General features: G+C 41.2%; 4 protein-coding genes and 1 long non-coding RNA gene across 5 annotated transcripts; 3 read left to right on the top strand and 2 right to left on the bottom strand.

Moving 5' to 3' along the window:
* Positions 1 to 15812: 15812 nt before the first annotated feature.
* Positions 15813 to 22339, bottom strand: LOC124273804 (probable serine/threonine-protein kinase fhkB). The gene is made up of 6 exons (XM_046709116.1): positions 22291 to 22339; positions 20499 to 20630; positions 19881 to 20035; positions 18793 to 19427; positions 17252 to 17266; positions 15813 to 16006 (listed from the first exon to the last, which is right to left on the bottom strand). Exons 1-6 carry the CDS (start codon positions 22337 to 22339, stop codon positions 15907 to 15909), a joined length of 1086 nt encoding a protein of 361 aa, XP_046565072.1. The 3' UTR covers positions 15813 to 15906.
* A 2386-nt stretch (positions 22340 to 24725) lies between these two features.
* On the bottom strand, positions 24726 to 80878 carry LOC124273777 (metalloprotease mig-17-like). Its single transcript, XM_046709090.1, has 12 exons — positions 80793 to 80878; positions 79784 to 79940; positions 78270 to 78393; positions 77378 to 77471; positions 75451 to 75516; positions 73999 to 74156; positions 61065 to 61110; positions 59982 to 60097; positions 59135 to 59302; positions 58408 to 58549; positions 57690 to 57803; positions 24726 to 24960 (listed from the first exon to the last, which is right to left on the bottom strand). Exons 1-12 carry the CDS (start codon positions 80850 to 80852, stop codon positions 24919 to 24921), a joined length of 1287 nt encoding a protein of 428 aa, XP_046565046.1. The 5' UTR covers positions 80853 to 80878; the 3' UTR covers positions 24726 to 24918.
* Positions 80879 to 113600: 32722 nt separating this feature from the next.
* Positions 113601 to 116156, top strand: LOC124273767 (multiple epidermal growth factor-like domains protein 10). The gene is made up of 3 exons (XM_046709079.1): positions 113601 to 113755; positions 114108 to 115295; positions 115492 to 116156. The coding sequence occupies exons 1-3, from the start codon at positions 113704 to 113706 to the stop codon at positions 115566 to 115568; spliced, it is 1317 nt and encodes a 438-aa protein (XP_046565035.1). The 5' UTR covers positions 113601 to 113703; the 3' UTR covers positions 115569 to 116156.
* Positions 116157 to 119162: 3006 nt separating this feature from the next.
* On the top strand, positions 119163 to 122055 carry LOC124273761 (multiple epidermal growth factor-like domains protein 10). Its single transcript, XM_046709067.1, has 3 exons — positions 119163 to 119387; positions 119964 to 121355; positions 121579 to 122055. Exons 1-3 carry the CDS (start codon positions 119330 to 119332, stop codon positions 121650 to 121652), a joined length of 1524 nt encoding a protein of 507 aa, XP_046565023.1. The 5' UTR covers positions 119163 to 119329; the 3' UTR covers positions 121653 to 122055.
* A 2805-nt stretch (positions 122056 to 124860) lies between these two features.
* On the top strand, positions 124861 to 129022 carry LOC124273789. The gene is made up of 3 exons (XR_006897740.1): positions 124861 to 124870; positions 125683 to 125685; positions 128928 to 129022. It is a non-coding gene; the product is annotated as an uncharacterized LOC124273789 (long non-coding RNA).
* Positions 129023 to 136328: the final 7306 nt, after the last annotated feature.

Genomic DNA, 136328 nt, shown 5'->3' with positions numbered 1-136328 from the left:
TTTTAAATGTAACCCACCGACCCAAAGCACCACCGTGGCCCATCTAACCACCTTATCGTGCCACCTGGACGAGACCCTCGGCCCTTCAAGCCAAGTGATGGCCCGACCCCATGCTACAAACGACATTCCGCCCAGAAACATCATTTACGTTTCAAAAATGCCATGAAAGGCATAAATATATTTTCTTGACCCATTTAGCGCAACTTTAGTGCAAAAAGCCCAGACAAGATTATCCTTTTAATTGATTGTGTAAACAGCCTTACCAGCTAACGGGCACAGATGACACCTGCAAACAGTGTTGGACAATAGATGACACCTGCAAACAGTGTTGGACAATAGATGACACCTGCAAACAGTGTTGGACAATAGATGATACCTGCAAACAGTGTTGGACAATAGATGACACCCGCAAACAGTGTTGACAATAGATGACACCTGCAAACAGTGTTGGGACAAATAGATGACACCACCTGCAAACAGTGTTGGACAACAGATGACACCTGCAAAACAGTGTTGGACAATAGATGACACCTGCAAACAGTGTTGGACAATAGACATCAATCCGCAAACAGCAAGTTGGACAATAGATGACACCTGCCAAACAGTGTTGAAGGCAATAGATGACACCTGCAAACAGTGTTGGAGCAATAGATGACACCTGCAAACAGTGTTGGACAATAAGATGACACCTGCAAACAGTGTTGGACAATAGATGACACCTGCAAACAGTCTTAGACAATAGATGACACCCTGCAAGCAGTGTTACACAGATGACACCCGCAAACAGTGTTGAACAATAGATGACACCTGCAAACAGTGTTGGACAATAGATGACACCTGCAAACAGTGTTGACAATAGATGACACCTGCCAAACAGTGTTGACAATAGATGACACCTGCAAACAGTGTTGACAATGGACAATAGATGACACCCGCAAACAGTGTTGACAATATATAACACTCCGCAAACAGTGTTGACAATAGAATGACACCTGCAAACAGTGTTGGATAATAGATGACACCTGCAAACAGTGTTGGACAATAGATGACACCTACAAGTGATGTTGGACAATGAATGACAGCTGCAAACAGTGTTGGACAATAGATGACACCTGCAAACAGTGTTGGACAATAGATGACACCCAAGTAAAACAGTGTTGGACAATGGCAGCTGCAAACGGTGTTGGACAATAGATGACACCTGCAAACAGTGTTGGACAATAGATGACACACCTGAAACGGTAGTTGGACAATAGATGACACCTGCAAACAGTGTTGGACAATAGATGATGTAACAACAGTGTTGACTGCAAACAGTGTTGGGACAATAGATGACACCTGCGAACGAACAGTGTTGCTGGATTAATATATACCACCTGGTGTTGACAATAGCACCTGCAAACAGTGTTGACAATAGATGACAGCTGCAAACAGTGTTGGACAATAGATGACACCCTGCAAACAGTGTTGGACAATAGATGACACCTGCAAACAGTGTTGACAATAATAGATGATGACACCTGCAAAACAGTGTTGAGCAATAGATGACACCTGCAAACATTGTTGGACAATAGATGATACCATGCAAACAGTGTTGGATTAAACAGATGACACCTGCAAACAGTGTTGAGCAATAGATGACACCTGCAAAACAGTGTTGGACAATAGATGACACCTGCAAACAGTGTTGGACAATAGATGACACCCGTTAACAGTGTTGGACAATAGATGACACCTGCAAACAGTGTTGAGTCATAACCAGATGACACCACACAAACAGTGCAAACAGCAAACAGTGTTGGACAATAGATGACACCTGCAAACAGTGTTGGACATGAGATGACACCTGCAAACAGTGTTGGACAATAGATGACACCTGCAAACACCTACGCTCGTTTTTCACTTGTTGGTCCTCTTTTTGGGCCCTCAGATATTCGTTGAAACAAAAGTAGTTACCTTAGTTTAGCAAGGGATATGGCAATGATGAATTTCGAAAAATGACATCGATAAAGATGTTTTCACGAAATGGTAAGCGTATCCTGCTCCATCGGTGGCATCCGATACATGCAAAGCCAAGGCAATATCTCGTTTGACACGCCTACCGAGAGAACATTTGGTACAAGTCCAAGATGTTGAACTGCATTCGATATTATATTGCATAGTTTTAATGTAAATGAAACCCAAAACTTGTTAAATATTTGATATTGGCCTTCCAGGGATTAGCCGCGAAGGGTTGCAGTGTATGAGAAAGGATTTGTCTACCATCCCGGAGGAACTTTGCCACCGGAACAGAACGACCACCCGACAATACGCACATGGCGGCAGTAGGTGTGCAAGCAGATGGAGGGGCCCTGATGATGAAGGTAGACACGGAAAAAACACAAGTTCATGGTCACCTACGGAGAATCTACCCGGTACGTTAACGTTATCTCCTCATGGCCAGGGCCCCGGTCCACAAAGCGATCTTAGCTCCAAGGCGATGGTAACTACCATGCATTTAACGATAGTCTGGACGATCGTATAAGTTAACTAAGATCGCTTTGAGGAACGGGCCCACCTGGTTGTGTCAGGAGCCAAACGGGGCGGTGGGGTAGGTTAATGGTTAAAGCGTACAATGTGTGAAGTCAATTTCGATGTCCCCGCCGTGACACTCAATGAAATATTGCTAAAAGCGGTGTGAACTAAACTCACTCACTCAGGCTCGCTTCTTCGCGCATGCACGTTTCGTCATATACGTGTTGATGAAGGGTGGAGTGAAGTCAGCTAACACATTGTTCCCGTGTGGGATCTAAACCCGGGTCTTCAGCGTGAGGAGCGGTCGCTTTACCCATTACCCTACTCCTCCGCCCCTGTCACCACTTAGTAATATTCCAGTTATATGACGGCGGGGACACCAGAAATGGGCTTAACGCATTGTACCCGTGTGGGGACTCGAACCCGGATCTTCAACGTGATGGGCAAACGCTTTAAACACCAGAGATGCCTCAGCAACATTTTATAGCAACAATGGAGAAGTGTCCAAAATCCTATATTTTACGCCGCATCAAGCAGTATTTCTGGAATATCACGTTGTGAGTGGGAGAGTTTAGTTTACACCCGCAGTCAGCAATATTCCTGCTATATGGCGACATAATCGAGCCTGGACCAGACAATCCAGAAAGTGACCAACAGCACGAGCATCGATCTACGCAATTGGGACATATGTTCATAAATGTCATTTGGAACCATACACTTTTAACAATACTATCATAAATAGCCAGTAAAATGTTCAGAATGTCGCATGCACGCACGCACGCGGTTACTTCCCGAAACATTGTAGCGAATTTATAAACTTTGTTGCAGCCTGTACACTTTCAGCTAACGAGTCTGCCCTTTCATTATTGTGGTGAAATTTTGTTAACACATTTAATGAATTGATGGGTTTCGATATAAATATATATGAACAACTATCAATAATGTAGAAAATGTGTGGTGAAAGCGCAAACCCGAACAGAATTGTCACAAAATGGTAAGAACAATTACAGGTTTGGGGAATTGTTTATAATTACTCATCAAGCCCTCTGTTCCGTTTCAAAACTTGTCCACCCAAAGTAGCGTCGTTTATACAGAGGAACATGCGCAATAACGCTCATGTTATCCTTGGTCTCCAAGCTTTTCGATATCAGCACATTGCTTCCTTTCACTTTAAACCCGTGAAGATCCAGGTTAGAATTAATCTTCCACAACCCATGCTTGTCGCAAAAAGGTGACTAACGGATCAGGTGGTCAGACTCTTTGATTTGGTTGACACATGTCATCGGAGCCCAATTGTGCAGATCGATACAGTTGATCCCTGGATTGCATGTTCCAGATTCGATTAGTTACAGACCGCCGCCATATAGTTGGAATATTGGTGAGTGCGGCGTTAAAATACCAACTAACCACGCCTTTTTTTCCAGAGCTTTCACTGTGGATCGGGGGCAAGGGGAAGGTCAACTGGATCTGGTTTGACGGAACACCCATTGTCAAGTTCTACTGCAGAAGAAGCGGGAAGGATGGATGGCCTGCCAACTGTTGTTTGTCCTACCGCTGGAGTGACGGACAGTACAGATGGGGATGACACCAACTGCAATATTCCACGAGGGTTCTTTGTGAAGTTCCTGTTAAACGCTAGAACTGAATACGACCCATCGAATTTTTCACTGGACTGCCCTTAACATTTGGTTTCTAAAATTAATTTCGTGTGGAGTAAATTACAAAGTTATTAAGGACTCAAAGGGATATAGAGAATCTCCTCAGAGTCTCTTTGATATCAAATATATCACTACGAGTTGATAAAGTTACAACATCCGAGGCTATTTTTACTTTTGTCAACGAAGTGTTCATGCATATTGATATCAGAGCCACTACGAGGGTGGGATTCTATTTATCAAAACAATCACTTGTGGAACACAGTTTTGGATGGTAACGCTGAATTACAGTTCGTTGTACTCGCAGTTCGTGACAGGCATTGCAACTAAAATAGCCAAAAGATATTTTAAATATAAAATTAACATGCAAAAAATAGCCCAAATGCAACACAAAGTTCGTTTTTACGTCAGTTTGTTATACATGTTTACCGGAGGCCGTTTTGCCTTATTTTGAAAGAAGGCTGGTGGGTAGTCTAGTGAAGTTAAAGCGTTCGCCCTCACGCCCCCACGACCTCGATTCCCCACATACATGGGTACTATGTGTGAAGCCCAGCAACTGAAGGTAGATCACCAGCAACTGAAGGTAGATCACCAGCAACTGAAGGTAGATCACCAGCAACTGAAGGTAGATCACCGGCAACTGAAGGTAGATCCTCAGCAACTGAAGGTAGATCCCCAGCAACTGAAGGTAGATCCTTAGCAACTGAAGGTAGATCCCCAGCAACTGAAGGTAGATCATCAGCAACTGAAGGTAGATCACCATACCAGCGACCATGGTTATTTACAATACTTTAGCTACCTGCATGGGCCCTAGCTGTATCAATCCTCATGGTAAAGGTTCGTTGATAGAAATCGATGTTTCTGAACAGGTGTCAGTTTGTATGTGTAGCGTTGACACACCACGGCTCTTCCTTTGTGTATTGGGGTAACGATATGCTTATCCAGAAGTTAATGATGAACACAAAACGTTCATATAATCAGAGATTTTATTGTTGGTCGCCTTTTACGTAACATGGGACACTTTAACTTCAACTATAAAGGGTAATTGAAAGAAACTTGTCAAATAAAACAGCCTGTTTTCTCAGAAGCTGCATCTGAACTATAGTTTGGAGCAGATAGAAAGAGCACAAGATGCACACTTCATATCTAGACCTGGGTGGTATTGTACAAAACAACCACAGCGCTAAGACTGCATTAAGTCTATGTTAAGGTATGGGAGTTACGGTAACTAGGCGCTATGATTGCTTTGCACCCTGTACATGGATTCTTTTTGATGCGGAACACGAAGCTGAAACTTCAAGAATCAGATTTTCCAAACTACACTGTCCTAATTGTCTACCATGTATAGTTTTTACAGTGGGACGCGAGCTTTGGGGGCGTGGTGGGCGAGCTGTCCGTGGCGCCAGGCGAGTGATCCAGCGAGGTTGAGGTGTAGGGATCGAGTCCACCTGTGACCGGGTGTAAAAACCTTTGAGTCAACTTTGTATGCATATTCTTTCAGTGTTGTCACAACCCCTAGTGTACAATAAACAACCCTATGCACTTAAAAGAACCCACAAATCCGTTGGTATATGACCAGATGGTGGCCAAATGAATATGTGCAAACACCTGGTTACGGGTACAGCAACGTGTAGTAAACTTGGACAAGGTACTGTGACTATGTGTCCAAGTCCACCCAGCTGTGAATGGGCACCTCGTAAGCACGGGAAAGCCTAGTGGCTGCAAGAGTTGTATGATCCCCGAGGCTAGATTGATAATACGATGTGCAGTTGAGATTGAAATCCAATGATCGAGGATATCAAAGCCCTTTGAGCAACTGATATTGGTGCTATATAAAATGTTAGAATAGAATTAGGAGATAAACATACTGTGTTTGGAAGTTAGATGAATGTTAGACCGAATTGATAGTCTCTAATTAATCATTTGAAACCCTCACCCTACGCGTTTGGCTTCAAATGAAATTTAGGACTATCAATTCCATAACCGATTTAATATTGAACTTCCTCGTCCTGCGGAAGACACTGCTAATCCGGCATGGGACGAGAGACGAATTGAACTCGTCTGTGAAGGGAGTGGTAGGTGCCGTTCGTATTTTTTAACATCGCAACATAAACAATATTCGGTTCAAAGAAACAAACTACTGTTTATTCTATGCAATAATGTAACACCTAAGAGCTTGTTTTTTATGATCATAACTCCACACGGCCGAAATCAGCCTATTGTTTTATGTGCCGTGTTACTGTACCCCCCTGGCTACACTATAATGGGATCGTCTGACCTACTTATTGTTTTTGGGAAGTAGACAGCTACGCAACAGTTTGAAATGGCGGACGAGCCATTGTTTACATTTTGCGAAAGGTTGCGATTCGAAGTGACAGTGGCAAATACTTGACTGACTGTCGAACCTGAAGCCTGCAGAATCGAAGAAATCATCCTTTTCTGATCGACCTATGACCTGTAACTCATCGAAGACTTTTCATTTTATGACCGGCGAGTGTCGATCATGATTTCACGTACATGCCTCCATCCCGACATGCGACGAAAGAGTGACAGTGCTGCTTTGTGTACATGCGACTTACTTGGGATTCCTTGGAACATTGTTCTCATAATTGGGGACTGGATTGTAGCCAAGCTTTTCAAAATGTACGAACGTAGCAGTACGTGACAGCCTTGCGGGGAAGGTGGCAGAGGGCGGAATTCTCGTGGTTCAATTTTTGAACGATGCAACGGGACATGATCGAGTATGAGTGGCATAAATTTTGTGTTTCGCCTGACCGTTATGTTGCGAATTTCCCATTCTAAACGGAAACAAATATACCATTTACCAGGTAGGTAAATGTTGACGAACGTTTTGCCGCACAAATAGGGATGTATAGATAGGGATGTATTTTTACAAGATTTTCTGATTTATATGTTAGATATTGTTTGTTTATGTTTGGGGCTGTGTATTGTTATTGAGTTTGAATATTTGTATAATAGAAGGTAATAATTATGATAGTGAGGTTCCCTAATAATTGTAGAGAAAGAAATCGTATAATTGTTTTTTTTTCGAGTTTTAATACATGTTTCATCAGCATTTCCATCACGTCTGTTGTGTTGATATTAGTCATGTTGGTGGCCAAGCTGAAGTAGTGCGGACGTGTTGTATACGTGCGCAGTGAAGTGCCGTGAAATCAGACGCATTTTCAATCCAAATTGATACCGTCTGATTTTATTGATTAACCAATCAAATTCAAGCATTTCAAGTAGCCATGGTAGAATAATAATTTCATTATCGTTGATGTTGTTGTTTCTTTTTTGAATGATGTTGTAATTGTATTTTATTTTACCTGTCAACGATAATTTGTTGTTTTAATGTATTACTTGTAAAATGTAAAATTTGTGTCAAGTAATACATATATATCATCAGGCCCGTTTTGAAAACACCTGCTGTAGTTGATGAATATTATAATTATCATCATTGATTTAACAGCCATTCCAACTGTTTATCTTGAATTCCAAGTGCAATTGTACTTTTTACTGAATAGTAATCTATAATTAATGCCACGCTTCTACTGTCATTGTAATTGTTTTGCCGTGAATTGTATTGATTTTTAAAGTTAATTAATTGTGTAATAAAATTGTTAATTGTGTTAAATCTTTTTGTTGTTTGTTGATGTCAACCTACATTCTTTGCGTCCAGATTTCTCTGTTAACAGTGTTTCCGTTTCAGAATGATTTCACATGAAAATGATGTGAAGTTCTACTGGATATCTCAACTGCAAACAATATAAAACTACAACAATTGTATCAATGACATCAGGGAAATACTGTTTAAACTTCGTCAGAACATTTGTTGCTGAATAAAGTACAAAAAAGGCACGTACAGTAAGTACTAATGAACATTATAATTATGTACTGTATAACATAGTAATCACATGTGTCAGTGTCAAATTCCATTACCTCATGCTTCAACCACGATAATAAATTACAGAAAATCTATTTCAACAATCAAGATCCCAGTAATGCCGGGGTACCATCTGTTGTATCCTGACCTGAATATTGCCTTCAGTCTTGTCTGGCGTTGATTTTAATAACATTACTATGTATCAGGCATTGTTATATCTACACACAGGACAACGTATGTTTATTGATAAACATTTAAAAGGGAACAGAGTATATGACAAGTTTCCAAATACACTTTCCGCAATTGATATTTAGCTCAATTGATTTCTTAAACTAGTGTTGTCCTATATGAAAGATACAGCTTTATGGATGACAACTTGTTTATTGCGTTAAGCGACGTTTCGGTGTAGATTCTTACATCACTGTGCGACAACACTGTAGCTTGATAGCGATGTAAGCATCTGCATCAAAACGTCGCTTAACGCAATAAATAAGAAGTTGTCATCCATAAAGTATGTATATTTCATTTTGAGTCACCAACTTCTAGAATACTGATCAAACAACTATATGGAATGTAAACAATTAATCCGTACATTGAAAACTGTCGCACGCGGTGTTTGCCGGACTGGTTTCAATCAAAGGTTGTGCGTAGGATGAGATAAAGAGCTGTCCAAGGGACATAACTCTATGGGGTTCGCTTGGAACAATATTTGACCGGTAGAGGGCGCGAGAGTCGATTTAATGCACAGTTGCATTAATTCATTCAAACTTTTTAATTCAATATTGTAATCTAAATGCGTATTTTTGTGTGGAATAAATTATAGAGTAGCTTCCGTGAGGGCTAATAGTGAGTGTTAGTATTATTGAGATGAACGCATTATTAATGTTTAGAGAAGTGTTGTGGGACAGTGTGCGCTTTATTACAAGCTTTATTTGAAATTATCCAACTTGTTCTTGCGGTGCTTCTTAGGAAGATATACATGCTAGCATTTATATGTATGGAGCACAATCACCGCGTACCCATTTTCTGCTGGGTTAACAGATGCAATTATGAACAAACTCGCTTGCCTAAGTCGGGACCACATGTATAACATGTGCTTCGTTGTGGGGCAGGACTGAAGTCCAGAAACTCTCAGGAGTCAAGCTGCCAAACACGGTCACCCATCCAAGAACTCTCCGCGCTCAACGTTGCTTAAACTTCAAGTGAACTCTCTCCGCTGGATCACACGCATCACAACATTACATGTTACAATGACATTTCGTTTTTTTGTTCAGTGATATATCTTAGATATATAAGATTCCATTGCTGTCACTTGATTTAATACCATAAACTACCTTTACGATGACTTATAACCAACTTGTTCCCAGACTAACACTCTACTGAGATACCATATATGGCATACCCTTCTTGTCATCAAATGGATCACAATAACAGGGTCTTATTTAAAGCAGAGCCCATATCTAAAGCAGATAATATTGCTGACGGCAGCGTTAAACAACAAACCAAGCAACCAATCAGAATGGGAGTGAACAATGCATTGTTTCAATTGTTTTCATCTCAGTAACAAAACTTTAGAAAGTTAATACTGAATACGGTTCCCTTACAAAAGCAGGATTAACGCCGGTATTTGTCTTAACTTGGTTGATTTGGACTCGTTTTCTTCATTGTTTGTCTGAGGATTGTATCCAGGTTGTTCGCTATTTAATAGATAAAAAGAACAATTTCAGATGCTGGAACAGACAATCTACAAGTACACTTTTGAATTAGATGCTTGATGGGCATATTGAAGTTGGAAGGTAACATAACAACGTATGGTATGGATTTACAACTTCTTGAATATTTACAACACGACGTTTCTGGGCTACTTCTTGCCCCTTCATCATTCACCTGATGAAGGGACAAAAAGTAGCCCAGAAACGTCATGTTGTAAATATTCAAGAAGTAGTAAATATTCAAGAAGTAGTAAATATTCAAGAAGTAGTAAATATTCAAGAAGTAGTAAATCCATACCATACGTTGTTCTGTCACTTTGGAATCATTTAGCACTGTACAGTGTTGTTTTTACTTTGAACAAAGTGAATCCACTCGTAGATCTGGAAACGCCTTGTGTAAATGTATAAGGAGCGTAGAAAGTAGGGAATATATTGTCAAGTGACAGGGGTATTCCACTGAGCAGTCGACCTGGGAACCGAATCAGCACGTTCCAGCCTTATAACCAGTATATAAAGGTGTCACACATTGTTGGTACAATCAAATTCAATAAAAGTACATAATGTTTTTAACGATGTCCGGTCATATGGCCTATGACACGCCAACGATACTTAAGGATACATAATTGTGAAATATTTGCCATTAAAAACGTATACATATATCACAGGTCAATTTATACTCCTCACAAAACGTTAAGCAACACAAATTTTTAGTCTGATTACATTTTCATTTATTGACATTGCAAAGCATGGAATGATGCAATAGAAAGGTGAAACATATGTATACACGATTAACAAAATGAAATAAAATGGTAGTGAGCAATAATAGACTTACAAATCACCAAAAGCATGTACCCGTGAAACAGTTGTGCAAAATGTGCTGCATTGATGTTAACATTAAAGTTCAAGTCAGTTTTGGACAGAGAAGCAGTGCTCAGTAACGCGTATGACCACCATGAGCACAAATGCAAGCTTCTACACGTCTTTGCATTGACCAAATGAGCCTTTAAAGCTGCTATTGTGGAATGTTCTGCCATTCTCTCTGTAACGCTTGCTAAAGGTCATCCAGAATCTGGGGGTGAACATGGAGTCCGTAAACACGACTTCCAACAACGTTCCAAGCATGTTCAATGGGAATAAGATCAAGTGACCTTGCAGGCTAGTCGATATGTGTGATGTTGTTGATCTAAACAACATAGTTAACAACTCTTTCTCGGGCATTATCATCCATAAAAATGAAGTTAGAACCCGCTTGTTGTTCCAGAGGAATGATGACAGGTGGTTTACACCGATCAGGGTGCATGTGTGAAGAGTGGAACACATTCATGCCACACATTGTGCATGTTGTTTCTGAGTGTGGTTGTGTTCGGGTGATGCTGTCAATGTTATCAGAAACATCAATTTGACAGTCACTAAAGGTCATGTAGTCTTTGAATGTTTACCTTTCAGTAGCATGACGAGATTGATAAAGATGTTACACTGAAAATACTTGTTGCTTAATTTCTTGTGAAGAGTATATCAGCCTGTCGTGGGTATCGACCGTCGCACTGTGAGATCCTGAGCATGTCCTTGTAACTAACTAGAGGGTTTAAGTCATGCAACATTCATGGTGCTGAGAAACGGTGAGCGTTGCTCATCCCAGGACTCCTATGCTGACGTCATCCCCCAGGGACATCAGCATCCACGACAGGCCGACAACAAAGCACGTATACACATTTAAAAGGTTGAAGACATATATCTCAAACATGAGCGGGATGTGGTAGATACTGCTTATTGTCGGCGAGCAAATTACCGGCGCTTGTACATTGTAATAATGCAGCAAGATATTTACTAACAAATAAGTCTGCACGAGGAACGCAGTTTGCTCAAGTGGTGCAAAGTGTGAAAAACCTGGATGAACTGTTTCTATTTCTTGTACATATATTATCTCAAATCCGAATACAAACTGCAATGAATGAGAAAGTGTACTTCATCTTTAACCACATTTTCACTGCAGCATTTGCAAATACGGGCAGACAAAGGAGTTTTCGGACGAGCATCTCCGAAGAGACAGTAGTCTTTCAGACTCGCACAAGAGCTTGTACCTTGGCCCTGATCCATCGTTAAGCAATAGCCATTCCGATATATGTACGATGTTTTGAACATTCACTTGTTGAGTTGTGTGATTCTTTGTCAGTTTCATAATATTTTAAGTTCTTGAAATATATGTCAGACAACCTGAGGACCTTACGACTGAGTAAGGACACTGTTTTAAGGTGAACCAAGTCCAAGCATCAACTGGAAAAAAAACATTTGCAGCGTATTTGCAAATGACAAATCCCGTCCTTAAACATCTGAACCAAGGAAAGAAGAGTATGGCAAATAAACAATGGTTGACATCCGGGAACTCTTAGCTTGCTTATATTATTATTCACCAGAATGATAGAGAAGAAACCAGGCTAGTTACCCAATCTTGAATTGTATGTCGCAAATTGAAGAAAATGAAAGGAGGGAAACAGAAAATCAAATGTGAGAAAAGCATATACACCATGGCCGTATTGGCCAGGGAGTTGGCGAAGTCCTCAGAAATGTATAATGATGAACGTCACACATTTGACTCGAAGAGAGTTGCAGTGGGAGCTCTGTGTGGGGAAACATGGTGCTCTTCAACTGAAGACGCCGTAAACACCCCAGTGGATGGTGATAGTCTCTCCCAGCGACAGTCGGGACGATGACTCACACCTTCAAGAGAAGTCTGAGAAAACACTGACGTTTTTGAAAGAATATGGGTTAACCCCCAAACGGCTAACATTAGCAAGTAATGCTGCAGATATTAACATTTCCTATGGCAAAGGTAGCTACTCCATGCTACCAGAAGCTGAGAAGGAGACCCCCCCGCTCCTAAATTGTTGTGCTGGACAGGCTTGGAGTGAGTTCTTCACCGCATCACGAAATTGCCCAGCTGTTCCCAACACTTCCACGATCGCATTCTGTTATCAGCATGAAGAATGACATGACACCTACGACAGAAGTGGAGCGAGTTCCAGGGAATTTGCCAGGGACCATGCTTAGCTTCAAACATGAACTACAGGAGAAGGTAGCACAGAAGCTAACGTGTCACGGTCCAGCTGACAGTCGATTGCTCCCAAGTCAGCAGGGTTACTTTGCTGTTGCATCGCTTCAGCTGGTGGGCATGAAGAGACATTAGCCTCGTTAACTCTGAGCACATTAGCGATCGTGAACTGTAAAGAAGATTACGGTACTATGAAAGCAAGTCTTCATCCACTGCTGGAAGAGGTAAACGATGTCAATCACGCTGGATTTATTTCTGTTGGTGAGCATACTATTGCAACAGATGTTGGTTTTTTTGTTCTCACATGAAAATGATATTGACCATATATTGATATTTCCTCGGCTTAGGAAGCACAACCGGACATTATGCATGCATTTTATGTCTCGTGCACAAGGATGACACAAGGATGGCAGGCACGACAAATCTTTGCCGATGAAATGTTATTCTCAGGGAGAAATGAAAAGACTCTTTAAACTATCCAGGAATATGCGGACAAAACGATGTATGGCGTCCACCATTGCCCACTGCTTGACATTCCAGGGGATAATAATGTCACTGATGCGGTCCATCTTCTTCTCAGAGAGACTGTCCTGGAGAAAAACATCATCAACGAGGTTATCAGACTGGACGAGTCTCTGTCCTTTCAAAAGGAACCCAATAGACACCTAGACACCTGTATCTGTAGCTGTGGGAGGACACAGACTCCAAGATGCTCAAATGGACAATCCTGTGAGGTTGTAACAAGATAACATTTCTCACTAAATTACCAGGACGACTTGGTGGGATTCTTTGTTCCGAGCCTGACTCTACAGTATGTACACTGTGGACAGTGTTTGGCGAATACATCGATCTCCTCGCTTCTGACGATACATGCACATCTGGTCATGTAGTGTTCGAAACTGAAAGTCCTGGCTCGAGACATTTCTCTCCTTGGCTCGTGAAACTGACGGCTATCAGACTAGGAATGTTATTCCATACATACAATGCATGGTCTACCACGTTCCTTACATGACTGACAGGTTTGGATCACTAAGGTCAGCTGTCAAGTTGTGGGGAACACAAAAGATGAAAAAAAAATGATTCATCAAAGAACATCACAGAAATGTGAACTCACAGTTGACGCCCTGACCATTCGGAAGAGAATGAAAGGAAGTGGTCATCTAGCTTGAGATAAGTGGCCTTACTTCAAAAGTCGCCTTGAGTACTGGACGGAGGAACTTGCAGAGGCAAGATGGGCCAAAAGGGTTAAGATCTTGATAGAGATCCACCGTCAGCACTAGGGCTGCTCAATATAACCGGTTTTCCGGTATTTACCGGTTCACTCATGAAAAAAATACGTATTGCGATACGCTGATCGAAAACCGGTATTTTGACATGCATTCGGAAAACCTTCGTAACACTCGAATCTTGATGATTGTGGAATTTGTGGTAAAAGTGGTGGGAATGATCGTGTTGAAAATTCCATTTAACTGGATTGTTAAGTTCTTTTCCTTGTTTCATATGTGCCAAATATTATTATGTTCTTATTAAGGTGAATCAAGCATAGTGATTGTGTTGTTTAGTTGCTTTATAAATCAAACATTAACTCGATTATAAGTATTTTTTTGTTAATAAAAACATCTTGCAATATATTGCAATACACATCGCAATACATGCTTTTGCATCGCAATATATCGCAATATTAATACTTCTCTGCAATACCCTAGTCAGCACTGGTTGATCCCTAGCTAATGTCTCTGTCAGAGTTGCAGAGTTTAAAGTTCATATGGCATTCATTCAACATCGAAGAATAAAAAGGTTTTATTAGAAAAAAGGTTTTTCAGATAAGCTAAATGTGATGTTTGCATATACACGTTTTTCTATACATTGTATTTTCATGATTCAGAACGGGCATTGAAAGTTTATGTGCATGTACGTGTTGCACGAAATTTAGTACGTCTCTTTGTTACATATACATGTTACAGTAATATTAAAACGAAGTGCCCGTTTTGCTCTTTATTATCTGTTTATCACACACACACACAAATAAAAAATAAAAATAAAACAAAAAATAAATTATTCAATAGTTCATATGGATTTACCTAACTTGAAATGGTTTTAATTATTTTATCAATGCTTCATTAACTGCCATAAATTGGTCACGATTTTTGCGTATGCGTCGTAACACCATATACAATCACTTTGGTCGGTACCAACAAGTTTCAGGTCCAGGACCGACCACGTTCGCGACATCTGTAACGTAACGTCGGCAACACCACAACAACTGTGAATTTGTTTTCAAACAGCATTTATGATAGTCCGCTTGATAAATGTCTTGCACATATGTCCGATCAGTGCAAGGATTTGAGAAATCTATTACGACAACATCCGGCTGTATGTCCAACTTTGCTGCAGGAACTTCACGAGTTGCAAACCGTCCTCTTCATACGTGAATCAAGGTTTCATCTTGACAGCAGTGATGGCCGCCAACGCGTAAATCGACTTCGGATTGGACGTTGCACTGTTTCCAGCGTCCGATTGGACGTTGCACTGTTTTCCAGCGTCCAATTGGACGTTACACTCATTATCAACGTCCGATTGGACGTTACACTGATTATCAACGTCCGATTGGACGTTACACTGATTATCAACGTCCGATTGGACCTAACACTGGCGCGGTATTCAACGTTGTGCTTACGGATGTGGGTAGAGAAATTATCACGTTGTTTCATTGCTTCAGACTAACGGACGTCACGTCATTTTTCAGCGGGATATATATATGTGTGCACCGATGTCTCAAAACAAGATTCATTCATCAGTAACTATTGTTTGAACACCATCCATTTCTACAAATATAATATGTAACAAGGCGGTAAATTATTATGCATTTACATTTCGAGTACGAACACACACATACACACACACGCGGACACACACAAACACACATGCAGAAAGGCAAACACTCACAGTATATGTGTTTGACGGTTATAGTTAAAAGCTAGGCATGTCAGTCTCTCTGTACGAACATCGGGCTTCGTGTGTAGAGTTGCGTCCTTTAGACCTTGCAGGATCCGATGATCACTTTTCCCGAAGCCATATATTGATCCAAATCTAAACTGTTTTCCATGAACCCAAAGGTGGTAGGGTGTAGTCGGGGTTACGAGACAGTGGGGTTTGTTTGAGTTCATTCCCTTTCCCTTTGCAGATGCACCTGCGTGACATTGAAAATAACAATTATATTCACAGTCTTTCGAAATATTTGTTAGTAACATCGGCACCATAATTCGCGATCCTTTCGCATGATGTTTACTGCGTTCCAATTTAAAACAATTATAACTGGGCTTCACAGACTTGGAACTAGTGCCATGTGAAAAACACGTCAACGCCTGAAAATAATCAGTCTCGATTATGTGCCAAGAACAGACCCAGTTTGGCGAAAGGCAAAGTAGTAAAACACTAAAACCAACGATGGCCCCAGGTGTTAAGCTGGGAAAGCCTGTACCGCTGTTCCGGTGGCACCTGCAAGTCGCACGGATTCCAGTGAAGACATTACGTTAAAAGATACGGAATTAAGCTATTGTCTGTGTGCCAATTAGTACAGAAATATCAGATGTTTCGGGTGATAATATATATAATACTTGTGGAAGATTCATACAAATCAAACCCATCAATCATGGACCAAAACTCCCCAACGTACAAATGAGGCGGTCTAATGAATGACCTTATGTTGTATGATGAATTATGAGGATATGGATCTTATAGTGTATTTTGAGGAAGTTAGTGCAAGTGAAAGTGCGTGCGTGTGTCCTTGTTTGCGTGTTTTGGGGGCTAAAACTATCTCAACTTGCAAAAAACTCTTAATGTACACTAGGTGTTCGTCAAATTGCTAAAAAACAAGACGGCACTGACTTACATGAATTATGCAAGTTCCGATTCAAAACGTTTTCCGAAAACATTTCCCTCAACCATCCTCAACCAAGCTTGTGACAAGAGCTGCTTTTCTTCATGTTTTGATAATGACAGAAAACCGTGGTCAAACATAATCACTGGTCATAAAATATTATTTGAATTGTCCTCCGAATTGTGAAGCATTCAATGTATCAGATTCAGAATATTGTTTTACAAATATTAAAGTTAAATATTCGATAAAATATAAGTAAATAGTTCAATGGGTTATTAGGCGTGGCCCAGTGATTAAAGCCATCGCTGGTCACGCCGAAGACCCAGGTTCGATTGCCTACATGGGTACAATATGTAAAGCCTACTTCTGGTGTTACCAGCCGTGATACTTCTGGAATATTGCTAAAAGCGGCGTAAAACCACACTCATTTACTAAAAGGCCCGTATCCTGTGAAACCATTCTCGTACACGCTATTGTTTTACACATACCAGAGGTTGATGGCTAGGAGGGAAAGGAGAAAAGCCAATCCACTAACTGCTGCAGTAACAATCATACCCTGAGTTGCCAGTCCTAGAACAGACATAGATCAACAAGCTTACAAGGGAGAGTTGTAATACAATCGCGGCATGTCACATTGTCGTAAAATGTCGCAGTAGAATTTGTAGAAAGCTCGATCCGGCGCATTGCTGAACTAGATGTAATAATCATATTCCAGACAATCTTTGTAACCAATAGACTCGTCTTCAAAGTCGCTTTCATGTCATTATCGTTTATCGTTCCTGAAACCAAAAGATGGGCTCGCTTAGCAAATTGGCTAAGGCGCCACGCGAGTGATCAAGCGAGCTTGAGGTGTAGGGATCGAGCCCACCTGTGTCCGGGTGTAAACAGCTTGGAGTCAACTTTGTGTGTAGACTCTTTCAGTGTTGTCACAACCCCTAGTGTACAGTACACAACCCTGTGCACTTAAAAGAACCCACGAATCCGTTGGTATATGACCAGATGGTGGCCACATGAATACGTGCAAACACCTAGTTGCTGGTACAGTAACGTGCAGTAATCTTGGACAAAGTACTTTGACTATGGGTCCTAGTCCACCCAGCTGTGAATGGGTACCTCGTAAGGATTGGAAAACCACACTAACTTGGTGCGCATAGTGACTGCAAGAGTTGTATGTGCCCCAGGGAGTTGAGATTGACAATACGATGTGCCGTTTGAGATTGACATCCAGTGATCGAGGGGGAAAAACAAAGAGCCGTTGAGTAGCTGAGCTGGATATCGGCGCTATACAAATATTAGCAAATACTAGCATGTACAAGCTATTATCTTCATTAAGATGTATTTCTTTTGTCAACGTGGACCTGGTTACTTATCGTCACTGGCGTTGTTTACCTATGATAAATGTACTATGAATTTGCGATTTCACATGATAAGAGTTATGCAAAACGTTAAAAAACTTAAACGTTTCAAACATCATTTCACACCATGGGAGTGAGAGAAGTGATTGTCCGTCAGGTGAAATCGTACTTCGAGTCTACTCTTCCATGTACTGACGCCTCTGCGTACTTATTACTGCAAGCACCACTGGTTACTGATACTACAGGACTTCACTGCCACTAGAAAACTGACAAATCCTTCCACATAAAGTACTTAACAAGCCTCCCCATACGGAGACCACACTGACACCTGTGTCATAAATATTCCACCCCAGAGGAAGAACTTATGCTACAACGAGAAATAACTACAACCTATGTTGTGAGACATGCACGTCATACAATGAGATATAGGTACGCCATGCATGAAGCTATGCATGTCAAGGAACAGAAGGCAGAACACGTAAATAACGATAACAAAGAAATAAACGATGACAACGTGTCTATTGGTGTTACTGTCAGAAATAATCACAAAGACTAATTTTAGTTCTGGATACTGAGACAACCTTTGAGGTGAAATCGGACAGTTCTTGTTTCTTGTTATTCACACTTCTTAGTCTTACTCTTACTCAGACCTTATGTTGCATATAGTCGGATAAAAAATTTGGTTATCAACCTATAATGTGTTTCATGATATTGTCAATTGCTGGAAAAGACTATACATACCACTGCTGGAGGTCTGTGTCGCTGTAACGGGAGTAGTTGTTGAAGGCGATGTTGTGTATGCAGTTGATGTTGGTACTGAGGATGATGTTGTTGACGTGGTTGTAGACGCTGAGGTTGTGGATGTTGATGTTGACGTGAATGTAGGTGTTGGGGTTGTGGTCGCGGATGTTGAGGTTGTTGATGTTGACGTGGATGTAAGTGTTGAGGTTGTGGTTGTTGATGTGGGCGTAGGCGTTGAGGTTGTGGATGTGGACGGGGACGTGAGCGTTGGTGTTGAGGTTGTGGATGTGGACGTAGGTGTTGAGGTTGGTGTTGTAGTTGTGGTTGTGAACGTGGACGTAGGTGTTGAGGTTGTGGATGTGGAAGTGGGTGTAGACGTGTGTGTAGATGTTGAGGTTGTGGGTGTAGATGTGGACGTTGATGTAGGTGTTGAGGTTGTGGTTGTGGATATATGTGTAAGTGTTGAGGTTGTGGATGTGGATGTTGACGTTGGTGGAAGTGTTGAGGTTGTTGATGTGGTTGTAGGCGTGGGTGTGAGTGTAGACGTTGTGGTTGTGAATGGTGACGTTTGTGCAGGTGTTGATGTTATGGATATGGGCGTGGATGCAAGTGTAAAGGTTGTGGTTGTTGATATGCTACAGGTAGCACAGCAAGTGTTGATGTAGGTGATATCAGACGGGTCACATCTTTCCAGGGAACACAGCCTATTCCGTTCGTCATCTCCATACTCACAGCCTAGAAAATAGGTCAAGTACATACATTGTTAATAACAAACTAATAACATAATATAGAACGTCGGAAAACAGAAGAATAACCAGTGTTAACTGTCCTCGGACACGAATTCCCATTGTTGTGGAGGAAAAATACCAGTTACAATTATATGAATGGATGATTGAAAATCAGTGATACCACCAGGTGTGGTAATTATAGTTGACATTCCCGCTTTGTGAAAGTTCGACTCAATTTCACACCTATATAATCAATAAAGACCAGACAAACCAGTGATCGATATTAAGAACATCACCCAAGGTCACCTTGGCACAACCAACCTCTATATATGAATATTGCCTAAATGTTTCAGACCCCACATTCCAAGAAGTATCTGAAGTACCTTCGTCGCCCTTGTAGGAGGCGCATGTCTTACAACAGCGGTTGAAATTGGTCTCGTTGTAGCATAAGTACTTCTCCTCTGGTGGAATATCCGTGGCACAGGTGTCAATGCGATCTCCGTATGTACAGTTCTCTGAAGTAAGCGAATCAGTGAATCAGTTGTTTTGTTCCCACCCCCTCGTCAATTGGGGCACACTTAAAATCCGGAAAAGCAGAAAACAACATACGGCATTAAAACCATTTCCCTTACGACAATAATATTCATTAACTTTATAATGAATCCAAATTCCCATGTGTTCAAATATTAAAATATTCGTATAACTTTATCATGCATCTTTTGGCATTTAATCCTTTTCTTATAACACGCTAGGTAACACACGTTTCACAGAGAGAACACTGAAGAGTAACCACAGCTTGCAGCTACCAACGAATAATACCATCTTTATTAATGACACCCTATAAGATGCCCCATTAGGTGGAGGCTTCAGAAAAGTGACACACACAAATGTCATCCTTATTTCTTTGTTATAGTTATTTACATGTTGTTCTGCCTTCTCGTCAGTTCCTTGACGTACAAAGCATCATGTATGACGTACCTACGTCTTCCTTGTGTGGCGGGCATGTCTTACAACAGAGGTTGAAATTGTACTCGTTGTAGCATAAGTACTTCTCCTCTGGTGGAATATCCGTGGCACAGGTGTCAATGCGATCTCCGTATGTACAGTTCTCTGAAGTAAGCGAATCAGTGAATCAGTTGTTTTGTTCCCACCCCCTCGTCAATTGGGGCACACTTAAAATCCGGAAAAGCAGAAAACATGATTCCAAATTCCCATGTGTTCAAATATTAAAATATACGTATAATTTATCATGCATTTTTGTAATGAATCCAAATTCTTATGTGCGCAAATATTAAAATATTCGTTATAACTTTATCATGCACGAATAATTAATCTTTATTAATGACACCCTATAAGATGCCCCCATTAGGTGGAGGCATCAGAAAAGTGACACACACAATTGTCATCCTTATTTCTTTGTTTTATGAAGCCCATTTCTGGTGTCCCCCGCCGTGATGTTGCTGGAATATTGCTCAAAGCGGCGTAAAACTAAACTCAGACAGTCAGTATTTCTTTGTTATAGTTATTTGCATGTTGTTCTGCCTTCTCGTCAGTTCCTTGACGTACAAAGCATCATGTATGACGTACCTACGTCTTCCTTGTATGGCGGGCATGTCTCACATCAGAGGTTGAAATTGTGCTCGTCGTAGCAAAAGTTCTTTCTCTGGGGTGGAATCTCCGTGGCACAGGTTGCAATGCGATCTCCGTATGGACAGTTCTCTGTTGTCAACGAAATCAGTGAATCAATTGGTTAATACAAACACCGAGGTGCCACTGTACAAAACAACCTTAGCGCTGTGTATGTCGTTGGCTTATGTTACGGTATGAGAGTTACGGTCACCTTAGCGCTAACACAGCTTTGTACGACGGTACCCTGGTCTTTCGGAGCACTACATGAATTTTGTTATGCTAAGCAGGTACACCATTAAATCCCCTTTTCCCTGACTTACATCCAGAACAACGTAGCATACATTCTTCTCCTCCGGTTGAATATTAGCTTCCTCGAATCTCTAGGGTATACGTTCCGATAAATCTCCCAAAACGAAATATCAGTCTCATTAACCTATTCAGACAATGACCTACTTTTCAGGCGATCGGAATTTTCTCGTGTAAAAGTGAAAAGAGACACCACAAACAACTATTGTTACACTGAATTCCAATTCCTTGCTTCATAAGAAAATGGTATTTACAAGTTAATTTTAATGTGAAACTTTAATAACTTCGTATTTCTATATTTTATGGCGAGGTTGAGGCAGCATGACCTTAACTAATACGTCACAGACTGCCCCTGTTTGATGAGTTCGTAAAATAATTCACATTTCATCTGTCTCACTGGTTACACCGGTTATGTATTCTTTGCGCTTAATCAGTGTAGTTTTATAACGCACAATGTGATTGATATAATACCAAGTCCGTACCAGACCGCCAAACTTTTCTACCCGCAGAGCCTCGTTTTGAGATTTCTCCGATTTCCAGATTTCCGTTTGTCAGAGCCCGCTGTACGACAGAGCACTCTGCACGACTTATTTGCAAGGATTAGACGGAGCATAGTGTTGCAATATACAAATGCTTAGATGTATCAAAAATAATACTGATAAATATTATGTATCCAGCTGAATGAATTGGTCTCAAAATTCAGGACTGGTTATTGTACTAAGGGGCGTAACACGACGGAACCCAGTCAGCAGGAAACGAGACTCTTGTGTAATCAATGTTCTGACTTGACTTGTACCGCGGATGCATCTACGACTCGGCCCGATAATTGTATTACCTCCCATTGCTGGCTCAGCCTTCTCACAGCAGCCAATCAGAAAAGCCATTAAACCGATCTTGCCAGTGTCAACAAAGATGGCGGCACTAGCTGCGAACGTTTGCTCGCTGGGCGACTCAGATTAGGGGAACAAAACATAGAGACAAACTGACAGGTATGAAACCTTAAAAAATATATGACAGAACTCCTTCTACCTTTTTCAGTGTACTTCTGCAACAATTGTGTTGCCAAGTTTAATCGGTTAGATAAGAGAAGCGGGAGTGAGTGATGTAGAAGCCTTGTTATTGGTACGCTCAATTGATTGAATAAATAGCCAGCAAAGGAAAGTAATACAATTATCGAACCGAAGATGCATCCAGGGTACCAGTGGAGATTTATAGAAACGTATACCCTGGAGATTATCGAGGATGAATATTATAGTACAAGCGTCAAGCGTCTCCGTATGAACTGTTCTCTGCAGAGTATGGGTAAAACTGTTACCTCGCACCAAACCGTGGTGCTTTTGATGAAGTTCAGAATTCATAACGCAATATAAACAACTAAAGAAGGTAAGCTCAGATATGAAAGTGAGTGAGGGAGTTGGGTTTCATGCCGCTTTGATGTATTGCAGATAATATTAGATCGCTAACAAACCCGGAAACATATTCTCAGCGAACCCGATCACAGGTTTTCAGAGTGTCGAATTGAGTGTAAAAGTCAGCGGGTACTCGACAATGGAGCGTATCCTGCCCCACCGGTGACGCCGTCATAAACAAATGGAAAGGCTAGTCAGTTGTCCACCTAAATAAATAACATAGAGTACAAGTGAAAAGAGGCACTTGAATCAAGCATCATTTAAGTCACCGATGGCCACTTTGAGAACAGTTTTCCACATATCTACCTTGAAAATTTGAAAGCTTTTGCAGAGTTGTTAGTGGGAGTATAAACATCAATTTACTGAAAAACAATAACACACAATAATTTTGCATTTTGCCTACATTATTTTCAGGTTGTGTTACATACAATGAGCAGTTTGTCAATGAAATTATATATTTTATTAGAGAGACGTACAGCATGAAAAAGTATACTTAGTCAAAACACCAAAGGCCAGATAAAACGTCATTACCCAACGGATGTCTCGTTCAAATAATAACATTTAAAGAGCAATGAACTCAGAAGAACATGTGCACATTAAACTAGATACTTTGATCAAAACAAGTAAAATGTGCAACAAAATGCTGAAGCAGGAACTGACAATTTGTTATTCAGGATAATGCTTCTTTGTACCACGCTAGTAGATCATGACTTTTAGGCATGGCAATTTTAACGAGCTATCTGTTAAGGGGGGCGCCCAGTGGTTGACGTATTCACTCGTCACGTCGGGTTCGATTCCCCGTATGGGTGCCCGGTGTGAAGCCCATTTCCGGTGTCCCTCGTCGCGACAGTATGAGTTTAGCAATATTCCAGAAATCGTCTTCACACACTGAACCCATGTGGGACATCGGACCCGAGACGTCAGTGACGAGCGGACGCCGTACCACTAGGCCACCGCATCGCCCTATGAAAATAATCAAAATACCATTTTTTTGCGAAGGGTGAACATATCCTGCCCCCACTTGTCAAAAACATATGACAAGGCAAGTTAAATGTTTACAGCAAACAAAATCGTGAATGCATGTCAGAAGTCCAAGTGGGAGTTTCCATCGACTACCATTTTTGTCAATGTTTATGAATATCCAAATGCCAGATTGTGAAATGTCCTTCTATGTGTATGTAAAACGTTTCGAAATCTTCACTGAGGTCTTGAATGTTGTAGCCTTGATCGAACAACGTCTGTGTCGTATGACGTTCTTTGAAATTTGGGAGAAAAAATGTACCTCAAAAGCTGACAACTGTAAACACACAAGATGGCAAGTTCTTGTTAAAGCACGTGATTGTTCGATGAAGCATAAACGCCTTTAAAGTACAAGATGGCCGTGGAAAGTCGCTTCAAACAGGATACACCAAACGCCAAAAGAAACGTTACCCTCCTAACGATGGCGGTACCTATCTTCAGCTGGCGTTCTGATGCGTGGACGTCCACTTATTGGACACTATACGGTGACCCCAGTCTTTCTGAAGCCCTGAATAAATCTTGTAACCGTGAAACTGTGGCATCCAAAGGCGTTGGCAACATCATTGTATGTCGACCCCATCTGCACCATCCCAACGGCTCTTTCTCTCTCTTCAGCTGTTAATCGTGGCATATTTCTCGTACTTGTGTATCATATCATGCATTCTATGCTTTCTTCATACCCTATACAAACATTCTACATGTGAAATTGATGCAAATACTGCTTGAATATTGCTGCGTTTTGGCGATAGACATAGCTATGTGTAAAAAGAAAATCGAAAAATGTTACTTTGCAAGCCAAACAATTAACAAAGATAATTTAAGATGTTCCTAAACATTAATAATTTTGTCTTCGTGACAGTTTACATTGACTACAAAGGTTGTACTGAAATGAATGTGGGTCTTTCTTTGCATCTGTTTATCTCTACCTGAATCATTTCCTTTATGACGCCGACACGTGTCACAGCAGATTAACACAGAGTAAGACTCTCTATAGCAGAAATGCTTAGTAGTAGGACTGACAAGCTCAGGACAGCTCATGTTTCGATATGAGAGTTGATCCCCAAATGGGCAGGCCACTGAAAATGTAAAATGTTTCAGATTATTTGAAGTTTTGTAGCATACCATGTTTGCAGTTTGACTTCATTTGGGGTGCTTCTGTAACTCCTGAGGTAAACACATGCTTCTGCGTATTTCGTACCAATAATAGATTTGAAGGGATATATTTTACAGACATTTAGGAACTTAGTTTTCTTCGTAACATTATTTTTCTAGAATGGTATTGGGATTTCAAGCTTCACAGTTCTAAACTAACGGTCAAAAGAAACGATTTGATTTTTGATAATTGGGACTCTAACTCAAATTTTGTAGGAAGCTTAAAACTATCGCCTCAGCGCTTACCTAACATTTGTCATGAACATGTTGTGTTTGAGCGAACAGTATCACTGCAACACGTCGTGAAGCACGAAAAACTCGTGAACGGATTGCATGAAGCACGTGCATCGTTGGGGTATAAGAGCGCACACAAACCTTCCACGACATCAGACCTTCAAGTCAACTTCAGCGACCATGCCCCGATTTTCGCTGGAATCCAGAGAGAGCCTTTGGAAAGGTACAGATGGGCGCCTCTCATGCACATGATGCAGCGACCTTGGGCTGTACCGTCTAACCATCACGAGGCTGATGACCCGCTACAGGCAAACAGGGCGGATAGTAGACAGGCCCAGAAGTAGAGGACCTCGCGTCACCACCCCCAACGTATCCCGCACCTGAGAAACCGTTTCCTATCTATGACGTCATCAGCTGCGACTGAGCTTGAACATCCTATAAGTCGACGAACAGCAGCACGACGACTCAGACAATACGGTATCTGTGCCTAAAGAAACACTGCCATGAAGTGGTGTTCCCTTATTTGTTTCCCTCAGTATATACTCTAAAAATCATCTATGTTTCAATTTACAAAATGCTAAGAAAATCGTCAATTGTTATATATATATATCGCATAAGTATCATACATTGGCGGCCTACCTTCGGACGGTGTTACCATTGGAAGCACAAGATACACCAATAAAAACCTGAACCTATCCATGTTGACCACGTCTGTTGTAAAGTCAGATCAAGATCTCCCTGGCGTTTTGTGGTCTGCTTCACGTACAACTGAGGTTAACCCCAAATCCACTATGCGCATCAAGGGGAGCGTATCCGGGTTGAGGAGCAATTCAAAGTTAAAATATTGCAAATCTATTTACACGTATTTATCTATGGTATTAATAGTTTTGACTACATGACGAAAATTACGTAGCGGGAGAACCGGTTCGCGAAAAGCCTACAGCAATATATCGTATTGTGATATATATCTTGGTACTCCCAAAAAACGCAAAATCTGCAAATAAGCATCACAAATTTCAGGAGACAAAATGTGTAACTGAGTGAGTGAGTCATATCGGCAATATTTCATCCATATCTTAGGCATGTATTAAGAATAAATATTTAGACTATTGTATACTTTTTAATAGCCTGTCAGCGAAGGACAGTATAACGAATAGATTATCACACATGAATAAATACTAGTTTGACTTCAGTGTAAAATTTCAAAGCAACACAATATAAAATCGGGCTGTAGAAGGCAACTAAAGATAGATCACCATGCTAGGCACCATGGGGACTTACGTTACGGTTGCTACCTGCATGATCCCGAGCTGAATTTATATCATCCCCTCAGCTGTTGGCGATATTTTAGCAATTTATCCATAAATTAAAACTATAAACATTCTTCCATTAAAATTCTGGCAATGATCAACAAACACTGAAGGATGTTGTCTTAAGTACCCTCTTCGTAGGGCAGTATTTTTCGCTACTTCAACCCCCTCCGAGAGTCGGCCACTAATAATCATAGTCATGTATTCATTCGACCAATTTTAAAAAGAGCGTATTAATTACGGTAAATGATCGATCGAGTTGAGAGAATGGTTGTTACATGAAGTCACTAGCCATTGTCGCTCTTTGCCGTTTCCTCTGATTGCTTAACCACACTTATTGTTATATCAGCTACATATATAAAAATGTTCATCTAAAGGACATATATGTCTGCTCTCTTTGACCGTAATATAGTAATATTTCAGTTACACTTTGTATATCAAAAGTTTATAACTTTCCAAGGTTCATGTTCAAACTCGTGCCCCGTTGTTTGTTTATGAACAGTAAATTTCAGTTTGCACAATTCTCATGCAGAATATACTGTTAATCTCAATCTGGATACTTGTCACCCACGTCCTCATATCTTAGACGTGGACTTTGTGAGACAAGCAGTGGGGGTAAACCTTGTTTGTTGTCAGTAACCTGGACATTCTGTGGCTAGTTCCAATGTGACAAGATTTCCTGGAGGGTGGAAGGTGTCATACTGATTTTGTGGCCGACACTCCTACTGCTGCCGAGAGATTCTACACGACAGGCGCTGTTATTACTTTGGGCCAAGGACGAAGTATGTTGCGTGTCCCACTGGTGAGGCTGGGTGACCTCGACTTTGTTAATTGCTGAACATTAAATATAAATAGACTCCATTTCTAAGCAGAACTATTGTGGCGATCCATTACGGTTCAGCCTAATGAGCCACAAGTAAAGCGACACAAACATCACATAAAGTGTATGTCTGGTGTTTTCGATTTACATAAACTAGCTCACATGATAAATAACAAAATGTTGAGACATTACTTTTCACGTTAACCTAGCCCATGATTGCATCATTAAGTTCAACCAAATGAACAGTGGTCTTTTCCAAGAAGCCGACGAGATAAATAGACTGCATTTCTAACCGGAACTATTGTGGCGATCCATTGCAGTTCAGCCTCATGAGCAACAAGAAAAGCGACACAAACATTACACAAATCTTATGTCTCTAATGTCTGACGTTTACACTTACATAAGCTTGCATACAAGTAAGGATAATGTTTAAAGCTACGAAGTGTTCTGTTCGCCGTCCTCGGTGATTAACTAGGAGTGAGTGAGTGAGTTTAAAGTCCCATAGGCAGTATTTCAGCCATATCGTGACTAAGAAAGTTGTAAATTTTTAAATACACATTTAGAGAATGTACTTACCTGTCTGCAAAGGACAGTAAAACAACTAGATTATCACAGATATAAATTTAAACCTAGTAATTAAATCTAAAATATTTTAACTATAAATGATAATACAATATAAAAACAGGTGGAATAAGAGAAGGTTTGTTATTGTACAGATCCTCATGATACGAAAAGATCCAAGACAAAGTCTCAGAGCTTGATGGTGGGTAGAATCTAAAACTTTAAGGTTGCCTTTGCAGGCTCCACCATAGATAATGGAACCATAATCCAGTTTGGAGCGTATAAGTGCTTGGTAGAGTTTGAGGAGGGTTTTCTGATCACCTCCCCAGTTTGTATTAGAGATAAATTTTAGGAAATCAAGGGCCTTCAGGCATTTATATTGTAAATATTAAATATGAGGTCGAAAGGTCAAGTGCTCATAAAAAATTAAACCCAATATTTTTTCTTCTTTTACCACCTTAGGTGTGTTATTTCTTTTACCACCTTAAGTGTGTTATCTAAATATAAGTCTAGGTTTTTGTGAGGTTTATGTTTGATTTATATTTGAGGTTTTATATTTTGGAAATTTAAATCCATTTTCCAAATACCATTTATCAATCTGGTTTAAACATGCTAGAGTTGTCTTTCAACAGAATGTATATTTTTTCCACGATAAGAAATGTTAAAATCCACCACAAATAACGATCCAACAATTGTTTTTACGAAAACCACATTGAATGTCAGTTATTAGGTTCCAAATGTGCAAGAAACATTGTGCAAGAAACATTTTGTATGTTTGAGATTGGCAGAAGTCTGCTAGAATCAAACTTAGATGTTTAAGTGCCCACAAAGGCAATTTGAAACTACAATCGCTTGTTCAAGTGGCTCCCCCTTCATGTTTACTGAAAGAGCTTGTTTTGAAGACACTACCCACACCCCTTTCAGATGACGTAATCATAAGGACATAATTATTCTAATGTTTTCACTTATTCATACATGATGCCAAGGGGTCAAACTAAATAATGAATGTCAGCTCTCAATATATTTATATCTTGACACAATGTTTCTGAAAGATTAAAATGGGAATGTCCTTAAAAACGGTCCCCGTCTAAATATAAATCAAGCAATCCAAACCTTTGAATGTTGATTATGGCGGAAAGTCATCCAATACTATAATGAACATATTTTATATGATATTATCTGAAAGTATACCATTATGCAAGAGGTACCAAATGACAGATCGTTTTTCATGTTCTGCAAATTTTTAAGAAATATTATAACCCAATGTGTTGTGATGACTAATATCTCGTTACCCACATTACCCACATATGTGAAATTTTGGATATGACTTTGCTAATAATTCCTCCTAAATAAAATGGAAGCTTTTCAAACATTGGACATCGAGAATATAGTTAGACTGGCTACTTTTTTCAACGCTCCTCGTAACATACTTAAAAGAAAAGAGAACGTAGACAGAAAAATACTTTTATTCTTATTTTGATAACTATTTATCACCTCAGTCTACTCAACTAGGTGGTTATTGGAGGATCTTTAATATTTTGTTTAAAGGTACTACTTCATCAGGACCCATTCCCCCTCTTGTAACTGATGATTCTGGGATGTACCTTCAGTTTTTACAGATGTGGATAAAGCTCAAACATTAGATGACTATTTTGTATGTGTTTCAAATGTTAATGATAGCGGTAAGACTTTGCCACCTGTTAGCCATCGCTGTGTTAACAGTATAACAAATGTCATCGTAACCGAAAAGGAGGTATCTGATATGATTAAGACCTTACCAGCAAACAAATCTAGTGGACCTGGTGGCATTAACATGAGAGTGTTAAAACGAATTTGTACAGCTATACCTGAGGTGTCGGCCCGGGAAAGCGCGAAATTTCAATATTCCCTATTCCCGGTAAAGCGAAAACCAAAGTTGTGCTAGAAGTGCCACCAAAGCAAATTGCTATGAAAACATCGGATTACTGTACTTCAGATTAGCGCGCGACCCCAATACTCGATCTGTGAGCCTCTTAACTGAGATGAAGTTTCAGTTGTTTCAAGTTTCAGCACGTACGCGACCCTACTTAACTAAAGTTTTATTAATTCATATAATGAATTATGATAATTGTTAAAAGAACCTTAATGTTCCTGGCCGAATGTGTCAAAGTTCCGTCAACTTTTTTCAAGGAAAATATCTACTCTTAAAATGTATCCAAGTTCATTAAGATTGTTTGTAAACATTTTAATTGATGTATCATTTAGTCATCGTGTTGTACATTTTGTATGTACTCCTTTGTTATACTCATGTACCACCGATATCTGTTTTTTTTCCGCGTGAGTGGGCATCTCACTGTGAACTAACCGAGGAACGTTGATCTGTATCATAAATTGTAACTACTGTATGTAATGTGAATAACGAATTGCGTGCTTTTGAATTTAGTGCAATGACATTTTCTGTTTTTAAATAACAATGTCATGAATAAATATGTTTTAATATAAAGACATTTAAAATGTTTATGAATGCAGACTTGATTTCGTCACTATATGGCTGGAATAATGCCGATGTGACGTAAAGCCCAACTCAACTAAACTCAACCTTTCTGGCACTCCACGACAAAACATAAGAAGTAGCTTTTATTATCCCCTCAAAGGCTAAAAATATCCTTATTCCTATCGATGGTTTGTGTAAATATTTTGACTGCATGATCCTACCAATCATCTTATATGGTTGCGAGGTGTGGGGACATTCAAATATAGACATTTTAGAAAATGTTCACAGGACATCTGTCCTGAAACTACGCAAGAGTACACACACCATCCTAAATGCCCTACGGAGAGACTGGACGAATTCCCATCTCCCTATATATTAAAAAATGAACAATTTCAGTTTGGTGCTCACTTGCTACTAATGTACATCAAAATAAAATGTCAGTTATAATTTCAAATGTTTTATCACAAATGCTAGAAAATAATATGCATGCTTCACCATGGCTTGCTAATATTAATAGTATTTATTTATTTATTTATTTATTAAATTTCTACCATGAATACGGTATCAGAAGACGATTCACATTTCTTTGTTTTTCTTGTGTATTGAGAGTCCCGGGAACGCTAAATTCAGTGTCCGCTGTAGCTTGACCGTTCCCGCGAAAGCGACACCTAAATTGAGGAGGTTTAGTCCAGATTTCGCTTTCCCGGGCCATAACCGTACCTGAACCTCTTTGTTTGTTGTATAATATATCACTGAGTGACTGCTGTATATCCTACAATGTGGAAAACGGGTAATGTTACTCCTATTTTGAAAGAAGGAGCTATATCCCTCCCAACTAATTACAGACCTGTTAGTTTACTATCTATCCTGGGGAAAATCCTTGAAAGAATAATGGTAAAGCATGTGCACAACCATTTCCATGAACATAACATTTTAAGTAAATTCCAGTTAGGTTTTACTGCTAGTCATTCTACCACATCTCAACTTATAGAAACTTATCATAATATAGGCTCAGTCCTAGACAATCGCCACCTTTACTGTATGGTATTTTGTGACATTTCAAAAGATTTTGACAGGGCCATGGTATAAAGGTTTATTGCACAAATTAGAAAAGTACGGTGTTCGTGGAAACTAACTATCTATCTGAAAGACGATAGTGTGTCACTGTTAAAGGAACATTATAAAAAGAACGAAATGTTACTGCAGGGGTTCCTCAAGGATCTGTCCTTGGTCCATTTGTGATCCTTGTATATATCAATGATTTACCTGGTAATTTATTAATATCACAAGAATGTTTGCCGATGAGGCGGGAGAAGATGTAAAATCAATAGAAGCCACTCTCAACTATGATTTAGCCCAATTGAATAAATGTGCAGAAAAGTGGTTAGATTAACCCTAATAAGTCTAAATTTATGCTTTTCAACAATGGATATTGGCCTCACGTCCCTGACTTGATCTTCAATAATGAACATTTGCAGTGTGTACATCAACATAAACATCTTGGTGTTACCTTATCAGACAACACAAAGTGGTCTCATCATGTAACTGCTGTAATAGAAAAGGCCTCAAAAATAGTTTCCTCATTACGGTCGTTAAAGTACGTCCTACCAAGAAATATTCTATCAATCATGTATGAAATGTACGCTAGACCTATCTTAGAATATGCCCCTGAGGATCTTGGCAATTTATTTATTGTCCCGCAGATATTTGTGGCAAACTTCAAATGGTTCAGCTTGATCATGAAGCTTCAAGAGCTAGTTTGTACAGTAAAACTAGTTGGTTACCTATAGAAGTTAGACGCACACACAAGAAACTTTGAACCTTTTACAAAATTGTTAACATGCAAGCTCCTGATTATCCTATAGACTTACATCCACCATCTACTGAAACTATATCTCAATACAATTTGCGTAACAAGTCTAACTTGGCTATTCCAAAGTTTCGAACCACAGTTCTTCAAAAGTCATTCATACATGATTGTGCTTGTTTATGGAATAATCCCTCCTCCATAATGAAATATACCAATTCATTTCCATCATATAAACTGAAATTATCTGAAAAAAATGATAAAATTCCTAAAGATTTCCTATTTGGTGAAAGGAAGGAGAATATTCTACACATTAGTAGTTCCTTAAATGCAGATCTTTTTCGTATCGGTTTATCTGAAAGTAAAGCTTGCAATTGTGGTGCTCTTGTGGAAGATGCCAATAATTTCTTTATAATATGTCCAAAGTATGTCAGCTGCTGGTTTGATTTGATGCAAGGCTTTGAAATCCTAAAAGTTAGCTTAGATATTAACACCATTCTGAAGGGCAGCCTTAGTCTGCCACAAACCATAAATGAAAATATGTTTAGTCAAGTTCATAAATTCCTCGTACGTAGTAAGCGTTTCAAGTAATGTGTAATATGTCTTTCCTCCGTTCATTGTCCATCACATGTATTTTTCCATGTAATTGTCGGAAGCGGGCTTTAATAAGTTGAATAACTTGAGCCCAATCCCTTTCAATACTGAATAAAGTACATGTATGTTCAAACAAACAAACTTAAATACATGTAGAGGGATGGGGGTGGGATGAGGATTGTTGTTGGTCAACGTTACATATATCTAACATACTCAAATACATAGAGAGGATGGGGGTGGTTCCAACGGGTATATCTCAAGTACATGTAGAGGGGCTAGGCCTAACGGGTATATCTAACATACAACAATAAAAACTATCATGTATTTATGACCCACATTCTCGAACCTTTTAACAGCCCCTAAAAAATGCTGGCGATGGACGACCTTCGCCCTTCAAGCCTGAAAACCTTTTAATTTGGTTGAATGAACCTTTGTCATTTATCAAACAAGTTCTGAGGTTGTGTATTTTTATTATAGATTCTAAAATCTATGGACACTATTGGGACGTTAGTAGCTTTTATAAGACATTATTTGACAACCTTTCTCATGGTTATAAGCATTATTATTATCATTCTTTGAGGTTAATGCCACCCGTTTTCTTTGTTGTATTATGGGTGTGAAACTAATGTTTTCCTTAGTTTACTTATAACAATTAAGGGTCAACAAACATTGTCTACCTTACAGAAGGTTTGACTTTACTTTGATAACAAACACATATGATCAATAGCATTTCTACATTTTATTTTAAATGCATCAATTCAATACAACAAATGAGTAGACAGATTGACTGCTGCATGTATGTGGCAAGGGAAAACCAGCCGCCAGCGATTCATGATATCCTTAGCAAATTTAACATCAAATTCCCTCTAATAAAACTACAGTTATATGTAGTACTATGATGAAGAAATTAATACAAACCAGGTTAAACTGTGACAACGCAATATCTGAATGTATGATCGAAACATAAATCATAATAAATCACATATGATCAAAACATCAAATTAACTTCAAATATGTCATTGCGTCAACATTGAAAATAATTCCAAAATGAAGAAGAATAAACGTACTTTTCAAAGCGTAAACAAACAATATCCTGTTATTTTAGGATATGCCATGAAGAAAGTCAAAAGGTAATAGAATTAACATTAAAATATTGAAAGCTATTGCTCGTCAAATATGTCCTTGCGTCAACAGTGAAAATAACTCCATAATGAAAAACAATTAACTTTAATATTCAAAACAAACACAAATAATCTCTGGTAGTTTTAAGACGTGTCACGAATAATTTCATAGCTGGTAGAATTCACATGAAGTTATAGACACCAATTGCTAACACAATTTTGAAGATCCGTAATGAAAAGGTTTTTGTCACAAACACAGCTATTACCCCCGCCACATGTCGACATATGAATATCGCAATAATCCTCTGCGTGACCCTGCAAATTATCTAAACGTTACCGAAACTGTCATCGGATGCCTTGATACAAAATGCGAACAAGTTCCATCCATTAGTTTGGGGGATATCGCAAGAATACTCGCTGTGACCTTGAACATTATCCGAAGATACGCCAAATACATTTTGGTACTATTTTTAAGCAGAATATATTCATTCTTTCTTGTGTTTTCGCACTAAAAGGTTAGACATGTGCAAATCAAAACAATTTCGCTATGAAAACAAAATCCCGCTAACACGCCTTGATATACAATTGGATCAAAATCTATTAATTCTTTCTTAAGTTATCGCGCTAACAATCTTTATATTGGGAAAAGCCTCAGATTTTTGCTGTGACCTTGCAAATTATCTCAAGTTCACTAAATTCAACTGGTGTCGGTGCATCCCGCCACGACACCTTGGTACAAAATTTGAACAAAATCAATCATTTCTTTCTTCAGTTATCGACCTAATAAGCTTATATGATGTATTAAATGCAACGAAAAACGAACGCACGCGTATTTACGAACGATTTAAACTGTTATTACAATTTACGTAAATATTTATTACATTTTACCGCAACTAAAATTATTACAATTTACGTCAATTTTTATTACAATTTCCGTACTACAATTTGCTGCAAGTATTACAATTTACGTTTTTATTTCAATTTTCGTCAAGGGTTATTACAAATGTCTAGGGTTATTACAATTTGCTGCAAGCATTACAATTTACGTTTTTGTTTCAATTTACGTCAATTTTTATTACAATTTACGTTTTTATTTCAATTTTCGTCAAGGGTTATTACAATTGTTTGTGGTTATTACAATTTGCTGCAAGTATTACAATTTACGTTTTTATTACAATTTACGTCGTAACAATGCCCATAGTTTCTTCGTGTCACGCTTTTTCTGGGCAGACTAGGTTGCTGAGCTGTCGGCTGGTTTGACATCTCGCGATGTAATTATAAACTGCGTTTTTATCGTACTTTTAAATTGTCTTTTACCCAAGAAACCTACGTAACAGACAAATTACCCAGGAGTGATAGAAAAGCTGTCGGAAAGTTTCGATGTGGAGTTGTCCCACAACGGATTGAAACAGGGAAATATACCAACACTATCATTGAGAGAAAATGTTTTAACTGCACAGACTCAGTTGAAGATGAAAGTGACGTTTTATTACACTGCCTTTATATACACCTTCTTAGACATTGTAATCATCTGTGCGATACTTTTAGCAATTTTACGGATGTACAGAAACTGGTTTTTATTATGTCAAATCCCAATATTGTTCATTTTACTGCCAAAACGTGAAAACTGTTGCTACAAAAACGTAATCTTTATTGTTTAATAAATGAATCTCCCCTTTTAAATATCTACCTTTTACCATATCGTGCCTTTATTGTCTTTGCTATTTGTATATATTATAAATTTCATGATGTATATTTATGTTTGTTCTAAAAACTTTACGATAGTTTCTCATAACCCTAAACGGATGGCTCACTTTTATTCTGTATTATAGCTTGTATATGTCCTGTATTTTACATGAGGTGAGACTATAAATAATCTGTCGGTCTGTCCGCTATAATGCACCAAAGAGATTCGCCAACAGAGTGGATGGCACAGGCGGTGAAAGTTCTATTGTGTAGAATTTGATTGTTGACGTGTGAAATGAGGAATTCAGCATTGTATAACATTTAAATCAAGCTGCACATCGCAAACATTTTTCCATGGTCAATGTCGCAATGTTGATGAACATGGTTTATTACGATAATGATGACAGGCCAGCTTTGCTATGACACATGCCCAAGGCTTAGAATGTTTGGGCTTAGGAGTGTTTGCAGTGTTAGGTGTGTGTTCGTGTCCAGTGAACTCTGGAGCACCATTTCGGTGTTGTAGGTTGTGCATGCAGTGTAATAGGACGTTTTCGGGTGTACATTAAACTCTCTTTTAGTTAACTGGTTAAGTTAGCATGCAGTAAACCGCATCTCTTGGCATCAGTTAACAAGGCCTTATCCCGTGTTAATCGATGAACGAGTTAGGTCAGTTAAGACAGCATCTGGAAGTAACCTGTTTAATCAAATTCTAGACATCCAGTCTCAAATATCCTAGTTAGTCGTAGGTGAGTGAAAACTCTCCATCTCTGGAACACATTGTTTGGCTCAGCTAAGGCATCAAGCTCGTCATCTAATATAATAGGCTACTGGACAAACAATAATGACAGTATTGACTGGAGTACTTCTCCAAGGTCTGGCAAAGTGCTCGCTTCACAGCATAAAACTCTCAGGGAAGCTTTGCCACATCTCCTTGCTAAAGTAAGATGTAGGTGCCGAGAACTCCCAATGACTTGAAGTACACTGTGGTAAACAAGTTGAAACCTGGCATAAGACAATGTTTAAAGGCAATGATCCCTCATCATTCATGCCGATTTAACGAATTAAGAGTAATATCATCAAGATAGTCGGAAAGTGTCAAAGGAAAGATGTGATGTTTGTGTTGCCGATGGACAGATTCGTTGTGAAACGGCCCATGTTTTACCTGTGACGGAGAAATCAAATTTGTTATTAAACATGCTTACATTGTATATTTTTTTACTGAAGAATGAAGAATATGTCTTAGGTTCGACGTGAGATGTATTTCGCTTGTATAATAATTAACATATCTTATTATTGAACATCTGCTGTAATAAAACTAATTCTGATTAAATATTCCAGCGTTGCGTCCATCAATTAGGGAAGAAGAAGCTCCTGTCTCTAGACATAAGACTAATCCCCCATCTCAAGCATTTATTGCGCTAAAAAACTCCTGTGGAGTACCACAAGGATCGGTTCTGGGACCAGTGTAGTTTATGGATGTCGTCACACTACCTCAAACTGAATGATGATAAAACTGAACTCATAGTTTTCCACCCTAAGCGTCTCCAACCCAGTATCTCTCTTCCTAAATTCAGCATCGGTCAGTGTGAGATTCAGCCAAACCATGAGGTGCGAGACTTGGGAGTTATTTTTGATTCTTCACTGTCCATGGAGCCACACATCAATAACATCTGTAGAAAGGCGTACTACCACATTCGCAACATCGGCATGATTCGACGATACCTGGACGTCAAGACTACGGCATCTCTTGTTCAGGCATATGTAACATCTCGTCTTGACTACTGTAATGCGCTTCTTGCTGGCCTCCCAAACAATCTTATACACAAGCTTCAGAAGGTGCAGAATACTGCAGCCAGAGTGGTCTCTCTGTCAAAGAAATCGGACCACATTACTCCTGTTCTTCACTCACTTCATTGGCTTCCCGTCCACTACCGCATAAAATATAAAACTCTACTCCTTGTTTTTAAAAGTTTACATGGTCTAGCTCCTCAGTACCTCTGTGATCTGTTCCACCGTTATACTGCTGTACGTTCTCTCCGATCAAATGACCAGTGTCTTTTGACAATTCCAGTGACTAGGACAAAAACATATGGTGACAGGTCACTTGAGACGGCTGGCCCTCATCTCTGGAACAATCTTCCATCTCACCTCAGAACACAACCAGATTTAGCTGTTTTTAAATCAAATCTGAAGACATGTCTCTTTGGTGAAGCATTTGAACTATATGTGATATCTTGACCATCTTAGAGCCAGAGCGCCTTTGAGCGGATTACGGATATTGGCGCTATACAAGTATTTGTATGTATGTATGTATGTAGTTTACGCTTTACACCAGAGATCTAGGAGATGTAATCAGTACACATGATGTGAGCCACAATTTTTATGCTGATGACACCCAGTTGTCTGATTTGTGCAATCCCAGTACAGCAGATCGAATGTGGGAACGACTGTCAGAGTGTACAAGTGACGTAAAAACGTGGATGACGACACATTTGCTCAAACTGAATGAGACGAAAACAGAGGCGTTGCTTGTCGGCACTAAGAAGAATCTTCATCAAATGATGACTAACTCAGTCACAGTTTGCAACACTGTCATTCCATTTTCAAACAGAACCCACGTTGTGTATATTTGAACTCATATAAAACGTCTGAACAGATATTTGTTTGTAAACATAATGACTATTGATAAACTATTCAACAAATGGAATACTTAATGATTGGGTAACCCCTCAAGATAGATTTGCAGATGTATGCAGACCAGACAAGGAACAAAATGCACGAGGTGATTGAAAAATATTTGTGCTGCAAATCATCCTCACTCGAAGCCCTGTCCTTCCGGAAACACAACAGAAACCCGGCAATGTTCTTACTGAAGAGTGGAACACTATCACGTGGACAATATACGCGCGACTGACAAAATGTTAGCGTGTTTTACATTGAATGTGTTGTGTGCCTGTGTTGGTCGGGTACATTTACTTTCATTCTGACAAGCGATCTGAATGTTTATTGTTCACATGATTTTTGTTGACATTTTATGGCATATAACAACGGACCTCTGCACATTAGACATGTCCCCATGAAATATTGCCTTAAACAGATTCACACAAATTGACCTATAAACGTCTAGTGTAGGTGCAGCATACAAACTTTGACTGGCAAAGGTAGACCGCAAGAAATCTTGGTAGCAGGTGTGTGTGTGTGTGTGTGTGGTGCTCGCGCTATCGGGGGGGGGGGGGAGGGGGGCGATTTTTTATGCTTCGTGGTGGGTGGAGTGAGGGGTTTACTCCCATTCGTCAGATGTCGAGGTATACTATGGGGCAACCAGTAGCTTTATGTGGCGACATTGGGATATCAAAACCGTTCAATACAAGCAGCACATACACACGGATAAAGCAGATAATCTAGTCAGCCTCAGACACACTATTCTGTATGACCAAAACCCCTAAATATAGCAATTTATTACGTTCAGGTTCTGAATATCCTGATTCATTTGTGCTTCTTTTCAACATAAATGGACTTGTTTGTTTCCATCAAAATTATAGAAACAATAGATAATAAAAAAACAAAAAATACATAAAACGAGAGAACGATAGAAAGAAAGATAGATAGTGAGTGCGTTAGTAAGGATTATTTTTTCAGCCATGTCACGATTACAACAAGTTCTGCTGATTCCAATGCATCTGTTAAGGCAATCGAGGTTGGTATTAATTATACAAGAGGTGCCCTTGTGTAAGTTGCTTGATACATTTCTTGAACTCAAAGTATATTATTTGTGATATTGTGTGAATTCCAGCTCATGGTGGGTTGCATGGAAATGAGATAGCAGACCAGCTTGCGTTAATCCTGAAGTAACAATATCAGAATTCATACCCCACACAAGCGATTTTGGTCCGTTTGTTCTTCTTTAAAATCAGATTGGACAAGTCGTCGACTACGAAAGATGGGGAAGTCATAATTACTAGACTTCGTCTTGAACACTGAATTAAATACTTACCACAGTTTCATTGATAAAGAAGTTTTAATTGTATGTTTGTTCAAAGAGAAAAAAAACAGTCGATTAAGAAACTTGATGAAGTCACAATTACTAGACGTTGTATTGAACGCTGTGACTTGAACACAATGCCATTCTTAAAGACACCTCGATATACTCGCAGTAATAAAGAGAGAGAGATAATGTTTATTTGAGTCTCTGTACACTGTCATATAATGCAGATTTGTTGGTGGAGTTTAAAAGTACAGAAACCACCCGTTAGGTTATGAGAGACTATTAAAACCAATAAAAACATTGTAAACATACAGTATGTACACACATACTAACGTATACATTTGAAGTTAACAATAAATAATAAATATAATAACAATAAATAATAAATATACTCCCGAGACAGTGGAACATTATCTAACTGAATGCCCAGGCCACTGTCTCAGATCGACGGTAATTGAGAAGGAAAGAATCCTTACATTTTGGTAGTGAATTAGTAATTACTTGCAGTGTTAAAATATAAACTATATCATGAAGCAGATAGCTTAAGTTCATTATCTTACATGCATTATTCACTCTGTTCTTTTTCAAGGTCATTTGATATATTTTTGTAAGGGCCAAGTCGCCATATACCATGCCATAAAACTACTATTATTTTATTCTCTTTCGTCCAAACATTTTTATACGTTTAAGACGAATTAATGCTAAATGAGTTAACTTTTCGTCATGATACTTGTAAACATACTTTAATTCATTTACAACCTCCGAAACATGTCAAACATGAATTTTGACCAAAATCAGATATTCATGGACCAAATGTTTTCGCCCATCAGCGAGATATTTTAATAACGCTCTAAATTAGCCGAATTAAGTAAAAATGATTAAAAACTTACATTTTGTCATGATACTTATAAACACACTTTCTTTCATTTTCAAACTCCAAAACATTAAAATCATGAATTTTGGGCAAAATTAAATATTCTCGTACATGAACCAAATGTTTTCGCCCATGGGCGAGATATTTTAATAATGATCTAAATTAGCCGAATTAAGAAAAACTGATTTACATTTTGCGTCATGATAGTTATAAACAAACTTTCATTCACCTACAACCCTCAAAACATGGATTTTGAACAAAAGCAAACATTCTTTAAATTTTGAACTTTTGAAAAATTGTATTTTCATTTTGTCATCCTTAGCATATATTCATGATAACTTTAAACACTAAAGTACGCAAAAGATTCGATGTTAACTGAGCTGAACCAGAGTCATTAAGTTATTTGGTTTTGCTGTCATACTCAGAAGTTAATGTTTGTTGTATTTTTTGTTAAAATGACACATTTCTCTCTCTCTCTCTCTCTCTCTCTCTCTCTCTCTCTCTCTCTCTCTCTCTCTCTCTCTCTCTCTCTCTCTCTCTCTCTCTCTCTCTCCCTCTCCTCTCTCTCTCTCTCTCTCTCCTCTCCTCTCTCTCTCTCTCTCTCCTCTCTCTCTCTCCCTCTCTCTCTCTCTCCTCTCTCTCTCTCCTCTCTCTCTCTCTCTCTCTCCTCTCTCTCTCTCTCCTCTCTCTCTCTCTCTCTCCTCTCCCTCCCCTCTCTCCTCTCCTCCTCTCCCTCCTCTCCCCTCTCTCTCTCCCTCTCTCTCTTTCTCCCTCTCTCCTCTCTCCTCTCTCTCTCCTCTCTCTCCCCTCTCTCTCTCTCTCTCTCTCTCTCTCTCTCTCTCTCTCCTCTCTCTCCTCCTCTCTCTCTCCCTCTCTCTCCCTCTTTCTCTCTCCTTTCCCTCTCTCTCTCCCTCTCTCTCTCAGGTACTGCCCCCATTCACACAGGTTTCGTTCAGTTGAAGAGCATGATGCAAGGGATTTGCCGAATTGATTTAAGACGAGCATTTTCAAACTCTTTTCAAAGTTGGCAAACAATTACGATTTATTGATGCATCGTCTGATACTGATATGAATCGTTTCTTGGAGTTTCCGCAACCTCTCCTTCTAAATGCTCTAAGGTAACGTTATGTCTTATATCGACAAGGCGAGCACTACAATGCCCTTGACTTACGACTACACTGATTCCACTTGTCAATTATACGTCAACAAGCGAACCATGGGTGACATATACACAGAAGTAACATTATACCTAAATGTATTAATGGATTTCGTTGTCTACAGCTCAACCTTATTACAGAGAACCCGCAATGCCCCATAACACACAAACGAACTATAGAAGAATGTTCAAATGTCTAATTTTAAACAAATTCATTTTCCAAAATAACCATTTCCACTTCTTCATGGCAATTGTACTCCTGACCGCCAGTATATATGATCTTTAAAGCTCCATAAAATAACATAAAATCATTAACAGACATGAAAGTACATGCAAATACTTGCTTATTCTGTTAGGTTGAACGTCAACACATTTTAACTGTGTAATATCTACTTCGAAGAGGCAGAAATCAAGAACTTTTGTAATGGGTACATTGAGTTTAAATGATCTGCATTTCCTCGTCTACACAATACTGTCTATTACGTTAAATAGTAACTAATAGACATTCATCTATGCATTGTAGTTTTTTAAATATATTTTCATATGACACTTAGCATTGCATGTTGACATAGAAGTTGTTATTTTACATTTTCTAAAATACTAGCACTTTCCTATCATATTACATAATTCACAAATTGTCTATAAAGTTGTGTATAAGTCTAGAAGTCGTAGTTGTTGACGTGTTTTTCTCCAGTCATTAATAATACCTCAACGCCATGTATTTGAGAACGTACTAAATTACACCATCGGTTGAGTGATCATCTTATCATGTGAATGTTCGGTTATACTAGGACCCCGTATACTAGGACCTGTAACCTGGTGTATGGTCCTAAACAATCTTTATATACTGATGGAATAAAGTAACTGTGCATTATTTGATGTTATGCCATTGTTTAAGGTAAAAAGGTCATAACATGATTTGTGGTGTTACAGTTTGACTGTTGACAGGATAATACCGAAATCTGTATAATTTGATACTAGGCATCGTGGCACGACATTGAAGAGGTGTGGTACATAACACCCCGTATACTCTTCATCACAATGCTACAACTGATAATGTCCACGGTGTTAACGTACATCACGACTTCGTGAATTTCGAAAAGCCATGCGAGAATGAAAGTAACACATAAGATCATGCAAAGTCGCACTTGTCAGCCTACAGACTCATATTGTTCGGAAATGGTAGGCATTTCAGCGAGTCAGGGGGATTTGGGGTGAAGCGCATTGTTGTTGTACTGTACACCATCAATGTTTAAACCCCGTTTAAACTTGTAATATCGCCACTGAGCATCTCTGAGGTTGATATTCGATGCTCTACAAATTAAATGTATTTATTTTATCGTTTCATCATAAGTGTATTGGTCAAATGATAGTCAAGCGAAACGCGACTGAGTGAACGTAACACAATAGTTGTATAATAATGTCCGATTGATTTGGTTTGTGTCGATTTGAAAATTTTGTACTTTGCCTCTATGGAATCCTAAACGGGGCATATCGTACTTGCAAAAACAAGCAAATTGTGTAAAATTAATCAAAGCACAAAATGCAACTAAAGATTTGAGCAGTTTGTCGCGATGTCGGCGTCACTTTGTCGTGCTGTGAATATTTGTTATTCTACAAAAGGGCGACAGTGCAAGAACACGAAATAATCTTACCTTGAAAACTATCGCGTTGTGGCATATTCGCCATTTTGAAGAATGGAAGATATTATTCAAAGCGCGACAATATCCGTTTTGGAATTCCAAACCCATTATACAAAACAACACTTAACTGAACACATAAGAATGAGAGCCATTGTATCATGTTCTAGACTTATTATGATGCACTTCATATTTTTAGCAAAGTTTGGGTAGCCTAGGGGTTAAAACGTTCGTTCGTCACGCCAAAGACCCGGGTTCGATTCCCCATATGGGTATAATGTGTGAAGCCTACTTCTGGTGTCCCCCGCCGCAATATTTCTGGAATATTGCAAAAAGCGGCGTAAATGATACTCGCTCACTCACTCACTCACTGTTAGGAAGGTTAACTCTATTACCACGCTGATCAGCACGTCTCACCATACATATGGTTTACCCACGTTCAAGCACATAGACGTATATCATCTGCAGAAATACCCATTGACACAGTTCCATATATCAAACTGGTATGTGCAAGTACTTATACATGAAGCTTTGTACTGTGCAGAAGACGCAATTTGAGTATTAAACACGTCACAATTTAATTCTGGACTCACAAAAGTACAGAAACTCTCCGCACTGTGGGCACTTTCTGACAAGGGATTCGACCAAATTAAACATGCTGTTGTTATGAATATATGCCAAGGATGAAAAAAATGAAAACAAAAAATTCGAAAAATTTAAATTTAAACTCGCTCGCCCATGGGCCGGCCCATGGGCGAACAGTGGCCCATGGGCGAGAATGTTTAATTTCGATCAGAATTCATGTTTTGGAGGTTGTAAATGAATGAGTGTAGGTTTATAAGCATCATGACACAAATTTCAACTCATTTTGACTTAATTCGGCTAATTTAGAGTGATATTAAAAAAATCTCGCCCGAGGGCGAAAAATATGTTGGCCCATGGGCGAGAATATTTAATTTTACTCAAAATACATGTTTTTCCATGTTTTAGAGGTTGTAAATGAATGAGTGTATACTCATGAGTATCATGACACAAAATTCAACTCATTTTGACTTAATTCAGCTAATTTAGAGCGATGTTAAAAAATCTCGCCCATGGGCGAAAAACATTTTGGTCCATGGACGAGGATATTTACTTTTACTCAAAATACATGTTTTTCCTTGTTTTGAAGGTTGTAAATGAATGATTGTATGTTTATAAGTATCATGACAAAGAAATTAAACTGTTAGGACTAATTTCGACTAATTTATAGCGTTATTTAAACAATCTCGACCATGGGCGAAAAGACATTTAGTCCATGGGCGAGAATCTTTACATTTGCTCAAAATACATGTTGTTTTCGTGTTTTGAAGGTAGCAAATGGATGAAAGTACGTTTTGAGTATCATGATACAATCTTTTGACTTAATTCGGATAATTTAGAGCTCTATAACAAATATAGCGGCCATGGGCTAAAATATTTCCTTTTACTCAAAACTCAGTAATAAATGTCAGTCCACAATGGGCGAAACAGTTTGACCCACTGGCAAGCTAACTTAATTTCACAATTAATTTGGTTTGGTTTGCGAAAAAAACACTTAACAAAATTATTTCTACTATTTATGAAATATCCTTTTGATCAGGGTTGGTTGAAAACAAATGTAATAAAGACATATCACTGATGAAAACGATTTGAGTGTGAGTGAGTTAATATACTCCAGTATATCGTCACATCGGCAATATTTCAGCCATATTTTGACTTGAACCAATTAAACATTGATGAGGAATAAATGTATAGTATATAACCTGTCGTCAATGGACAGTGAAATATCCAGAATATCAATCAGATTTGAACCTGGCATTTAATATTTATATAATAGCACTATTTGGACAATACACAAACTGCAACTGAATTTAGATCACCATGGGGACTTTAGGTACCTGCGAGAACCCTAGAAGGACTTACATGGTCCCTTCATACGTTGGCGATTGTGCACAAATTTAGCCATCACTTAAAAACACAAGTATCCTACTATTATAAACCTGGTATATCTAAATTTACTTCAAATGTTTTGAGACTTACGTACCCTCTCAAGAAGACAAAACTGTGAAACCCGTGAAGGTGCGGGTTAGAATTGGCCTTCAGTAACCCATACTCATCGTAAGAGGCGACTAACGGGATCGGGTGGTCAGGCTCGCTGACTTGGTTGACACATGTCAACTCTTCCCAACTGCGCAGAACCCATGAAGATCCGGGTTTAGAATTGATCTTCAGTAACCCATGCTTGTCGTAAGAGGCGACTAACGGGATCGGGAGGTCAGGCTCGCTGGCTTGGTTGACACATGTCATCGGTTCCCAATTGCGCAGATCGATGATCATGCTGTTGATCACTGGATTGTCTGATCCAGGCTCGATTATTTACAGACCGCCGCCATATAGCTGGAATATTGCTGAGAGCGGCGTAAAACTAAACTCACTCGCTCACTCACTCCAAACTGTGACAAAAAGGAACACCTCTAGTTACCAACAATGTCAACAAGAACATAATGGAGTCCCTGCATCAACATATCTTCAAGACTAAACGAATTGATAAATTATTCTAGACCAATATCTGTACACAAATAATGAAATGTAACTACAAGTTCAAGGTTCCTAAGCTGGTACAATGCCCATTTATTCACCTCATGTAATGTCTATCTCTGATTGATTCACGTGACCTTGAACAAATTACCATGTATGCCGGGTGCACGGTCGTACACTGCTTGGGTGGTGTAGTACAAATCATCAGGCAGAATATATCATTTATACCCCGCCCCATGGAAACAAAACATGCATCCACGGCAGTCAGTGAACCGTGAAGCAGTGGTTCAAATCGACTGGTCAGTACCATGTTAGTGAAATATATGACTGAATTTCAGCTTGTTTTGATGCTATATTTACATGAAGAGAGATTTAAGATATTTTTACCTAAGGTTATGTATTTATGTGGTTTTATAAAAATCTTTCTATGATGTATATTTTGACCCTCTAGATAACAGTGTCTCATAAGCCTGTTAAGCTTGGATGTATGTAAAACATTATGTGTTTATTTTATATGTATTTTATATCTTGTTTACATACATGGGACACTTTAATAAACTATGTCTGTCTGTCTGTCTGTCTGTCTGTCTGTCTGTCTGTCTGTCTGTCTGTCTGTCTTTCTTTCTTTCTTTAAACATTCGTTAAGATAAATTATGTGTACTATTGTGATGCGGGATGTACGGGGATTTTTGCGTCCCGGTGTATCCACCTAGCCGAAGGCGTCAGCGACAGTTTGCTACTACTTATGATAGGAATTAATTTGACGTTTTTGTGTATCCAGTTCTTGTGTATTCTGTTATATTATATATGTACCGGTCAAGTATTTATAAAAGCAATGTTTTGCTTGTTTACCAAACCAGGATCTCTGAGAATATAAATATGTTTAAACCATATGTTCAAAATTGAAATACAATATGGCATTTCCAAGTTTGACGCATGACACGGCTAGAGAATATCGGTTTCACATTGGCAACCTCTTGTGCTGTCTTATCTCTTATCTCGTATAAACCTCAACCCTCCCACAATATCTATATGCGCCTTTCCTTTCAGGCCACAATGAGGTGATTTAATGCCGATTGAATGGCCTTATCTTGTCAAGTGGTATTTCTGTACATAGGTTGCACTTTTAATGTGGTGTTCAGGGTAAACATGTGTAAAGAGAGAGAGAGAGAGAGAGAGAGAGGGGAGAGAGAGAGAGAGGGAGAGAGAGAGAGAGGGAGGGAGAGAGAGAGAGAGAGAGGGAGAGAGAGAGAGAGGGAGTGAGAGAGAGAGAGAGAGAGAGAGACTCACTCATACAATCGGTTACAGCGTTTAATATGTACTTGATTGTGACATTGTACTTTTTGCATAAAATTCAAAAGCTCTTATTTCTCTGTGTCATATTGTTTCGTCAAACGTTATCATAGTATTGCGCGGAAATCTTAAATAGAATATTGATGTTATGTAATAAATGGTGTCTTTTAAATATATTTCAGCAGAGGTTATCAGTATTGAGATGTGTGCTGTATTGCATGCAATTCTTAGCATTCTGCCAATGAGCTACTTAATGGGCGGTTGAGTAGCCTTGTGGTTAAAGCGTTTGCACGTCACACCGAAGACCCGGGCTCGATTCCCACATGGGTACAATGTGTGAAGCCCATTGTGATATTGTTGGAGTATTACTAAAACCGACGTAAAACCATACTCACTCACTATACACTACTTTAGATGCTAACATTGCCACCCAACTCCTCAATCTCACAAGGAAACTCTGTGTGTCGAGACAAATCAACAATTTGACGAAATGATTTGAATGAAAATGCCCAGACGTTTACCCTTTTGGTGAATTCAGGATAAATGTGACAAATTATATGTTGGCTGTTTCTTACAAAGAGAGTGGATTTCATTCAAAGCTGTAACCTGAAACGTATTCCGTACAAAGGTAGTACAGTCATTGTGAGCTGGTCCATGGCGACACACCAGCTCTATCGAACCTTGACAAAACACATTTTTAACGTGGTTAAACAGAATTGCTTTCCCGCAGAGAACGTGGATTATCTATTTTTGTTCCTGACGTGTTTTGAGCAGAGTAAACAGACAGATTTTTCAACGTTGTTTAAAGCATTATATCTATATGAAAGCATACTTTACGCTCCGACATGTTGTCATGCTGAGCTGCACCCAAACATGAAAAATACTTTTGCTGTAAAATTAAATAACATAAATGACCCATTTATAATAACATGTAACTCAAGAAAGGAAGAGCACAAATACGAAAGTATATATTGTATGTATTCTACACATGGTTCAGGTTTGTTATTATTAATGATTGATGAGGGTAGAAAAACCTTTATTGTCCTTTATGTAACGTTGGAATAGAAAATGAAATTCATTTTACACTGTTATCAGGAATTAAGGCAGAAATATATACCAGACCATTTACTAGCAAAACAACCCCTGTATGCATTTATATCTATATAATCCCCCAAAAAAAAAACAAAAAACAACAAACAACAACAGACAAACAGACATTGGTACAAATCCAGGGAGAGACATTCTACACCAGTTACATTCATTCAATTAAGCATCTTCTTGAGAAGTTTGTGGAACTCGGATGGGATTTATGCTTGAAATATACTGGACAAAATAAGTTAGGGATATTAGTATTTTTATGATTGATATTTTATCAGTGTGTCAATGAATATATAGATCGTTATTCATAATTTAAAAATGTACATATATCCTTAACTATTGTTGTCCAGTATATTTAGTAACCGATGCAGTCAACCGCACTAAAACTCAGCCCCCGTTTTACGTACATGGGCGACCACAATATGTATCTGTTGAAGTTTAAAACATGAGACTTTCCCTCGCATAAAATGAAATATTGCGCAGTCATTTAACATTTTTGTTACTCGATAACTAAAGATTGCACCGCGTTTAACATTGTTCAACTTTGACTGTACCCGTCAAGCAACATTCCACCTGCACGACTCAATGTTTATATTCAGTACATCATAAACTTACGACAACACAAATATGTGAGCTGTTATGCTCATGTAAGGAACAAATGCTTTTAGAATTCTTAAGAAATATAGCTCTGAATAGACACGGCACAGTTACAACACTCAGTAGACTTGGCGCAAACTGTTTGTATTGATACTTCTGATTGTGTAACCCAGATTTCACGTCCAGAAATGTGTCAACAGCTATGAGCATTCCCTATCGCCACTCAAGACATACAGAGGGATGTTGTATAGATACATTCAATTTGTCAATCCCACTACATGTACTTGTCAAAACTGAAATACAATATGAACATGCACACAATAGCTAAATTGAAAGGCACATCTTGCCAAACAAGGTTTTCAAGAGCATATATATATATATATATACATTAATGTCAGTGTCTTTTACAGACTAATATGTGCACGTCTTGAGAAAGGTCAAAGTTCCTATTCCTATCTCAGTAAACAGGGTTGTTCAATCACACGGTGTCAGCTCGATCTGTCGACAAATGAAAAATAGGATGTTGCTAACCGTCGACAGAACAAAAAACCCGGAGTGTCGACATCGCGTGGTCAACATACCGTGGCGGTGTTAATTAATGAAAGAGAATGTTTGCTTAGTGGTTTGCAAGTGGCTATGCTCGTATCATGAGTAAATGAATTAAGTTGATTAAAGAGAATGTCTTTTTGCAAGAGAATGAAGGTTGCAAAAACAGACTATTATTTTACGTTATGCGAGTGGAAGGATTACCATTACCAACTTGGAATCATTTTAAAAATGATGGACACAGAACTAACAATAATTTGGAAGGTTGGCACAACAAAATCAACAAGTATACCATGAAGACCCATCCGAATGTATTTGAGGTTGTGCGAATGCTACAAAAAGAACAGTCATCTACTGAAGTAAAAATTCAGCAAATCCAAGGACAGCAGAGAGATCCCGTCCGTAGACGTCGCTACCGAATCATCGACGCTAGGATTCGATCCTTGAAGGCCGACCTTCTTGCCGACAGACTTACGACTTGCATTACACAGACCATGTGTCAGAGTTGCTTCATCTTGGCTGAACATTCAGATTACTTTAGTGCACATATAAAGGAGTTTTGGCAAGAAGAAATAACTGGACTCATCTTATATATATTTATTACTTATACACCTGCAGAAATCACTTATTTATATAAAACACACACACAAATATATTGTGTGAGCTTTATGAAATAAATATACAAATATGTTATATTGTGTGACATATGATACATGCATGATACATGCATGTTGTTATATTGACTGAATAACTATATTGTCTACTATATATATCACACTCTGTTTTAATTGGTTTGTTAATATCGAGAACACTGGGAGTGAAGTCACTCATGTAGAACATCACCTCCCTTTTCCCGGACTGTCGACATGTAATCTGGACGGATTGTTTCTTGTTGTCGACAGTCCGGGCATAAACCAATCACACACATATACACACCAATTTTGCATGACAAATAAGTTAATGCACAAAAGAGAATTTAACAAAAGGTTGAAATTCAAGATTATTCATGTGCATATCTTGGTATATAAGGTTTTGCAATGCATCACTGCCGAAATGCCAACAGGCGAAGGCGACCTCCAAAGCACCTAACCACCATCACCAATGTAAACAACAATATATTTACACCCTAATTTCACATGACAAAGGAAGTTTATACACATAACAAAACTCTTGGTCCTGATAGAGTGAGTAACCCCAAACAGAATTCCAATTGGTCAGCTCGACACCTTATAAAACAATCAATTCGAGATTTCCTTAGAATGTTCGATATTTGGCTGCGCGTTATGCGCAGTCAGTCAGTTTCAACAAAACACCCTAAGAGCACCTGTACATCTCACACCTTGCCCAGTGTGATCAATAGATTTGTATATATGGAAAGCAAAATACACTTGAAAGTCGTGGCTGTTTAACTCCAATACACAAGACCAACGGATGGGACACAAGGACTTTTTTCGGAGCAAATTGTCGCAGGCGCTTTGCGGAAATTACGTAACTGAACGCGGAGATACACTAAACGTCATCGTTCCGCTCCGTGACCTCGTCTTTGCGAGCTACACTGAAATTATTACAACCCGGTTCGTCTAATTTTTAGGCCCTGACTATACCTGGATTGTCTAACCACGCATGATTGATTTCTCTATGGGTCAGTGTGAGCCGTGGAGTCACTGACCCGTAAAATCGGCATGTTCCCATTTTGCCTACATCCCATTTCGCCTACAATCTTAAAACAACTATTCATGGTCTGGTGACTGTTATTTCATGCATGAGTAATAAGTTTACCCCCTTCAGATATAAATGGAATCTCCCCTAGTTTCCCTTTAATTTGATTAATAGCACATGTAGACAACATGGCATTTTGCATTAAAATAAAAAAATTGTTCTTCTTTCATGTTTATTATTCACAGCAAATCATAGTACAATATAATACAATAATCAAAATAATACTGGCTGTTAACTAGTACACTGTACTTGAGTTCATGGATGTCTGAGTTTATTGAAGCTTCAATAAGTGACCTGCTGCGTCCTGGAGCTGAACAGGCGATCTTCTTCCACTTTCAAGTTGTTGTCTCAGTTGGTTGAGACACTGGTCAAGATCTCTGTAAGCTCGTGAGCGTAGCCGAGTTGTTGCACCATGGGCAATCTGAAGGCGAGTGATCTTGTTGGTGGATTCAATGTTCTTGATAGCTGTTATGAATTCATAAATGTTCGGATGGTGCTTTCCCACAAGATTTTTTGAGACCATTATGGTGCTGCATCTTCCTTTACATCCCTGGATCACACACTTCCAGTGTGTCGCAACAAAATGATTAATATTTGTTTATAATCACAAACAGTTGTAAGTATTTCACTGCTCCATTCTCTCAATAGGGGTGCATTTTCTATTCCCTATTCGCCTACATGTTTACTGTAGGCCAAATGGGATGTAGGCGGAATGGGATGTAGGCGAATTGGGACTCAACCGTAAAATCTGCTTGGGAGAGGCTATTGGAGACCTTGGGGGTCTCAAGATGCTTACTAATGAGATTAGATTAACTAAAGGGGTTTATCAATTAAGATATGTCCAAGTGATCTGACAATAAAGCGATTACAAGCAGTAAGTTTATTTTCAAACACTTAGTAATAAGATTAATGAAAGTTATTCTTTTAATCAGGAAATGCAAGTTAATAAAGTAACTAAATACATGGAGAGATGAAGATTCAAAATCTCGGACTTTCAGCAACGTATAAGGAGAAAGGAGATTTTTATCAACTGGTGAGCCGAGCTAAAGGTCAACTCCCATTTGTGAGAACTGCCAGTTGTGAGACTCCCAGTTATGAGACAATGGAGTAGGTAATTAACAACTAAAACAGACCATACTCCCCCTGTCTGATAGAATGGATTCACCCTAGCTAATTACTGATTTGCTGTGCAACTGAATCTTGTGGAGGTAACTTAAAGAAACTTTATAAGATAAATTGATTAACATACTCAGGTAAATGTCTTTAATAATTAAACACTTTGTGTAGGTAACTTCGTGATCAAAGAGAAATTAATTTACCTACTCAGATTTACTCCATCTCCGAAACTACAAGCTATAGTTTAAGAAATAACTCTGAAATTTACAGTCGAAATGCCCCTTATGCCAAACCCTTTCTTCCCGACACAATAAATTTGTGGAATGCCCTACCAAATTCCAAAGAGCCATGCAGTCTCAAAGAATTTTAAAACCTAACTACAAAAAAATGAAAACAAGATTTATATTGATCTTAATTATGGCTCTTGTTTTTGTCAAAACGTTCATTGCTGCCTCAGGCTCGGATCTAGCTACCCAAACGCCGATAAGTATAACAGACATTTAATAGACAGTGCATGTTGCTTTTGTGGATATCAACTACCCGTTATAACCTGGATATATTTTTGAACGGAAACAAAGAATTTACTCCTTGTGTAAACCAGAAAATAGTTGAATCCGTCCACGATTATATCATCAAGACACAACCTTCAAAGTTTCACAGGGAAATACTGAAATTAACTCAACCTTCTCGTGATTGATTTATAATCATTATTACAATAGATTGTTCGACAAACACAACTGTAAGTCTCTAATTATGACTACTTAGAGAATAGTTGTATTTGTTGTAAGCTGTATATATTTATATGCACTTAAAAATATATTTATGCAATAGTCAATATCGACGACGTCACATCCTCCATTTCATTCTATATTTTATGTTGCATGGGAGTGGTGTTAACATAAGCAGTAATACTTCACCAATCCCAATTCATTTTCATAAATAATAATAAACTATGTTTAAACCAAAATGACTTTCAAACTTCATAATAGTCAATAAAAATGTGTTATCATAATTACATATTCTTCTGAATAAATAAAATATTCAATGAACTATGCCTCCTGTGGGTACTGGGCTGGGCTGATCCCACTTTCATTGTAGGGATGTGGAAACACCACCTATGTGCACTGGACCATTAATTAATGTGTCTCACAACTGGGAGTTCTCACAAATGGGAGGACGCCGAGCTAAAGCCCTTCCCTTTGTGCCCCTTGACCAAGTCGAAAATGTGTGGCTCATTCAGCTCATCAAGAGGGAACAGTCTACAACTGTGGTGAAACTTGTACAGCAGAGAGGAAACAGACGTGGACCATCAAGAGGGAACAGTCTACAACTGTGGTGAAACTTGTACAGCAGAGAGGAAACAGACGTGGACCATCAAGAGGGAACAGTCTACAACTGTGGTGAAACTTGTACAGCAGAGAGGAAACAGACGTGGACCATCAAGAGGGAACAGTCTACAACTGTGGTGAAACTTGTACAGCAGAGAGGAAACAGACGTGGACCATCAAGAGGGAACAGTCTACAACTGTGGTGAAACTTGTACAGCAGAGAGGAAACAGACGTGAACCATCAAGACGCCGACAGTATGTCACTCAACCCTGACTATGCTTGGGTCGTCTAATTGCTACTGTTTACCTGTTTTAAAAATTAGACGAAACAGGTTGATACCACTGAAATACTCAACTGAGGTGAAACTCAGAATGATGAAATTGGAAATGAGGAAGAAACCAGCTAAATCAACACGTGGATGGCAACACAATAACTTGAAAAGCTCTCATGAATTTGTATGACAATGCAATATCCGTTGAGACCATGATAATTTGAACAACGGAGAAAGTTATATGGATATACAACTTCTTTATTATAATGTAAGCGGCGTTTCGGCGGTGTACCCCCAGCAGGCAGCAAGGGGTTACCTGGGATAAGAGGACACACATGAATGAGCGTGCAGGGCAGGTTGTTCCCTGTGTAATATGGTCCATGGTATTTCGGCTGCCCATAAAATTGACACTGTCACTTCATTCATTCATTTATTTCAACATACATATTATCATCATCATCAATCGCATCAACAATATTATGAAATACAACCATTAGGCAATATTAGCACTACCATCAGTAAACATACATTTTAACAAAATATCACATTATACACAATATCACTAGCATACATCATTATTCATAGTCCCACAAGGTGAGACACACCGTAAGCAAGTGGAGTCTCGACACCATCTTGCAGCTGTCTATCCTCGCGGTCTAGCCGTTCTTCAAGCTGGCGATACTTGTTCTTCTTAGGTCTCACACAACCAACACCCTGCAACTGCATCAATGTTATTTCTGTGTAGTTCTGTTCTGACTTTATCAGACTGATATGTCAACGAGATAAGTGATGTGTTCAGTTTAAACATAACATCAATCATTAATTTAATCACTCACTCGTATTAGTGTCAGTGCAGGTGAACTGTTCACGAGCTCAGCACAGTGGTAAGGTGAACTGTGTTCACCAGCTCAGGGGTAACTAAAAAGTGTATCACCTGTTGTTTCAAGAGATTAGCATGGTTCAGTGACCTGGAACGTTTAAACAATACCTGCTGGCAAACTGGGGACACACCGTTTCGGCGTAGCTGCTACAACCGTTAATGGATCTCGTGAAAATGCATGCAGAAAGACTGCATACAGATCAACACTCTCAAGTGTCTTAACGACATAGTTTCTAAAACACCAAGAGACCACAACCACGGACCTGTACACAACGAAGTCAAGGTAAATCTTTTCGGCTGTAGCAAAAATATTGACAATTAAAAGCAATCTCAATCTTGAATATATTGTGTCAGTGATTAATACTATGGATATTTTAATGTATAGTTTAAACATGTTTTCTTCAAGTAATCGGGACGGGATTTGCAAACAAGCATAAACATGCATATCAATGCCACTCCATAACAATAATACAGTTACATAGATAGTGATGTACACTGTGTACAAAACAGTGTGTATAAATCATAATGGAAGACCGCTCCAATATACATAGATATATGAAACAGTATCATGACAAGAAAACATGATATCTAAAATGAATTAGATGGTATGACATGTACCCCGACGGGGTAGGTGGGAGCTAGAGTAATAATTAATATGTTTATAATTAGGGATAAACCACCATACCCCAAAAATGTAAATGATGGGGTGTTAACTTAAGTGAATTTGGAATGAAAACGGCTACAAACATGATAATAAATCAATAAAAAGCCGTGATTATGAAGGGAAAATAAAAAATAATGTAGTCTGATTTAATTAGATGAGAAGAGATCAGAAATAGAACTAAACTGATAGATATAAAGTGGGGCTGGTTAGGGGTGCTGTGTGTGTGTTGGGGAAGAAGATTTGTATAGCATATTGGGAGCTTGTTTTGGAAACAGTGAAGCTGTTTATGATTAAATAATGGGTAAAGAAAGAAAAAGGGTTAAACGGGGTGGGGTGAGGGGGTGGTATGGAAGCATTGAGGGGGACAAGGCAGGCTGAGCGAGTGCAGTAATTGAGAGGCAGTAGTAAGCTTGGTTGAGTGGCCTTGACTGAGGGGCTACGGGCGGCCTTGACCGTGGAGTTTGTTATGGTTGGTGATTGAGAGGTGGCAGGGGTCGGTGGTGGCTGGAGGCGCGCGGACCTCGGAGGAGACAGTAGTTGTTGGAAGGTAAAGTTGGTGTGAAATAATAAAGGAATAGAGAGGCGCGCGGACCTCTGAGAAGACAGGTGGTTGGAGAGAGAGGTGAAGTTATAGGTGGCTTGATAGTGAGCTGAAAGTGGATCCAGATTGCTAGGTTGAGAGGTGGGCGCGGACGTCGGAGAGGACAGTCACGCACATATGGTAAATTTGGAGTGACATACCTAGCCGTGAAACAATTTAGTAATGAAACAATAGGCGAGAGCTTTCAATACAACTGAAAGCTCATGACAGGTAATTAATGACAGATGGTCGGATTGGGGTGTGCTGATAGTTATAGCCCGGGAAAGCCACTTTTAAGAAAACAAGAGTAGAAAATGGTGTGGTTCAATCGCCAATGGGTATGGTTGAGTGATCGTGTGAATGTGGGTCTCCCGGCAATTATTATGAGCTAATCCATGTTACCGTAAATAATGCAGATTTTTAAATATCGCTCTAAATTAGCCGAATTAAGTCAAAATGAGCTGAATTTTGTGTCTTGATGCTTATAACATACTTTCATTCATTTACAACCTCCAAAACATGGAAAAACATGTCTTTTGAGTAAAAGTAAATATTCTCGCTATGGGCCAAAATGTTTTTCGCCAATGTGCGAGATTATTTAATATGGCTCTAAATTAGCAGAATTAAGTCAAAATGAATTGAAATTTGTGTCATGATACTCATAAACATACACTCATTCATTTACAACCGTCAAAACACGGAAAACATGTATTTTGAGTAAAAATAAATACTCTCGGCCATGGGCCAAAATGTTTTTAACATCGCTCTAAATTAGTTGAATTAAGTCAAAATGAGCTGAATTTTGTGTCTTGATGCTTATAAACACACATGCGTTCATTTGCAACCTCCAAAACTTGGGAAAACATGTATTTTGAGTAAAAGTAAATATTCTCGCCCATGGGCCAAAATGTTTTTCGCCCATGGGCGAGATTTTTAACATCGCTCTAAATTAGTTGAATTAAGTCAAAATGAGTTGAAATTTGTGTCATGATGCTTGTAAACACACACTCGTTCATTTACAACCTCCAAAACTTGGGAAAACATGTATTTTGAGTAAAAGTAAATATTCTCGCCCATGGGCCATCATATTTTTCGCCCTCGGGCGAGATTTTTTAATATGGCTCTAAATTAGCAGGTTTAAGTCAAAATGAGTTGAAATTTGTGTCATGATGCTTTTAAGCATACACTCATTCATTTACAACCTACAAAACATGAATTCTGATCGAAATTAAACATTCTCGCCCATGGGCCGGCCCATGGGCGAGCGAGTTTAAATTTTGAGTTTTCGAAAACAACGTTTTTCATTTTATATCCTTAGCATATATTCATAACAACTGCATGTTTAATTTGGTCGAATCCCTTGTCAGAAAGTGCCCACAGTGCGGAGAGTTTCTGTACTTTTGTGAGTCCAGAATTAAATTGTGACGTGTTGTATATATTTTGCCTGAATATTTTTCACATTACATGGAGAACCGTGTTAGCAACCCATGCTTGTCGTAAGAGGCGAGGATCGGATGGTCAGACTTTCTGACTTGGTTGACACATGTCATCGTATCCCAACTGCGTAGAGCATTGTTCATGATATCAATCACTGGATTGTCTGGTCCAGAATTGATTATCGACAGACCGACGTCATATAGCCGGAATATTGTTGAGTTAAACACATAAACAAACAAACAAACAAAGAACACTGAAGCAAGCTATCCCTGACTTTACAGCAGAACGGAAATCTTCACCTACCTGTCTGTTGCCACACGTTGTACCGTCCACGGCGTTGATGCTACTGCACAATCCCGGCCGATGGGGAAGGTAACAGTAGAGCCTCTTACAAACACTGACGCTAGAGTTCACATCCTGGACAAAAGTATATCTAAAGATGATACCTTCCATTTGGAACTATAGCATTACAAGGTTGTACCGATTTGGACATATTGCCTATTCCAGATAATGAAACTTTAAAAATTCATAACATCAGTATTGCATTAAAATAAATATATTGGAGCTACTTTGCGAAGTAAACTTTAAACTTTGTTTTAAAACTAAAATAAACAATACTTTTTTCAAGGTATGATTCATCAATGTTTGAAGCAGTGAAGATCCGGGTCAGAATTGGTCTTCAGAGAGCCTGCTTGTCGTACTCCACTCCTGACTGGATTGTGTAATCAGACTCTCTGACTTGGGTGATGCAGGTAATCGCATCCTTTTGCATAGAATGATGCTCATCATACCATTCACAGGATTATCTGGTCCAAACGCTACTATTTTGCAGACAGCATATGAAGAGCTGGAATATTGCCGAGTGCGGCATAAAACAACAAAGATGTTGGAAAACCGGCGATGGGAGCCGCGATCTACTTTGGGTCACGATGACACCCAGCCACCGAAGTCCAACCAATCAACTAATTTGTAGGTTTCCGTACACCACTTCAAACCCGGATTGTCCACTTTCGATACGTACCAAGCACATATAGGAAGTGGGGCCATATTTCATCTGACACTGCTCGTTTACGTTGTATAGCTGACCAGGCCACTCACCGGTGACGTTCGTCACAGACGCCGGTTCTAGAGATTCCAGGAGGCAGCTCCTGGAAGTGGTATCACTGTGGAAAGAATATCTCATGAATTGTTAAACATAGTAAAACATATTACATTTTTATCCGTTCATTTTATTTTTTTGTTTTTGGTTTTGCTTTACAATGTGAACTCTGCTTTTTACAATGAACTCTGCTGCTTTACAATGAACTCTGCTGCTTTACAATGAACTCTGCTGCATAGCTACGGCCTGGGAATGGTCAAGTCTTGACCAGCATCCATCGCGATGGACTCTCTGTCCTTTTTACTAGCATCGCACGACCAGCATTGGCTGCTTGGGGCCAGTTTGAATCCAACATCCAAAAAAGCAGCATAGCATGGTCATAAGAAACACCCGTGAAGATCCGGGTTAGAATTGATCTTCAGTAATCCATCCTTGTCGTAACTAACGGGATCGGGTGGTCAGGCTCGCTGCCCTGGTTGACACATGTCATCACTGGATTGTCTGGTCCATATTAACGGACTATTGCTGTCTACGGCGTAAAACTAAACTCACTCACTTTGTTTATGGCAGCGCTAGTCATAGCCAACAGCTTACCATCCAAAAGTGCAGATCTCGACTTTCAAAGTAAATATAAGTAAATGGTTCTTACCTTTCTGCTAACACTTGGTCCAGGAAGGTCTGGAAATAGCGGATGGAGCAGTTAGAAAACAGGAAGTAATTCGTTATGCTGACGTTATGATGTGCTGAGTAGCTGCTGCTCATGATGTAGGCGTCAGTCCCAGAACACGTGTTGTTGTATTCCCCGTCATGCCGTGCACTGTTAACATACACGTGAGTGTGAGTGAGTGAGTAAGTGAGTGTGAGTGTGAGTGAGTGAGTGCATTGGTGGGTGAGTTTGAGTGAGTGAGTGCATGAGTGGGTGAGTGTGAGTGAGTGAGTGGGCGGGTGAGTGTGAGTGAGTGGGTGGGTGAGTGAGTGGGTGAATGCGTCGGTGGTAGGGTGAAAGTGATTGATTGAGTGAGTGAGTGAGTGAGTGAGTGAGTGAGTAGGTGGGTGGGTGGGGGTGGGTGGGTGAGTGAGTGAGTGAGTGGGTGGGTGGATGGGATTTGGGTTGGTTGGTGGGTGAGTGAGTGGATGGTTGAGTGAGTGGGTGAGTAAATGAGTGAGTGGGTGAGTGAGTGTTTGGTAGGGTGGGTCTTATGGTGAGTGAGTCGTCTGGTTGAATTGTGAAAGAGAAGGTGGGTGGGTGTCCCCTGGATGAATGAGTGAGTGAAAAGATAGAAATGTGAAGTGAGTGAGTTTGTGGTGAGTGTGCTGTGTAGTGAGTGAGTCACTAAGTGAGTGGTTGGGTGGGTGTCTGGGTGGGTGAGCGGTAGGGTGAGTGATTGAATGAGAGGGTAGGTGGGTGTTAGGTGAAGAATGAGTGAGTGACTGGACAGGAGACTTGCCTTACACTCACTCACTCATTCACTCACTCACTCCAAACGTCTACGTACGCATGCCCCATTTCGTGAGCTGTCACCAGAAGATCATCCACCAGATTGTCGGTATACTCCACTAGTGATATGCTGCGACCTGGCTTGTCACAGATAGTTCCAACGTATGCATAACCGGAAGACAATGAGGACAATAAATGCCCTGAATCTGGTGTTGAGTCTTCTTGCAGAGATGTTGCTCGGGGGGAACGAAGGTCAAGGTCAAACAGTCGACAGACATAGCCATCATCATAATAATAATTAATTATAATGTCAGAATGTGAATGAGCCAGTGAGTGAGTCAATGAACGACTGAATTGTGTTTAACTCCGCAGTTCGCAATATGCCACCTATATTTGGCCCGCAGTAAATTGGAAGAAAAACAGTTTTCTGAAATACAACACACTTGATATGGATGTGCAACTTCTTTATTATTTACACACGACGTTTCTGGGGCAATGCTTGCCCCTTCATCAGGTGAATCACTATATATACCTCTGTAACTATTCACTGTCATTCACCTGATGAATGGGCAAGTATTAGCCGAGAAACGTTGTGTGTAAATAATAAAGAAGTTGTACATCCATATCAAGAGTGTTGTATTGCCCTACCAACTTCTAAATGCCTATCAAACATCTGAATTTTCTGAAAGCATGAACAACGTCTTCATCTGGGAACAACAACGTCACCTGAGACGACCCGCAGAGTCCTAATGACAACTGGATGCCGATGACCTGTTCTCAATACCCCATGTTGTTTGAAGTTTAGCCAGATAATCCAATGATCAACAGCATGAGCATCGATCTACACAGTTGAGATACAATGACATGTGTCAACCAATTAGTGAGCCTGACCACCCGATCCGTCACTTCTTACGACACGACACGACAATCATGGGTTATTAAAGACCAATTCTCACCCGGATATTCATGTGGTGAGACAAGCATGGGTTGTTGAAGATCAATTCTGACATGGATCTTCACAGGGCCTCGGCGTCCCAAATCTCCACGTGTGATGCAGCCAATATGGCATCAGTTCAAATACGTGTGCACTATAAGCAGCAACAGAAGCAGGTGAAGACAATATCCATCAACAGAACTTACCCAGTAGGTCTTGAGTTACGCTAGCATCCATCCTGTACAAATCATACCTAAAACACATGGATTGAAACATACATAGACGAAATACACACAAACAATGAACAGACACTGACAACGACACAAAGTTCAAAATCTGATTACTTTTTGCTATTTTCTTCTAAATTGTCAGAGGAAGAGTCATGGGAAGATAGAATAATTATGGAAAAATCACTTGCTAGAAATCGTGAGTGAGCAAATAATATTTAACTTTCAGTACGGCTATATTATGTTGGATATTAGACGCCTCAGATCTGGATATCTGTCACAACAAATTTCATCGTGCTAAGAAGACAAATTAGTGATGAAATAACACGAATGGACTACTAAAACAAACGCGAAAGACCCTTTCTAAACCCATATGAAATTTCCCTGCTATAAGCTAAAACTTCGACTATATCCTGACCATGGCTAAGATTCCCAATAGACTAAAGAGATCAAATAGCTTTGATCAGGCTAACAAGACCCAATAGCGGTGATCAGGCTAAAAAGACCCAATAGCGGTGATCAGGCTAAAAAGACCCAATAGCGGTGATCAGGCTAAAAAGACCCAATAGCGGTGATCAGGCTAAAAAGACCCAATAGCGGTGATCAGGCTAAAAAGACCCAATAGTGGTGTTCAGGCTAACAAGACCCAATAGCGGTGATCAGGCTAAAAAGACCCAATAGTGGTGATCAGGATAAAAAGACCAAATAGCGGTGTTCAGGCTAAACAGACCAAATAGCGGTGTTCAGGCTAAACAGACCCAATAGCGGTGATCAGGCTAAAAAGACCCAATAGCGGTGATGAGACTAAAAAGACCAAATAGCGGTGATCAGGCTAACAAGACCCAATAGCGGTGATCAGACTAAAAAGACCCAATAGCGGTAAGGCCGGGTGGGACAACTTGGGAATGGCCAGCGAGTCCTAACTTGACACATAGAAGGAAGCGAGCTACAAAGACATATTTTATATCATTGGAAAGATCTCGAGGAGATGAACTCAAAAAGTTCATGTGCCAGTGCGCGCACGTGTTCATAAGCTCACAAATGGGCTCTGAAAATGCATTTCTGCAGAAATTACTGGCAGAATTAATTTTTTCCGCAGAAATTTCTGGCAGATTTTTTTTTTACCGCAGAAATATCTGGCAGGATTTTTTTTTCCCGCAGAAATTTCTGGCAGACTTTTTTATTTCACTACCAGAATTGTCTTAATTGAAAAATATTAGACACCATTTGAGGATAATTCAATATGGACTTTATTTAAATGATGTTACTTTCTCCTGTAAACAACTTCAAGTTGGAGGGGATAATGGTTCCCAGAAGTAGATCGCCGCACAAATCTTACAAGGCATATTTTAACATCTTATCAAGACGAAATGAAAATAAAAATAATATGGTGATTTTTTTATACATCTTTTATTCACGTTCTGTATAACATGAGTTTCACCGGACGAAGTCACAGTCATTTCATGTTAGACATGAGCCCTGTTGTCAAATGTTTCAGAGAGAGATCCTCTCGGAGAAATATGTGTCCTATATATATATATAAATATTTGTCAGGGTTGAGATTGCGATCTGATCGGAGATTCTACCAGTAGAGACTTCGCAGTCTTTACCAGTATCCTACTAGTAGAGATTGAAATCGGATCCTACCTGTCAGATCCGACTCTACCAGTACAATTTCCAATTCAACTGGTAGAAACCCTGATTGTTCTGTAGGCAAAATTCAAATAATTCCATATCAATGTATCTCACTTTAATACAAATTGCATTAATTGATAATGTCCTAATCATGACCATTTTGTTGATACAAACTATGGTTTCACATATGAAAAAATCATATGTAGGATCAGAATGGAGCTTCCACTGGTAGAGATTGCAATTGCATAGGTTATTCTATATAATAAGTTTCTACCAGTACAGACTCCGCTTGCAATCTCTACCCTGGCATATATATCATCTCTCTATATATACATTGTATATAATTTAGGTGAATGAATTCATGTATTCAAATCATTGAACGCTTATTATTAGCATATATTCTGAACAACATGAAAAACCCTCAGTCTTTTCCTATAAATATAAATGCATTCAATATGTTTGGACACATACTAGATACATAATAACAATATTTGATCATTTACATATTCCTAGAAATGCCTCCATCAACACGCTCAACATGACCAGCGTACCGAACTGAGATGATAAACAATACCTAAGCGACAATGTATCACTGTTCAAAGTGACAATACCCGAGAAAATCTAATTGTTTTCACACCTGATAATTTGTTGTTTATGGGGCTGTCCCTACAAGCGGCCACCGTCCCGGTTCGGTTGTCCCTGGTGGCCACAGCAATTAACAATTGCGTAATCCAGAGAGCGGTCACTCAGGGGAAAACACCAAAACAATGTCGGGTGGTGCCGCATGGACAATACACGTCTTTTGGGTTCTATCCAGTAGGTTATATCGGTTCAGTTAAACACCAGATGATGATATTTTGTTGATTGTAGTAGGACATTAACAGACAACTTTGTAATGAAACATACATTGGGTCCGCACAATTAAATTTCACAAGTTATAACTTTATAAATATTCTCTTTCATGTATTCAAAATACTTTTTTTCTAAACGATGCATAGTTTGATAGTTTATCCATGTATATTGTGGTATTACACAAATATGATATTAAGCAGCATGCGCAAACATATTTAAGTCATATGTCTGCACCCCAAGTACTTACAATGTCGTATCGGAAATATTCATTTGTCCTGCAGCAACAACAGGTGTGCATTGTCTGCCGATTTCAAATAACAATATCAACCGGCATACCATGCGGGTTTTATGTGGTACAGGAAAAGGTAGGCAACGGCTCAGTGTCCAAGCAAACATATGTTTGCTGGGTAATCTACGATAAGGGTTACTATAATTCATTGCAAATGACAAAACTCTATTAGAGAGGGTAATCATAATTATCAAAAGGAGCAGGTGCCCACTCTTTGCACAAAACAGACTTTACAGGGAATAAGTAAAACAACATGTAGGCGTGCATCAAAGGGATTAACAGCAACAACTATAGGATAGGGTAATAAAGCAGTGACAACAGGGGGAAGTCAAATGTCCAAGAGGTAGAAAATATACATTGCTGGAATGCTCTGCTAAGTTGTTGCTATCAGTTCATTGTATGCAGATGGGATGAGATATCCTTCATCTCTGTTGATGGAGGGCTTGTGTCCGCGGATTTGAACTGCTTAATCCATGTTGATGTATATATAAGTCTGCTACAGCACCTCAGTCTCGCTTGACAACAGTATAATAATCTATACTGAAACGCCGCATCCTATATAATATAGACGTTGTCATCCATGAAGCGAAAATGTGTTGAAGAACGATATGAATGTAAGTCACTAACGTGAGGCTCTAAAATCATATGGTGGTGTGCAAATCATATGCGTTTAATTCGTGATTGGTATATTTTCTCATTGATATTATTGTATGAATAATCGTTTCCTTTCACACTCGTATTACAACACAAATCATAAAATAGATAAGATCTATATATTATGATCTCGGTAGCAACAGCATGGAGCGTGTTGTTCAGTGACAAAACAATGTGAAAATTCATCGAGGAGATACTTTGTCCTTAACCACCTCAGCATATATACTATACTTCACGGCAATGACGATTTATCTCCTTTAGACAAGAAATCCGTTCAGAATTATATAACTGAAACTAACCGCTTTACGGAATTCAAGTAACAACCTGTAAACATTAAATGCACTTGGTGTCTTATTCTTTATTTTATTTGCTTTAATTTCTTTTGTTTTGATTCATTCATTAATGTCCTAATGTCTGCTCCATAGAATTAAGTCAAAATAATAACGAACTATGTGCGGAGAAGCATTGACATAGGCCATATGGCCTGTTTGCTAATCCTATTTCCATTTTTGTTATATCGTGTTATTATGAAAAATGTAAACATTAATGGCAATTTTTAAAAATACTGTTTAAATCACAATACTGTATAAATCTCGAACAACCTCTGCGTTTTGCAGGTATATATCGTAGCTCTTTCCAAACGTATTCATCAAGTTTCATTCACCATTTTATCTAAGAAAGTTTTGATACCTTTTCGATAGAACGTAGACATTATAGTTTGTTGGACCACTGACTTCAAAATACTGACTTTATGCATTTCATTTGTGCAATGGTACATTATGTTTAGCACTATCTTATGTGCACAAACCAGCCGTTTCAACACATTACCTGAAGAGATATTTTCATAAGCAAGTTTTGCTCTTTTACTGATCCAATGTATAGGTTGTTTATTGCAACGGCAGTGTTAGGTAAACAAGAGATGTGGATGAATGAATCATTAGGACTGGTATATTTTCAAACAATTTAACACGATATTTTGTAGGAATCCCTGGGTTGACTAACATCATTTCAAAAATCAGTGGTGACTCGACATTCTGGTTGTCTCTAATTTCCCAGGAATGGGACAGCAAAATTGCTAATAAAAGCATACGGTCTTTTGATAGCAACTTCTTTGTTAATTGCAAAGAGCAACGTTTCTGTGTAGGTTCTCACACCATGTTCAAGCTAACGGTGACAAAAACCAAGTGATTAGAATGATCGAATGCTGTGACAAACATCGTGTACTTGAATAACAAGGGGTAGATAATTGGACGAGGCCAGGTGGGAAGTAAGAACAATAAATAGCACAGCCATGAAGCCGATAAGCAGGACGGATTAAGTTGTAAAAACAGTCATAAAAAACGGGTGTTGATTGAAGTCTATAGCTTGGTCAGCTCTTCGTAGGCTATGGTATGTAGTACCCTTCGTCAGTCACTACATTCACAGCGCTCGTCACACGTTGCTTTATGCAAAGAACAAGAAGTTGCTATTAAGAAGCCGCATGCTAGAATGCCAATGAAACATACAATCATAATTGCTGTTCATGACGTTGTTGTATAATTTGTATATATATATATACAACCTACTTTATCTGACCTCGTACACCTGAAACATAGTGTATCGAATAGGTCCAACACAGAACTGAACCAAAATATCTAATGTCATGATGATATGAATTGCTTAAATTCCTCAAACCGGTCTTTGAGGTAATAACAGAAGTGTATATAGTTTTAGTTTCCTGATCATGAATCAGTTATTGTCATTCTGATGCAAATACCCCAAACCCAACAAGATTAGATCCAGATCAGTTGATCACACTGATTGCTAATTACCTAGAATAAACAAGAAGTGGCCCACACGCAGGTGTCTCATAAATTATCTAATACAGGTGAAAGGACGGTCAAATACACACTCTCCCAAATAATTAGCCATTACGAGTATTTACACAGGATGGTATTTGTCGTGATCGTTTATTACGGTTCACACCCATAACCCCTACATGCCACTACCCCTACACTCCAGTACCCCTACAGCTAGTTAAAACAACACCTAGCATTTACCTGTCTGATATAATAGACTAATCCTAAAGAGGGATTAGTGCATGGAGCATAGATGAGATCAAGGGATGCACAAATGTGATTAGTCTTTTGTGGCAAGGAAATTAGTGGTCTCATGATGAAAACAAACCTCAACCCTGAGTAGAAGAAACATACAATTGGAAAAGTGTTGTGATTGCTAAATGTTGTTAAGAAAAGTTGTTATAGTGCACTTTAATGTTACATATATTACAATGTTGAGAAGTTGAGAGAAATAAAACGTGGAGATGATACAGGAAATTGAGATTGTTCCATACAGTATATAAGTGCTGACATGAAACAAACATGGCATCAACATGGCTGGTCTTCGCAATGTTGAGTTTGTTATGTCACGGAGAGGTAGCCGTCAAGTTCTGTTGGATGGATATCTTCACACTAAGAATGTTGAGCGACAGACCTGTGTACACTGGAAGTGTGTGCAGTCAACATGCAAAGGAAGAGTCACAACTGTTGGCGATGTGGTAAGAAATACGACTGAACACAATCACCCACCAGAGGATAGCCAGAAGGTCCGGTTTGTCAGCAACCTGAGGAAGAGAGCCAGGGAGGAGTCAATACCGATGCGCAGTACCGCCACCGCCAGAAGACGATTCCTGTCTTACCACAGACGAGATCAGAAGTCGACCTCCAAGATCCCTGGACGCAGACAGCAGATGGTAGACCATTCCTCCTGTTTGCGGACGGCCATGACGACAAGATCTTGGCCTTCGGAACACAGAGAGTCTTGAAGCCTTGCAGTCAGCTGACAACCTCTACATGGATGGAACTTTCACAGCCTGTCCTGCACTGTGGAATCAAGTATACATCATCCATGCAAGACGTGGCAGCTCAACATATCCCCTCATCTTCGCCCTTCTTCCGGACCGCCAGACAACAACCTACTCCAGACTCTTCCGATTGCTCAAGGATGAAGTTCAGCAGAGACTCAACAGACCGCTTGATCCTGCCTGCATCCAGACCGATTTTGAGCTAGCAGCAATCCACGCCATAGAAACAGAATTTCCCACTGCTGACGTGAAGGGCTGTTTCTTCCATTTCTGTCAAAGCCATCTGGAGGAAGGTTCAGGATCTTGGACTGGCTGTTGCCTACAAGGAAAACCCCGAAGTCACCAAGTGGATCAGGAGAGCAGCTGGACTACCTCTACTTCCTCAAGCCGCGGTCCAAGACACTTGGATTGAAGCCATGGATGACACTCCTGACGTCCCAAGAGCTGGCGACTTCAACGACTACATCGTGACAACATGGGTCGACGACACTGCCAGATTTTTCTTCACCTGTGGAACCACAACTTGACAGCTGGGCCGAGGACAAACAACAACCTGGAAGGATTCCACAACCGTCTGAATCGAGAAATTCCACACAGGCACCCGAACATCTACAGATTTGTAGAAGTCATCAGGAGAGTCGAACACGCCGAGAGAGTGAGGATTGCTCCAGATTGACTTTGGTGCTGCGCCAACAAACAGAAAACGAGTGTACAGAGATCGACAACCGTCTGTGCAGACTCAAGGAACAGCTACAGCGTGGACAGAAATCCCCTCTTCAGTTTCTTGACGCCGTCGGCTACCTGCTCAAGCTTGGATAGACTGTAACACTGACACTTGAACACTTGTGATAATGTAATAATGTGGTCTTTCTCATCCTGATATGTTGATATGAAACACTTGTGATAATGTGATCTTTTGTTCATCCTTATATGATGATATGAAAACACTGAATGTAAATAGACTGAAAAACTTGACAATTGATCTCAATGATGTGGTACTTTGTGATAACACATGTATTAAAGTCACTTTTAAAATCTGTCTTGTGTCATGTTGTGCATCTTAAGTGGACCAGTCCACTGTATGGAATAGGAAACAGGCAGGAGATTAGTTATGCAACAGACCATAAACTATGTTGTTATAAGCTGTAGGGGTAGTGGCATGTAGGGGTAATGGGAGGTTACCTTTATTACTGCTGTCTAGAACACATGTTTTCTACCCGCATTACGTTATTACACAACATAATGCAGGATTTGAAGAAGTGAAACATTTCAAGTTTTATACAATATGTATATACATACATCCCTGTATCAGTTCACAACATTATAATCAGAACCCTTGACCTAAACACTCACCACTTGCCTACTACCTATGGAAGATTCGTTCTGTTAGTTCATTCCTGGGAAGTCGACAACTGTGATGTTTAAAACAACAAATCAGTGGAGCATGCAAGGATTTTCAAGTCGACTGCCTCTGGAGAACAACGGAGGTTCTGTGTGATTTTAAGCAGATGGATGATACTAAATTGTTAACCGGTAAATAAATGAAATACTCCCACGAACCATTATTTACACCCCTTAAAATACATATGACATTTTTATCCGTGACAAGTTTATCGATAACAAATAATTTATATACATTTGAATGTCATCATTCAACTGTAGAAATAGTTTAAGTGCAGTTCTTATCTAGGCACATCCATGCTATCCGCGATGCAGCATTGTGTTTGCGGCTCACTCTAAACATGTATCCTATCTATACAGAGACACCTTCCTCCACGTGAAGTTAGAATGAACTTGCACTCTAACTGCTGATTTGCCATTTTGAAAGTGATGCATTGGATTGCGGATAAGCAGGATATATACCCATAATAACTAGTGAGTAAATATCAACAAATAATATAGTGAATTAAAATCAGTGTCAAAGGCAATCAGTAGTAGTGAGTTGAAATAAATCAATGTCAATCAATAAGCAAACAAATAATTAGTGATTTAAAATCAGTGTCAAAGGCAATCAGTTAGTCGTGAGTTGAAATCAATCAATGTCAGTCAATAAGCAGTGAGCTGAAATCAATCAATGTCAGTCAATAAGCAGTGAGTTGATACCAATGGAAATCAACAACCAGTGAGTTGATATCATGTTCATATTACAATGTGAGTTGATATCATGAAAATGAACACCGATTTCGTTATGCAGTTCAGTTTATAGTATAACCCACCTCACTAATCCATTAAAACATCATGAGTCTACCTCGGCGAAACATCAAAGGATTTTCACTGTAATACCAAATGTCGTCTTAAGGGGAAGACACCTAATCCTGATTCGATTATTGCAAGACTGTTTGAAAAACAGCTTCATTGTGGTTTCAAGAGTACACATCTGCCATATACAATTCAGTGTTCCATTTTACAGTTCGAGTGACTATACAAACAATAGAGATACATAAACCAGACAACGGGACTCATGTAAGAGATGAAATGACTGCAACTTAGCGCAATGAAACTCATGTAATACAGAGTGTGAATAAACGATGTATAAAGAAATCATCAAATTATTTTTATTTTCATTTCGTCTTGATAAGATGTTAAAATATGCCTTGTAAGATTTGTGCGGCGATCTACTTCTGGGAACCATTTCCCCTCCCACTTGAAGTTCTTTACAGGAGAAAACAACATCATTTGAAGAAAGTCCATATTGAATTATCCAAAGATGGTGTCTAATCATTTTCAATTAAGACAATTCTGGTAGTGAAATGAAAATTTCTGCCAGAAATTTCTGCGGAAAAAAAAATTCTGCCAGAAATTTCTGCGGTAAAAAAAAAATCTGCCAGAAATTTCTGCGGAAAAAATTAATTCTGCCAGTAATTTCTGCAGAAATGCATTTTCAGAGCCCATTTGTGAGCTTATGAACACGTGAGCGCACTGGCACATGAACCTTTTGGGTTCATCTCCTCGAGATCTTTCCAATGATATAAATTATGTCTTTGTAGCTCGCTTCCTTCTGTGTGTCAAGTTAGGACTCGCTGGCCATTCCTAAGTTGTCCCACCCGGCCTTCGGTGATCAGGCTAAAAAAGACCCAATAGCGATGATCAGCCTAAAAAGACCCAATAGTGGTGATCAGGCTAAAAAGACCAAATAGCGGTGATCAGACTAACAAGACCCAATAGCGATGATCAGGCTAACAAGACCCAATAGAAGTGATCAGGCAAAAAAGACTCAACAGCGGTGATCAGGCTAAAAAGACCCAATAGCGATGATCAGGCTAAAAAGACCCAATAGAAGTGATCAGGCAAAAAAGACCCCACAGCGGTGATCAGGCTAAAAAGACCCAATAGAAGTGATCAGGCTAAAAAGACCCAATAGCGGTGATCAGGCTAAAATGACCCAATAGCGGCGATCAGGCTAACAAGACCAAATAGTAGTGATCAGACAAAGACGACCCAATAGCGGTGATCAGACTAAAAAGACCAAATAGCGGTGAAATAATACGAATGGATGACTGAAATAAAAGCGAAGAAATCTGAAGCGATTGTACAATTTCGATTATATCATGAGCATGTTTGTGAATCTCTATCAAAGCGTGACCATGCCAGGTGTTAATGAAGGGAAAGAGTGGACACCGGGTACAAACAATATACAACAGCTATATGCAGAATTAGAATTAGCTAAGGCGCCTTAGTACTCGAGATGCCTTAGCAAAGAATGGCGTATGTAACAAAACTCGCTGACTATAACTCACGCTGTGAAAACAATGACGTGGTCATTCTCTGGGAACCCTGGGATGTTATTTTTCCAATCTCGAGCACTTGGAAGCAGATTTGAAGCATCTATCTTTGTGTTGTTTGGGTAATCCTCCTCGTTCAAGACTGACTGGAACCAACCTCCTCTTCCTTGATCCTTAAACAATGCAAATAGTGTTTGAGGTTTGGACTTAATGAACTTAAATGATTTGTATAGCGATCGGTATACGCATTGCAGAACTTTCTTCCAAGAATGATGATTCATTCGAGTCTTTCTGAAAGGTTGTCCAGGATTATAATATTTAAAACTTAAGTGAGTGAGTGACTGAGTGCGTTTAGTTTTATGCCGCACTCATCAATATTCCAGCTATATGACAGTGGTCTGTAAATAATCGAGTCTGGACCAGACAATCCAGTGATCAACAGCATGAGCATCGATCTACGCAATTGGAATACGATGACATGACTGTGTCAACCAAGTCAGCAAACCTGGCCACCAGATCTTGTTTGTCGCCTCTCACGACAAGTATGGGTTACTGAAGATCAATTCCAACCCGATCTTCACGGGTCAAAACTTTAGTAAGGCTTTCAGAAAATATAATGGTTAACATGAGGTGGAGATTTCCAAATTTGACGCATCAGTGGCTAAGATAATCTGATTTATATATGAGAAAGTTGGAGAAGAGAGGAAGAGGGAGAGAGAGAAAGAGAGTAAATAAATGAAATACTCCCACGAACCATTATTTACACCCCTTAAAATACATATGACATTTTTATCCGTGACAAGTTTATCGATAACAAATAATTTATATACATTTGAATGTCATCATTCAACTGTAGAAATAGTTTAAGTGCAGTTCTTATCTAGGCACATCCATGCTATCCGCGATGCAGCATTGTGTTTGCGGCTCACTCTAAACATGTATCCTATCTATACAGAGACACCTTCCTCCACGTGAAGTTAGAATGAACTTGCACTCTAACTGCTGATTTGCCATTTTGAAAGTGATGCATTGGATTGCGGATAAGCAGGATATATACCCATAATAACTAGTGAGTAAATATCAACAAATAATATAGTGAATTAAAATCAGTGTCAAAGGCAATCAGTAGTAGTGAGTTGAAATAAATCAATGTCAATCAATAAGCAAACAAATAATTAGTGATTTAAAATCAGTGTCAAAGGCAATCAGTTAGTCGTGAGTTGAAATCAATCAATGTCAGTCAATAAGCAGTGAGCTGAAATCAATCAATGTCAGTCAATAAGCAGTGAGTTGATACCAATGGAAATCAACAACCAGTGAGTTGATATCATGTTCATATTACAATGTGAGTTGATATCATGAAAATGAACACCGATTTCGTTATGCAGTTCAGTTTATAGTATAACCCACCTCACTAATCCATTAAAACATCATGAGTCTACCTCGGCGAAACATCAAAGGGATTTTCACTGTAATACCAAATGTCGTCTTAAGGGAAGACACCTAATCCTGATTCGATTATTGCAAGACTGTTTGAAAACAGCTTCATTGTGTTTCAAGAGTACATCTGCCATATACAATTCAGTGTTCCATTTTACAGTTCGAGTGACTATACAAACAATAGAGATACATAAACCAGACAACGGGACTCATGTAAGAGATGAAATGACTGCAACTTAGCGCAATGAAACTCATGTAATACAGTGTGAATAAACGATGTATAAAGAAATCATCAAATTATTTTTATTTTCATTTCGTCTTGATAAGATGTTAAAATATGCCTTGTAAGATTTGTGCGGCGATCTACTTCTGGGAACCATTTCCCCTCCACTTGAAGTTCTTTACAGGAAAACAACATCATTTGAAGAAGAAAGTCCATATTGAATTATCCAAAGATGGTGTCTAATCATTTTCAATTAAGACAATTCTGGTAGTGAAATGAAATTTCTGCCAGAAATTTCTGCGGAAAAAATTCTGCCAGAAATTTCTGCGGTAAAAAATCTGCCAGAAATTTCTGCGGAAAAATTAATTCTGCCAGTAATTTCTGCAGAAATGCATTTTCAGAGCCCATTTGTGAGCTTATGAACACGTGAGCGCACTGGCACATGAACCTTTTGGGTTCATCTCCTCGAATCTTTCAATGATATAAATTATGTCTTTGTAGCTCGCTTCCTTCTGTGTGTCAAGTTAGGACTCGCTGGCCATTCCTAAGTTGTCCCACCCGGCCTTCGGTGATCAGGCTAAAAAGACCCAATAGCGATGATCAGCCTAAAAAGACCCAATAGTGGTGATCAGGCTAAAAAGACCAAATAGCGGTGATCAGACTAACAAGACCCAATAGCGATGATCAGGCTAACAAGACCCAATAGAAGTGATCAGGCAAAAAAGAAAATAGACTCAACAGCGGTGATCAGGCTAAAAAGACCCAATAGCGATGATCAGGCTAAAAAGACCCAATAGAAGTGATCAGGCAAAAAAGACCCCACAGCGGTGATCAGGCTAAAAAGACCCAATAGAAGTGATCAGGCTAAAAAGACCCAATAGCGGTGATCAGGCTAAAATGACCCAATAGCGGCGATCAGGCTAACAAGACCAAATAGTAGTGATCAGACAAAGACGACCCAATAGCGGTGATCAGACTAAAAAGACCAAATAGCGGTGAAATAATACGAATGGATGACTGAAATAAAAGCGAAGAAATCTGAAGCGATTGTACAATTTCGATTATATCATGAGCATGTTTGTGAATCTCTATCAAAGCGTGACCATGCCAGGTGTTAATGAAGGGAAAGAGTGGACACCGGGTACAAACAATATACAACAGCTATATGCAGAATTAGAATTAGCTAAGGCGCCTTAGTACTCGAGATGCCTTAGCAAAGAATGGCGTATGTAACAAAACTCGCTGACTATAACTCACGCTGTGAAAACAATGACGTGGTCATTCTCTGGGAACCCTGGGATGTTATTTTTCCAATCTCGAGCACTTGGAAGCAGATTTGAAGCATCTATCTTTGTGTTGTTTGGGTAATCCTCCTCGTTCAAGACTGACTGGAACCAACCTCCTCTTCCTTGATCCTTAAACAATGCAAATAGTGTTTGAGGTTTGGACTTAATGAACTTAAATGATTTGTATAGCGATCGGTATACGCATTGCAGAACTTTCTTCCAAGAATGATGATTCATTCGAGTCTTTCTGAAAGGTTGTCCAGGATTATAATATTTAAAACTTAAGTGAGTGAGTGACTGAGTGCGTTTAGTTTTATGCCGCACTCATCAATATTCCAGCTATATGACAGTGGTCTGTAAATAATCGAGTCTGGACCAGACAATCCAGTGATCAACAGCATGAGCATCGATCTACGCAATTGGAATACGATGACATGACTGTGTCAACCAAGTCAGCAAACCTGGCCACCAGATCTTGTTTGTCGCCTCTCACGACAAGTATGGGTTACTGAAGATCAATTCCAACCCGATCTTCACGGGTCAAAACTTTAGTAAGGCTTTCAGAAAATATAATGGTTAACATGAGGTGGAGATTTCCAAATTTGACGCATCAGTGGCTAAGATAATCTGATTTATATATGAGAAAGTTGGAGAAGAGAGGAAGAGGGAGAGAGAGAAAGAGAGTGATAGTGAGTGAGTGAATTTAACGGAGGCTGAGCTACACGTGCATTATAAACACACAGTCATGCTCGAAAGCAATTATTATTACAAGACTATATTCAATTTTTAACACAAGGTGAAGTGAGATGGGGTTTAACGTCGTACTTAAGAATGTTTGCTCATAGGACGACGTGCATGCGTGTGTATGTGTGGCTGCTTGTACCAGCCCAGACTTTAGCTGGTTTCATAGTGCTAGATCACTGAGATACAATGAACATCGATCAACACATGGAAAAAACTATTTCACTGAAACAACCACGTACACTAACCGGAACCCCAGGTCTAGCTTGATGTTCATGATGTCGATCACTCGATTGTCTGGACCATAACTGATTATTAACACCCGCCTGGGTATTGTCTGAAAATCTTGAGTGCGGTGTGAACCATAAACAGATATAATAGGTCAGTACAAAATATAACATCGGGTTAGAAATCATACACAGATGGTTATTCACACGCACACGCACACGCACACGCACACGCACACGCACACACGCACACATGATCGATAACACTTTTACAGTTATCATTGCATCGCTACATAACGTTTGCGGAAACACAGAAACTTTAAACTCCCGGTGAAATTATTTTGTTAAATGAAAAACATGCTCCCTTCGAAAAGAATATTGAGCATTTTATCGCACATCGAACTTTTCAGTTTCCCGGTTCAATCAACGATGGATTATCTTCATCAAATACATACCTCAATGACATACCCAACCAGGTGTATGTTGTACAATGTCGAGGCAGTCTTAAACCTTAAGTTTACCTGTAAAATAAAGTATTAATTGCAGGGGACATCATTGTTAGTGTTAGAGATGAGGACTTCGTTCACATACGATAGTAACGCTTCGAGAGTCTGTGTTAACGTGTGTGACTTACGATACTTAGATAGCTTTGACAAATGGATATAGAGGCTGCGCTCTTCGTAGTACCTCAGCGGGAGCATTTACTTTTACGTAAAGACTACAAATATGTAAAGACTCCGGTATTAATAGTGGGTCGGGGGGGAGCCCATACTTTTCAGTAAAGACTACAATTTTGTAAAGACTCCGCTGTTAATAGTACCCCTTACTTTTAAGTGAGTGAGTGAATATAGTTTTACGCCGCTTATAGCAATATTCCAGCAATATCACGGCGGGGGACACCAGAAATGGGCTTAACACATTGTACCCATGTGGGGAATCGAACCCGGGCCTTCGGCGTGACGAGCGAACGCTTTAACCACTAGAGCCACCCCCACCACCCCACCACCCCACCACCCCACCACCCCTACTTATAAGTAAAGAGTACACTTATGTAAAGACTCCGGTGTAAATAGTAGCTCATGGGGAGCATCAGCCTTTAAAAGTCACATGCAACGTAAAACACAACTTTGCAGATTCTGATACCTTTCGGTATGGACTTACCGAAACAAATCATCAAAAATGCAAATTTATAAAGTTGAAAAATAACGCGATGCAAAAAACCGCGCGAAATCGTAGTTCAAACGATTCACTAACTTTCCCCCAGCGCTTGGGGGAATTCAAGTGGTTTCAACAGCTGGGCTGCGCTCATAGCACATGCGCAGTGAAATAGGTTGCGGAGCTTGGAAGCGGGTTTTCCGGTAAATATTCGGTGAAGGCTTTGGTGTGAGCTATTTTTCTACTGTTTTGTTGATATTTCACAGGCGCGAGCTATTTATATGTTATTACAGTAGATTACCGATTTAACTGTTTATATAATTTCTTTTGTCTATTTCACCACATGTTCTTCTTACCGAGTCAATTTCTCAGTTCGATACTTAAAAGCAATGTCATTATTTAGCGTCGACAGAATTTCTAACTGTGATATAGATATGTCGTTGTCACAGACAAAACTCAAAGTCTGTTTTATTGGCACCTATGTGTCTGCCTGCCCGTCTGCTAATGACAATATTCAATACACAATTTCAATATCTGACCACATGCAATTTGAACTTAACACCTGTCAGGCTATACACCATAAACAAAACGCATTGATTTATGGCCCGAGTTCGGTCTCTGTCACATTATGTAATTACACAGACAGGCAGGTGCGATACTTGTACACATGACATGTTATGATGTCTGATGATTGCAAAATGTTATACACAAAAAATGAGCATGTATTTACAAAACCCAACATCTCTATATATACACACACACAATGAGCCGTGAGGGCATCTGCAAATGAACCAGCCATTACACTTGAGTGCACACCCACCCGCTCTGACTGGGTTCGGTATCCTGGCTGCTTCGTTTCTTTTGAAGTAAACCCAAAAAATATTGCACTTTTGATTTGCGATTGTACGCTTATACTTTTGTTTTTATGTTTTTTCATAATCAGCAATGTATATTATATGTCATGAATAAGTGATAATTGTGTTTGAATTATGTTTGATTTTTGGTTGCATGTGACACCTTAAAGCTTACAGGCGCCCCCTTCTTCATTTTATGGAGCCGGTTTCCTTGTAGATAGACTCTTTTCCTATTGCCCGTAATTTGTGTCTTCATACTTCGATTCCGGACATGGGTACAATGTGTAAAGCCCATTTCCTGTGTCCCCCGCCGTGATATTGCTGGAATATTGCTAAAAGCGGCGTAAAACTAAACTAACTCACTCATACCTACCCCGTTAACAAGATGAGCAAAATGGCGTCGTATGTTCTCCTTTGTTTCAGCATGCTTGAGGACTTCGGACACCTGGGAAGTCCTTGCAAACCATCTGTAAAAGGTACAATACACAATGCTTGGAAGAGGGGACGAAGTGGATTGGGTGGTCATGCTCAGTGGCTTTGTTAATTGCGTGTAACCGTGCCCGACGGGTGGTACGTTACATACATTGTTAATCACTACTGGGCCTGATCCAGATTGCCGTGGTGGCCTCCAGAAGGGACCGTTTCATCTCCATCTTCTGTTGCACAGATTCCAGACGAAGACGATGTCACGGGTCGACCTCGTTCAAGAAGACCAAAATTGAACGTCCAGATCTGAGGAACGTTTGGTCATGTCGCTCTCTTATTCTCTTAGGCTACGTTAGATCTCATTTGTGATGTAATCCCGTGAAGATCCGGGTTAGAATTGGTCTTCAGCAACCCATTGTCCTAAGAGGCGAGTAACATGATTGGGTGGTCAGGCTCGCTGACTTGGTTCACACATGTCATCGTATTCAGTTGCATAGATCGACACCCATGCTGTTGATCTGTGGATTGTCTGGTCCTTATTTAGAGACAAATAGGTGGGATATTGCTGAGTGGGGCGCTAAACAACAAACAAACAAACAATATACTCATGAATGAACTAGATTTGTCATTTTATGTACCATTCGTGTACTGTGAGTGTCAACTCTACGGCATCTTTTAAACAGGATGGCAGTAATGTATATCTTGGACTCATGGTCATGACAATTGTCCGATAGAGGAAGACACTGTTGACATAGAGGTTCAGACACTTTAGACTTGTGTAGTAAAAGGTCTTCAACTGGGACCTCAACATAGAACAGTAGCACAAAGACACCAACTACCTTTGATATACGGAGTAGTCAACGACAGCAACAACATCAATGTGTATTTGGTCAGTCGAACGTTTGCTTCTAGATTCCTGCGTCCATCGTTCAGCCTCCCTCTCAGAAACATTATCTTCGTCATCTGAAATAATGGTTTAAAAACAAGAAGAAGGAAAAGTCAGTTTACTAAAGGCTCCCCTTTAAAAAATAATAAACCTTAAGAAACTGACGGATAAAGTGAACTTTAATTTTGTCCCAGCTACTATACACTAAACGCCAAAGAAACGTTACCCTCCTATCTTTATGAATTACTGAAAAACTATCAAAGATATCTTAGAAGGTATTAGTTTACAAGAAAGCTTAACAACACAGCTTTATGCAAATCACGAAAATAAATTCTTAAATGCATTCATATTTAGGTGAAATGCATCCTTTTCAGAAGAATTAAATTGTCCTATTTTCGTCCATGTCGAAATAAACCAACAGCAGTGAACTAGATGTCCAAAAGAAACGTTGAAATAAAATTCTGCTTTGAGACAAAGATAAACCATTAAAGTCACCATTTTTCAACAGTTAAAACAAGAAACAACTGTTGTAGAGTGTGTAAAATTGGAAAATAGTCATTCCTATGATTACAGTCTTTTAAAACATTTTCTGCTGATTTTCATTAGTGAAAACAAGTAAAACATCTAAAATTAGCTTTGTTAACATTTTGGCTTGCAAAGTAACATTTTTCCATTTTATGTGTACACATAGCAATATCAATCGCCAAAACGTAGCAATATTCCAGCGGTATTTGCATCCATTTCACATGTGGAATGATCTTATAGGGTATGAAGAGAGACAAGAATGCATGATATGATACACAAGTACGAGAAATATGCCACGATTAACAGCTGAAGAGAGAGAAAGAGCCATTGGGATGGAGCAGATGGGGTCGACATACAATGCTGCTGCCAACGCCCTCGGATGCCACCGTATCACGGTTCTAAGACTTATTTCAGGGCTTCAGTCAGACTGGGTCACCGTAGACAGACCAAGAATTGGACGTCCACACATCAGAACGCCAGCTGAAGACAGGTACCTCCGTCACTAAGGCAGGAGGGTAAGGTTTCTTTTGGCGTTTAGTGTAGTTATTAAGTTTGTATAACGAACTAAAATTTGTTGTCCTTTTGAGTTCGTTATAGCCGTAGTTTAGTTCGGTTTCTTTGTGAAGTGAACCTGTATCATATCTTCACTTTGCCGTTTTTTAGGATTCCGAATGATATATTAAAAAATGTCTCTCTTTCGTATCTTTCAGATCAAGTCGAAATAGTCTTTTTATATCAACAAGTCGAAACGAATACAAGTTTGGATATCGTTTAGCATCAGCTGTGGAGGGTCAGTTGTTAGGTTATTGGGTAAAGCGTTTGATCATCACGTCGACGACCTGGGTTCGATTCCCTACAAATGAATAATGTCACCTTCGCTTATATTGGTTGCATATTGCTCACTCACTCACTCGATTGCACCATTGGAAACTTGAAACTTACACGACAACGTGATGTCAATAGCTTGTTTGTCAATAAGAGGCTTCACTGGCTTCAGGATATACAGATCATCGTCGACAGGCCCCCATGCGTCACCACGAGCACCGTTATAAGGCGTCATCTCATACAAATTACCTCCAGGAAGAGATAGGAAGCCTTGCTGTGAAAAGAAGAAAAGCCGAAATATCAACATATTCGGGACCACGTAATGTATGTCGAGTATCGGTACTAGAGAAGAAGTGTTCGTATATTCTTGTTTGTTGTTTACCCCACACAGCTATAATCTGGAGGAGATTAAAATCTGCCATTGCAAGCAAGAGCCAAGATCGACTTTAAAGATTTGTTTGTTTGTTTGTTTGTTTGTTTGTTTGTTTGTTTGTTTGTGGTCCTGCTTTATGACACGGTCTGATAATATTCCGCCTTCAAAGAAAATGCATAAGACACTACGTAGCCAGTTTTTGCTTAAACTTCTAGGTTTTTCTGTGTTCCTATATTGATAATCAAAATCCGCCCGTGCCCACGCTTCTTTAAAAATAAAATAAGATTACAATAAACTACTTTAAACAGGAACTCACGATTTGTACGAACTTTTTGGGCTGGTCTCTTATTGATGCTTTCGTCGAAATGAGTTAAATGAACAGCGGTTATAACAAACTGACCGGTCACGTTGAGTTCGCTATAGCCGTAGGTATATTGAGCCAATTAAAACTTTATTCTGCATTAAATATTGATACAGTTACTTAGCGTCCTTACTGTATCATACCCATGAAGATCCGGGTCAGAACTGATCTTCAGTAACCCATGCTTGTCGTAAGAGACGACTAACGGGATCGGGTGCTCAGACTCGATGGCTTGGTTGACACATGAAATCTAATCTCGATTGCGTAGATGGATGCTCATGATATTGCTCACTGGATTGTCTGCCGCCATATAGCTGGAATATTGCTGAGTGCGGCGTTAAACAACAAACAAATGTTAATGTATGACATGACTCGTATAACACGTTACTTACAAGCTGATACCGTGGTTTGTCCTCTGATGTTATCCGGCAGGACACCTCAATAGAAGCCATGTTAGCAACATCCAGGTACTCGTGACGCCCCTGTAGAGTGAGTGAGTGAGTGAATTAGTATAGATCAAACATCACACTTGCAATACTTATAAAACATCGGTGTAACAGAATACTATGAGCTGTATGCTTCTCTCGAGGGTAATTATTTACGGTCTGATGTTTGCCTCTTTGTAGCAGTGTTACCCGAACACTGCTACAAAAAGACGTACATCAGACCGTATTACCCGAGGGAGATGCTTCCAACGTATTTATCTTACCGTCATGTGTTAAATGTACAAAAGCTTAAAACTGCTTTGAAAATGGTTAAATTATGTTTAAGTTGAGTGTGCAAACGATGCAATGTAGAATACAGTTTTAATAAAGCAGTGAAAGTTGGTAAAATAAATTCACAGTGAACTCAAACACAGCTGAACGGTTTTCGAACTCCGTGGACCGCATGCGTCATATTATGACGTCATACGATTGTTAGCGATACAGCTTCTCGGCGGAGAGTTTGGCGTTTCCCCTGGCAGCGGGTGATTATTTTTCAGTTGGAAACTTGTTAAAGCGTCATTGACCAAGGAAATTAAAGTATTCTACATGAAGGTAAGATAACGAGTCTTGACTATTCGCAGAAAACATATTAATCAATTTGGTGTCAAAGACAAAATATAGCTGTTAAAACGCATGAATAGACGAAACAGCCGTGATGACACCAGGTGTTCATTGAAAGGGCAAGATGTTCTTCTCCACCGGTAACACCCGCCATTCACACAATTTACCTGAAGAAGTAAGCGCTTACATCCTAGAAGCACACAGTAATACTTCAATAACATATCCACACCATAGTAAACACATGTACAATACGAACAATATCATATATTCTAAGATGCTTTGCTAAACGATCAAAGGCGCCGACAGTACTTTATAAGGTGATAAAGTACACTATTTGCATGACATCACACTGTATGGCGTCTCTACGCTATTCAACGTTCACAATGTTTAAATACTCCAAACAGGGTTGCGCAACAGTGAGGGAAATTACCAGTCTTCCTATTTGCGACTGACTGAGTTTGGTTTTACGCCGCTTTTAGCAATATTCAAGCAACATCACGGCGGGGGACACCAGAAATGGGCTTCACACATTGTGCCCATGTGGGGATTTGAACCCGGGCCTTCGGCGTGACGAGCCAACGCTTTAACCATTAGGCTACCCCACGACCCCTCCTATATGCGAGCGAAGCGAGCTAAGGTTTGCAACGTAGTTCCCTCGCTTCGGTTCGAAAAATAGTTTCAGTGTCAAACTAAAATATCGCCACCATCAAAGGTAGGCACGCAGTTCCTCACAGGGTTGTGTACTCTCAGATTTTCAACTTCAATTTTGATAACTACTCGCGTAAAATATATTTCATGCAACATTTCAAGCGTCAATTAACGGCATTACAAGATCATGTTCCTGTTTTTGACAGGTAAGGGCGTCGTCATTTCGAAATAACACTAGCCGTCTGGAAGTCAGTATGATGTTGCAGAGGGGCGTATCAACGAAACTGCAACATTGAATCACGGCACTGTAAAACCGGATGAAATCGGACTGTTACAAGAAGCTAATGCACACGTGCATGTTACGGATAATGATTTGGAACGCGTTGTTGAGGCATTTTCCCCTCACCTTATCTCATCTTAGAAGGGGTCGGTGGAGACTAACGCTTAGTCCCTGAATATGTATAATTTTGATAGTAACAAATAAACCCTTTAAGGAGTTCCAGTGAGTATTGCTTCATTGATAGCTTTAGCATTGCAGAGAGGGCTAGGCTGTAGGGAAAATAATGTGGTTCAGGGACTGTGAGACAGACTAGGGGGTGCCGTGCTGGCCTAGTGGTTAAGAGTGTTCGTTCGTCACGCCGAAAACCACCTGAGGGAGAGTTCACGAACCAGAATATGGACTCTTTGAACCTAAACATTCAGTAATAATTCAAAAGCTGTAATACAAACAAACAATTTTCTCACCAACTTTACATGCCCCTGTTTAAATAGAATGAATCAAAAGAAAGCGACTGTTCAATAATCATAAAACGTATGCATTGAGAAGCGTATTCATTATTTGACGACGTTGGTTGATTATGACAGTAGGCGTTCGTGGAAGGGTGTGTATACTGCTCCACTTGTGTGAATGTGTGTTTCTTGAGGGAAGAACACAACAAACCATAAGTCAAGATTCTGTTGGAAAAAAACAACACAAATAGGAAAACGAGGAGGGTGTTTTCATACGGTCTCCCATCACGTACAGATTTATGACCGTGACAGTTGATCTTTCCACAAGTGTCGAATATCTTGAACAATACCTAGTAACCTGGATGTGGGTCTTTTGTGTAACAGAGGAAAGCTGCGTGTTAAGTGATGCGGATTAAAACAGCTTGTGTATAGAAGGCTATACAGTGGTCTTGGTGCGGTATGGAATACTGTAAGGGACATGTCATCGGTCTCACAATCTCGAATTCAAGACTTTTCAAAACACGAATACAAGCATCCAGTGTATATTATGAGAACGTCCTTTACAGCGTTCTGCGTTGCTAAATTTCTAGTTCTCATTTTCGTATGTTTTTGTCATATTTGTATCCAAAGCTGGACATCGCGATTATACTCCCTACAGTATCCCATAGTGGGAGTATTTTATTTGAACATTTATATATTGTGCATTAAGTGGAAACTTCCTGGTTCAAAGTGTCTCTCGGTGAGCTTTTTTAAGCGGGTTATCAATGTTAGGTTTAAGTGTTTGGGGGTGAATGGATCCTGATTCTTGAATTAATTCACTTTTGTATATACTGAAGAACAAAAAGGAAACATCTAGTATTTTGTGGTTATTTTTTTTTAAAGAGTAAGTCGCACACACGTTGACAAAACACCACAGATATGCTTCACAGTGTTTTGCTTAGGATGTCTTAAATCAGAATTTTGTTCAATTGCACGTGCATGTTACACGTCATCAATATATTTTACAGTCGATTGAGATTGTTAGTGGAATACCTGTTTAAAGGCACATATCAAGTGATTGGCTTCCCGATCTTCAATCTGAATTGATACGAAGGGGTACAATGACATGTGTCAACCAAGTCAGCGAGCCTGACCACCCGATTCCGTTAGTCGCCTCGTATGACAAGCATGGGTTACAGAAGATCAATTCTATCCCAGATACTCACGGGTCGAGACTCAATGTATTGAATGAGATAGGTGATATCTCGATGTTCATGACGTCATCACGGCTGTTTTAATGTATTTTAATTGATAAAAGAATTAACTTTGAACCAGTTGTCACGGGAAAGGTGTTGCATGTGCGAAACTGATAAAGCTATAGCACAAAACAGGATAAAGGCGTCCGTCCGTCTTCACATTTGCGACACATCTGACATATTGATCGATATTTCCCGGAATCTGGTATTTCAAACGCGTTGGGAACAAAAACTACAATCCCAGGCATAATCTCGAGGTCGTGTTTTATCCTGTATATCCCACCAATCGTGAAGGTACAGAGTATAAGAACTATAAGGATAATTGCCCAAAGTCTTTCTTATTCATCGTAATTTACAACCTGCTACTTATTAGCATGGTAGCAAATAACCCTCCGACATAAATGCAAAGCACCCGTGGCCTTTTTTCCTATGTAAAGTAATGATTGTCTGTGTTAAAGAATGGTGCATTAACTTCCAAAGACATTTTCACGTGTGCCTCGTTGTCTTGGATTGGTATTAGCAGCTTTTACTAACACTGTCCTGGGATTAAGAAGAGCCGGGTTTGATTACCCCTAATGTGTGACGCCCATTTCTGGTGTGATTTTGCTTGAATATTGCTAAAAGTGGCGTAAAACTACACTCACTCACTTGCCATTACTAAAAACGAAAAAACCCCAGATCTATTGCATTGTGGTTTGTTCAAAGTTTATAACTTGGATAATACAGATACAAGAATTGGAAACATCTGGGACTGCAAGGTAGCCTAGTGGTTAGTTCTCCTGAATATGTGGGGCTGGGAGGTAGCCTAGTGGTTAGTTCTCCTGAATATGTGGGACTGCGAGGTAGCCTAGTGCTTAGCTCACCTGAATATGTGGGACTGCGATGCAGCCTAGTGGTTAGTTCTTCTGAATATGTGGGGCTGCGAGGTAGCCTAGTTGTTAGTTCTCCTGAATATGTGGGGCTGTGAGGTAGCCTGACGGTTAGCTCACCTGAGTATGTGGGACTGCGAGGTAACCCATTAGTTTGCTCACCTGGATATGTGGGACTGTGCGGTAGCCTTGTGTTTAGCTCACCTGAATATGTGGGACTGTGAGGTAGCCTGACGGTTAGCTCACCTGAATATGTGGGACTGCGAGGTAACCCATTAGTTTGCTCACCTGGATATGTGGGACTGTGCGGTAGCCTGGTGGTTAGTTCTTCTGAATATGTGGGACTGCGAGGTACCCTAGTGGTTAGTTCTCCTCAATATGTGGGGCTGCGAGGTAGCCTATTGGTTAGCTCACCTCGATATATGGGACTGCGAGGTAGCCTAGTTGTTAGTTCTCCTGAACATGTGGGGCTGCGAGGTAGCCTAGTTGTTAGTTCTCCTGAATATGTGGGGCTTCGAGGTAGCCTAGTTGTTAGTTCTCTTGAATATGTGGGACTGCGAGGCAGCCTAGTGGTTAGCTCACCTGAACATGTGGGACTGCGAGGCAGCCTAGTGGTTAGCTCACCTGAAGATGTGGGGCTGCGAGGTAGCCTAGTAGTTAGTTCTCCTCAATATATGGGTCTGCGAGGTAGGTTAGTTGTTAGTTCTCCTGAATATGTGGGTCTGCATGGTAGCCTAGTGGTAAGCTCACCTGGATGTGTGGGACTGCATGGTAGCCTAGTTGTTAGTTCTCCTGAATATGTGGGTCTGCGAGGTAACCCATTAGTTTGCTCACCTGAATATGTGGGACTGTGCGGTAGCCTGGTGGTTAGTTCTCCTGAATATGTGGGACTGCGAGGTAGCATAGTGGTTAGTTCTCCTGAATATGTGGGTCTGCATGGTAGCCTAGTTGTTAGTTCTCCTGAATATGTGGGACTGCATGGTAGGTTAGTGGTTAGTTCTCCTGAATATGTGGGGCTGCGAGGTAGCCTAGTTGTTAGTTCTCCTGAATACGAGGGTCTGCATGGTAGCTTAGTTGTTAGTTTTCGTGAATATGTGGGACGGCGAGGTAGCCTAGTTGTTAGTTTTCCTGAATATGTGGGTCTGCATGGTAGCCTAGTTGTTAGTTCTCCTGATTATGTGGGACGGTGAGGTAGCCTAGTGGTTAGTTCTCCTGAATATGTGGGTATGCATGGTAGCCTAGTTGTTAGCCCACCTGGATATGTCGGACTGCGAGGTAGCCTGGTTGTTAGTTCTCCTGAATATGTGGGACTGCATGGTAGCCTAGTTGTTAGTTCTCCTGAATATGTGGGACTGCATGGTAGGCTAGTGGTTAGTTCTCCTGAATATGTGGGGCTGCGAGGTGGCCTAGTTGTTAGTTCTCCTGAATATGTGGGGTTGCATGGTAGCCTAGTTGTTAGTTCTCCTGAATATGTGGGTCTGCATGGTAATCTAGTTGTTAGTTCCCCTGGATATGTGGGACTGCGAGGAAGCCTAGTTGTAAGTTCTCCTGAATATGTAGGACGGCGAGGTAGCCTAGTTGTTAGTTCTCCTGAATATGTGGGACTGCATGGTAGGCTAGTGGTTAGTTCTCCTGAATATGTGGGACTGCATGGTAGGCTAGAGGTTAGTTCTCCTGAATATCTGGGGCTGCGAGGTGGCCTAGTTGTTAGTTCTCCTGAATATGTGGGGTTGCATGGTAGCCTAGTTGTTAGTTCTCCTGAATATGTGGGTCTGCATGGTAGCCTAGTTGTTAGTTCCCCCTGAATATGTGGGACTGCGAGGAAGCCTAGTTGTAAGGTCTCCTGAATATGTGGGACTGCGAGGTAGCCTAGTGGTTAGCTCACCTGAACATGTGGGGCTGCGAGGTAGCCTAGTTGTTAGTTCTCCTGGATATGTGGGGCTTCGAGGTAGCCTAGTGGTTAGTTCACCTGAATATGTGGGACTGTAAGCTAGCCTGGTGGTTAGCTCACCTGAATATGTGGGACAGCGAGGTAACCCATTAGTTTGCTCACCTGGATATGTGGGACTGTGCGGTAGCCTCGTGGTTAGTTCTCCTGAATATGTGGGACTGCGAGGTACCCTAGTGGTTGGTTCTCCTGAATATGTGGGACTGCGAGGTAGCCTAGTGGTTAGTTCACCTGGATATATGGGACTCCGGGGTAGCCTAGTTGTTAGTTCTCCTGAATATGTGGGGATACGATGTAGCCTAGTGGTTAGTTCTCCTGAATATGTGGGGCTGCGAGGTAGCCTAGTGGTTAGTTCTCCTGAATATGTGGGGCTTCGAGGGAGCCTAGTTGTTTGTTCTCCTGAATATGTGGGACTGCGATGCAGCCTAGTGGTTAGCTCACCTGAACATGTGGGACTGCGAGGCAGCCTAGTGATTAGCTCACCTGAACATGTGGGGCTGTGAGGTAGCCTAGTAGTTAGTTCTCCTGAATATGTGGCACTGTAAGGTAGCCTAGTGGTTAGTTCTCCTCAATATATGGGTCTGCGAGGTAGCCTAGTTGTTGGTTTTCCTGAATACGTGGGTCTGCATGGTAGCTTAGTTGTTAGTTCTCCTGAATATGTGGGTCTGCATGGTAGCCTAGTGGTTAGCTCACCTGGATGTGTGGGACTGCATGGTAGCCTAGTTGTTAGTTCTCCTGAATATGTGGGGCTTCGATGTAGCCTAGTTGTTAGTTCTCCTCAATATGTGGGTCTGCATGGTAGCCGAGTGGTTAGCTCACCTGGATATGTGGGGACTGCATGGTAGCCTAGTTGTTAGTTCTCCTGAATATGTGGGACGGCGAGGTAGCCTAGTGGTTAGTTCTCCTGAATATGTGGGTCTGCATGGTAGCCTAGTTGTTAGCTCACCTGGATATGTGGGACTGCATGGTAGCCTAGTTGTTAGTTCTCCTGAATATGTAGGACGGCGAGGTAGCCTAGTGGTTAGTTCTTCTGAATATGTGGGTCTGCATGGTAGCCTAGTTGTTAGCTCACCTGGATATGTGGGACTGCGAGGTAGCCTAGTTGTTAGTTCTCCTGAATATGTGGGACTGCATGGGAGCCTAGTTGTTAGTTCTCCTGAATATGTGGGACTGCATGGTAGGCTAGTGGTTAGTTCTCCTGAATATGTGTGGCTGAGAGGTAGCCTAGTTGTTAGTTCTCCTGAATATGTGGGTCTGCATGGTAGCCATAGTGGTTAGTTCTCCTGAATCTGTGGGACTGCTTGGTAGCCTAGTGGTTAGTTCTTCTGAATATGTGGGACTGCGAGGTAGCGTAGTTGTTAGTTCTCCTGAATATGTGGGCTTGCATGGTAGCCTAGTTGTTAGTTCTCCTGAATATGTGGGACTGCATGGTAGGCTAGTGGTTAGTTCTCCTGAATATGTGTGGATGAGAGGTAGCCTAGTTGTTAGTTCTCCTGAATATGTGGGTCTGCATGGTAGCCATAGTGGTTAGTTCTCCTGAATCTGTGGGACTGCTTGGTAGCCTAGTGGCTAGTTCTTCTGAATATGTGGGACTGCGAGGAAGCCTAGTTGTAAGGTCTCCTGAATATGTAGGACGGCGAGGTAGCCTAGTGGTTAGCTCAACTGAATATGTGGGACTGCGAGGTAGCTTAGTGGTTAGCTCACCTGAACATGTGGGGCTGCGAGGTAGCCTAGTTTTTAGTTCTCCTGGATATGTGGGACTGCGAAGTAGCCTAGTTGTTAGTTCTCCTGTATATGTGGCTCTTCGAGGTAACCTAGTTGTTAGTTCTCCTGAATACGTGGGTCTGCTCGGTAGCTTATTTGTTAGTTCTCCTGAATATGTGGGTCTGCATGGTAGCCTAGTGGTTAGCTAACCTGGATGTGTCGGACTGCATGGTAACCTAGTTGTTAGTTCTCCTGAATATGTGGGACGGCGAGGTAGCCTAGTGGTTAGTTCTCCTGAATATGTGGGTCTGCATGGTAGCCTAGTTGTTAGCTCACCTGGATATGTGGGACTGCATTGTACCCTAGTTGTTAGTTCTCTTGAATATGTGGGACTGCGAGGTAGCCTGTGCTTAGTTCTCCTGAATATGTGCGTTTCCATGGTAGCCTAGTTGTTAGCTCACCTGGATATGTGGGACTGCGAGGTAGCCTAGTTATTAGTTCTCCTGAATATGTGGGGCTGCGAGGTAGCCAAGTTGTTAGTTCTCCTGAATATATGGGACTGCGAGGTAGCCTAGTGGTTAGCTCACCTGAATATGTGGTACTGTGAGGTAGCCTGGTGGTTAGCTAACCTGAATATGTGGGACAGGGAGGAAACCCATTAGTTTGCTCACCTGGATATGTGGGACTGTGCGGTAGCCTAGTTGTTAGTTCTCCTGAATATGTGGGGCTTCGAGGTAGCCTAGTTGTTAGTTCTCCTGAATATGTGGGTCTGCATGGTAGCCTAGTTGTTAGCTCACCTGAATATGTGGGACTGCATGGTAGCCTAGTTGTTAGTTCTCCTGAATATGTGGGACGGCGAGGTAGCCTAGTGGTTAGTTCTCCTGTATATGTGGGACTGCGAGGTAGCCTAGTTGTTAGTTCTCCTGAATACGTGGGTCTGCATGGTAGCTTAGTTGTTAGTTCTCCTGAATACGTGGGTCTGCATGGTAGCCATAGTGGTTACTTCTCCTGAATATGTGGGACTGCATGGTAGCCTAGTTGTTAGTTCTCCTGTATGTGTGGGACTGCGAGGTACCCTAGTTGTTAGTTCTCCTGTATATGTGGGTCTGCGAGGTAGCCTAGTTGTTAGTTCTCCTGAATACGTGGGTCTGCATGGTAGCTTAGTTGTTAGTTCTCCTGAATATGTGGTTTGCATGGTAGCCTAGTGGTTAGCTCACCTGGATGTGTCGGATTGCATGGTAGCCTAGTAGTTAGTTCTCCTGAATATGTGGGTCGGCATGGTAGCCTAGTTGTTAGCTCACCTGGATATGTGGGACGGCGAGGTAGCCTAGTGGTTAGTTCTCCTGAATATGTGGGTCGGCATGGTAGCCTAGTTGTTAGCTCACTTGGATATGTCGGACTGCGAGGTAGCCTAGTTGTTAGTTCTCCTGAATGTGTGGGACTGCAAGGTAGCCTCGTTGTTAGTTCTCCTGAATATATGGGACTGCGAGGTAGCCTAGTGGTTAGCTCACCTGAATATGTGGTACTGTGAGGTAGCCTGATGGTTAGCTAACCTGAATATGTGGGACAGGGAGGTAACCCATTAGTTTGCTCACCTGGATATGTGGGACTGTGCGGTAGCCTCGTTGTTAGTTCTCCCGAATATGTGGGACTGCGAGGTACCCTAGTGGTTAGTTCTCCTGAATATGTGAGGCTGCGAGGTAGCCTATTGGTTAACTCACCTGGATATATGGGATTGCGAGGTAGCCTAGTTGTTAGTTCTCCTGAATATGTTGGACTGCGAGGAAGCCTAGTTGTAAGGTCTCCTGAATATGTAGGACGGCGAGGTAGCCTAGTGGTTAGCTCAACTGAATATGTTGGACTGCGAGGTAGCTTAGTGGTTAGCTCACCTGAACATGTGGGGCTGCGAGGTAGCCTAGTTTTTAGTTCTCCTGGATATGTGGGACTGCGAAGTAGCCTAGTTGTTAGTTCTCCTGTATATGTGGCTCTTCGAGGTAACCTAGTTGTTAGTTCTCCTGAATACATTAGGTCTGAGGTAGCTTATTTGTTAGTTCTCCTGAATATGTGGGGGGATCTGCATGGTAGCCTAGTGGTTAGCTAACCTGGATGTGTCGGACTGCATGGTAACCTAGTTGTTAGTTCTCCTGAATATGTGGGACTCTGCGAGGTAGCCTCCCAACATGTGGTTAGTTCTCCTGAATATGTGGGTCTGCATGGTAGCCTAGTTGTTAGCTCACCTGGATATGTGGGACTGCATTGTACCCTAGTTGTTAGTTCTCTTGAATATGTGGGACTGCGAGGTAGCCTGTGCTTAGTTCTCCTGAATATGTGCGTTTCCATGGTAGCCTAGTTGTTAGCTCACCTGGATATGTGGGACTGCGAGGTAGCCTAGTTATTAGTTCTCCTGAATATGTGGGGCTGCGAGGTAGCCAAGTTGTTAGTTCTCCTGAATATATGGGACTGCGAGGTAGCCTAGTGGTTAGCTCACCTGAATATGTGGTACTGTGAGGTAGCCTGGTGGTTAGCTAACCTGAATATGTGGGACAGGGAGGAAACCCATTAGTTTGCTCACCTGGATATGTGGGACTGTGCGGTAGCCTAGTTGTTAGTTCTCCTGAATATGTGGGGCTTCGAGGTAGCCTAGTTGTTAGTTCTCCTGAATATGTGGGTCTGCATGGTAGCCTAGTTGTTAGCTCACCTGAATATGTGGGACTGCATGGTAGCCTAGTTGTTAGTTCTCCTGAATATGTGGGACGGCGAGGTAGCCTAGTGGTTAGTTCTCCTGTATATGTGGGACTGCGAGGTAGCCTAGTTGTTAGTTCTCCTGAATACGTGGGTCTGCATGGTAGCTTAGTTGTTAGTTCTCCTGAATACGTGGGTCTGCATGGTAGCCATAGTGGTTACTTCTCCTGAATATGTGGGACTGCATGGTAGCCTAGTTGTTAGTTCTCCTGTATGTGTGGGACTGCGAGGTACCCTAGTTGTTAGTTCTCCTGTATATGTGGGTCTGCGAGGTAGCCTAGTTGTTAGTTCTCCTGAATACGTGGGTCTGCATGGTAGCTTAGTTGTTAGTTCTCCTGAATATGTGGTTTGCATGGTAGCCTAGTGGTTAGCTCACCTGGATGTGTCGGACTGCATGGTAGCCTAGTAGTTAGTTCTCCTGAATATGTGGGTCGGCATGGTAGCCTAGTTGTTAGCTCACCTGGATATGTGGGACGGCGAGGTAGCCTAGTGGTTAGTTCTCCTGAATATGTGGGTCGGCATGGTAGCCTAGTTGTTAGCTCACTTGGATATGTGGGACTGCGTGGTAGCCTAGTTGTTAGTGCTCTTGAATATGTGGGACGGTGAGGTAGCCTAGTGGTTAGTTCTCCAGAATATGTGGGTCTGCATGGTAGCCTAGTTGTTAGCTCACCTGGATATGTGGGACTGCGAGGTAGCCTAGTTGTTAGTTCTCCTGAATGTGTGGGGCTGCAAGGTAGCCTCGTTGTTAGTTCTCCTGAATATATGGGACTGCGAGGTAGCCTAGTGGTTAGCTCACCTGAATATGTGGTACTGTGAGGTAGCCTGATGGTTAGCTAACCTGAATATGTGGGACAGGGAGGTAACCCATTAGTTTGCTCACCTGGATATGTGGGACTGTGCGGTAGCCTCGTTGTTAGTTCTCCCGAATATGTGGGACTGCGAGGTACCCTAGTGGTTAGTTCTCCTGAATATGTGAGGCTGCGAGGTAGCCTATTGGTTAACTCACCTGGATATATGGGATTGCGAGGTAGCCTAGTTGTTAGTTCTTCTGAATATATGGGCATACGATGTAGCCTAGTTGTTAGTTCTCCTAAATATGTGGGGCCGCGAGGTATCCTAGTAGTTAGTTCTCCTGAATATGTGGGGCTTCGAGGTAGCCTACTTGTTAGTTCTCCTGAATATGTGGGTCTGCATGGTAGCCTAGTTGTTAGCTCACCTGAATATGTGGGACTGCATGGTAGCCTAGTTGTTAGTTTTCCTGAATATGTGGGACGGCGAGGTAGCCTAGTGATTAGTTCTCCTGAATATGTGGGTCTGCTTGGTAGCCTAGTTGTTAGCTCACCTGGATATGTGGGACTGCGAGGTAGCCTAGTTGTTAGTTCTCCTGAATATGTGGGACTCCATGGTAGCCTAGTTGTTAGTTCTCCTGGATATGTGGGACTGCATGGTAGGCTAGTGGTTAGTTCTCCTGAATATGTGGGGCTACGAGGTAGCCTAGTTGTTAGTTCTCCTGAATACTTGGGTCTGCATGGTAGCTTAGTTGTTAGTTCTCCTGAATATGTTTGTCTGCATGGTAGCCGAGTGGTTAGCTCACCTGGATATGTGGGACTGCATGGTAGCCTAGTTGTTAGTTCTCCTGAATATGTGGGACGGCGAGGTAGCCTAGTGGTTAGTTCTCCTGAATATGTGGGTCTGCATGGTAGCCTAGTTTTTAGCTCACCTGTATATGTGGGACTCCATGGTAGGCTAGTTGTTAGTTCTCCTGAATATGTAGGACGGCGAGGTAGCCTAGTGGTTAGTTCTCCTGAATACGTGGGACGGCGAGGTAGCCTAGTGGTTAGTTCTCCTGAATATGTGGGACTGCAAGGAGGTAGCCTAGTTGTTAGTTTCTCCTGAATATGTGGACTGCATGGTAGCCATAGTGGTTAGTTCTCCTGAATATGTGGGACTGCATGGTAGCCTAGTTGTTAGTTCTCCTGTATGTGTGGGACTGCGAGGTAGCCTAGTTGTTGGTTCTCCTGAATATGTGGGTCTGCATGGTAGCCTAGTTGTTAGTTCTCCTGAATGCGTAGGGTCTGCATGGTAGCTTAGTTGTTAGATTCTCCTGAATATGTGGGTCTGCATGGTAGCCTAGTGGTTAGCTCACCTGAATATGTCGGATTGCATGGTAGCCTAGTAGTTAGTTCTCCTGAATATGTGGGTCGGCATGGTAGCCTAGTTGTTAGTTCTCCTGTATGTGTGGGACTGCGAGGTAGCCTAGTTGTTAGTTCTCCTGTATATGTGGGTCTGCGAGGTAGCCTAGTTGTTAGTTCTCCTGAATACGTGGGTCTGCATGGTAGCTTAGTTGTTAGTTCTCCTGAATATCTGGGTCTGCATGGTAGCCTAGTGGTTAGCTCACCTGGATGTGTCGGATTGCATGGTAGCCTAGTAGTTAGTTCTCCTGAATATGTGGGTCGGCATGGTAGCCTAGTTGTTAGCTCACCTGGATATGTGGGACTGCGAGGTAGCCTAGTGGTTAGTTCTCCTGAATATGTGGGTCTGCATGGTAGCCTAGTTGTTAGCTCACCTGGATATGTGGGACTGCGTGGTAGCCTAGTTGTTAGTTCTCCTGAATATGTGGGACTGTGAGGTAGCCTAGTGGTTAGTTCTCCTGAATATGTGGGTCTGCATGGTAGCCTAGTTGTTAGCTCACCTGGATATGTGGGACTGCGAGGTAGCCTAGTTGTTAGTTCTCCTGAATGTGTGGGGCTGCGAGGTAGCCTCGTTGTTAGTTCTCCTGAATATATGGGACTGCGAGGTAGCCTAGTGGTTAGCTCACCTGAATATGTGGTACTGTGAGGGTAGCCTGAGTTGGTTAGCTCTCCTGAATATGTGGGACTGCAGAGGTAACCCATTAGTTTGCTCACCTGGATATGTGGGACTGTGCGGTAGCCTCGTTGTTAGTTCCCCCGAATATGTGGGACTGCGAGGTACCCTAGTGGTTAGTTCTCCTGAATATGTGAGGCTGCGAGGTAGCCTATTGGTTAACTCACCTGGATATATGGGATTGCGAGGTAGCCTAGTTGTTAGTTCTTCTGAATATATGGGCATACGATGTAGCCTAGTTGTTAGTTCTCCTAAATATGTGGGGCTGCGAGGTATCCTAGTTGTTAGTTCTCCTGAATATGTGGGGCTTCGAGGTAGCCTACTTGTTAGTTCTCCTGAATATGTGGGTCTGCATGGTAGCCTAGTTGTTAGCTCACCTGAATATGTGGGACTGCATGGTAGCCTAGTTGTTAGTTCTCCTGAATATGTGGGACGGCGAGGTAGCCTAGTGGTTAGTTCTCCTGAATATGTGGGACTGCTTGATAGCCTAGTTGTTAGCTCACCTGGATATGTGGGACTGCGAGGTAGCCTAGTTGTAGTTCTCCTGAATATGTAGGACTGCATGGTAGCCTAGTTGTTAGTTCTCCTCAATATACGGGACTGCATGGTAGGCTAGTGGTTAGTTCTCCTGAATATGTGGGGCTACGAGGTAGCCTAGTTGTTAGTTCTCCTGAATACTTGGGTCTGCATGGTAGATTAGTTGTTAGTTCTCCTGAATATGTTTGTCTGCATGGTAGCCGAGTGGTTAGCTCACCTGGATATGTGGGACTGCATGGTAGCCTAGTTGTTAGTTCTCTTGAATATGTGGGACGGCGAGGTAGCCTAGTGGTTAGTTCTCCTGAATATGTGGGTCTGCATGGTAGCCTAGTTTTTAGCTCACCTGTATATGTGGGACTGCATGGTAGCCTAGTTGTTAGTTCTCCTGAATATGTAGGACGGCGAGGTAGCCTAGTGGTTAGTTCTCCTGAATACGTGGGTCTGCATGGTAGCTTAGTTGTTAGTTCTCCTGAATATGTGGGTCTGCATTGTAGCGTAGTGGTTAGCTCACCTGGATGTATGGGACTGCATGGTAGCCTAGTTGTTAGTTCTCCTCAATATGTGGGACTGCATGGTAGGCTAGTGGTTAGTTCTCCTGAATATGTGGGGCTACGAGGTAGCCTAGTTGTTAGTTCTCCTGAATACTTGGGTCTGCATGGTAGCTTAGTTGTTAGTTCTCCTGAATATGTTTGTCTGCATGGTAGCCGAGTGGTTAGCTCACCTGGATATGTGGGACTGCATGGTAGCCTAGTTGTTAGTTCTCCTGAATATGTAGGACTGTAGCCCTAGTGGTTAGTTCCTGAATATGTGGGACTGCATGGTAGCCTAGTTGTTGGTTCTCCTGAATATGTGGGACTGCGAGGTAGGCTAGTTGTTAGTTCTTCTGAATATGTGTGTGGCTGCAGACCTGAGTTGTTAGACTCCTGAATATGTGAGTCTGCAGGTAGCCTAGTGGTATTCTCCTGAATATGTGGGGACTGCATGGTAGTCTCTAGTGGTTAGTTCATCCTGAATATGTGGGACTGCGAGGTAGCCTGGTTGTTAGTTCTCACCTGAATATGTGGGCTCTGCATGGTAGCCTAGTGGTTAGTTCTCCTGAATATGTGGGACTGCAAGGTGGGCTGCGAGCCTAGTTGTAAGTTCTCCTGAATATGTAGGACGGCGAGGTAGCCTAGTGGGTTAGCTCACCTGAATATGTGGGGCTGCGAGGTAGCCTAGTTGTTAGTTCCTCCTGGATATGTGGGACTGCAAGGTAGCCTAGTGGTTAGTTCTTCCTGAATATGTGGGACTGCGAGGTAGCCTAGTGGTTAGCTCACCTGAATATGTGGGGCTGCAGGAGCCTAGTAGTAGCCTAGTGCAACTAGTTCTCCTGAATATGTGGGACTGCGAGGTAGCCTAGTTGTTAGTTCTCCTGAATATGTGGGGCCGCGAGGTAGCCTAGTTGTTAGTTCTCCTGAATATGTGGGGCTGCAGAGGTAGCCTAGGTAGCCCTAGATGTTAGTTCTCCTGAATATGTGGGACTGCATGGTAGCCTAGTTGTTAGTTCTCCTGAATATGTGGGACTGAATATGTGGGGCGAGGTAGCCCAGTAGTTAGCTCTCCTGAATATGTGGGGCTCGAGGTGTGGGAGTTCACCTGAATATGTGGGGATACGACAGCCTAGCCCTAGTTAGTTAGCTCACCTGAATATGTGGGGCCAAGCAAAGGTAGCCTATTGGTTAGCTCCACCTGAATATGTGGGACTGCAGGTGTGGCTGTGAGGTTTACTAGTAGCCTAGTTGTTAGTTCTCCTGGATATGTAGGGATAGTGGGTGCTAGCCTGCAGTTGGATTCTCCTCCTGAATATGTGGGGCCTGACTGCATGAGGTAGCCTAGTTGTTAGTTCTCCTGAATATGTGGGGCTTCGAGGTAGCCTAGTTGTTGGCCCTCCTGAATATGTGGAACTGTTCGTGAGGGTAGCCTAGTGGTTAGCTCAACCTGAACATGTGGGACTGCGAGGCAGCCTAGTGTTTTAGTTCTCCTGAATATATGGGTCACCTGAACATGTGGGCCAATATATGTGTGCGAGGTAGCCTAGTTGTTAGTTTCTCCTCAATATATGAGTCTGCGAGGTAGCCTAGTGGTTAGCTCACCTGGATATGTGGGACTGCGAGGTAGACTAGTTGTTAGTTCTCCTGAATATGTGGGACTGCAAGGTAGCCTAGTTGTTAGTTCTCCTGAATATGTGGGACTGCGAGGTAGCCTAGTGGTTAGCTCACCTGGATATGTGGGACTGCGAGGTAGCCTAATTGTTAGTTCTCCTGAATATGTGGGACTGCATGGTAGCCTAGTTGTTAGTTCTCCTGAATATGTGGAACTGCGAGGTAGCCTAGTGGTGAGCTCACCTGAAGATGTGGGGCTTCGAGGTAGCCTAGTGGTTAGCTCACCTGAACATGTGTGGCTGTGAGGTTGCATAGTTGTTAGTTCTCCTGAATACGTGGGTCTGCATGGTAGCTTAGTTGTTAGTTCTCCTGAATATGTGGGACTGCGAGGTAGCCTAGTGGTTAGTTCTCCTGAATATGTGGGTCTGCATGGTAGCCTAGTTGTTAGCTCACCTGGATATGTGGGACTGCATGGTACCCTAGTTGTTACTTCTCCTGAATATGTGGAACGGCGAGGTAGCCTAGTGGTTACTTCTCCTTAATATGTGGGTCTGCATGGAAGCCTAATTGTTAGCCCACCTGGATATGTGGGACTGCGAGGTAGCCTAGTTGTTACTTCTCCTGAATATGTGGGACTGCATGGTAGCCTAGTTGTTAGTTCTCCTGAATATGTGGGACTGCATGGTAGGCTAGTGGTTAGTTCTCCTGAATATGTGGGACTGCATGGTAGCCATAGTGGTTAGTTCTCCAGAATATGTGGGACTGCTTGGTAGCCTAGTGGTTAGTTCTTCTGAATATGTGGGACTGCGAGGTAGCCTAGTTGTTAGTTCTCCTGAATATGTTGGTCTGCATGGTAGCCTAGTTGTTAGTTCCCCTGGATATGTGTGACTGCGAGGAAGCCTTGTTGTAAGGTCTCCTGAATATGTAGGACGGCGAGGTAGCCTAGTGGTTAGCTCAACTGAATATGTAGGACTGCGAGGTAGCCTAGTGGTTAGCTCACCTGAACATGTGGGGCTGCGAGGTATCCTAGTTGTTAATTCTCCTGAATATGTGGGACTGCAAGGTAGCCTAGTTGTTAGTTCTTCTGAATATGTGGGACTGTGAGGTAGCCTGGTGGTTAGCTCACCTGAATATGTGGGGCTGCGAGGTAGCCTAGTGGTTAGCTTACATCGATATATGGGACTGCCAGGTAGCCTTGTTGTTAGTTCTCCTGAATATGTGGGGATACGAGGTAGCCTAGTTGTTAGTTCTCCTGAATATGTGGGGCTGCGAGGTAGCCTAGTTGTTAGTTCTCCTGAATATGTGGGGCTTCGAGGTAGCCCATTAGTTTGCTCAACTCGATATATGGGACTGCGAGGTAGCCTAGTTGTTAGTTCTCCTGAATATGTGGGGACACGAGAGGGTAGCCTAGTGGTTGGCTCACCTGAATATGTGGGACACTGCAGGTAGCCTATTGGTTAGCTTACATCGATATATGGGACTGCCAGGTAGCCTTGTTGTTAGTTCTCCTGAATATGTGGGGATACGAGGTAGCCTAGTTGTTAGTTCTCCTGAATATGTGGGGCTGCGAGGTAGCCTAGTTGTTAGTTCTCCTGAATATGTGGGGCTTCGAGGTAGCCTAGTTGTTAGTTCTCCTGAATATGTGGGACTGCGAGGCAGCCTAGTGGTTAGCTCACATGAACATGTGGGACTGCGAGGCAGCCTAGTGGTTAGCTCACCTGAACATGTGGGGCTGCGAGGTAGCCTAGTTGTTAGTTCTCCTGAATATGTGGGACTGCGAGGTAGCCTAGTGGTTAGTTCTCCAGAATATGTGGGACTGCGAGGTAGCCTAGTGGTTAGCTCACCTGAAGAAGTGGGGCTGCGAGGTAGCATAGTTGTTAGTTCTCCTGAATATGTAGGACGACGAGGTAGCCTAGTGGTTGGTTCACCTGAACATGTCGGACTGCGAGGTAGCCTAGTGGTTGGCTCACCTGAACATGTCAGACTGCGAGGTAGCCTAGTTGTTAGTTCTCCTTAATACGTGGGTCTGCATGGTAGCTTAGTTGTTAGTTCTCCTGAATATGTGGGTCTGCATGGTAGCCTAGTGGTTACCGGGTATCTCACCTGGATATGTGGGACTGCATGGTAACCTAGTTGTGAGTTCTCCTGAACATGTGGGACGGCGAGGTAGCCTAGTGGTTAGTTCTCCTGAATATGTGGGTCTGCATGGTAGCATAGTTGTTAGCTCACCTGAATATGTGGGACTCCATGGTAGCCTAGTGGTTAGTTCTCCTGAATATGTGGGAAGGTTAGGTAGCCTAGTGGTTAGTTCTCCTGGATATGTGGGACTGCATGGTAGCCATAGTGGATAGTTCTCCTGAATATGTGGGACTCCTTGGTAGCCTAGTTGTTAGTTCTTTTGAATATGTGGGACTGCGAGGTAGCCTAGTTGTTAGTTCTCCTGAATATGTGGGGTTGCATGGTAGCCTAGTTGTTAGTTCTCCTGAATATGTGGGTCTCCATGGTTGCCTAGTTGTTAGTTCCCCTGGATATGTGGCACTGCGAGGTAGCCTAGTTGTAAGGTCTCCTGAATATGTATGACGGCGAGGTAGCCTAGTGGTTAGCTCACCTGAATATGTGGGACTGCGAGGTAGCCTAGTTGTTAGCTAACCTGGATATGTGAGACTGCCAGGTAGCCTAGTGGTTAGTTGTCCTGGATATGTGGGACTGCGAGGTAGCCTAGTGGTTAGCTCTCCTGAATATTTGGGACTGCAAGGTAGCCTAGTTGTTAGTTCTCCTGAATATGTGGGACTGTGAGGTAGCCTAGTCGTTAGTTCTCCTGAATATGTGGGACTGCGAGGTAGCCTAGTTGTTAGTTCTCCTGAATATGTGGGACTGCATGCTAGCCTAGTGGTTAGTTCTCCTGAATATGTGGGACTGCGAGGTACCCTATTCGTTTGTTCTCCAGAATATGTGGCACTGTGAGGTAGCCTAGTTGTTAGTTCTCCTGAAGATGTGGGACTGCATTGTAGCCTAGTTGTTAGTTCTCCTGAATATGTGGGATTGCGAGGTAGCCTAGTCGTTAGTTCTCCAGAATATGTGGGACTGTAAGGTTGCCTAGTTGTTAGTTCTCCTGAACATGTGGGACTGCGAGGTAGCCTAGTAGTTAGTTCTCCAGAATATGTATCACTGCAAGGTAACCTAGTTGTTAGTTCTCCTCAATATGTGAGACTGCGACGTAGCCTGGTGGTTAGCTCACCAGGATATTTGGGACTGTGAGGTAGCCTAGTTGTTAGTTCTCCTGAATATGTGAGACTGCGAGGTAGCCTAGTGGTTAGCTCACCTGGATATGTATGACTGCGAGGTAACCTAGTTGTTAGTTCTCCTGAATATGTGGGACTGCGAGGTAGCCTAGTTGTTAGTTCTCCTCAACATTTGGGGCTGCGAGGTAGCCTAGTAGTTAGTTCTCCTGAATATGAGGCACTACAAGGTAGCCTAGTTGTTAGTTCTCCTCAATATGTGAGTCTGCGAGGTAGCCTAGTGGTTAGCTCACCTGGATATGTGGGACTGCGAGGTAGACTAGTTGTTAGTTCTCCTGAATATGTGGGACTGCAAGGTAGCCTAGTTGTTAGTTCTCCTGAATATGTGGGACTGCGAGGTAGCCTAGTGGTTAGCTCACCTGGATATGTGGGACTGCGAGGTAGCCTAGTCGTTAGTTCTCCTGAATATGTGGGACTGCAAGGTAGCCTAGTTGTTAGTTCTCCTGAATATGTGGAACTGCGAGGTAGCCTAGTGTTAGCTCACCTGAACATGTGGGACTGCGAGGTAGCCTAGTGGTTAGCTCACCTGAACATGTGGGGCTGCGAGGTAGCCTAGTTGTTAGTTCCCCTGAATACGTGGGTCTGCATGGTAGCTTAGTTGTTAGTTCTCCTGAATATGTGGGACTGCGAGGTAGCCTAGTGGTTAGTTCTCCTGAATATGTGGGTCTGCATGGTAGCCTAGTTGTTAGCTCACCTGGATATGTGGGACTGCATGGTAGCCTAGTTGTTACTTCTCCTGAATATGTGGGACTGCGAGGTAGCCTAGTGGTTAGTTCTCCTGAATATGTGGGTCTGCATGGTAGCCTAGTGGTTAGTTCACCTGGATATGTGGGACTGCAGAGGTAGCCCTAGTTGTTAGTTCTCCTGAATATGTGGGACTGCAGGTAGCCTAGTTGTTAGTGCTCCTGAATATGTGGGACTGCATGGTAGCCTAGTGGTTAGTTCTCCTGAATATGTGGGACTGCATGGTAGCCATAGTGGTTAGTTCTCCTGAATATGTGGGACTGCTTGGTAGCCTAGTGGTTAGTTCTTCTGAATATGTGGGACTGCGAGGTAGCCTAGTTGTTAGTTCTCCTGAATATGTTGGTCTGCATGGTAGCCTAGTTGTTAGTTCCCCTGGATATGTGTGACTGCGAGGAAGCCTTGTTGTAAGGTCTCCTGAATATGTAGGACGGCGAGGTAGCCTAGTGGTTAGCTCAACTGAATATGTAGGACTGCGAGGTAGCCTAGTGGTTAGCTCACCTGAACATGTGGGGCTGCGAGGTATCCTAGTTGTTAATTCTCCTGAATATGTGGGACTGCAAGGTAGCCTAGTTGTTAGTTCTTTTGAATATGTGGGACTGTGAGGTAGCCTGGTGGTTAGCTCACCTGAATATGTGGGACTGCGAGGTAGCCCATTAGTTTGCTCACCTCGATATATGGGACTGCGAGGTAGCCTAGTTGTTAGTTCTCCTGAATATGTGGGGACACGAGGTAGCCAAGTGGTTAGCTCACCTGAATATGTGGGGCTGCGAGGTAGCCTATTGGTTAGCTTACATCGATATATGGGACTGCCAGGTAGCCTTGTTGTTAGTTCTCCTGAATATGTGGGGATACGAGGTAGCCTAGTTGTTAGTGCTCCTGAATATGTGGGACTGCTTGGTAGCCTGGTGGTTAGCTCACCTGGATATGTGGGACTGTGAGGTAGCCTAGTTGTTAGTTCTCCTGAATATGTGAGACTGCGAGGTAGCCTAGTGGTTAGCTCACCTGGATATGTATGACTGCGAGGTAACCTAGTTGTTAGTTCTCCTGAATATGTGGGACTGCAAGGTAGCCTAGTTGTTAGTTCTCCTGAATATGTGGGACTGCGAGGTAGCCTAGTGGTTAGTTCACCTGAAGATGTGGGGCTTCCAGGTAGCCTAGTTGTTAGTTCTCCTGAATATGTAGGACGGCGAGGTAGCCTAGTGGTTGGCTCACCTGAACATGTGGGACTGTGAGGTAGCCTAATGGTTAGTTCACCAGAACATGTATGGCTCCGAGGTAGCCTAGTTGTTAGTTCTCCTGAATACGTGGGTCTGCATGGTAACTTAGTTGTTAGTTCTCCTGAATATGTGGGACTGCGAGGTAGCCTAGTGGTTAGTTCTCCTTAATTTGTGGGTCTGCATGGTAGCCTAGTTGTTAGCTCACCTGGGTATGTGGGACTGCATGGTAGCCTAGTTGTTAGTTCTCCTGAATATGTGGGACGGCGAGGTAGCCTACTGGTTAGTTCTCCTGAATAAGTGGGTCTGCATGGTAGCCTAGTTGTTAGCTCACCTGGATATGTGGGGCTTCGAGGTAGCCTAGTAGTTAGTTCTCCTGAATATGTGGGACTGCGAGGCAGCCTAGTGGTTAGCTCACCTGAATATGTGGGACTGCGAGGCAACCTAGTGGTTCGCTCACCTGAACATGTGGGGCTGCGATGTAGCCTAGTTGTCAGTTCTCCTGGATATGTGGGACTGCGAGGCAGCCTAGTGGTTAGCTCACCTGAACATGTGGGGCTGCGATGTAGCCTAGTTGTCAGTTCTCCTGGATATGTGGGACTGCGAGGTAGCCTAGTGGTTAGCTCACCTGGATATGTGGGACTGTGCGGTACCCTGGTGGTTAGTCCTCCTGAATATGTGGGACTGCGAGGTAGCCAAGTGGTTAGTTCTCCTGAATATGTGGGACTGTTAGGTAGCCTATTGGTTAGCTCACCTCGATATATGGGACTGCGAGGTAGCCTAGTTTTTAGTTCTCCTGAATATGTGGAGATACGAGGTAGCCTAGTGGTTAGCTCACATCGATATATGGGACTGCCAGGTAGCCAAGTTGTTAGTTCTCCTGAATATGTGGGGCTTCGAGGTAGCCTAGTAGTTAGTTCTCCTGAATATGTGGGACTGCGAGGCAGTCTAGTGGTTAGCTCACCTGAATATGTGGGACTGCGAGGCAGCCAAGTGGTTAGCTCACCTGAACATTTGGGGCTGCGATGTAACCTAGTTGTCAGTTCTCCTGGATATGTGGGACTGCGAGGTAGCCTAGTTGTTAGTTCTCCAGAATATGTGGGACTGCGAGGTAGCCTAGTGGTTATCTCACCTGGAGAAGTGGGGCTCCGAGGTAGCCTAGTTGTTAGTTCTCCTGAATATGTATGACGGCGAGGTAGCCTAGTGGTTGGCTCACCTGAACATGTCGGACTGCGAGGTAGCCTAGTTGTTAGTTCTCCTGAACATGTGGGACGGCGAGGTAGCATAGTGGTTAGTTCTTCTGAATATGTGGGGTTGCATGGTAGCCTACTTGTTAGTTCTCTTGAATATGTGGGTCTCCATGGCAGCCTAGTTGTTAGTTTCCCTGGATATGTGGCACTGCGAGGTAGCCTAGTTGTTAGCTCACCTGGATATGTGGGACTGCGAGGTAGCCTAGTGGTTAGTTGTCCTGGATATGTGGGACTGCGAGGTAGCCTAGTGGTTATTTCTCCTGAATATTTGGGACTGCGAGGTAGCCTAGTTGTTAGTTCTCCTGAATATGTGGGACTGCATGGTAGCCTAGTCGTTAGTTCTCCTGAATATGTGGGACTGCGAGGTAGCCTAGTTGTTAGTTCTCCTGAATATGTGGGACTGCATTGTAGCCTAGTGGTTAGTTCTCCTGAATATGTGGGACTGCGAGGTAGCCTAGTCGTTAGTTCTCCTGAATATGTGGGACTGCGAGGTAGCCTAGTTGTTAGTTCTCCTGAATATGTGGGACTGCATTGTAGCCTAGTGGTTAGTTCTCCTGAATATGTGGGACTGCATGGTAGCCTAGTCGTTAGTTCTCCAGAATATGTCGGACTGTAAGGTAGCCTAGTTGTTAGTTCTCCTGAACATGTGGGACTGCGAGGCAGCCTAGTGGTTAGTTCTCCTGAATATGTTGGACTGCGAGGTAGCCTAGTAGTTAGTTCTCCAGGATATGTGGGACTGCAAGGTAGCCTAGTTGTTAGTTCTCCTCAATATGTGAGACTGCGAGGTAGCCTCGTGGTTAGCTCACCTGGATATGTGGAACTGCGAGGTAGCCTAGTGGTTAGTTTTCCTGAATATGTTGGACTGCGAGGTAGTCTAGTCGTTAGTTCTCCTGAATATGTGGAACTGTGAGGTAGCCTATTGGTTAGCTCACGTCGATATAGGGGACTGCGAGGTAGCCTAGTTGTTAGTTCTCCTGAATATGTGGGACTGCGAGGTAGCCTAGTGGTTAGTTCTCCTGAATATGTGGGGCTGCGAGGTAGCCTATTGGTTAGCTTCACCTCGATATATGGGACTGCCAGGTAGCCTAGTTGTTAGTTCTCCTGAATATGTGGGGACTGCGAGGTAGCCTAGTGGTTAGTTCTCCTGAATATGTGGGACTGCGAGGTAGCCTAGTTGTTAGTTCTCCTGAATATGTGGGACTGCGAGGTAGCCTAGTTGTTAGTTCTCCTGAATATGTGGGACTGCGAGGCAGCCTAGTGGTTAGCTCACCTGAATATGTGTGGGACTGCAAGGTAGCCTAGTGGTTAGCTCAGTTGTTAGTTCTCATGTGTATGGGGACTGCAGAGGTAGCCTAGTTGTTAGTTCTCCTGAATATGTGGGACTGCATTGTAGCCTAGTTGTTAGTTCTCCTGAATATGTGGGACTGCGAGGTAGCCTAGTGGTTAGCTCACCTGGATATGTTGTACTGCGAGGTAGCCTAGTTGTTAGTTCTCCTGAATATGTGGGACTGCGAGGTAGCCTAGTTGTTAGTTCTCCTGAATATGTGGGACTGCGAGGTAGCCTAGTGGTTAGCTCACCTGAATATGTGGGTCTGCGAGGTAGCCTAGTTGTTAGTTCTCCTGAATATGTGGGACTGCGAGGTAGCCTAGTGGTTAGCTCACCTGAACATGTGGGACTGCGAGGTAGCCTATTGGTTAGCTCACCTGAACATGTGGGACTGCGAGGTAGCCTAGTTGTTAGTTCTCCTGAATATGTGGGTCTGCATGGTAGCCTAGTTGTTAGTTCTCCTGAATATGTGGGACTGCGAGGTAGCCTAGTTGTTAGTTCTCCTGAATATGTGGGACTGCATGGTAGCCTAGTGGTTAGCTCACCTGGATATGTGGGACTGCATGGTAGCCTAGTTGTTAGTTCTCCTGAATATGTGGGACGGCGAGGTAGCCTAGTGGTTAGTTCTCCTGAATATGTGGGACTGCATGGTAGCCTAGTTGTTAGTTCACCTGAATATGTGGGACTGCGAGGTAGCCTAGTTGTTAGTTCTCCTGAATATGTGGGACTGCATGGTAGGCTAGTTGTTAGTTCTCCTGAATATGTGGGACTGCGAGGTAGCCTAGTTGTTAGTTCTCCTGAATATGTGGGTCTGCATGGTAGCCTAGTTGTTAGTTCCCCTGGATATGTGGGACTGCGAGGAAGCCTAGTTGTAAGGTCTCCTGAATATGTAGGACGGCGAGGTAGCCTAGTGGTTAGCTCAACTGAATATGTAGGACGGCGAGGTAGCCTAGTGGTAAGCTCACCTGAACATGTGGGGCGGCGAGGTAGGCTAGTTGTTAGTTCTCCTGAATATGTGGGACGGCGAGGTAGCCTAGTTTTTACTTCTCCTGAATATGTGGGACTGTGAGGTAACCTGGTGGTTAGCTCACCTGAATATGTGGGACTCCGAGGTAGCCCATTAGTTTGCTTACCTGGATATGTGGAACTGTGCGGTAGCCTGGTGGTTAGTTCTCCTGAATATGTGGGACTGCGAGGTAGCCAAGTGGTTAGTTCACCTGAATATGTGGGACTGTTAGGTAGCCTATTGGTTAGCTCACCTCGATATATGGGACTGCGAGGTAGCCTAGTTGTTAGTTCTCCTGAATATGTGGGGATACGAGGTAGCCTAGTGGTTAGTTCTCCTGAATATGTGTGGCTGCGAGGTAGCCTATTGGTTAGCTCACCTCGATATATTGGACTGCCAGGTAGCCTAGTTGTTAGTTCTCCTGAGTATGTGGGGATACGACGTAGCCTAGTGGTTAGTTCTCCTGAATATGTGGGGCTGCGAGGTAGCCTAGTTGTTAGTTCTCCTGAATATGTGGGGCTTCGAGGTAGCCTAGTTGTTAGTTCTCCTGAATATGTGGGACTGCGAGGCAGCCTAGTGGTTAGCTCACCTGAACATGTGGGACTGCAAGGCAGCCTAGTGGTTAGCTCACCTGAACATGTGGGGCTGCGAGGTAGCCTAGTTGTTAGTTCTCCTGAATATGTGGGACTGCATTGTAGCCTAGTTGTTAGTTCTCCTGAATATGTGGGACGGCGAGGTAGCCTCGTGGTTAGCTCACCTGGATATGTTGTACTGCGAGGTAGCCTAGTCGTTAGTTCTCCTGAATATGTGGGACTGCGAGGTAGCCTAGTTGTTAGTTCACCTGAATATGTGGGACTGCGAGGTAGCCTAGTGGTTCGCTCACCTGAAGAAGTGGGTCTCCGAGGTAGCCTAGTGGTTAGTTCTCCTGAATATGTATGACGGCGAGGTAGCCTAGTGGTTGGCTCACCTGAACAGGTCGGACGGCGAGGTAGCCTATTGGTTGGCTCACCTGAACATGTGTGGCTGCGAGGTAGCCTAGTTGTTAGTTCTCCTGAATACGTGGGTCTGCATGGTAGCTTAGTTGTTAGTTCTCCTGAATATGTGGGTCTGCATGGTAGCCTAGTGGTTATCTCACCTGGATATGTGGGACTGCATGGTAGCCTAGTTGTTAGTTCTCCTGATTATGTGGGACGGCGAGGTAGCCTAGTGGTTAGTTCTCCTGAATATGTGGGACTGCATGGTAGCCTAGTTGTTAGCTCACCTGGATATGTGGGACTGCATGGTAGCCTAGTGGTTAGTTCTCCTGAATATGTGGGAAGGTTAGGTAGCCTAGTGGTTAGTTCTCCTGAATATGTGGGACTGCATGGTAGCCATAGTGGTTAGTTCTCCTGAATATGTGGGACTGCTTGGTAGCCTAGTGGTTAGTTCTCCTGAATATGTGGGACTGCGAGGTAGCCTAGTTGTTAGTTCTCCTGAATATGTGGGACTGCATGGTAGCCTAGTTGTTAGTTCTCCTGAATATGTGGGTCTCCATGGTAGCCTAGTTGTTAGTTCTCCTGAATATGTGGGACTGCGAGGTAGCCTAGTTGTTAGGTCTCCTGAATATGTGGGACTGCGAGGTAGCCTAGTTGTTAGTTCTCCTGAATATGTGGGACTTCGAGGTAGCCTAGTTGTTAGTTCTCCTGAATATGTGGGACTGCGAGGTAGCCTAGTGGTTAGCTCACCTGAACATGTGGGACTGCAAGGCAGCCTAGTGGTTAGCTCACCTGAACATGTGGGGCTGCGAGGTAGCCTAGTTGTTAGTTCTCCTGAATATGTGGGACTTCATTGTAGCCTAGTTGTTAGTTCTCCTGAATATGTGGGACGGCGAGGTAGCCTCGTGGTTAGCTCACCTGGATATGTTGTACTGCGAGGTAGCCTAGTCGTTAGTTCTCCTGGATATGTGGGACTGCGAGTTAGCCTAGTTGTTAGTTCACCTGAATATGTGGGACTACGAGGTAGCCTAGTGGTTCGCTCACCTGAAGAAGTGGGTCTCCGAGGTAGCCTAGTTGTTAGTTCTCCTGAATATGTATGACGGCGAGGTAGCCTAGTGGTTGGCTCACCTGAACAGGTCGGACGGCGAGGTAGCCTATTGGTTGGCTCACCTGAACATGTGTGGCTGCGAGGTAGCCTAGTTGTTAGTTCCCCTGAATACGTGGGTCTGCATGGTAGCTTAGTTGTTAGTTCTCCTGAATATGTAGGTCTGCATGGTAGCCTAGTGGTTATCTCACCTGGATATGTGGGACTGCATGGTAACCTAGTTGTTAGTTCTTCTGATCATGTGGGACGGCGAGGTAGCCTAGTGGTTAGTTCTCCTGAATATGTGGGTCTGCATGGTAGCCTAGTTGTTAGCTCACCTGGATATGTGGGACTCCATGGTAGTCTAGTGGTTAGTTCTCCTGAATATGTGGGAAGGTTAGGTAGCCTAGTGGTTAGTTCTCCTGAATATGTGGGACTACATGGTAGCCATAGTGGATAGTTCTCCAGAATATGTGGGACTGCTTGGTAGCCTAGTGGTTAGTTCTTCTGAATATGTGGGACTGCGAGGTAGCCTAGTTGTTAGTTCTCCTGAATATGTGGGTCTGCATGGTAGCCTAGTTGTTAGTTCTCTTGAATATGTGGGTCTCCATGGTAGCCTATTTGTTAGTTCCCCTGGATATGTGGGACTGCGAGGTAGCCTAGTTGTAAGGTCTCCTGAATATGTAGGACGGCGAGGTAGCCTAGTGGTTAGCTCAAGTGAATATGTGGGACTGCGAGGTAGCCTAGTTGTTAGCTCACCTGGATATGTGGGACTGCGAGGTAGCCTAGTGGTTAGTTCTCCTGAATATGTGGGACTGCGAGGTAGCCTAGTGGTTAGTTCTCCTGAATATGTGGGACTGCGAGGTAGCCTAGTTGTTAGTTCTCCTGAATATGTGGGACTTTGAAGTAGCCTAGTCGTTAGTTCTCCTGAATATGTGGGACTGCGAGGTAGCCTAGTTGTTAGTTCTCCTGAATATGTGGGACTGCAAGGTAGCCTAGTGGTTAGTTCTCCTGAATATGTGGGACTGCGAGGTACCCTAGTCGTTAGTTCTCCTGAATATGTGGGACTGTGAGGTAGCCTAGTTGTTAGTTCTCCTGAATATGTGGGACTGTTAGGTAGCCTAGTGGTTAGTTCTCCTGAATATGTGGGACTGCATGGGAGCCTAGTAGTCAGTTCTCCTGAATATGTGGGACTGCGAGGTAGCCTAGTGGTGAGTTCTCCTCAATATGTGAGACTGCGAGGTAGCCTAGTGGTTAGTTGTCCTGAATATGTGGGACTTCGAGGTAGCATAGTGGTTAGTTCTCCTGAATATGTGGGGCTGCATGGTAGCCTAGTGGTTAGTTCTCCTGAATATGTGGGACTGCATGGGAGCCTAGTAGTTAGTTCTCCTGAATATGTTGGACAGCGAGGTAGCCTAGTGGTTAGTTCTCCTGAATATGTCGGACTGCGTGGTAGCCTAGTGGTTAGTTCTCCTGAATATGTGGGACTGCGAGGTAGCCTAGTTGTTAGTTCTCCTGTATATGTGGGGTTGCATGGTAGTCTAGTGGTTAGTTCTCCTGAATATGTGGGAAGGTTAGATAGCCTAGTGGTTAGTTCTCCTGAATATGTGGGACTACATGGTAGCCTAGTGGTTAATTCTCCTGAATATGTGGGGCTGCGAGGTAACCTAGTGGTTAGTTCTCCTGAATATGTGGGTCTGCATGGTAGCCATAGTGGATAGTTCTCCAGAATATGTGGGACTGCTTGGTAGCCTAGTGGTTAGTTCTTCTGAATATGTGGGACTGCGAGGTAGGCTAGTTGTTAGTTCTCCTGAATATGTGGGTCTGCATGGTAGCCTAGTTGTTAGTTCTCTTGAATATGTGGGTCTCCATGGTAGCCTAGTTGTTAGTTCCCCTGGATATGTGGGACTGCGAGGTAGCCTAGTTGTTAGTTCTCCTGAATATGTGGGACTGCGAGGTAGCCTAGTGGTTAGCTCTCCTGAATATGTGGGACTGCGAGGTAGCCTAGTTGTTAGTTCTCCTGAATATGTGGGACTGCGAGGTAGCCTAGTGGTTAGTTCTCCTGAATATGTGGGACTGCGAGGTAGCCTAGTGGTTAGTTCTCCTGAATATGTGGGACTGCGAGGTAGCCTAGTTGTTAGTTCTCCTGAATATGTGGGACTGCATGGTAGCCTAGTGGTTAGTTCTCCTGAATATGTGGGACTGCAGGTAGCCTAGTTGTTAGTTCTCCTGAATATGTGGGACTGCAAGGTAGCCTAGTGGTTTAGTTCTCCTGAATATGTGGGACTGCGAGGTAGCCTAGTTGTTAGTTCTCCTGAATATGTGGGACTGCGAGGTAGCCTAGTTGTTAGTTCTCCTGAATATGTGGGACTGCGAGGTAGCCTAGTCGTTAGTTCTCCTGAATATGTGGGACTGCATTGTAGCCTAGTGGTTAGTTCTCCTGAATATGTGGGACTGCGAGGTAGCCTAGTTGTTAGTTCTCCTGAATATGTGGGACTGCGAGGTAGCCTAGTTGTTAGTTCTCCTGAATATGTGGGACTGCATGGTAGCCTAGTGGTTAGTTCTCCTGAATATGTGGGACTGCATGGTAGCCTAGTTGTTAGTTCTCCTGAATATGTGGGACTGCGAGGTAGCCTAGTGGTGAGTTCTCCTCAATATGTGAGACTGCGAGGTAGCCTAGTGGTTAGTTGTCCTGAATATGTATGACTTCTAGCCTGGTTAGCATATGGTGTAGCCTCCTCCTGAATATGTGGGACTGCATGGTAGCCTAGTGGTTAGTTCTCCTGAATATGTGGGACTGCGAGGTAGCCTAGTGGTTAGTTCTCCTGAATATGTGGGACTGCGGGTAGCCTAGTGGTTAGTTCTCCTGAATATGTGGGACTGCAGAGGTAGCCTAGTTGTTAGTTCTCCTGAATATGTGGGACTGCATGGTAGCCTAGCCCTGAATATGTTAGACTCTCCTGAATATGTTGGACTGCGAGGTAGCCTAGTGGTTAGTTCTCCTGAATATGTGGTGTTGCATGGTAGCCTAGTTGTTAGTTCTCCTGAATATGTGGGACTGCATGGTAGCCTAGTTGTTAGTTCTCCTGAATATGTGGGACTGCGAGGTAGCCTAGTTGTTAGTTCTCCTGTATATGTGGGGCTGCATGGTAGCCTAGTTGTTAGTTCTCCTGAATATGTGGGACTGTGAGGTAGCCTAGTTGTTAGTTCTCCTGAATATGTTGGACTGCGAGGTAGCCTAGTGGTTAGTTCTCCTGAATATGTGGTGTTGCATGGTAGCCTAGTTGTTAGTTCTCCTGAATATGTGGGACTGTGAGGTAGCCTAGTTGTTAGTTCTCCTGAATATGTGGGACTGCATGGTAGCCTAGTTGTTAGTTCTCCTGAATATGTGGGACTGCGACATAGCCTAGTTGTCAGTTCTCCTGAATATGTGGGACTGCATTGTAGCCTAGTGGTTAGTTCTCCTGAATATGTAATGCAACGTAAAAATAATTGTTGACAGAAGACTGTCATTATCAGGCACACACATTGCGCGACCAATCGTGTACCGGTAGATAGGTCAACGGCGGCAAAGCTATGGCAGATCACGTGATGTTATCGGGTTATGTGTTCACCCCGCAGGGTGTTGTGTGTCAGTTCTCGGGAAATCATATCAGTTTCTAAGTAGTACACAGGGCTCGATGTGCACCTTCCTTGATCGGCTGGTGGTCTATTCAGATCATTCTGTGCATGATGAATGTGTACGCGTGACGCGGCGTTGAGCAATGGTTCGGGTTAAACCATGTCGTGTCAACTTCATGCTGGGGGAAGGCCTTAGACGTCTAAACAAGAACACGACTATATATGTCTTAGTCATTCTACTACCCCACACGTCCAGCTCTATGGGGGCGGTGGGGTAGCCTAGTAGTTAAAGTGTTCGCTCTTCACGCCTAAGACTAGGTTCGATTCCCCACTTGGGTACAACGTGTGAAGCCCAATTCTGTGTTCCCCGCCGTGATATTGCTGGAATATTGCTAAAATCGGCGTAAAACTAAACTCACTCACTCCAGCTATATCATCGACATCATTTGTAGGTTCGATATCTTTGAAGAAGTCCCAGCTATATAACAGGGTCAGGTGTTCTAATCTAAAACAAATTTGAATGGCTTAATCTTTCGAGGTTCGGGAAAACCAGGTTACAAATACAAAATCAACTTCAACATACTAGTTACTATGTAACGTGTCCATAACACAATGAGGTCATAGCGTATCTTTAAAACAAGTGTAATATATTTCTAGGTCGTAGGACAACACATGGCCTGACAATTGGTTGGTTTGTTTCCAAATGTATATTTGGAAATTATTTTCGGCCTTTAAAGCTGAGATATGATGCTTGTATACCCTCGTAATGGTCAGCATTATATGGACCACAGTCTCTCAGATATGCAATACATTGCAGAAAACATTACTGGATGTTCACATGGTGGTTCTTTGTAACAGTTGTAAGAGTTAAGAATATTTTGCATCACTGCACCTCAGTATATTCGGGATTATTAGAGTACCGCGTAGGTACAAGCTGTAAGACAAATATGCCCATTTTGACAATAATGTTCTCACGTAGAGCGGGATATTTTGGTTTTCTTGTGACCAACATATTGCCAACATCTACAACAGTGCGCTTACAGGCTGTACACATTAGTTGTTTTAATTAATGTGACCATCATATGAGTTCTGTCACGTCTTTCCTATTCTACTAGGTTGAGAGAGACCTCGTTCAGACAGTGTCCACCACGATGTCCTCCCCTGTCTTAGCTTACTGCTAAATGTACCCCGAGAGATTCTCCTATGTTAAATACCAACTTGTCCAACCGTAGGTGTTCCACGTTGATCACAGACCGAGGTCGATGCCCAGCTATGAAGACAGAAGCTGAAAGGTGATGTCAGTGAAACCGTCTGACTTTGGGGTCGGAGCAACTTTCTCTGTCTGTGCTGGATTCGGTACGATCTGTGTGTCGAGATTACAACAGGTGTATATGTGGGACTGACTTGTTGTTATCAATGTCGCTATGTGTGATATGCATTGTGGTGTGATTTCAACTTGTATCTGTTTTGGGTTTGTTTGTTGTTGTTGTTGTTTTTGTTTTTTTTTTTTTTTGGGGGGGGGGTTGACAGTGGTTTTAAACAATATTCCAGCAATATCACGGCGGGGCACACCAGGAACGGGTCTCACACATTTTACTCACCAGGCCGCCTCGGTTACTTTCAGCTTTAATAATATAACTTGCTTTATCATTGTACATCAACTGAACTTAAGTCTACGTTTGTCAATGTTGCACAAACAGTCGGTCTGTCTGTGCATAAATATATTTTCCTTCTCATTGTGACTGGGATATACTGATCGTGGCTTGACGGTAAAGTGGACTGAACAATCTGCGTTAGTTATTAGAACTGAAAGATCATCAGACCGATGACCACCACCATACATACACCCCGTTGCATAGCATTTTATAAACGTACATAGCTTCTTTCATCTTCATCACTAAATATCCTTCATCACCTCTTGCCTTCTTTAAAGATGGAAACAGTAAGGACATACATGTTTGTATTTTAATGGATACTACATATTTAATGGTTTAAACACAAAGATACCTCATACAATTTAATAAGTTACATGGAAGATATTTAGCTCAGAGATCAACCTACAGAGACGAGGTGCAGTAGTTATTGTCACATTATACACAGAAGCATTGGCAGAGAGCCACACATGTAATCTTCTACCGATATAGCCCAGTACATGTATACCTGTTCTTGTATACTTGACAACTCATAGCTATAAATATAATCTCACTTTGACTCAGCGACAGCTTACACAGGACATGTAGATCGACAGGTGGCGCGTTTCGACGGGTAGAGGGTATTGTAACATGCACTGATTACTTCATGGCTGTATCCTAAACGACGGATGATGCCCGATATGTTCTATCTGCTCATCATCATTCATCTGACTGTCATCGGTAAGGAATTATCACCTGTAATCTTGAACAAGTATTGTAATAATAGGACGACATTTGTGTGTGTCTGTCCCGGTGAGACTACACCACATTTGTCCTGTAGATGCCATGTGTTTTAAAAGATATGTTCACATATCAGATTTATCTAAATACAACTGTTCACATTTGAAGTATTCATGTTCATATAAACCGTTTGGGTGTTCATCTCCTTATACATTTAATGAGTCAGATCTACATTCTGTATATAGTCATAGGGTTAGGGCAGTTAGATGTACATAGTTACAACATCTAGAATCATTCAGAAGTACTGAATCCTATTACGATCCTATCACAGTCTATTTCGTGAACTCCACAGGTGCCGCTTCACTAACCCCTGATTCAAACCTCACTCGCTGTTCCAATGGATGTCAAAAACGATATGGCGGGTTGACCTGCCAAGCATGTACTGGCGGGTGTTATGGAGAAAGGTGTACACAGCACTGCAGCAACTGTGACAGGGATGAGTGTCACAGACATACGGGTGAATGCTATAGATGTAAACCTGGCTACTACGGCAGGGTATGTGATACCAGATGTCCTGGACATTGCTGGGACACTACAACGAAACATCATGCTTTCTGTGACCGACATACAGGTAGATGCTCACAAACATGCACAGAGGGATATTACGGCAAGTCATGTGAACAGCAATGTCCCGGCTACTGTTTACATTCTATCTGTGACAAACTGACAGGCCATTGTCTCCGAGGTTGTCAGCGTGGCTGGAGAGGCCCCCGATGCAATAAGAAATGCCCTACCAATTGTCTGAGAGTTAAGTGTAACAGTGATGGCACATGTAAGGATGGCTGTACGCCTGGGTTCTATGGACTGATGTGTGACAAGATATGTTCCAACTGTTACTCTTCTGGATGCGACAGACTGTCGGGTAAATGTGACCAGTGTCGTCCGGGCAACTGGGGGGACAGGTGTGACGAAACATGCAACAGTGGGTGTTATACTGAACGGGATAATTCTACCAATTGTCACCGCGATACCGGAACATGCTCAGGTGGATGTAAGGATGGATGGCATGGAACACATTGTAATCTCACGTGCAGCGCTACATGTAAAACTGCATTGTGTTATCGTGACGGCTCCTGTTACGAAGGCTGCCAAAATGGCTGGAAAGGGTCATCCTGCAACGAGAGAATGTGCTCTGCAAACTGCCTCAACGATATCTGCAATGGCGATGGAAGATGCACACTTGGATGTAAACCAGGTTTCCATGGTGACACTTGCGATACGAAGAGGTGTTCATATACAGGATGTTACCATGTCAACCCGGATGAGTGTGGTCCGGGTTTTTACGGCGAAACGTGCGAATTGAAATGCAGCACCAGCTGTAAAGCAGGGCCGGACAATCTAAAACGTTGCCACAAAGTCACTGGTAGTTGTACGCACGGCTGTCTGGATGACTTCTGTGATAGAGACTGCAAAAGACAAAGAAGAAGTCTGGAGGTGGACAAAGACGAAATACATTGCTCGGAACAACTCCTTAAATCAGGTTGGGGGCCTTTGACCTTGACTTCATTTGTTTGAACCAAGAAAACAAAACTTTTGGTTTCTTTTTCATAATTTTGGTGAATTTACTTTCATAGCGTAATTGATCTTCATGATGTAATGGGATGTCGATTCTCCTCGTCGCATCTATGTTACTCATTCGTATTATTAGTAAAATGATGTATTGTGTTGTGTTGCAGCGGCTGATCAGAAGAAAGTGGCTGTGGTACTGTTACCGTTGATGCTGTCCCTCACACAGTGTCATCTACCTACCTAGCAGCCTAGTGCCCGACACCTCACCGCGTCAGCTTGCTGGGGGTTACCCTCGTGGTCATGTGGTTGTTTCGAGGCATCTAAACTGCACTTGGAAGGGTGTGGTTAGACGATGTCCTTGAGAACACTGCTTGACATGCACTTGCCATCATCATACATTTGGGTTTATGTGAAAGGAAACCAACGTAAATATTTTCAGAAGTATTTTCTTACAAGATACAAACATTGTGTACCTGTTGCCCAACGTTGACGATTTAGTCGATAGGGCCAGATAACAGTAGTGTACTTTCTTTTGTACCTCAGTTTAGTTTCATCATCTTTATCCTCGGTACTCGTCTGAGGTGTCGCATTTTTCTGTGGCCTGTCCTTCACAAACTACTGTTGTGTTGGGGACAGGATACCATTCCAAGCCCCACACTAGTACTTATGGTTTACATATCTGACAATGTCCAAAAATTAACTACGTAAGTATTCACGAATTTGATTTTTGTGAATATAGTACTATGGTTGTTATGTGTCTATTCGTGAAAGTTATTGACTTTACGTCAGATTTGTAATATGAACTATGAACAATAAAATCCTGTAAAATATCTCACTCTCTCCCTGTGTTTTGATTCTGGTCGTTGTGATTTGACTCTCTGCGCACCACTTCTATTAACAGTTGGTTTGGGGTGGGTTTTTTCAGAAAACTTTGTTATTTTCTTAGGACGGTTTAACACTTTACACTAATGATCCAGTAAATTAATATTGCTATATAAGGACGGATGTGTCGTCAATATCATCGATTTCACTAGTTACGAAAACACCCTGCAATCGGATGACAAGACATTTATTTATCACTTAACTGGCCTTCATCAGCCCATGATTGCCGTCAGGGACAATTCAGGGTGGTCAGACTCGTGGTTGGTGTATATCATCGAATCCTAGTCGCGTTGATGGGTGTTCATGATGCCAGTCACTGGATTGTATGGTCCAGTCTCGATTATTTACAGACCACCTTCTTATAGTTGGAATAGTGTCCAGTGCGGAGTTAAACAAACAAATAAGTCACAGGGCAGACATGTATTGGTATCTGCGTTGTAATTACACCTATCAACAGGAAGGGGTCTATCTATCCCTGAAGCCTAGTCTGTCTCACAGTCCCTGAACCACATTACTACCCCTTCCATCCAGCTCTCCCTGCAATACTAAAGCTCTAAATGAAGCAAGTCTAGATTTCCTCAGGTTTTGACTCTCCCATCTCAATGGGGCTCCTTTCAAATTTAAATGGGATTATTGGTTACTATCCAAATGTTATAGATTCAAAGACTAAGCGTTAGTCCACCTAAAGCCATGCAGGTCTGGTCGTTCCTATCCAGATAGGTATAGCCCTCAACCTTAATAATAACGTTTATGTACACACTAACATTACGGGCTTGCCCTTTTTGTTTTTGTGCAAACCACTTAAATATGTTTCTGTGTATTTTCATTTATCCCAAATACTTAATTGCTTTAATTGTCAAGTGCGCCGAAATTTTCCTGATTTACTGGATTTACAAACATTTGGTATATCCTCATTATTCAATACTATATATAAGCATGAAACCAGGACTGTTCGAAGTGCTCATATATTACAATTTGGTAATCTGAGAGGAATACACAATACCGGAAAGTATGTTCACCATGGCTACTCCACCAAAATCTGAATCACCAAGTTGTCAAATAAAATAACACTGGCGATCACATCAGTACCTGGTGTAACAACCACTCACACAGTTAACATGGACCAGTCTCCTATTGTACCAGCAATGAAGCGTCGTCTTCTAGTCATCGGAATTCTCTACCATTCCTCATGGGGTGTGCTTCAGTTCCTGCAGACTTTGAACAGAAGGATCTCCATCGCGAACTTGGCGTCCAAGATAGTCCCAAGGATGTTCGATGGGGGTTCATATCGGGGCTCCTTGTAAAAATAATAATGAGAAGTGTTAGAATGCGGTAATCTCCACGCAACAATGCATGCTCAAAGCGCTAACACCCTGATTATTATTACCCCGGATAACCCAAGCTGCCTGTTAGGCGCTAGAAGGTTAAAGTCACATGACTTTATCCAACCGGGTACCCATTTTCTACTGGGTGAACAGAGGCAATTTTGAAAAAACTCACTTGCCTAAGGTGAGATCACATGTATCACATGTGCTTCGTTGTGGGGCAGGGCGGAAGTCCTAGAAACTCTCAGGAGTAAAGCTGTCAAACACGGTCACCCATCCAAGGACCTACTTGTAGGTCCTGATAATGTTTCCATGGCGTTGTTCTTGGTTATTATATCAATTTCTCAAAATGCCCTTGGATTCAATTTGGTGCTTAATTAATGCTCACGTGATCTCATCGGTTAAAGACAGACATCAACGGGTAAAGGTCCTCTTGTTAACGGAACAAATACCGCCATAACGCCAAAACAATATGATGAAACTTTTCATACCTATTCGCTTCGCTGACAACCTCGATACAATCCAATATATGTCTCTACAAAGAGTGGGACGAGCATGTATGAACCACACATACGACGAGTAAACCGTACATGTTTATCCACAGCATATTGCACGCAGTATAAGTGTTCAATTGTGTTATTGGGTTCTATTTTGCCTACATGTTTCGTTATTTCAGGGATGGTGGAACTAATTTTTACAACTTAGACAGCACTATTCCGTTACATGCGTAGAATTTCTGAGACCTGAAAATAAAATTTAATCGAGTAAAAACCGGTGGTTGATGTCATGAACAAGTCTATTGACAATGACAACCAATCCGTCTGGTTCTGTTATATCCCCATGGTACCAGGAACCATGCTGTTCAGGAATACCTACAGGACAGACGTGGAAAGAGGGATAGAGAACTTGACGTTATTGTCTTGGACCCCAGTACGTGATCAGTCGGTGTTAAGGGGTAAAGTACATACTAAATCAGTAGATAAAATACAGATAGGTATGACAGAGTGGCATGCACAGCTAGACTGACATGCGCAGCAGACCGGCGCATGATAATCCTGTACACTTAAGTCGATACCTATCGTACTTCGCATTAGATCATATTACAATGTGCACAATATTGGCATTCAAATAATTAAAAAACTATAACACGCATCGACGCCGGTTTTCTCCATTCATTAACGCAAATGCATATGCCTATCAGGAGGGACATAATGAATCAGATGTATTTGTCAACAAAACATCAATTTGGTTGTTCGCAGAAAGTTAGTTCACTAAATAAAATATCTAAATATGTATTGTTCGGCTGACAGTTTTACCACAAATGGAAGGAAATCTGACCCTCATTTATACAGGGAGTGATAACCCATCCACCTACCAAAACAGACAACATTATTTATCCGATACAAACCATTTAGATTAAAGATTTTAATGATTAAGAATACAAAGAAATACAATCATTGCACATATGAGACACAATATTGATATGTAAACCAGAAAAGAAAGCAGAAAGACGGGTTTAGGCATGCTTCGTGCTGTTGGCAACCCGCCAGACATAGAGTCAGATCTTTAAAATCAAGCAGTGTTTGAAATGACAAGTCATAGTTATATATAGAGCACTTGTAGTATCAAAGTGTACTCTGGTCCAGGTGAGCGGTTCTGGGCCCGCATAAGCTACACATTTACCAGGCGATAGTGTTCCCTCCAGCGGACACCCCGCACACTGGGACACGGTGATGTGTTTTCTCCGATACTTTACATTTGAATAACAACACTCGTATTGATGTTTCGGCTTTGAAAGATGGAAAGATTTCTCAGTCGCATTGTGACTATCATCGCTTTGATATACGCATGTCATGGTAAGATGTTTCTTAATCAGTTTCAAGTGTATGTTTGTTGGTTGGTTAACGCCGCAAGCAGCAATGTTCAAGCGGCATGGCGGCAATTTGAAGTGACTGTAGTATCGGAGTATTATGCCGCTTTTAGCAATATTCCAGCAATATCACGGGGAGAGAGAGGGAGGATGGCACCAGAAATGGGCTTCACACATTGTACCCATGTGGGGAATCGAGCCCGGGCCTTCGATTCGGCGCGGCGAGCGAACGTTTTAACCACTAGGCTTCCCCACCGCTCCCGGCTGTATGAAGAACTACATGTATGGCGTTGTATATTAATCGTATGAAATATCGCCTTTCACCAGTAAAGTATCACTTCTTCCTTCAGTACCGATGAAGATCGGGGTTAGAATTGGTCAGGATTGGTCTTCAGCAACCCATGCGACGTAAAACTAAACTCACTCACTCACTCCCTCACTTCTTTCAGCATAATGCAAATATACCAGATTTAAAGCTTGGACCTTAAGTTACTAGTATAAAGCTATCAAATATGAAATATTCCATTGTGAATTGTCTAACACTATTGATGTTATTCCACAGGAATCACCGGTACTCACGGCAAATGTAGTGATGGGTGCACCGCTCCGTATGGGGGATTAACTTGTCAAGCGTGCCGACACGGTTGCTATGGAGACAGGTGTAACAACCACTGCAGCCACTGTGACACTGGCGGGTGTGACAGAGATACAGGCAGGTGTTACAGATGTAAACCAGGTTACTATGGTGACGACTGCAGCACTCTATGCCCAGTAGACTGTCCTGCAGATGACAAGGGTCATTATTATTGCAACAGAACCACGGGGAGCTGTGTGGAGACCTGTCCCAAGGGACACTTCGGGAACACATGCCAGAACCTTTGTCCACAACATTGCAAACACTGGTCTTGTGCCAAAACCAATGGGGACTGTCTTGCTGGCTGTGAGCATGGGTGGACGGGGTCTTTCTGTCGTGAGAAGTGCTCTGCCAATTGTCTGCGAGGAATATGCCACATCGACGGCAAGTGCAAAGAGGGATGCGAAGCTGGTTACTATGGACGGTTCTGTGACCAGAAATGTTCCAACTGTTACATCACAGGATGTGACAGATTTACAGGAAGATGTGATCAATGCTTACCTGGTCTCCATGGCGACAACTGTAACATGACATGCAGTAACTACTGTTACACAGAACAGGATGGCTACAGGCACTGTGCGCGAGAAGACGGAAAGTGTTTACAGGGATGCATACGCGGACGACATGGATCTCACTGTGGAAGAAAGTGTAGCATCAACTGTAAGAATTTCGCATGCTATCCAGAAGACGGGTCTTGCGTTGACGGCTGTACGCACGGACGGAAAGGGTCTTTCTGTAACCAAACCTGCTCGAAACATTGTCGGAGTGGCGCCTGTTATACAGATGGAAGATGTAAATATGGATGCGAACCAGGGTTCTATGGTCTATTTTGTGATCGGCAATGTCCACACTGTGATAGTACGGGATGTGACAGAACATCGGGCAGGTGTGAGGAATGCTCCCCGGGCAGATATGGCAATGGTTGCAATCAGACGTGCAACAACTGTTATGCAGGACGATATAGTTCGGGTATTTGTCAGCGGGAAACCGGAAGATGTCTAGAGGGATGTAAGGACGGTTGGTATGGACCAACATGCAGTCAGCCATGCAACCAGAACTGTAGACCCCAGATCTGTAATACAGATGGCGCCTGTATAAATGGCTGTATGCATGGATGGAGTGGAACCCACTGCAATATCACGTGTCCTGGCAAATGTTTCAATAAGGACTGCCTCACTGATGGAAGGTGTAAGCAGGGATGCAGGGATGGGTTCACAGGAAGATCGTGTGAGGAAGAATGTCCTACTTGTAAAACTTACAGGATTCATGTAATTGAGCCTTTCACAAGTAGTGAGTCGTCTCAGCTAGCGCCCATATCAGGTAAGAGTTTCAAGTCTACAAACATATATTTCGACTGATACCTAAAAAACAAACAATGAATCTGTGAAGTACACATGTTACCTTCTGACACATAGGCATCAACAGTATATAATACATTAAAGACATGTTTTACTTCATTTGATTGAACCATATGTGTTAAGTTATGATATTTATTGACAACCCATGAACTTTCCATCATTTTAAATGAACATTCATGTTACAGGGCTTTGGATTCAAGTGGCTGCCATCATGGTTTGGGCGTATCACCGCTGTCCACTAGGCTGCCAGGACATCTGAACTGCAATCACGTCGAGGGTAGTTAGAAGAGTCCTGGACAGAACACTGACAGCTGATGTGTTGAACCAATGTAATGAGTACATACGTGACTGATATCCGCTCTGAAGACACCATCCACACAAAGAACATATACATCCAAACTACTTGTAGAGAAGCATACAACCAATGTGTAAATTGTATATTCTTGTACATTTTGTTTGACTGTGTACAAGTGTGTTCATGTAAATATGTCAGAAAACTGTATATATTTCCTCAAATTCTGTAAATTTGTATAGTTTCATATGTGTACATTATCATTGTGAACAAAAATGTTACAAGATAAAATTATATAAAGATAAGGACGTTCCAAAGTGCCATTGTTCCTTCCTGAATGTAGAAAGATGATAATAAATGTCGTGTATACGAACCCTTTGTTTGATATATTTCCTCAAGCAGTGAAAACGTTTTGAGGATTCGGGATAAAACATCAGTCCCAGAATGCATGCCAGGTAACCAGTGTATTGAGGGTCTGAATGGTAAGACCATGTGATAATGGCGGTGTTAAGTCATCTTCTCAACAGTGCCCATGCTATCATCTACTGACTTGACTGTTCCATACTTCAATGAGGACAAGTGAGTGAGTGAGTGAGAGTGTTAGCAAAATTCTAGTAATATCACGACGGGGACACCAGCTATGGGCTTCACACATGAAATGTCACCATTCACCAGTATCACTTCTTCTTTCAGCAGTACCCGTGAAGATCCGGGTTAGAATTGGTCTTCAGTAACCCATGCTTGTCTCCCCGTGAAGATCCGGGTTAGAATTGGTCTTCAGTAACCCATGCTTGTCTCCCCGTGAAGGTCCGGGTTAGAATATTGGTCTTCAGTAACCCATGCTTGTCTCCCCGTGAAGATCTGGGTTACAATTGATCTTCAGTAACCCATGCTTGTCGTAAGAGGCGACTAACGGGATCTGGTGGTCAGGCTCACTGACTTGGTTGACACATGTCATCGTATCGCAGTTGCGAAGATCGATGCTTATGTTGTTGATCACTGGATTGTCTGGTGTGGCAAATAGGGCATGACAGGGCAGAGACCAGTATCCCAACATCAAACCTTGCCACTGGGATAATTGTTGTCATTATTCTCATAGATCAGGGAAGAGTTACCATCAGGAAATATACACTATGTAATTACCGGTGGGATAATCAAATTTAGGACAGAAACTAAACCCCATCTCTGGCGACCGAGTGATATGTGCTATAAACTGATATTATCACTCTCATCAGTGTGGCTACCTGTTGCTCAGACAGACCAGAAGATACCCTTTGACACCGATAAGGAAACTATCAGTTGATAATAAGCAGTGGCCTATTGAAGTTTCAGTTCCACGAATTGGAAATTGATGCTGTTCCAATTTCAATACAAGTATTCACCATGGTGTACCCATGCGCTACCTTGCATTGTAAACTGTTAGATTTCCTTGTGCTTTACACATAATACCGGCAAATCAGAACTACGGTAGTCTTCAGTTTTGGTATATCACGTTAACAGTTTATTCATTTCTTTACTTATATTGTAAATTTGTAGATTATATCCCTGAACCCTGAACGAAGTAGTCTAGTCCCGCAACAAGGTCTGAGAAGAACAAAATCAAGCTAGTGAGCTTGTGTTACATGTTTGTATATTAAAACTAACTACGCTGCTCGGTGAGATATACAACGTATTTGGTAACAACCGTTAGGTCTGCACTGACCAATATGTCATCACATCACGACGTATTGGCTTCATGCAGGAAGAGCTTGAGCATGAGCTCGGTTACGGTGCAGACATGCCTGTTATAGACCGAAATCAGGGATTCGAACCTCGACCACTGACTGAAAGGGAGACCCACATCTGGGATCACTCACTCACACCACTGGGTTTTGAGGTAATTAGGGTATGTATTGTTAGGATATTGATGGAGCATATATTTGAAGTAAACTGTGTTCATACAGCTACTTCACTCACTCACTCACTCATTCACTCACTCACTCATGATTCAGTCATGATGCAGTCATGGTGCATTCATGAAGGAAGACATACGACTGTACCAAATATGTTTTACAATTGTAACTTTGGTACCGTAATTTATAGTCTCCTTAAATGTGCACATTGTTCTGTAGTTACATAGCAGCCGGTAACGACTACCACACACAGAGATTAGAAAGTCCAGGGTCTGAGAAGCAGGCAGTCGATTTGTGCACGTAACAGTTGGACTCCATAATCAATACACTAGCCTTTTTTGCTCACAGTACCGTATGACACATTTTCTTTATCTGCATGTGTGTGTCTCTGTGTGTGTGCGTGCATGCGTGTACGTCGAACGTGATATCTGTTGATATACGTGCATGTATGTTTATAAAGCCTTTTCCCCCAGTCTATTCAGAACATGTATGAACGACCGAACCTTAACTTGAGTTTATTTAAGATCGGGTTATCGGAGTTTGAGACACCTAGTACAGACATGACGTCAGCGATTGTCGAATGTAGATTAAGTGGGGTATATACACTCACTCATGATTTCATATTGACAGAATGCAGTTATCAGTAATGTATTATGTAATGTATGAGGGTTGCAATAAAGAATAGATGGCACGTACCCAAGTTTTCAAACACGCTTATATTTAGCAAACCAAAATACACAATGTCTTACAAGCACAAAGATTTACAGTGTTTCCCCGGGACTGAATTCAGCCTTGAGTGTCAACGGTATTATATCTGTCAAATCGGTCTGTGGTCGTTGCCTGGTCAAAAGAATCACGACGTGTATGCCATTGGTCGTCGAATGCAACAAAGGGATCCTCCTGTACCGAACCTGGCCCAATTGGAAGCTGTTTTACACGAGGAATGGCGTAGACTGCCCCTTCAGAGGATCAGGAGGTGTATGAGGAGGAGAGTGCTGGCTGTCATACAGTCAGGTTGGAAGTTACACTCGGTATTGACATTGAATCGTGTAAGACAGGCAAAATGACATTTTGAATGTTCACATTCACCAATAAATTCAATATTAAACATTCCAGGGCCATACTTGTACAGACATTGTTTTGTATGAAAATAAGTGTGCTTTTTTTAAAATAGGCATTATTGATCATTAACTCAACATGGATTCCAATCATTTTGTTGTTTTTTATTAGTCAAAGGATCATAAAGGTTAGAATAACTCATGGGGTTTTTTTCAATCGTGGTCACCACGAGAAGTTTTATGTAAGTTTTATTATTCCAAAAATACAGGGGGTGCTTAATTAAGTTTTTTTGTGTATAAATGTATATTAAGGATATTACTGATACGAGACAAATGAGCAGGTGAGACAACTTGAAGCAGCTTCAGTACCCTGCCCTCTTCCATGTTTCCATTGCTTTGACGACTGTGGGATGAAGACGTAGAACACAATTCGAAGTTGAATCGGAAACATGGAGGACGAGTTACACGTTACAGAGTAGAAGTATTTATTTATTTATTTTATTTATATATATTTATATAGTGCCAATATCCAGATCACATGCTCAAAGGCGCTTTGTTTTTCCCTCGATCATTGGATGTCAATCTCAACGGTACATCGTATTATCAATCTCAACTCCCTGGAGATCATACAACTCTTGCTGCCACTAGGCGCACCGAGTTAGTGTGGCTTTCCCCATAACAGGTTGGCTCGATCCCTACCACCCTCAGGCTGGATCACCCACCACGCCTTACGAGTATACCCATTCACAGCGGGGTGGACTGGGACACAGTAATTTGTCCAAGTTTACATTGCTGTACCCGCAACTAGGTGTTTGCAAGTATTGACGTGGCCACCATCTGGTCAAATAGTTCGTGGGTTCGTTTAAGGGGTTGTGTACATACATATTGTTGTCTGCACTCAGACTCCAAGGTTTTATTTTGCAGATCCCGTTCAGGTATCACTTACCACGCCCTCGTAGTAACCCTGGCGTTTCGGAACTGGCATTTATCTAAAGTTGACTTGCAACTAACAGTCATATATATGTTGTTCTCAGTTTCATTTTGCAGAGCGTTAGGTAACTTAACCAGTAGCATGCTGGCATTTAGATGAAACAGGGTCAATATCTTCAAATTTAACAGGGTCAACAAATAACTAAATAGCTAGACGCCTCCCAAACCAAACACGAAAATATTTGTGTGCACAGAGAATGCATACAAGTAGGTCACCATGAGTTGACGGATACCAGCGATACTATAGAGTGACAATGATAGCATGCAGTCCCTACGTGCATAAGGATTGGAGTGAAACAGTACATACATGGGGGTTGCAGTTACACTATAAACTTGTTTACCTTCTCAGCTACTATCGAACAAAGTTGCATAAGCATATCTATTATAAACATGTACTGGAACACGACCTTCACTCGGTTTCTTCTTCCGGCTCATATTCAAGGGTTTGCCTTCGTGTTACTAGATACCCAGGTCAGCGTGTCTGAATAATGTGCATCACTAGTGCATGTATACCTATAGTTTGAGAGTAAAGTCTTTGTATCCATTAAACAGGTGAGACAGGAAAAGCGTTAAAGCATCATGTTTTTAATAAACAAAGTCATAAATGCAACCGTGCAGATGCAGCAGTGTTCCCTTAAGAATTGCAGAGAGATATTTATCTATATATTTGATTTCCATAGAAAATAACGTAAGAACGTCCGCATGAACTTCTGTGAGATATATCGTACAAAGAAAGAGGGTCAGTATTTGACCTATGAACATTTCCTGTAGAGACAGATACAAGTATATCTCCAGACTGCATCTGATGCCACCGCAGTACAAATATTTAAGTTTCATATTGTTTACATGTTACCCGGCAGTAAAAGTCATCAGTTTTAAATAGTAACAAATAAAGTTCGAAAGAGAATCGAATCCGGTGTCGAGCGATTTCTGTAAACATTAGGTTACACTGTAACTCCTGCGCACACCGTTATGAAAGGCTTTCTCTGCGGACGGAATGTATAAATATGTGGGTCTGCGAGGTAACCTAGTTGTTAGCTCACCTGAATATGTGGGACTGCGAGGTAGCCTAGTTGTTAAAGCGTTCGCTCGTTCACAACGAAACCTCGGGTTCGATTCTCCAAATGGGTAGATGGTGTGAAACCCATGTATGGTGTCCCCAGCCGTGATATTGCTGGAATATTGCTAAAAGCGGCATATAACTAAACTCACTCACATGGATATGTAATGAAAAGATTTAAGAAATCAACAATGAAGGACAATAAAAGATATTTCTCAACGTCGATTTCAAACTATATTCAGCAGATATACTGCTGGCTAACGGACAAACATGAAACAAGTAAATAAACTTGTGCAGTTGAAAATGTAATTTGACTCTTTAATTATTGTGAGGCACCTAGTCCTATACTGGGTACTAATTTATATTGAGTACTGCAGTCTGAGTTACATGGGGAAAAGTGTTGTTTTTAAAAACAATTCTTGGTCACCGTGGTACATGGACTCATAACGCTGAACCAATTGCGAGATCGATGCTCATGCGGTTGATCACTGGATTGTCTTTCGGCGTTAAACTACAAGGAAACAATAATGCTGGTGTCATATCGGATAACACAATTACAATATGTGTTATTCGACATATACATATTACATACGACACGTAATTACATTACGAAAATGGATGGAAAATGAAACCAGATGATGAACCAATAAGAGGATGCGATAACCGCAACCTTTGCCCCAAGATGAATCCCTACGTATACTGAGAGAAACAAATAAAGGAACAGTAAAATTCAAGCGTTCCTTTAATATTTTCCAGTTTTCATCACCAGCTTTGAATAGCGCTGTGGGAGGAAATCTGAGAATAAATAAAGGAACACTGTCATGAAGTAGTGTTCCCTTGTTTGTTTCCCTCTGTATATACTCTAAAAATCATCTATGTTTCAATTTACAAAATGCTAAGAATCGTGCAATCGTCAATTGTTATATATATATATCGCATAAGTATCATACATTGGCGACCTACCTTCGTACGGTGTTACCATTGGAAGCACAAGATACACCAATAAAACCCTGAACCTATCCATGTTGACCACGTCTGTTGTAAAGTCAGATCAAGATCTCCCTGACGTTTTATGGTCTGATTCACGCATAACTGAGGTTAACCCCAAATCCACTATGCGCATCCAGGGGAGCGTATCCGGGTTTGGAAGCAATTCAAAGTTAAAATATTGCAAATCTATTTATTTATCTATGGTATTAATAGATTTGACTACATGACGAAAATTACGTAGCGGGAGAACCGGTTCGCAAAAAGCCTACCGCAATATATCGTATTGTGATATATATCTTGGTACTCCCCCAAAACGCAAAATCTGCAAATAAGCATCACAAACTTCAGGAGACAAAATGTGCAAGTGAGTGAGTGAGTCATATCCGCAATATTTCATCCATATCTTAGGTATGTATTAAGAATAAATATTTAGACTATTGTATACTTTTTAATAGCCTGTCAGCGAAGGACAGTATAACGACTAGATTATCACACATTAATAAAAACTAGTTTGACTTCAATGTAAAATTTCAAAACAACACAATATAAAATCGGGCTATAGAAGGCAACTGAAGGTAGATCACCATGCTAGGCACCATGGGGACTTACGTTCCTGTTGCTACCTGCATGATCCCGAGCTGAATTTATATCATCCCCTCAGCTGTTGGCGAATTTTTAGCAATTTAGCCATAAATTAAAACTACAAACATTCTTCGATTAAAATTCTGGCAATGATCAACAAACATTGAAGGATGTTGTCTTAAGTACCCTCTTCGTAGGGCAGTATTTTTCGCTACTTCAACCCCCTCCGAGAGTCGGCCACTAATAATCATAGTCATGTATTCATTCGACCAAAGTTTAAAAAGAGCGTATTAATTACGGTACATGATCGATCGAGTTGAGAGAATGGTTGTTGCATGAAGTCACTAGCCATTGTCGCTCTTTGCCGTTTCCTCTGATGACTTAACCACACTTATTGTTATATCAGCTACATATTTTAAAAATGTTCATATACAGGAAATATATGTTTGCCCTTGGACCGTAATATAGTGATATTTCAGTTACACTGTGTATATCAAAACTTTCTAACTTTCCAAGGTCCATGTTCAAACTCGTGGCCCGTTGTTTGTTTATGAACAGTAAATTTCAGTTTGCACAATTCTCATGCAGTTTATACTGTTAATCTCAATCTGGATACTTGTCACCCACGTCCTCGTATCTTAGACGTGGACCGTGTGAGACAAGCAGTGAGGGTAAACCTTGTTTGTTGTCAGTAACCTGGACATTCTGTGGCTAGTTCCAAGGCGACAAGATTTTCTGGAGGGTGGAGGGTGTCATACTGATTGTGTGGCTGCCACTTCTACTGCTGCTGAGAGATTCTACACGATAGGCCCTGCTATTACTTTGGGCCAAGGACGAAGTTTGTTGCGTGTCCCACTGGTGGGACTGGGTGACCTCGACCTTTAATGCTGAACATTAGAGACAAATAGACTGCATTTCTAAGCAAAACTATTGTGGCGGTCAATTACGGTTCAGCCTAATGAGCCACAAGAAAAGCGACACAAACATTACACAAATTGTATGTCTGATGTTTTCGATTTACATAAACTAGCTCACATGATAAATAACAAAATGTTGAGACAATACTTTTCACGTTAACCTAGCCCATGATTGCATCATTAAGTTCAACCAAATGAGCAGTGGTCTTTTCCAAGAAGCCGTCTTCAGACGACATGAATGACGAGATAAATAGACTGCATTTCTAACCGGAACTATTGTGGCGATCCATTGCAGTTCAGCCTCGTGAGCAGCAAGAAAAGCGGCACAAACATTACACAAATCTTATGTCTCTAATGTCTGACGTTTACGATTACATTAGCTTGCATACAAGTTAGGATAATGTTTAAAGCTGGTCGGTTTTTTTCTATTCGCCGTCCTCGATGATTACCTAGAAGTGAGTGAGTGAGTTTAAAGTCCCATTGGCAGTATTTCTGCCATATCGTGACTAAGAAAGTTGTACATTTATATATGAATAAAAATACAAATTTAGAGAATATACCTACCTGTCTGCGAAGGACAGTAAAACAACTAGATTATCACAGATATAAATTTAAACCTAGTAATTAAATCTAAAATATTTTAACTATAAATGACAATACAATATAAAAATAGGTGGACTAAGAGAAAGTTTGTTATTGTACAGATCCTCATGATACGAAAAGATCAAAGACAATGTCTCAGAGCTTGATGGTGGGTAGAATCTAAAACTTTAAGGTTGCTTTTGCAGGCTCCGCCATAGATAATGGAGCCATAATCCAGTTTGGAGCGTATTATAAGTGCTCGGCAGAGTTTGAGGAGGGTTTTCTGATCACCTCCCCACTTTGTATTAGAGATAAATTTTAAGAAATCAAGGGCCTTCACGCATTTATTTTGTAAATATTTAATATGAGGTCGCAAGGTCAAGTGCTCATCAAAAATTAAACCCAATTTTGTTCCTTCTTTCACCACTTTAGGTGTGTTATTTCTTTTACCACCTTAGGTGTGTTATTTCTTTTACCACCTTAGGTGTGTTATTTCTTTTACCACCTTAGATGTGTTATTTCTTTTACCACCTTAGATGTGTTATTTCTTTTACCACCTTAGGTGTGTTATTTCACCTTAGATGTGTTACCACCACCTTAGATGTGTTATTTCTTTTACCACCTTAGGTGTGTTATTTCTTTTACCACCTTAGATGTGTTATTTCTTTTACCACCTTAGGTGTGCTATTTCCTTTACCACCTTAGGTGTGTTATTTCTTTTATCACCTTAAGTGTGTTATCTAAATATAAATCTAGGTTTTTGTGAGGTTTATGTTTGATTTATATTTGAGTTTTTTTATTTTGAAAATTTAAATCCATTTTCCAAATACCATTTATCAATCTGGTTTAAACAATGCTACAGTTGTCTTTCAATAGAATGTATATTTTTAAGAAATCAAGGGCCTTCAGGCATTTATTTTGTAAATATTTAATATGAGGTCGAAAGGTCAAATGCTCATCAAAAATTAAACCCAATTTTTTTTCTTCTTTTACCACCTTAGGTGTGTTATCTACCTTAGGTGTGTTATTTCTTTACCACCTTAGGTGTATTATTTCTTTACCTTAATTTCTTTTACCACCTTAGGTGTGCTATTTCTTTTACCACCTTAGGTGTGTTATTTCTTTTAACACCTTAAGTGTGTTATCTAAATATAAGTCTAGGTTTTTGTGAGGTTTATGTTTGATTTATATTTGAGGTTTTTTGTTTTGAAAATTTAAATCCATTTTCCAAATACCATTTATCAATCTGGTTTAAACAAAGCTGCAGTTGTCTTTCAATAGAATGTATATTTTTTCCACGACAAGGAATGTTAAAATCATCCACAAATAACAATCCATCAATTGAATCATTTGAAACCTTTGCTAAACTGTTAATCTTTATACTAAACAATGTGACAGACAAAATACTGCCTTGCGGAACACCCTGATGCTGACTATAATGACTGGCAGGGTTGTACCCACTCGTACTTGAAACTGCCTGTCATTTAAAACTTTGGATATGAATTGAGGCAAACAGCCTCTCAATCCAAAGTCACGTAAATGTTTTAAAATACCGTATTTTCATGTAGTCTCGTATACGTTTTTTTCTAGATCGAAAAAGATCGACACCGCATGTTGTTTATTAATTAAAGCGTTTTTGACAAATGATTCTAAACGCTCTAAGTGATCAATGGTGCTTCTGTTTTTACGAAAACCACATTGAATGTCGGTTATTAGGTTTCAAATGTGCAAGAAACGCTGTGCAAGAAACATTTTGTATATTTGAGATTGGCAGAAGTCTGCTAGCATCAAACTTGGATATTAAAGTGCACACAAAGGCAATTTGAAATTACAATCGCTTGTTCAAGTGGCTCCCCCTTCATGTTTACTGAAAGAGCTTGTTTTGGAGACACTACCCACACCCCTTTCAGATGACGTAATCATAAGGACATAAATTATTCTTATGTTTTCACTTATTCATACATGATGCCAAGGGGTCAAATAAATAATGAATGTCAGCTCTCAATATATTGTATATCTGGACACAATGTTTCTGAAAGATAAAAATGGGAATGTCCTTTAAAAACGGTCCCCGTCTAAATATAAATCAAGCAAGCCATACCTTTGAATGTTGATTATGACGGGAAGTCATCCAATACTATACTGAACATACTTTATATGATATTATCTGAGAGTATACCATTATCCAAGAGGTACCAAATGATAGATCGTTTTTCATGTTCTGCAAATTATTAAGAAATATTATACCCAAATGTGTTGTGATGACTAATATCTCGTTAACCACATTACCCACATATGTGAAATTTTGGATATGACTTTGCTAATAATTCCTTCAAAATAAAATGGAAGCTTTTCAAACATTGGACATCGAGAGTATAGTTAGACAGGCTACTTTTTTCAACGCCCCTCGTAACATACTTAAAAGAAAAGAGAACGTAGACGGAAGGAAACTTTTATTCTTATTTTGATAACTATTTATCACCTCACCTATTGGAGGATCTTTAATATTTTGTTTAAAGGTACTACTAAGGACCTATTCGACTCTTGTAACTGATGATTCTGGGATATACCTTCAGTTTTTACAGATGTGGATAAAGCTCGAAATTTAGATGACTATTTTGTATATGTTTCAAATGTTAATGATAGCCGTATGACTTTGCCACCTTTTAGCCATCGCTGTGTTAACAGTATAACAAATGTCATTGTAACCGAAAAGGAGGTATCTGATATGATTCAGACCTTACCAGCAAACAAATCTAGTGGACCTGATGGCATTAACATGGGAGTCTTAAAACGAATTTGTACATCTATACCTGAACCTCTTTGTTTGTTGTATAATATATCACTGAGTGACTGTATTTCCTACAATGTGGAAAACGGGTAATGTTACTCCTATTTTGAAAGAAGGAGTTACACCCCTCCCAACTAATAACAGACCTATTAGTTTACTATATCCTGGGGAAAATTATTGAAAGAATAATGGTAAAGCATGTGCACAACCATTTCCAGGAACATAGCAATTTAAGTAAATTCCAGTCAGGTTTTACTGCTAGTCATTCTACCACATCTCAACTCATAAAGTTTATCATAATATAGGCTCAGTCCTAGATAATCGCCACCTTTACTGTATGGTATTTTGTGACATTTCGAAAGATTTGACAGGGCCTGGTATAAAGGTTTATTGCACAAATTAGAAAATTACGGTGTTCGTGGAAACTAACTATCTATCTGAAAGACGATAGTGTGTCACTGTTAAAGGAACATTATAAAAAGAACGAAATGTTACTGCAGGGTTCCTCAAGGATCTGTCCTTGGTCCATTTGTGATCCTTGTATATATCAATGATTTACCTGGTAATCTATAAATATCACAAGAATGTTTGCCGATGAGGCGGGAAAAGATGTAAAATCAATAGAAGCCACTCTCAGCTATGATTTAGCCCAATTGAATAAATGGGCAGAAGAGTGGTTAGATTAACCCTAATAAGTCTAAATGTATGCTTTTCAACCACGGATATTGGCCTCAAGTCCCTGACTTGATCTTCAATAATGAACATTTGCAGTGTGTACATCAACATAAACATCTTGGTGTTACCTTATCAGACAACACAAAGTGGTCTCATCATGTAACTGCTGTAATAGAAAAGGCCTCAAAACTAGTTTCCTCATTACGGTCGTTAACGTACTTCCTACCTAGAAATATTCTATCGATCATGTATGACATGTACGCTAGACTAGAATATGCCCCTGAGGTCTTGGAAAATAAATTATTGTCCCTCAGATATTTGTGGCAAACTTCAAATGGTTCAGCTTGAAGCAGCAAAAATTGTAACCTGCCTGCCAAAATTCGCTTCAAGAGCTAGTTTATACAGTAAAACTAGTTGGTTACCTATAGACGTTAGACGCACACACAAGAAACTTTGAACCTTTTACAAAATTGTTAACATGCAAGCTCCTGATTATCCTTTGGACTTACATTCGCCATCTACTGAAACTATTTCTCTATACAATTTACGTAACAAGTCTAACTTGGCTATTCCAAAGTTTCGAACCACAGTTCTTCAAATGTCATTCGTACATGATTGTGCTTGTTTATGGAATAATCTCTCCTCCACAATAAAATATACCAATTCATTTCCATCATTTAAACTGAAATTATCTGACAAAAATGATAAAATTCCTAAAGATTTCCTATTTGCTGAAAGGAAGGAGAATATTCTACACATTAGTTAAGACATACATTGTAGTTCCTTAAATGCAGATCTTTTTCGTATCGGTTTATCTGAAAGTAAAGCTTGCCATTGTGGTGCTCTTGTGGAAGATGTGAATCATTTCTTTATAATTTGTCCAAAGTATGTCAGCTGCCGGTTTGATTTGATGCAAGGCTTTGAAATCCTAAAAGTTAGCTTAGATATTAACACCATATTGAAGGGCAGCCTTAGTCTGCCACAAACCATAAATGAAAATATTTTTAGTCAAGTTCATAAATTCCTTGTACGTAGTAAGCGTTTCAAGTAAAGTGTAATATGTCTTTCCTCCGTTCATTGTCCATCACATGTATTTTTCCATGTAATTGTCGGAAGCGGGCTTTAATAAGTTGAATAACTTGAGCCCAATCCTTTTCAATACTGAATAAAGTACATGTATGTTCAAACAAACAAACTTAAATACATGTAGAGGGATGGGGGTGGGATGAGGATTGTTGTTGGTTAACGTTACATATATCTAACATACTCAAATACATAGAGGGGGTGGGGGTGGTTCTAACGGGTATATCTCAAGTACATGTAGAGGGGCTAGGCCTAATGGGTATATCTAAAATACAACAATAAAAACTATCATATATTTATGACCCACATTTTCGAACCTTTTATCAGCCCCTAAAAAGTGCTGGCGATGGACGAGCTTCGCCCTTCAAGCCTGAAAACCTTTCAATTTGGTTGAATGAACCTTTGTCATTTATCAAACATGTTGTGAGGTTGTGCATTTTTATTATAGATTTTAAAATCTATGGACACTATTGGGACGTTAGTAGCTTTTATAAGACATTATTTGACGACATTTCTCATGGTTATAAGCATTATTAATATCATTCTTTGAGGTTAATGTCACCCGTTGATTTCTTTGTTGTATTATGGGTGTGCATCAATTCAATACAACAAATGAGTAGACAGATTGACTGCTGCATGTATGTGGCAAGGGAAAACCAGCCGCCAACGATTCATGATATCCTTAGCAAATTTAACATCAAATTCCCTCTCATAAAACTACAGTAATATGTAGTAATATGATGAAGAAATTAATACAAACCAGGTTAAACTGTGACAACGCAATATATGAATGTATGATCAAAACATCAAATTAACTTCAAATATGTCATTGCGTCAACACTGAAAATAATTCCAAAATGAAGAAGAATAAACGTACTTTTCAAAGCGTAAACAAACAATATCCTGTTATTTTAGGATATGCCATGAAGAACGTAAGAAGGTAATAGAATTAACATTAAAATATTGAAGCTATTGCTCGTAAAATATGTCCTTGCGTCAACAGTGAAAATAACTCCATAATGAAAAACAATTAACTTTTATATTCAAAACAAACACAAATAATCTCTGGTAGTTTTAAGACGTGTCACGAACAATTTCACAGCTGGTAGAATTCACATGAAGTTATAGACACCAATTGCTAACAGAATTTTGAAGATCCGTAATGAAAAGGTTTTTGTCACAAGCACAGCTTTACCCCCGCAAAATGTCGACATATGAATATCGCAATAATCCTCTGCGTGACCCTGCAAATTATCTAAACGTTACCGAAACTGTCATCGGATGCCTTGATACAAATGCGAACAAGTTCCATCCATTAGTTTGGGGGATATCGCAAGAATACTCGCTGTGACCTTGAACATTATCCGAAGATACGCCCAATACATTTTGGTACTACTTTTAAGCAGAATATATTCATTCTTTCTTGTGTTTTCGCACCAAAAGGTAAGACATGTGCAAATCAAAACAATTTCGCTGTGAACTCAAAATGAGTACAAGTTCCCCAATCAACTGGTGTAGGGGGAATCCCGCTAACACAGCTTGATATAAAATTGGATCAAAATCTATTAATTCTTTCGCGCTAACAATCTTTATATTGGGAAAAGCCTCAGATTTTTGCTGTGACCTTGCAAATTATTTCAAGGTCACTAAATTCAAATGGTGTCGGTGAATCCCGCCTAGACACCTTGGTACAAAATTTGAACAAAATCCATCATTTCTTTCTTGAGTTATCGACCCAAGCTTGTATGATGTATTAAATGCAACGAAAAACGAACACATGCGTATTTACAAATGATTAAAACTGTTATTACAATTTACGTAAATATTTATTACATTTGACCGCAACTAAAATTTTTACAATTTACGTCAGTTTTTATTACAATTTGCGTACTACAATTTACGTAAATTTTTATTACAATTTACGTTTATATTTCAATTTTCGTCAAGGGTTATTACAAGTTGCTGCAAGTATTACAATTTACGTCGTAACAATGCCCATAGTTCGTCGTGTCATGCTTGTAAA

Source organism: Haliotis rubra, unplaced genomic scaffold (genome assembly GCF_003918875.1).
Source record: "Haliotis rubra isolate DU_JTF1 unplaced genomic scaffold, ASM391887v1 Scf1037, whole genome shotgun sequence".
Lineage (NCBI taxonomy): Eukaryota > Metazoa > Mollusca > Gastropoda > Lepetellida > Haliotidae > Haliotis > Haliotis rubra.
Note: the sequence above shows the minus strand (reverse complement) of the source record. Positions and strands in the feature narration are given on the sequence as shown.

Coding starts and splice junctions, on each gene's coding strand:
- LOC124273761 (XM_046709067.1), top strand. CDS start 119,330: ATGGAAAGATTTCTCAGTCGCATTGTGACTATCATCGCTTTGATATAC. Junction 119,388..119,963: donor TTTGATATACGCATGTCATG/GTAAGATGTTTC, acceptor GTTATTCCACAG/GAATCACCGGTACTCACGGC. Junction 121,356..121,578: donor TCAGCTAGCGCCCATATCAG/GTAAGAGTTTCA, acceptor TTCATGTTACAG/GGCTTTGGATTCAAGTGGCT.
- LOC124273777 (XM_046709090.1), bottom strand. CDS start 80,852: ATGGCTTCTATTGAGGTGTCCTGCCGGATAACATCAGAGGACAAACCA. Junction 79,941..80,792: donor ACAAACCACGGTATCAGCTT/GTAAGTAACGTG, acceptor TTCTTTTCACAG/CAAGGCTTCCTATCTCTTCC. Junction 75,517..77,377: donor TTGCTCATCTTGTTAACGGG/GTAGGTATGAGT, acceptor TTTATTTTACAG/GTAAACTTAAGGTTTAAGAC.
- LOC124273804 (XM_046709116.1), bottom strand. CDS start 22,339: ATGGCTTTTCTGATTGGCTGCTGTGAGAAGGCTGAGCCAGCAATGGGA. Junction 20,631..22,290: donor GGCTGAGCCAGCAATGGGAG/GTAATACAATTA, acceptor CGCTTACTTCAG/AGAACTGTACATACGGAGAT. Junction 20,036..20,498: donor GCCACACAAGGAAGACGTAG/GTACGTCATACA, acceptor CGCTTACTTCAG/AGAACTGTACATACGGAGAT.
- LOC124273767 (XM_046709079.1), top strand. CDS start 113,704: ATGATGCCCGATATGTTCTATCTGCTCATCATCATTCATCTGACTGTC. Junction 113,756..114,107: donor CATTCATCTGACTGTCATCG/GTAAGGAATTAT, acceptor TGAACTCCACAG/GTGCCGCTTCACTAACCCCT. Junction 115,296..115,491: donor GGAACAACTCCTTAAATCAG/GTTGGGGGCCTT, acceptor GTTGTGTTGCAG/CGGCTGATCAGAAGAAAGTG.